The 121,174-nt window shown below is 40.7% G+C and overlaps 8 protein-coding genes and 3 pseudogenes across 9 annotated transcripts in view; 6 read left to right on the top strand and 5 right to left on the bottom strand.

The window, feature by feature from the left end:
- The first annotated feature begins 6,922 nt into the window (after positions 1-6,922).
- On the top strand, positions 6,923-7,873 carry LOC132647062 (olfactory receptor 51H1-like). Its single transcript, XM_060366286.1, has one exon. It carries the CDS (start codon positions 6,923-6,925, stop codon positions 7,871-7,873), a length of 951 nt encoding a protein of 316 aa, XP_060222269.1.
- A 5,896-nt stretch (positions 7,874-13,769) lies between these two features.
- On the bottom strand, positions 13,770-14,726 carry LOC110566024 (olfactory receptor 51H1-like). The gene has a single exon (XM_021663807.1). The coding sequence runs from the start codon at positions 14,724-14,726 to the stop codon at positions 13,770-13,772; it is 957 nt and encodes a 318-aa protein (XP_021519482.1).
- Positions 14,727-34,638: 19,912 nt separating this feature from the next.
- LOC110566023 (olfactory receptor 51S1) lies at positions 34,639-35,607 on the top strand. The gene has a single exon (XM_021663806.2). It carries the CDS (start codon positions 34,639-34,641, stop codon positions 35,605-35,607), a length of 969 nt encoding a protein of 322 aa, XP_021519481.2.
- Positions 35,608-42,325: 6,718 nt separating this feature from the next.
- On the bottom strand, positions 42,326-43,367 carry LOC110566034 (olfactory receptor 51A7-like). The gene has a single exon (XM_021663815.2). It carries the CDS (start codon positions 43,339-43,341, stop codon positions 42,403-42,405), a length of 939 nt encoding a protein of 312 aa, XP_021519490.1. The 5' UTR covers positions 43,342-43,367; the 3' UTR covers positions 42,326-42,402.
- A 13,087-nt stretch (positions 43,368-56,454) lies between these two features.
- LOC110566026 (olfactory receptor 52R1) lies at positions 56,455-65,231 on the top strand. Of its 2 annotated transcripts, XM_060366284.1 has the most exons (2): positions 56,458-57,372; positions 65,211-65,231. In XM_060366284.1, exons 1-2 carry the CDS (start codon positions 56,458-56,460, stop codon positions 65,229-65,231), a joined length of 936 nt encoding a protein of 311 aa, XP_060222267.1. The 2 variants fall into 2 exon arrangements, with proteins under 2 accessions (XP_060222268.1, XP_060222267.1); XM_060366285.1 differs by lacking the exon at positions 65,211-65,231 and having other exon boundaries at positions 56,455-57,402.
- Positions 65,232-65,500: 269 nt separating this feature from the next.
- Positions 65,501-66,464, bottom strand: LOC110566033 (olfactory receptor 51F2). Its single transcript, XM_021663814.2, is given in 2 exon segments — positions 65,501-66,106; positions 66,108-66,464. Coding segments are annotated over 2 exon segments (963 nt in total).
- A 9,132-nt stretch (positions 66,465-75,596) lies between these two features.
- LOC132646992 (olfactory receptor 52R1-like) lies at positions 75,597-76,588 on the top strand (annotated as a pseudogene).
- A 9,412-nt stretch (positions 76,589-86,000) lies between these two features.
- Positions 86,001-86,944, top strand: LOC110566030 (olfactory receptor 51F2-like; annotated as a pseudogene).
- Positions 86,945-93,675: 6,731 nt separating this feature from the next.
- On the bottom strand, positions 93,676-94,625 carry LOC110566022 (olfactory receptor 51F2-like; annotated as a pseudogene).
- A 5,925-nt stretch (positions 94,626-100,550) lies between these two features.
- Positions 100,551-101,495, bottom strand: LOC110566032 (olfactory receptor 51F2-like). Its single transcript, XM_021663813.1, has one exon. The coding sequence runs from the start codon at positions 101,493-101,495 to the stop codon at positions 100,551-100,553; it is 945 nt and encodes a 314-aa protein (XP_021519488.1).
- Positions 101,496-116,106: 14,611 nt separating this feature from the next.
- Positions 116,107-121,174, top strand: part of LOC110542674 (olfactory receptor 51F2) — a 7,187-nt gene continuing 2,119 nt past the window's right edge. The window contains exon 1 of the mRNA XM_060366282.1: positions 116,107-116,115. Within this exon, the coding sequence (XP_060222265.1) occupies positions 116,107-116,115 (9 nt within the window). The remainder of the gene's footprint in view (positions 116,116-121,174) is intronic.

Genomic DNA, 121,174 nt, shown 5'->3' with positions numbered 1-121,174 from the left:
CTATCCAGAAAAAAAGAGATTGTGCTTTCTGATTACAGTACAAGTCTCTAGCTGACCAACCAGACTGGAGGTTACACTGACACTTACAAGTCATTGTCTTTACAATGACCAAGATGAGAGCCGCCGGGCTCTGTTCTTCAGTACTTCAAAAGCTAACATCACTGCCTCCAGCACTAACTCTGACAGAGCCCAACCTCTGCAGTTCCCAGATACTATGTTTTGTTTTGTTTTCAATACTGTATTACATTTTTTCCACAATCCACAACATATTTTGACACCAGAGCATGGTAAATTAAGTTCTCCTTTGCTGATAAATCTTGGGGACACAACGTTTGGGCATTGGATTAGATTCTTAATTATAGGCAGCAGTGACTCTGAGAATTGTATAAACAAGTGGCACCATTTCAATATGGAATGTTAATTTCTTGATGCATATGGTATGTATGGCTTACATCTCTCAGTGCTAACTAGGGATTTAAGATATGGAATAAATGAAAGCTTTGATTAATAACATTGATTGCAGAATAATTATGCTCATAAAAAAGAAAGTTCTGATTTCAAGCTCATTTTCTCTTTCTTCATATTTTTCATATTTTTCTACCTGTCCTCTGTCTGTCTCAATAACTATGAGGATCTAATAATGCCCCTCTATTTCTTCAACTACATTAACCATCTTCCAAGATTTTCCTCATTTTTCCATCGTTCTCCGCACATCCCTCACTCTTTAATTCTTCCCCCTTCAATCCTTTCCCTTATACACACTCCCCTTACCTGGACACATCTCTTGAGCCTCCTCACATAGCGGAGATTAAACCAGTTCCCAAGGAGGGGACTATATAGAGAGTCTGCTAGAGTCACCAGGCGACAGTAATCTTGATTACTGAAGTACACTAGATAAAACAAGAGTGATGAGATCAATAAGAAATGTTCCCCCAAAGCATCTCAGACACAACTGCTTTCAGGCTCAAACAAGCCCCATCAATCACAGCTGGAAGCAAAGGCCTGGCCCTGGAGGCTGCCTGTAACAGGTGTCTAAAGAACAGCCTCCCTATGCCAGATAACTGCATCCATTTCTCTTCACCCAGCCCCGAGCAACAGATTCTCAGCTGAAGAAGCTCCCTAAATGTCAGAAATGAATTAGGACGGGATAGGAAAAGCAAGGCTTCTCTATTATGATGCTAATATACCTTTTCTCTAACTGGTTCTAATACTTGACCCACAAGTCCTTTTTCCTTCCTCTTATACAGGAACCCTTCCTGGGAAACCATACTAATTAAGTCACACCTGCTTTCTACTTAGCTCCTAAGTATACGCAATTTAATATTTGATAAATACAGAAACTACATTATACTTTTAAAATACATTGTTATATGCATTCGTAATCAGCCTACAAGTTAAGTGGTATTCTCAATTTTTATTCACAGCTGAGGGAATTAACAGCTGGGGAGGTTTTGAGTAATTTTTCAATTAATTAATTTATTATCAATTACAGTTATTTCATTTCATATCTCAACTGTAGCCCCCTCTCTTGTCCTTTCCCAATCCTACTCTCCCTTTCTCTTCTCCACCCATGCCCCCCTCCCAGTCCACTGATAGGAGAGGTCCTCCTCCCCTTCCATCTGAGGCTTTGAATAATTTTATCTGAAAGCCAGGACATTATAGAACTGAAATTTAAATGCATGCATTACTGAAAAGTTCTGGAAAACTTATTCAGTCTGGTACAACACCCTCTTCAGTAAACTGTTTTATCTACAACATTGGTAAATATGATTTTAATGTTTTATTCTCAATTAACCCATCCTACAGATTTCCTGATTTAACTTCTTTAATTAGGATTCAGCCAGCAGAAAATGAATTCAGCATTGTTGGGGTCATTGTTTCCCAATGTTGTGTCAGTGCTTTCTAAAACTTTACCTTATTTTTCATCTTTATTTTATTATGTTATGTTCTTTATATATTTTCTCTTTTTACACTACAGGTTCTTTGGTACATATTATTGCTTCCAATTTAATGTTTTTATTGATTTCTCAAGTGTTGGAATGAGTATGTCTCTGCATCCATATCTATTTCTTATATTTTTTCTTTGCTCTTTTCTTTTTGTTTGTATTGTCCTATTACAATGTATTGTTTGCCTTTTATTGTATTATATTTCATTTTATTTTATTATTATTCTTTAGAAGCCTGCTTATTTTCTAATAAGAGGCAAAATGGGGAGGATCTGGATGAGAGCGGAAGTGGGGAGGCACTGGGAGACGTTCAGGGAGCAGAAAGTATCGCCAGGATATGTTTTGTGAAAAGGAAAAAGCTATTTTCAATAAGAGGGAAAAGCAGTCATCATTCGTTATTTTATTAAAATCGGTGTAACAGCTTCATCCCATACATACTGAGCTACACTAAGCTCTTGGAGTAGATGAGTTGGAGAAGATAGATCTCGGTTACTGTGTCGTATGGAGGATAGTCGAAAGGGAGCACACACTGCACAGTTAGGTTATCACGGTTCGGTGTAAGAACCCAGCAGGGCAAAATGGAGATCAGAGGACCTCACTGGACATAAGGTTGAAACTGAGATCCAAAGTGTGGAAATGTGCATTCTTTTAGCTAATGCATGTGCCATTCTTTGCACACACAATTTCTTTTTTAGCATTTTTTCTCTTGTTTATAGCTCTTTACACACCAGAAACTTTAGAACATATATGGAAATAGATAGACAAAAAAACAAGAAAACATATAGCCGCATTAAACACTGAATGTGTGGTGGTTCTAATAGAGAAAGATTAATTTAAATGTGGAGTAGGTACGACTGCAAGCTGGCAAAGGCGGGGAGGTGGGAAAAAGTTTCACAGCACAGTGGAATGATTATAACAAAATTACAGTTTATCTGTTTTGTGAAACTCTTGAAGAGAGGTGACTAAAGCCTTCAGAACAACTACAAGAGGATGTTGCTTGGAGCCCTCATCTGGGTGACACATTCCACACTAAACTCCATTATTGTGCCAGCGAATGTGGTACTCAGCAGATTTGGAAAACTGTTATACAGAGATTAATTAAAAGGGAGACGTTAATATGTTAGTTTGACTTGCTTTGGGATAGTGTGTGGAGCCTCCTGGGAATGTCTAATTTTCACACACAGTTTTACTGTCCCAAGGGCACCTAATGGCGGTATTATTTGTGTTCTGGGTTCCCTATAGGCAGCAGGTCCGTGAGGCATGTGCACACATATCTGGCAGTAAAGGGACAGGGAACCTCCTCTTCTGCCGACAGCCAGGTGAGACCCCAGAGCACACGCGCTGGGCAAAGCTGGGCGAGCACTGAGATGGGAGGAACGGAGAAAGGGGAGGGGAGAGCAGCGCCCAGAGAAAACAGCTGCAAGTCAAAGAGCAGAAAAGCTGAGAAAATGGGTTTGGAGTAAGATACACAAAATGAAGATAGTGGGAACTGCATGGAAAATCTGCAAGAAACTTACAAGCATTACTTTATTTCCCAGAAAAAAAAAATCAAAGCCAATTATGGACTAGATATGGGATGGGATACCTGTTTGGGCCCCAAAGTGACAGTATATAATGTATCTCCTCTCACGGGCTTTAAATTTGGCTAGCATCTGCACTTATCTGAGTTTTTAATAGACTTTTTCAGTTTTTCAACTTGACCCCATGCAGTTGTACCTTTATAGAGAGCCCCATGTTCTGAATACCTTCCCTTAGTGATGATTATTCCTATGTTGAAACATACAAAATTAACTGTGATAACTTTAGCCATCACAGAAATGACTTTAAATAGGCAGAACAGAGATATTTTTAATTGTGAGGTTAACGATTGATGAGATCATAGAAATGAGTAACAGGCACCTACAGCTGTTGTCATGCTGGGTTCTATTTCCTTCATGACCAAAACTTCCAAGCACAGAAATCTATGTTCAGCACTGTTCCTGTCTCAATTCCTTCAGTATCCAGCAAACCACAAAACATAAAGAAAAGAAAAAGAAACCAGTGTAGATTAACCAGATTCCTGGGCACTGTCCATGAATGGCTGAATGTGTTTGACTTGGAGGTTTAGGTTACATGGCTTAATGCCATGGTGATGCTAACGTGATTAACGTGGTGATGCTAACTTAGATGCGATTCACAAGCACTAATCCAGAAAACTAATCAATGCTTTTAAAACTAAAGACTATGAGTGCTGGACATCTAGTTCATCAAAGCGTTTCAGAGCAAAGAGTCAGAGCCAGAGCCCTGAACTTCTGTTGCTCTGTCCACCATGTAATAGCCTGGTTCTGATATCCTTGAGACTTTCCTGCCATCTTCTGATTCTGTTGTTCATTAACCTTTCCTAATGTACCATTCGGATTTTTATAGATATTTCATACAGAAGTATTAAGTTAATCCTGAGAAAATCATATTTATGTTCCCTTTACTGTTGTAGTATTATTAAAAGTTATTTGCCTCCAATATGTGAACCCAAATGAAAAAATATATAACGTAGGGACTGCTTTTTCTCTCTTATTATTCTCTCCGACATTATATCCTGACCAGATTTCGCCCTCCTCACTATTCCCCATCCTCACACCACCTCCTCTACCTCCAAGATCCACTCCTCCCACTTCTCATCAAAAAATAACAGGCCTTTAAAAAGGGTCAGTAAGGCTCAGGTGAAGGTGAGCAGTATAACATGTTCTTAAAATGCGCAAAGCCTTGAGTTCAATGGCCAAGTGGAGGAAACAAGGAAAGAAGAAAGAAAAGAAGGAGGTAAAGAAGAAGGGAGGGAGGGAGAGAAGGAGGGAGAAAGAGGGAACAAGGGAGGAAGGAAGGAAGAAGGAAAGAGAAAGAAGAATATGGAGGAGAAGCAAGTAAAAATAGGACATTTGATATACATTCATTTGTGACATAATAGGTTTTTAATCAACTGATATGGTACATATATATAAGACCTTATATTTTTTCATTGTATCTTGGAAGCTCTCATGTCTTATGATGTATGTGTATATACATATATATAGAAATATAGAAATATACATATATACATATCTTTGTTTTTTTTTCTTTTGAGACGTTCTCTGTGTAGCCTTGGCTGTCCTGCAGACCAGGCTGGCCTTGAACTCACAGTGATGCACCTGCCTCTGCCTCCCTGAGTGCCGGGATTAAAGGTGTGCACCACCACGCCCAGCTGTCATATACTTTATCCATCGTCATTATTGTACTTTGTTGTGAAGGAGCTTTAAACTGCAAAGCGAAACAGAAAACTCGAAAGTCTTCTTAGTTTGTTCTCAATATTATACAGAATATATCTGCACAATTGTGTTGTGTTCCTCCCTTAAAGCTATCATATTAGCCACACCACTCATAAACTTTTTAACCTTTATGTCTTTACTCGTAGGACAATGTTTACAACTGTAATGCAATAGCCTTTATGTATTTTGCATCCAACTTATAAATATGTCATTTATAACATTTGTGTAGGTCTTCCTAGCTAACTTTGCTATAATGGAATGGTTTAAATTTTGGCTGTTTTAATCTCTGCCCACTTGAGATTATCACCCACATGGACACGTTTCCATACCTACAGGCATCAATGCCCTCTGCTTCATTCTACTCCTGTCAGTGGTACTCTTTAAAAAGGCCCTGAAAACTAGAGATTCTGGCAATGATACAATCATGGTATAAGAAAATAAATCATATAACAAAGTCACAATGTGGAAGTGAAAGATGAAAAATAAAATTCCTTTATGAGTATATGACAATACATCTTTCCCTGTTACTGAAATAATGGCAATATGACAATTTGAATCCAAATCAGAAATTAATATACTGACCAAAAAACATTCACCAAATTTGCTTTATCTGTAATTTTAAGTTTCCTTCCAGAAGAAATATTTGCAAATATTCACTGCTAACTTCCTGTCTTCATGACATGGACGCTGAGATAACATACCTGCAAATCTGTAAGAATTATAGATATAAAAGGGAAAAATAAATGTTTTGTGCCAGCAAAGTACCTAGGGTTTGAACAATGCTACTTTGAAAGCAAAGGTGACCTAGGACTCTGGAAAGCCTTTAATGGAATTTCTTCTTGTACAGAATATATCACATTTCTAAATAGTTGACATTAATTGCAGAGTAAAGAACTCACTGGAGAAAAACCTTGGTGCTTGTGAAGGATCGGTAAGAGAACCTTAAAGAAAACTGCACACAGTCACGTGTTTCATAGGAATGTTTGCAAATAGGGTCTTGTTGGGTTTCAAGAATGGTTCCTAAATTGTGGTGGTAAATAAAATTATTCAAGTTGATATTCTTGTATGTTTTACATGTGGGTGCATATAGGCTGGAAGTTTATATACTATGCTATTAGCCATATTAAAATAAGATTAAGAAAACTACATCTACTTTTTATGGTGAATACTCTGGAGTCACTGTGAGGCAGATGAATGAATGTATGTACAGGGGGTCTGTATGTATGTATTCATATATGCATACACATTAATATGTGTGTATGTGTTGTATAGATCTGTGCTTGTGAAATTGGGTGACAGTAAAACTGAGTTTAATGGCTTTTAAATTATTTTTAGCTCTCTTCTCTAGGCTAATACGAAGTTGTATTTTTGTTTCTTTTCCTTTACACCCTGAGAATTGTCTAAAGAAGAGAAATTTAAGTTCTATAATGTGTAAACATGGAATGTTTAGTCTCATTTGCATTTTTCAGGTGAACAAATAAATCCAGAAAAAAAAAAAGTGCCTCATCACATATGAACTGCTGGGGAAAGATAAGAACAACATAATATAAAAACATGCATTGTTCTTTAAACATATTCCCTCTGTTGTTTTATTTATGCAAATCATAAAGCCATTTACTACTTCTTGCATATGAAACTGCATTTCAGTTTGGGGGTGTGAACACTGAGAGAGTCAGCTGACTTAGTGGAGAGAACGCCATGATAAACTGGAATGCTTCACAAGCCAATCGCCATAGTTTCATTCTGACAGGCATCCCCGGGATGCCAGACAAGAACCCGTGGATGGCCTTTCCCCTGGGATTTCTCTACACACTAACCCTCCTGGGAAATGGCACCATCCTGGCAGTTGTCAAGGTAGAGCAGAGTCTCCATGAGCCTATGTACTACTTCCTCTGCATCTTGGCGATGACTGATGTTAGTCTCTCCATGTCTACCTTGCCCTCTATGCTAAGTATCTTCTGGTTCAATGCCCCTGAGATTCCCTTTGATGCATGTGTGACACAGATGTTCTTCATCCATGTGTTTGGATTAGTAGACTCTGGAGTCTTATTATCTATGGCCTTTGACAGATTTGTGGCTATCCGAGACCCTCTACATTATGCCTCCATCCTCACTCATGGTGTTATTGGAAAAATTGGACTAGTTGTTTTTGCCCGGGCAGTCTGCGTGGTCTTCCCCGTGCCCTTTCTTATAAAGCGGCTGCCCTTCTGTCATCCCAACATCTTATCACATTCATATTGTCTTCACCAAGATATGATGCGCCTTGCCTGTGCCAGCACCCGCGTCAACAGCCTCTACGGCCTCATCGTTGTCATCTTCACATTAGGGCTCGATGCTCTCATCATCCTCTTCTCTTACGTACTCATCCTGAAGACAGTGCTGGGCATTGCTTCCAGAGCCGAGAGGCTCAAAGCCCTCAACACCTGCCTCTCTCACATCTGTGCAGTGCTTCTCTTTTATGTCCCTCTTATTGGTGCCACCATGATCCACAGATTTGGGGAACACTTATCACCAATTGTGCACATGCTCATGGCTAATATCTACCTTCTCCTGCCCCCTGTGCTAAACCCCATTGTCTACAGTGTGAAGAACAAGCAGATAAGAGGTCGAGTCATGCGAGTGTTCCAGCAGAGAAAGAGCAGAGCTTAGTCAAATGGAATCAAATGTAAAATAAAAATTAAGTTAACACTGGAGTGATTCATATTTCCACTTTCAACCACTATGACACAATCAAATTCTGAAATCCAATTACAATAGAGTGTAGGAGTGAGCAAGGCTAAAGGCAAAGACAAAATGCATCATTTTCTTAGGTTTGTATTTAATCTCAGGAAGCATGTATTTTGCTATCTGCTATCATAAGTCAAATTTAATTTGATGATGTACTTTTGCCTACAAATTGGACATGAGCACCAATAAAGACAGGTTATTAGTTTACAGATAAGTAATCCTTATGAGTGTTTTCTTTATTTTTCTATTAGTTCTTTGAGAATTTATTCTTATAAGATTAAGTAATATTTGATGTATAGGTTAAAATAGTTAGATCAAGAATAATTCAATAAATTCCACAATACTACTGAATAACTGTGTGTATAAAATATTATATTTTTAAGTAGAGAGAAAGAACTGTTATGGCACCACACAACAACTCAATTACTGTTATGTCTAGGTATTTATTTATATATTAAAGTAGGTCTGTGAAAAAATAATTTATACATGCTATTCTGAATACACATCTTTTTTTAAAATGATACAGCTTTAGTTTTCCTTCACACATATAATACAACGATTCTTTTGACCTACCGAGACTGTTGCCAATTTTATTGTGTACTGGGGTGTTTTTAAATTTTTTTTTTAATTTTAATTTTTTCCACAATCTATTCATTATATATCCCTATTGAAGCCTCCTCCCTCAACTCCTCCCAGTCCTACCCTTCCTCCATCTTCCCCATCCCCTTCCCCCAGTCCACTGGAACGGGGAGGTCTCCTCCTTTACCATCTGCCCAGAGCTTGTTAAGTCTCATCTTAACAAGGACTTAAGAGGACTGCCTGGATCCTCTTCAGGCCATATCACCAGGGGCAACTGATCAAAAAACAGGCAACCAAGTTCATGACAGAGGCAGCCCCTGCCTCCCTTACTCAGGGACCCACATGGAGAATGAGGTGCTTATGGGCTACATCTGAGCAGAGGGTCTAGGTCCTCTCCATGTATGGTCCTCTGTTAGTGCATCAGTCTCTGCAGGACCCCCTGGGCTCAGATGTTTTAGATTTGTTGGTCACCTTGTGGGGTTCTTGTCCCCTTCATGTCCTTCTACCCCCACCCCCCACCTTTTTCCATAAGACTCCCTCCTCTCTGCCCAAAGTTTGGCTGTGAGTTTCCGCATCTGTTTTGATCCCCTGTTGGGTGGAACCTTTCAGAGGACCCTCTATAGTAGACTCCCATCCTGTTTCCTCTCTTCCATTGCTTCTGGTGTCTGTCCTGTTTTCCCTTCTGAATGAGATTTAAGCATCCTCCCTAGGGTCCTCCTTAGATTTTAGCTTCTTTAAGTCTATAGATTTTAGTATTGTTATCCTATATTATACAGCTAATACCCACTTATAAGTAAGTGCATACTATGGCTGTCTTTCTGTTTGGGGGTCACCTCACTCAGGATGATCTTTTCTAGTTCCATCCACTTGCCTGCAAATTTCATGATTCCCTTGTTTTTAGTAGCTGAGTAGTATTACACAGTTGTGCTGGAGTTTTTGATAAACGTTGGCTGAGTAAAGGCACTTTGAGGGTTTGTGGAAGCCCAGTGGGAGTGCTGAGCATAACTGAGAGATCTGGAATGGAGTATACACATTAGATAAATATGTAACATGTTATTGTATTTACGCCAATATCTGTTTTAATAATTACTGTAAGTATCAGACAACTAATTTGTTAGTTCACTTCTCCCTCAATTAATATGCATTTAATATTAAGAAATCCCAGTAATTATAGTAGGCCCGAGGGATACAAAGAAGCATACACTATTTTCTGCTCAATCCTGCAATATTTCTCTACAATTAAGTGTGCTCAGATGATTAAATGCAAGCAAAGCCATATTAGAATTTTGCATTTAATGTGTTGGTGGTTCAGTCTCTGTGAGCCCCAATGGGCTCAGGTTAGTTGACTCTGAAGGCTTTCTTGTGGAGCCCTTCACCCCTCCAGCTCCCTCAAAAATTTTCCAAACTCTTTCGTGTGACTACCCAAGCTCTGTTAGAGTGCAGTAACCCATACCCAGAAAGACACACGTGGTGTGAACTCTCCTATAAGTGGATATTAACCATAAAGTAGAGATAGCCATGCTACAATCCCCAGACCCAAGAAGCTAAGTGACAAGGAGGGCCCAAGGGTGCTTGAATCTCGCTTAGAAGGGGAAAGAGAATAAGTTTTAGAGGTGGGTGGAGGGAGGGAACTGGAAAGGAGAGGAAAGGGGGAAAGCAGTAGGAGGTGTGATTAAGAATGGGGAGGGGAGTAGGGAGGGAGGACTCGGTGGGTGAGAGAATGGAAATCAGAAATGAGGAGCAGCTCTGAGACATTCCAGAGACCTGGGATAGGGGAGGCCCCAGGAAGTCTATGAGGGACACCTTAGTTGAGACTCCTAGAAACGGGGATATGAAGCCTGAAGTAGCCACTTCCTGTAGATAGACAGGATATCCAGTGGAAAGATAAGGGCACCAACCCACTCACAAAATCTTTGGCCCAAAATTTATCCTGCCTACAAGATGTGCAGGGACAAAGATAGAGCAAAGATTGAGGGAATGGCCAACCAAAGACTGGCCCAACTTGAGATCCATCCCATGAGAGAACCAATCCCTGACCCGATTAATATTACTGTGCTATTCTTATAGACAGGAATCTACCATAACTCCTCTGAGAGGTTTCACCCAGCAGCTGATGGAAACAGACACAGAGATCCACAGGTAAACATTACACAAAGCTATGGGAGTCCCGTGGGAAAGTGGGGGGAATGATTGAGGGAGGCAGAGGGCCAAGGACTGCACTGAAAGACTACAGAGTCAACTAAATCTGGGCCATGGGAGCTCACAGAAACTCAACCACCACCCAAAGAGCACGCATGGACTAGTTCTAGGCCCCCTGCACATATGTAGCAGATGTGCAGATGGGTCTTCATGTGGAACCCCCAAAAATTAAAGTGTGGCTACTTCTGACCCTGATGTCTCCTTTGGATCCTGTCCCCCTAACTGGGATGCCTTGTCTGACGTCAGTAGAACATGCACCTAGTTCTACCAATGTGGGTTGGTTGGGGCCTTCCCCTTCTCTGAAGAGAAGGAGAAAGGAGAATGGGGGTGTGTGATGGAAGGACATGGAAGAGAGGGGAGCTGTAATCAGGATATAAACTGAATAAATAAATAAATTAAAAAAATAAAGGTGTAACAGGGAGGGAAAAATAAAACTAACCTTGAGTGTATTACAAGCCATTTTACTTGTTAATAACAACAGATATATCAGACAAAGGTAGGAAACTAGTAAGGGACCACAGAGGGACTTCAAGGGGAGACAGACAGTGTGTGGTATAAATAGGAAGAACGGTAATAATGGAACAGGCTAAGTTAACTTGGATAGGGGTAGGAAAACAACGTAGGAGTCTTGCTAAAGATAACTAAGACTAAAAGCCTTTGAAAAGACCATATAGGAATCTACTGTGTAGAAGTTTCTGTAAATATATACATATACACACATACACATACATGTGCATGGAGATTTAACTAGATTTGTCCTGTCACAGGGGAGTAATGCTATCCCCAGGCACTAGGGGTACAAATAAAAACCCAGGTGTGTTTTACATGAGGACCCCCAAGCACCTCCCGGGTATTACGGGCTATTTACGCTGTTCTCGGCTTCCCCTAAAGCTTGACAGTAAGTCCGTACTGCTGAACATAGCCCCTGTGTGAGTCACGCGATGTGGAGAGACCGATCTGTTACTGATGTGGAAACATCAGCCGTGCTAGCAGGCTTTGCATACACACTACCAGGCAAGGAAAGCCATCAACAATCTTTTTCAGTCATGAACTCTGAGCCACCACCATGACTGGCTGACAAGAAATGTCTACCAGAACCACAGTGGCATGAATGCTAGAAGAGTAACCAATCATGCTGGACTTGAAGCCTTCTCCACAGCCAGGGTCCATACCTGGTACGAAAAGCCCAAGGCTGTTCGATCATAAGTCCCAGGGGAGAACCTTGTACTATAATTCTGGCAAATGGAAATGACGCTAAAGTGTCACCTAAATTCTTATCTTTATACCCATAGGTTAGTGAGTATCTTCCAACCCTCAACAGAGAAACTTCTTGGTGGTAATTAATACCGGTTCTTGACTCTGACCAGAGAAATAGGCAGGCTAAATGCAGACTTCTCTTCATCTCCTTCCAGTCCCCCAGTCTCATTCTCAGCTCCGCAGAAGACAACCAACTATGGTCACCTTCTCACCCTGCACCATCTCCAGTGGATTTCACAGCGCTTGCCTTTCTAACCTCTCCTCCCCTACTACTTCCTTTGTCCGCATCACAAGCAGGAATCCCCTGGGAACCCACAGGCTACTTCAGAGAAGACTTCCTGAACAGAACAACATTAGCACAGACACTAAGATCAACGCTTAGTAAATGGCACCTGAGGAAACTGAGAAGCTTCGACAAGGCAAACTAGACTGTCATTTGCAAAGAGCAGCAGCCTACAGGATGAAGAAATGTTTTTAGAAATTCCATATCTGATAAATGACTAAATTCTGAAACATTTAAAGAAACTAGATATCTTGTTCATGATAATCAAGTGTATTTTAATGACTTCCTCTTTGCCATTGCAAGTTTAATATTTTAAAAACACTCTTCATTCAGAACAGCTCTGAACATGCTATTACATGTGCAATGAAATCTTTATTCAAAACGCATGGAATATAGCAATTATACAAAATATACACATTCAAATCATTCAAAAATATGCATCTCAGCTGGACTTCAGAAGAAATCATTAAGCCCCTATATGCATGTCTCTTTCATCTCTCTACAGTCTCCCTCTTCTCTGTCTACCGTGATACTCAATATTCTTGAGAAAGTGTGCAAAGTGGGGCTTGACATACAAAAACAGTATCTTCGTGACTTGGTGTTGTTCCTCTTAGAATTAACGCCTGACTCTCTCCTTGATAGACATGCCATGACCTTCAGGTGAGAGAACATGTGAAACAACCTAGCGTTGTCCTTTAGTCTGTAAGTGCAGGTTCTTCTGCTCCTTGGCATAATTCAACGTTTTTAAACTATTCTTACAGCTACATAGGACTTTATAGCTCCCATACAGCAGTGATAATGGTTCCTTATTTAATTTGTGGTTCATTTTAGTTCATTATCATCTTAGATACTGAGTAATATCATTTCTACTGTCAAAACTCAAAACTGTATCTAAAAAAAAACTTAAAATAAGTCCTGGTGTCATCCAGCTCCTAGCTAGAGGAGCTAAAAGTCACCCTCAAGTATTTGACTCCAAGTTGTACAGTAGAGCTGTACTTTGATTTATATTGTTAATTATAGAATTTGGTCTTTTCTGTTTAAAATGATTTAATAGTGTGCTCTCCCCTTTATCTTGTTATTTAATAAATAGTTTGTTTTCATCTACTGCATTCATGCACACAACCCCTAACAAAAATGTCTCAAATTATGTTAAATAAAATTCATTGCACTAACTATAACTTAAAAGTCACAAAACTCTTGTCTTATATTTCAAAATATGTCATTTTCAAAATAGGATTATTCACATTTTCTGCTTCAAGTATATAACAAGTCTTAACTGTATGTTTACAGAGAAGTACAATCCCATGTATCTGCTTCCCTCCTTATATTAAGAAAAAGACGATTTGGCACAGGCAAAATGAAGTACCTATTTTCCAAGAAGGAAAATATGTCTTTTCACAATTCAACTTACACATAAAACTTTCAAAAATAAATATATTTTATTTTCATAGTCACAGTTGAATTTTTACAGAACTGATTCTTCCTCTTTCAAAGTAGGCTTTAACCCTCCGTGGTAATTTTGGTTCGGACAAATATCTGGATAATCTTTCTTCGTATCTCTTTGGTCTTCACGGTATAAACTACGGGGTTTAGCACAGGGGGGACAAGAAGGTAGGCGTTGGCCATAAGGGCATGCGTCAGCGGTGAGAGGTGCTTTCCAAAGCGATGGATGACCGACACCCCGATCAGCGGCACGTAAAAGATCAGCACAGCACAGATGTGTGAAACACAGGTGTTGAGAGCCTTCAGCCGGCCCTCCCCAGAGGCAATGGCCATCACCGTGCGGAGAATGAACACGTAGGAGAAGAGGATGGAGAGGGAGTCGGAACCCTTGGTGAAGATGACAGCTATAAGGCCATAGAGGCTGTTGACGCGGGTGCTGGCACAGGCAAGGCGCATGACATCCTGATGGAGGCAGAATGAGTGGGAGAGGATGTTGGAGCGATAAAAAGGGAGCCTCTTGATGAGGAAAGGCACAGGGAAGACGACACAGACTGCTCTGGACAAGATGAGTATCCCGATTTTGCAGACCACGCCATTGGTTAAAATGGTGCCGTATCTGAGAGGGCTCCAGATCGCTATAACACGATCGATGGCCATTGCAACCAGCACCCCTGACTCGATGGCTGAGAAGGTGTGAATGAAGTACATCTGAGCAACACAACCATCGAATGTAATGAGTTTGTAGTTGAACCAGAATATGCCGAGCATAGAGGGCAGAGTGCAAAGGCTGAGCCCCATGTCTGCAAACGCCAGCATGCACAGGAAGTAGTACATAGGGATATGCAGAGAAGACTCAGACTTGATGGTAGAGATGATGACACCATTTCCAAACAGAGCGATGACGTAGATGGCACCCAGGGGGAACGCCATCCAGTAATACTTCTGCTCCAGTCCAGGGATCCCAGTTAAGACAAAGTGCAGATGCTGGAACTGGGAATGGTTATGATCTGCCATAAAGCCCAGACGAGGCAGGCATGTGCAAGAAATCCCGGTAAGTGGCTCCCTGAAAGACAACGGCAGCGTTTACTGGCGTGTTGCAGCCTGACCTCCCTGGGGGTTAAGCCATTTTACTTTCTCATGAGTATGTGGAGTCACTGGAATTACCAACTCGAAGGAAGAGACTGGGAAAAAATTATACCAGGAACACATCAGCCACATCAGCTCACAAAACACAGTGTAATACCAAGATAAAAAGGCAAAAAATCTCCCCCTTTCCTATCATTTCTTCCTCATCATCATCCTATATAATCAGGAGTCAGGAGGTAAAACATCCTCTTTGGAAATTCCTAAACCTAAGAAGTAGTTTTCTTTATTACTCGATTGGATTCAAGTTCTCTAAGAAGCTGAGAAGCACACACCTTCCATGCAGACCCCAGTTCCCCCGTATAATCTCGTGTGACTGCCCCCTAGGCAGTACTGTGCCGTGACCAAGATAAATTACATGGTACAACTAATGATATCAGCACAAAACTTGAAATTCTGATTTGCTATAACAATTGCCTCTCCAATCAGTAATACTGTTTGGGCCCGGGGCTCTTTAAATTTGCATGCTTCTGCTCAAAGCACAATGCTTCTTCATCTTGTTGAGTGTGGATGTAGCTCAGATTTGTCCTGAATCCAAACACTTCAGCCACACCCATCGTTGAAATCAAAGTATTTGTCTCTTCTAAATTGCTAAGATATTAGAAGAAGGAAGAATAAATAAGGCTTGTAAAAGCAACAGTAAAAACCTTTTCCAGAGTAAACTATTTATTCTGTTAATATAGAATATACTGGGGCTTACCTAAAGATCATGTAATGTTACAGTTTTTATATCTAAGGCACATTTATCATATCACACACCCTGAACGAGGGAGAAGTATGGGTGCCTTAACAGAAATCTGTACTGTGTGCTTATATTACCAGAACTAGTACCTATGGTTTTCTAAACACCCCTTTGAGAAAGTCATGATAATATTCTCAGCCAGAAATAGAACATACTCTTTGAAATCTCTCATCATTAACACACTCAATTGTTATCTTTATCATTGATTGGAATCAATTTTACTCTCAAGCAAGGAAGCTACATATTGTACATTCAAATTTCAGACCTCTATTCATAGTCAGGTAATATGGGACAATTACAGTATTTACCCAAAAGGATCATTGAGAATAAAATGATAGTATGGGCTTTGGATCATAACTTATGGTTTTGGTATTGCTATTATATTTGTGTGTGTGTGTGTGTGTGTGTGTGTGTGTGTGTGTGTGTGTTAATTTTGTTGTTGTTGCTTCTGGAATTTTTGTGGTTTTGGGGGGGGTTTTGGGCTTTTTTTTTTTTTAGGTGGGGCAGTGCTCTCAGGCAGGAGAAGATGAAGCTGATAGCTTCCCCTTCACACAAAGACTCATATGTACTTACTAGCCCCTGTAATTAAAAACTGTCTCTCCCTCTGCTTATTCCTGCTTATTACTGAGCAGCTCATCCTGTGCTGGGCATCCATTCCTCGCTCATTCTCTGACATGATGGAAGAATATATTTTAACTCTTTGAAACTGTGATTTAGCCCTCTCAGAAATCTCTTTCTAAAGATTCTTACTAATGGTTCCAGGCAAGGCATTTTACTACTTCTGTGCAATAGCCATTTCTTTCCACTGTGCTTATAAAACACTGTTGACCATTTAAATATTTCATTTTTTATATTAGCAGCATACATTTTCTATCTCTCCAACAAATAATTGTATCAGATATTTGTGTCACAATGCTTTCTGAGAATTAAGTTCTTATTAATCAAAATACCTCTAACAGAGAGTGGTGATAAAAGAAATTTTAAGAATAGAAGAGGGAGAAAGCAGGGTAGAAGAAAAGGAGAGTATAGAGAACGAAAATTTCAGAGATAAAATGTGATGCGTTTAATAATGTACTAATAAAACCCTGACACCTAGATTACTATTTTTGATATCATTCTTTCATTCTTTTTAGAATCAAAACTCTATGACAATTGAGAGACAAGGAACTGCATAGCACTGTTGAGAATTACAAATAAATGCCAGGGGTTACAGACTCAATTAGAAAAGACAACGCCACTGCAGCTCTTGGCAGAGACCCTTTCCAACATGAATCCTCAAGTCTTACAATTTATCTAAATTACCTAAGATCTAGAAAGCCAGTGGGATTGGACTCTATCTTCTGAAGAATGTGCTCTCGGACCCAAAGCGGTGCCGTTGGCAGTTTGGTGGAACCCTTCCTTGCCTTCTAGCCTCTGCACTGCCTCACTTCTAGTGGAGGAAGTACCACACATGTAACCATTCTGCATCTGTACCTTGGGCTCCTCCTTCTCACAGCTTCCGCTGTGCATCTCAGGCTGAGGGAGCAAATGGAATTCTTTTTGTTATCAGAGCAGCCACAGAGAAACGAAAACAGGCTTTAGTTTTCCGTAAAGCAAAAAGTAACTTCTGGGTAGTGGGAGGAAAAAAGATTATGACTAGGATTGGAATTAAGAGGAGAAATTTGGTCTTCATCACGCCCAGATGTATGAAGGACAGGCAAGACTGAAAAGATGAGAATAAAATGAGCCCCTCCAGCACAGATTAATTGTAACCACTCTCACCTAACAAACCCATGAATGCTTATCACAAGAATAAAAATTCCAAACCTAATCCGTATGGAAAAGAGCACACCACAGTTCCGCCGTGACACTTATCTTCTGCTATATTAACTCTGCAGCTGAAATTCATGGCTTCAAAGTCGGTGTGTGCGTTCTGGGAAACAGTGTGTATCCCCTTCTATACCATGAGATTACAGTTTATTGCTTTGCACCTTCCCTTAAAGCAGATGTGAGTGACAAAGAGAACAGCACACAGGCCACAGGCTGCTTACTGTGAGGAATCAAAGCGAAGAGAGATGGAAAAGAGATACTCAGGGATCCTTTTACATGCTAGCTTCAAATCTTCCTTCCATGACCAGCTTGATCTTATTGCTTTTCTCTCACACTTACCTGAATGCTAAGAGTCCCCTAACTAGGTAATGATAGTAAACAGTCCAGCCAGAGGTTCATCTGGCAAAACCAAGGCCATAACATGGTAAGGACTTTTATGTACTGATCTGTTCCAGGAATCTCACCCTTATTGTGCCAAATGAGACCTTGGCAGATCCCCTGGGCTTCCAAGTCAGAGCTCTCTCTAAGGCAGCTAAACAGTCTCCAGCCACACTCAGGTTAAAAAAAAAAAAAAAAACAGTAGGTGTGGGTTCCAGAACCTGGATATTGCTGTACATCCTCCCCTGGCCAGTGTAGACCTCTCACTGTTTCCATGCACAGGACAAATGGTTTTCACGTTTATTTAGCTCAAAATGCATACAAATTTTAAAAAGAACTCAAAGAAAAGTACCTCTATTATGATCCCATTTGAAAAAATATTACGAGTATTTTTCAACAATAATAATTTTCTCTAGATTTTTCTTATATTTCACCTTCATTTTTCAGCCATTAATATCTATCTAGCAAATCTAGCCAGAGGATATATGGGGAATCATTAATCAATGCCTCCATCAAATCAAGGGGGAATTAATTCTACAATATCTAGTTATCATTTAATGTAACAATATAAAGAATAATATATCAACAGCCATCATCATAAACAATATTCTCTATAATATTATTTCTTGCTTTTATTTATAGGTTAGCCTTTCATAAACATGGATCTTCATAAATATGGAAGGTATATTGTTCTCTTGTTAGGAAAAGATCACTTTAGGAACTGGCCCAGACTCGGTAAATTTTTAGGAATTAAGTTACATAAATAACACAGGGTAGAAATGACAGAGAAGGAGCTCTTCTCTGGCCTAAGGGTGTCCTTGAGTCCTGGGACATGAAAGTGAAGATGAAACGGTGACAAAGAACGAAGCTCGGGTACTGGTCTCCACTCCACGTCTGCTGTTCATCTCTCTGCACATTAGTCTCGAGTGTATTCAGCGTTGATGCAGACATCCTCATGTTCTCAGAATCCCTCAAAATGTTGACTTTCCAGCTCAAAGTTCAGTTTTGCATCACATCATCATGTTTTGGGAGGATCACTGAGCTAATGTCATGAAGACCTACAGCATCCTAAGCTCTGTTTTCCGGTGCTCATGGTAATGTGTCATCGTGTAATACAGCCATGCTGTGATTCAGCTTTCACATTCCAGACGCGTAGTGTTTGTGTACTGAATCACCATAATTTTAATTTTAAATACTTAACAAATATTACTTTATTACTTATCTAAGTGAATCAAATGTATCTTATGGAATCTGATTGCTTTCTGACATATGATAGTAAAAGTATAAAACTTTAACAAATGTTACCACATTATTTTTTATTTTAATATGTTAATAGATGGAAAAACACGACTTTCTATCCAGCAATATCTTACTAGCTATATCTTTATCTTTGTAACTCAGTTGAAAACAAAATCCATTATTGATAGCATTACCAACTCCTTAAATGATTTATTTATTCTTCTTTCATATATTGTATCTTGGTTGCAGCTTACACTCCCTTTCCTCCTCCCAGTCCTTCCTGCCACACACACCTTTGCTCTCCCTTCAATCTACTACTCCTCAGTTTCCCTTCAGAAAAGAGCAGCCCTCCCATGGATATCAACAAAACATGGCATATCAAGTTTCAAGAAGACTAGGCATCTCCCCTTCCATCAACGGAGGAATGGGTACAGAAATTGTGGTGTTTTTACACAATGGAATACTACTCAGCAATCAAAAAGGAGGAAATCATGAAATTTGCAGGCAAATGGTGGGATCTAGAAAAGATCATTCTGAGTGAAATATCCCAGAAGGAGAAAGACAAACACTTATATAGACTTATAAGATATGATACTCACTTATATAGACTTATAAGATATGATAAACATAATGAAATCTATACACCTAAAAAAGATAATCAATTGAACAGACATGGGGTAAGATGATCAATCCTCATTTAGAAAGACAGATGGGATGTACATTGAACGTATGACAGGAGTCTACTGAGCGCATCTGAAAGACTCTAACTAATAGTGTTTTCAAAGCAAAGACTCATGACCAAACCTTTGGCAGAGTACAGGGAATCATAAGAAAGAAGGGGAGTTAGTCTGATGGGGAAAGGATAGGAGCTCCACAAGGACCAAATATATCTGGGCACAGGGTCTTTTCTGAGACTGACATTCAACCAAGGACCATGTATGGATATAACCTAGAACCTCCACTCAGATGTAGCCTGTGGTAGCTCAGTAACCAATTGGTTTCCCAAAGTGAGGGGAACAGGGACTATTTCTAACAGGAACTCAATGACTGGCTCTTTGGTCTCCCCACCCCCGAAGGGAGGAGCAGTCCTGTTAGGCCACAGAGGAGGGCTTTGCAGCCAGTCCTGAAGATACCTGATAAAACAGGATCAGATGAATGGGGAGGAGGTCCCCCCTATCAGTGGACTTGGAAAGGGGCACGGTGGAGATGAGGGAGGGAGGGAGGGACTGGGAGGGAATGAGGGATCGGGACACGGCTGGGATACAGAGTTAATAAAATGTAACTGATAAAAAAAAATAAAAAATAAAAATAAAAAATAATAATAAAATAAAAAAAAGACTGGACAAGGCAACCCAGTAAGGAAAAGGGGTTCCAAGAGCAAGCCAAAGACTCAGAGACAGCCCCCAGTTCCACTGTTAGAAGTCCTTCAACCAAAGAATGGATAAAGAAAATGTGGTACATCAATGAGTTATTACTCATCTGATTTTAAAAAATCATAAAATTTACAGGCAAATGGATGAAACTAGGAAAAAAATTATCCTAAATGATATAACCCATATCCAGAAAGACAAACATGGTATGTATTCACTTATAAATGGATATTAGCTATGAAGAAAAAGATAATCATGCTACAATTCACAGATCCAAGGAGACTAAGTAAAAAGTTCGCAAAATTACTTTTATCAAACCCTTCATAAGAGGTAGGCTAGCTGCAGACCTACTCCTCTCTCCTTCTCTCTCTCTCTATCTATCTCTATCTGTGTGTGTGTGTGTGCATGCTTGCATGTGTGTGTGTTCATGAGACCTAATCTCTCATTAGTACTAATTTGTCATCTTAAGTGTTGCAACAGAACATCAGCTGCAGCATCCCTTCCCCTGTCCACATCCCCTGTGGATCCCACTGACCATCCCCTCCTAAACTCTCACATCCCATTCATCCCTGTATCTCAGCCCCCAACACCAGGAGGCATTCTCTGTAAACACATCAACCAAGCAGCAAGCAACACACAAAAATTACACTATGGAAATCAATAAGGTAGTTCCTCAGAAAATTGGGAATAGTTCTACCTCAAGATGTAGCAATACCATTCCTGGGCATCTATACCCAAAGGACACTGGATCCTACCATAAGAACACTTTGCTTTACCATTTTCATTGCAGCTTTATTTATAATAGCCAGAAACTGGACACAACCAAGATAACCCTCAGTGAAAGAATGAATAAAGAAATTGTGGTACATTTACACAACGGAGTATTCCTCAACTCTTGAAAAAGAAATGGCCATGAAATTTTCAGGCAAATGTATCCAACTAGAAAAAGAGTTATCCTGGGTGAGGTAACCCAGACCCAGAAAGACAAATGTGGTATATATTTTCACTTATAAGTAAACATTAGCTATTAACTAAATGATAACTAAGCTACAATATGTCAACCCAGAAAGGTTAGGGAAAAATGAGGGATCCATGGGGGAAGCATGGATTTTCCTGGGGAGAAGAAATTTAACAGATTGTATAGGTAGACTGTGTCAGATGGGTACAGGAACCAGAGGGATAAGGTGGTGGGTAGAGATGGGATGGAAGGAAAGAAAACATGGAGAGACTGCTGGAACTGGGGGACATTTGGGGATTGTGGAAACCTAGTGCAGTGAAAACTTCCTGGAATCTATGAAGGTGAGTCCAATGAGGACTCCTAGCAATGTGAGATATGGGTTCTCAACTAGCCATCTCTTATAGGCAGGCAAAGCTTTGAGTGGAGCAACTGGGTTGCATTCAACTGAGTTGTTGGCCAAGTGGACCCCAAGGAAACCTCCAAACCTCCCAGCCTGATGCTAAGGGAAAGGGTTGCTCTCCACAAACTGACGGTGAAGCCAAACTGCCGACAACATCCAAACAACTCATTGAGCTTGGGGAGGTTGTGCTGGCGCCTATAGGGAGCCTTTCCCCTATGTTTTAGGCTCTTTGGTGTGGTAAGGTGTTAGGCAAGGTACAAAGAAAAACATGGATGCCGACCTACCCACAAAACTTTGACCTATAGTCTGCCCTGCCTGCAAAATATGCTAGGGCAATTGTGGCACAGAGAGTTTGTTGGAAATGCCAAGCGCTGTCTGATTTGACTTAAGGCTTACTCCACAAGAAGGAATCCATGCCAAACAATGCTAGGATAACCAAGAACCAGAGACAGCACAGATACCTAGATAAAACGAAACACAATTGTTCTAAAAAAAGACAATAGAGAAAGAGAAGGCAGAGCAAGACAGAAGGAAGGAAGGAAGGAAGGAAGGAAGGAAGGAAGGAAGGAAGGAAGGAAGGAAGGAAGGAAGGAAGGAAGGAAGGAAGGAAGGAAGGAAAGAAGAAAGGAAGGAAGGAAGGAAGGAAGCAGATGTGAGTGACAAAGAGAACACTCTTTAATGAAATGATTCCTAAGGAAATAATGAAATGTTCTCAAATGACACCGAGCTGCACTCATAGAAGCCGTCATCATCAGAGAACCATCCTCCAGCAGCAGGCAGGGACAGATGCCGAGAACCACAGCCAGACATTACGTGGAGAGAGACTCTAAATTTGAGGTATTCAAATCCTTCATGTCAAAGCTCAGGAAACCCTGCAGAAGAGTACATGGAAAGAAATGTGAGAGCCAGAGAGGTTGGAGGACACCAGAACACAACACGGCACTCTTAATGAACTAACAATGTGCGTATGAGCTCAGAGACTGAAGCAGCAAACACACTGACTACAAGGCTCTCCGCCAGGACCTGTGCTTATGTATCAAAGCTGTTAGCTTAGGGGTTTTATCAAAGTCCTGATAGGAGAATGGGTGGCTCTCCGATTCGTTTGCTTCGTTTGCTTGCTCTTGAGACTCTTGGCTTGGGTTGCCCGTGTCTAACTTAGATATGAAAGTTTTTGTTTCATCTTATTATATTTAATTTGTCATGTTTAGTTGTTTAGAAGTCTGTGTATGTGTGTGTGTTCTTTGTTGTTGTTGTTGTTGTTTTTGTTTTTGTTTTTGTTTTTGGAGGGGTGTTTTATTTTTTGTTTTTTGTTTGTTTGTTTGTTTGTTTGTTTTTAATGAAAGACAGAAATGAATTGGGTCCAGAGGGCAAGATAGGTGAGGAGAAATGGAACAATAGAGAAACTGGGAACAATAGGGGAAACTATTACAGGGTATATTGTATGAGAAAAGATTCTAGTTTTAATAGATAATAAAAATAAACAATAAATTACACACTTTGATATTGTACTTCCTAAACATGTCTAATATTCTCCCGTCTTCCTAAGAATGTTAGCCTATTTTGTCTTCTACCTAGACTTGTTCAACACCCTTTTTCCATTTCATAAACAAATTTCTTGCTTAGTATCTTTCCCCAATTCTTTATTTCCTTTAGTTATTAGTGAGAAATGAAGTGTTTTCATATTATATGCTTGTGAATTTCTTTAGAAATATTAACAAATAATATTTGTCACTGATTAAACTGATTAGATAAGTTTTATTACAAGTAATTAAAGAATTCTGCCACTAAATAAACTAAATTTTTGTGAAGACCTTATAAAAAAATTCTAGTCAGGGCTAGTTGATAATGCAATAACGCATTTACAAATAATTTGTAAACCTATTTAAAACTTCTATCTACCCTTAAGTGAGTTTCATAATACCCATGAAAATATGTCTTCCCCCAAAGACGCTTGTTATTGAGACAGTCTCATGCAGCCCATGCTGGCCTCAAAATTGCTGCATAGTCATGGCTGGCCTGAATTCTTTGTCCTCCCAACTCTACCTTTCATCTTCTAGAACGACAGGCATGCACTGCCAGCACACCAAGCTTTGTTTGTGCCTAACTATTTGTTTAATTATTTTTTAAGTTTCTGAGATTATAATATAATTACATTATTTTCTCCTTTCCTTTTCTCCCTACAAAACCTCCCTATATATCACTTTTTATTCTTTTTCAACTTAATGGCCTCCTTTTTCATTAAGTATTTATATATAATACATTATAACTACATGTATGTACATATTCCTAAATACATAGGTACCACCTGTTCAGTCAGCATACTTGTTACTTATGTGAATGTTTTCATTGCCTACCTGAAATAATAATAATCAATTGGTGTGCTCTTCCTTTCCCCTTGGAAATTAGTTCCACCCTCGGCAGTCCTCTGCTGCCTGTAGTTTTGTGGTTTTAGCCCTTGGCAGTTTTCCCACTGCCATGTTAGATGTCTGTGCATGTCATCCTGGTTCAGTTCATGTTTAGGCAGTCATGTTGGTGAGACCTCACAGGTGTACCTTTTGACATTCCTAGGAGACACAATCTCCCAGGAAACTCCCGGATCCTCTGCCTCCTACAGTCTGTCCACTCCCTCCACCAAAACAATCTCTGAGCCTCAGGGGCAAGAGCTGTGCTGTGGCTGCATCATTGGGACTGGGCTTCACAACTCTGTTTTCTGACGGGTTGTGGTTTTCTGTGATGTTTTTCATCTGTTGCAGATAAAAGTCCTCTTCTCCCAGCCGGGTCCTACACAGTCTTCTCCAGGACCTAGCAGTATCCAACTATTCTTAACCCTTTGTGTAGCATTTCAAAATAAGTTAGTAGAGTTCGTCGAACTGAATTCATAATCCCAAATTATGTTCTTGAATTCATAATTCTAAATCAGTAAATACTGTATGATCATGGTCAACGAGAGAAATATAGAAAGGGTAGATGTAAAAGATGAGTAACTCTTGAGTACTGATTTTAGCATGACTATGATGGTTAATTCTATCAACTTGATTGAATTAATGTCTGGGGCATTAATGAAGCACAGCTTTGACATAGCCTCTCTTGCTTCCTGATATCATGACTCTCTTCCCATGAGGTACCAAATCCACTAAATTCTGGGTAAAAATGACTCTCCTTTCCCGCAAGTCATTCATGCCAGGTGTCTTGTCATAGAATGAGAAAAGCAACCAATAAAGTGAAAGTGTCAAACATTCTTGTGAGAATGTCAACTTAGTTTCTTTTCACATTTACATACAATAAAACTGTATAGACTCTTGTAAAGCCCAACATATTCATGATAGAGAAGCATCCTGTCATTCCAAAACATTCACTAAAGTTACTCCTTTGTAGTCAGCTCTTCAGATTATCTGTCTGGTCCTAAGCAATCCATATCAATTCTTTAACTGTAGTCTTTGTTCACTTAAAATATCACATAAATCAAATGAGCCACTTGTTAGCCCATTGATTTTTTTTCTTCTTAACTATACCTTCTCTTTCCATTTTAAACAATGTCTTTTATTTTGCCTTTTTTTTCTGAGATGGGATTTCTCTGTATAGAGAAACTGAGGGTGGGGGCATCTCTGTGACAAGCTGGAGACCCAAGCCAGGGTAGGCTCCTGGAGAATATGAGGGGTCTCAAGCAGAGACTCCTAGTTGCATAGGTCATGGAGATCAAAGAAGACACCCTCTAACCAGACTAGTCTCCTATCAGAAGGAGAAGAACTCCAACCCACCCACAAAAACTTTGACCCAAAATTACCCTGCATAAAGATGTGCAAGGATGAAGAGAAAGCAGATGGACCAGTGATTTAAGAGGGTGGTAAGTCAAAATGCAAAACATAACAATGCAAAATCTCTTAGATGAAAAGAGCAGAGAAAAATACTTTATTGTGCATAAATTCTTAAGGAAAATCAGAACTCACAAAAACAAAAAAAAATATGTATAATTGATTTCATAAACTAAAGTCTAAGATATTTAAAAATTGTTAAAATAAGCCAGGAAATGGTGACACACAGAGCAGGAAAAGCTCTGAGTTCCAGGCCAACCTGATCTACAGAGCAAGTTTTAGGAAAGCCAAGGCTACACAGAGAAATCCCAGAAGATGCTCATTTTTCCATGGTCTCCCTGACTCCTATGGTGAACTCACGTGCCTTCTGATGTGATCTACTTCCCTGATGTTTTATTATAGAACTGCCCATGGTAGGGCCTTGAGGGGGCTCAAAACAGAAGTTAAGCGCAGCCAGCACCGTCGCTGTGGTACCGTAAGCAGACAGCAGGGGGAACATTAGACTAGTAAAAGAGTTGATAATGTCTGAGAAGCTCTAGCTTGATGATGGGTGGGTTGCTGTAACACTAGAGGAAACTGTCATGAAGAAAACCAACATGCAAATACCAGAAAAAAAAGGAATATTTTCTCAAAGGGACAAATATTAACAAAAAAAAAAGATTACCAAAAAGCATTACAAGGTATAGTTTTAAAAAACTCAGTAAAAGGTCCAAAATAAAATTCCAGAAGTGCTAAAGAAATGTAATCTATAAACTGTCTGAACAAAAACAGTATAAAAACAATACTTGGTGAACCAAAAGAGAAACAAAACAAAAAAAAAAATCAGAATCATGACGCATCAACTAAAGGGGAATATTAGATGATCTGGTACAAACAATACAAAAACTCAGAGTTCATTACAAGGCTCAAGTGCAGACTAGATGAGACAGAGCAAATAGTTTTCAGGCTTGAGGTCAAGTCATTAGGAATCTCTGACTTAGAGTTACCAAAAAAGAAAGAAGTAAGTAAATAATTAAACAGATTTGTAGACTACACGTGGTATTATCATTACAGAAGGAGAAGAGAGAGAGTGGAGAAAACGGGTGATCTGAATTAAAAATAACCCAAATCTTAGGAAGAAAGTAGACATATAAATTCAGGAGGTTCAGATAACTTCAGTTACAATGAAGCCAAAGAGGACCATGCTTGAACCCTTTATAATGAAACTGTCTAATTAAAGATAAAATGGAAACTTGACGATGCCTAGAAGCAGTTAGACTCATGTAGGGCGTTTTCACGTGAGGACAGGATTGTTTTTCAGCAGAAATCGTGCTATAAATCAAGGTGTCGATGCTGAGTGGGAAAGAAGAGAACAACAACAAAAGCCTGTGGGACAGGACACAGTGCTCAGCAACTGCGTCTTCCAAAAATGTGAAATTAGGGTATTCTTAGAAAACAAAATCTAAAGGCCTGCTTTGTAAAAACACTAAATGAAGCCATTCAAATTTAAATGAAAGACACCACAGTGCAATCTGAATTTAAACAGGGCAAAAATGAAAATTTGAACAAATCTATTAACTGCATTATTGTAATTTTGCATTTACAGTTAAAGTCATCAAACCATTAAAAACTACAGACCTAAAACTTCCCCCTTAGAGGGGAGCAGCCTTACCAGGCCACAGAGGAAGACAATGCAGCCAGTCCTGAGGAGCCCTGATAGGCTAGAGTCAGAGGGAAGAGGAGGAGGACCTCCCCTATCAGTGGACTTGGGGAGGGGCATGGGAGGAGATGAGGGAGGGAGGGTGGGATTGGGAAGGATGAAGGAAGGAGCTACAGCTGGGATACAAAGTGAATCAAGTGTAATTAATTTTAAAAAAATTTAAAATAAAGGCAAAATAATTCAAACAAAAAAATCCCACAGATCTAGATCAATGATTATATAATATATAAAAGAATGATTGGTGGCATTAGTCTCATAAAGTGAATGGGTTATATAGGGCAGAATTTTTACACAACAAAAGTTATCGTTATCGGTTTAAAATACAGAATCCTACAAGTTTCATATTTTTTGTATTTTCATTATTCACCAGAATTAAAATCTATTGATAACTTGTGGTCTGGCTATGAAATCGTAACAGTTTGAGGAACTAAGGCCAATTAATTCACTTACCCAATATTTAAAGTGTAATCAGTAAATCCGAGAGCAGCTTCCAGTCCAAAGAGTCACAGCAGTTGGAATGGTCTCTGTGGAAGTGTCAAGAGGAATGCCGTAATGGACTTTGTGGCATGAGGGATGCAGTGACCTCAGTCCAGGAGATGCAGGGCTGGGCGCTGAGGACAGGAAGACTGAGGCACGGTCTCCTGGAAATTAATATTGAATTGTTGGAGAGAAGCTGAGATACGCCAGGAATTTGGTGACCTGGGCCTGTGGAAGGAATCACTGGGACAAAGACACTCCTGGGAAATCTGGGGAAGAAGAGGAGCGGGATTGCATTGCACACAATGGCTACCGGGGGAGCGGGTATGCCTCAGTAATAGGCCACCCACATGTCAAGAACTGGGAAACAAAGCATCCATTGAGCACAAGAAGGGGAAGAAGAAGGTGTGAAGGACAAAGAAGAGAGAAGAAAAGGAATTTAACAACTGGCTCAGAAGAATCCGAGCTCTAAGTGATTCTAAGATGTACTTTAGGTAAACAGGATTTTAAACATACAACCTACATGCATGTAGTGTGAGAGATGAAATCACAGCAGGGATTGATGCCGGGGCGTGGCACAGTTAGGGTTTGGGTTGATTCTGGCCTAAGCTTGAGGAAGCAAGGCTAAGTGAATAATCCATCCCTGAGGACGCCAGGCCTGTGACCTGGGTCCTGTCAGCGCCATGTGGTCCAGACTGTGCTAATAGCAATTAGTCAAAACCAGAAGCAACAGAACCAGAAGGGCTCCCCAAGGAGCGAGTTAAGAGCACTCTCTGGGGCTCATTATCCACTGTCTGAAAACAAAAGGCTGGGTAAATGCTGTGATAATGGTGGTCAAAGGCCAGACAAGCCAGAGGAAGATGGGGCACTGAGTCCTACTGGGTCTATGAAAATCAGACTGGCGTGGGGTGGAAAGGGGCCTGCTCCTCCTGTTTTAAAACCAGGGCTGAGTGCTGGTGATGAAGGAATCCTTCTGTTCTGGCTGCAGGTCGGAGGTCAACATGGTCTTTGTGCCGGGACAAACAGCCTCTTAACTAACCACAATGTTCTCACTGAGGCTTCCCATGGGGATCTGGCAAAGGCAGGCCCGGACACCTGTGCGCACCTTTCCTTCACCCCACCCCCCACCCATTCCCCCAGACTCGGTGCAGCCGACGTGACATAAAGAATGCATCAGAGGCAGTCCACCACAGCGCTAGAGTGCGAGGGCTGCTGAGAGAAGCCAGGCATGGTGAGTAAGCTATGAAAGACAGGGCAGGTGTGGGAAAGGATGACAGCCGCAGGGCTGCGCGTGACGAGGAAAAAGGAAGGGAAACACGAGAGAAAAGAGGAAAGGGAGCTGGGTTTCTAAGCCTGGGAGCTCAGGGTAGAGATCGGGAAAACACCGTTAGAATGCTGATTCAGTAATACTAACAGAAAAAGTGGACTAGCTGAGAAAGCAGAGTTGGTCAGGTAAAGAGGTAAGAAAAGCCCCACGCTCTCTGGGAGGATGCGGAGACATGGGGCCAGGAATCTGGGCAATTGAATAAATTTTGCATGAGCAGGGGCTTCGCAAACAAAGCTCAGCATGCTGTGTCCGGTGCAATGGATGGGCTGCGGCCGGGAACAGAAACTGGAAAAGATGAGCTTCGTGGTCAGATCAATCACAGAGTAAGAGGGTGAATGGAGAGGCTTGTCAGGGCGCGCTGGCTGCGAGCAAGTGTAGGGAAGATCGGGGATCACCTTAGAGATGACATTTGGAGCAATGTGACCACGGCCCGAAGGATCTGGGAGCCTCCGGATCATAGCCCACTTAGCCCGGTTCCCGTGATTACAGCGCAGAGGAGACAGTTACAGCTGCGCGCACACTGACGGCCAGTGAAGGAGCACACATCATCAACCGGGGGTGGGGGGATGCCTTTGACCACTGAGGACAAAACGCTCTAAGTCTGAACACCATACTTTACCAGTGTAATTTATTTGCAGCAGACGCTGTCATTGACACATATATTTAAAATGCATAGTGCAGCATGATTGACAGCCTGACACCCTTGAGGGTAAATCTGAGCAACTCTGAGAACTGAATCTGAGCTGCTCTTCTGACTTCCCTCCCCTGGTGAAATCTCTCCCAGGGTTGTGCTCTCCCAGTCCTTCAGGGAAAAGTTCGGTTCCTCGGATGGCACTGATGGAGATGCAGCGTAAGAACAAAAATGTACTGTAGGTGCAGAGCTGCTCCCTGAATTCATCCACCCGCAGACAGGGGCCTAATAATGCTGGAGGTTATCAGTTACACCGACCGTCTTCAGTAGCTTTCTACAGCTCCCCCTCACTTTAGGGGTACTTTCTCACATCCATATTTCAAATTTTACCTGAATTAGCATCTTACTTTGTCCCTTTATGATAAAGTGCTCAGTACTGAGGAACCTCTTTTTAACTCTATTGTGAGTTAATGCTGAGACACGCGGAGGCTCTCAGAACACAGGCCACAGTACTGCTCTGAAGAAAACCCACACGCTTAGCCGTGGGTTCCGCTCAGCCCATTGTAGTTTGCTCAGCCCTGTAAATTCTATCATACTGTCCACACACTAAAGCCATTCTAAGATTACAGATTTGGGAAAGAATGGATCTGCCCTGCAACCCAAGAGGCCGCCTAACCCAACTGGTCTGGTAAATGTCAGGAAAAGAATTTCATGAAGCATTTAGTGTCAGGGCTGGGCCTGGCACATAAATTACTGCAAGTTTTTCATATTGTCTGTCACTTCAATGTGTCTGCAAGTTGTCTTCATTATACCAGCACCAACTCTCCAGTGTGACTAAATACCCTGTTCTAATCACTGAGTCATCACAGTCACTGGAGTCTCAGGTAACAGGAAACTAATTTCATAAGGTACGAAGCCTTTGTCTTCTGGAAAATGCTGGATGGTGTTCACAAATGTCTTTCACCAATGATGTTTTCTCCTATATGTTGATTATCTAAAATTAAATTCACAGAATTCAAGATTTGATCTGGAGATGTGTTTGTATTTGTAGCCTTTTATTATATATGAAAAAAAATAAGAATAACTTAGTGTTCTGTGTGAAATGAAATACTATCATAAGGAACATGTTTATGAGATCATGTATTAATGTGTCTATATATATACATGAATATACATGTGTGCATACATGGATACACACATGCTGCATGTGTGAGTTCTGCAAATTGATGTTTATGAAGTTTCTGTGAACATACGTATATACAAAGGTACAGAAGATACTAATTATTTGCATAAGTGTGATTCATAGAGTCTTCGGGTTTTCCTGACTGTGTGAAGGGTTAAGAGATTAATGAATAGCAATTAACCCTGAAGACTTTAATCCATGAGCATTTATGTGGTAACAACACGTGTGCATACCCGTTGCTTTTGCTTCCGTGTGGCTTTTCCGTGTGAGTGTGTGTTTAAACATCAATACATTTTTTGGGAATTATTTGTCTAATGAAATTGTTTATTCTTCCCTAAATGTGATATGCGTAGAGACACATAGTTTTGTTTTAATTTGCTCTACAGAAACTTTAATAATTTTTGGTAAAATATAAACTACTTGTGTAAGAGTGTGAATGTATATGCTTCTAAGTATGAATGTTTATGTGTGTGAAATGCATAATATTTATGAGCGCTGTTTATATCTGTTACATGTGGGCATGCACGCTGCCTACTGAATGTGATAATGTATTTCTGTGTGAGTGGACATGCTACATGTGAACAGCGTATGTATGGGAAGATTTTTTAAGTTAATTTATTTTTTTATTAACTACAGTTTTTTCACTTTGTATCCTAGATGTAGCCCCCCTCCCTCATCTCCTCCCATGCCCCTCCCCAGTCCTCTGATACAGGAGGTTCTCTTCCCCTTCCATCTGACCCTAGTCTATCAGGTCTCATCGGGAGTGGCTGCATTGTCTTTCTCTGTGGTCTGTAAGGCTGCTCCCCGAAAGATTTTTAGTAAGACAAGATGAGACTGTTTGATTTAGTTCTGAAAGTTAAATGGCATGTGTCTGTTTAAATCGACCCTCAAGTCCTTACGCTTTTTCATTACAGTCACCAGTCTCAATGCCCCTTTTGCTTTATGTTCTACTAAGAAAACCCAGGATTTGATCCATTCTTAAAGATCAGAAATATTCTATGGGGTACATGTGGACCTCTATTGTTTTGGCTACAAGCTCACCCATTCTGAAGCACTTTCTAGAGCATATGTCATACAAAGACACCTCAACATCCACTAGGAGATAGTAATAACTAGAAATTCACTGTGGAGAAAAGACTACAGTGACAGTAAGACCTGTACTGTGAGGAAGCATCTGTGGGGTGACAGCGACAGGAAGACCAATACTGTGAGGAAGCATCTGTGGGGTGGGATGGAGGTGGGTGGAGAGGTGGATGGGGATGTTCTGAAGATGCACTGAGATAAAAACACTTCAGATAAACAGAGAACCCAGTGGAAAATTTAAAAGAAACACAGTGGGGAAAATGCTACATAGACACATAAAGGGTTTAAGAAACATTTTATTTAAGGTAGAAAATATGCCCTTGCATATGATATCCACAGAAATAAATAACAAACCTCTTGAGAAGGTAAAATCCCAATTATAAAAAACACAAAAAATAAAAGATGAATAATGGAGATGACAGAGACTAAATCACACTCTGAGCCTAACACAAGCTCGATGTGAAAAAGATGTCACAGAAGGTTTGCAAACAAGAGGCACAATGTCTGCCCAGGGATTTCTTGATGCATATGAGGTATGATGATGCAGAGAGGAAGAAGATTCTTTTATAAAACATGCTACTTGAAAGTATAAAAGGCAGCAACATATCCACATATCTGAAGAATCACAGTAATGCTGGTAGGTTCAGATGCATGAGTTGAAATACAACAGAAGTGATTTTTAAACTGCTTGTCTGTATCTCAGTGGTGAAGGGGGTTATAACACGGGTGGAGGCAGCTTTACACTTCCATATGACAGTAAATGCTTGTGATGATCCCACATACTTGGAAATCTGAGGTAGGAGGATCACATGAGCTCATCAGTCTGAGATCAGCCTGGGCAACAAAAGGAAACTGTCTCAGAAACAAGGATGTGGCTTTTTGTTTTGTTTTGTAATACACTTTATTTTATTTATTTATTTATTTATTTATTACAATTTATTAACTTTGTATCCTCACTGCAGCCCCCTCCCTTGTCTCCTCCTAGCCTCCCCCACTCTCTCTCTTCTCCCCCCATGCTCTTTCCCTAGTCCCCTATAGGGAAGGTTCTCCTCCCCTTCTATCTGACCCCAGCTTATCAGGTCTCATCACGGCTGGCTTCTATAGATGGGGTCTTTCTAGGTTGCTCAGCTGCCCACTGATTCACAAGTTTCCACTCCATTTCCCAAGTACTGAAATTGCATTTATGGAACACCATATCCAGCCTAGTTATTTAATTTAGCATTATTACATTTGTTGATATTTTAATTTATGAGTAAATATACTCTCTTTAATGTCAGATAAGAATTTTTCATGATATTATAAAGTTTTGTAGTTTTTAAATCTAAATTTTAATATAATCTCTTTCAGATTGCAACATAAAAGGTCTTTTGGGAATTTTTATGGCCTTTTATCTATTGAGCCTTCCAATGTATAAATCAGGATTCTATCTGCACTACTTTGGAGTGTTTTAATTCCTTAACATTTCTTTGCTGTTTTTAGAATATGTAATTTGGTTTATTTTATGCATCACATCCTTTTTAATGCTGTCATGAATACAATTACTTCCTTCATTTGATATCCAGTTTGTTCAATGATATTATGTGGAAACATGATTGGTGTTTACTGGCAGCCTTACTCTGTGACTTTGTTAAACTCATTGATTATGTTAATGAGTAAGTTTCAGTCAACTCTTAGAGTTTTCACACATGGGTTCATGACCCATGTGGATAAAGATTACTGTAATGAATCCTAGCCAAACACCTAGCTCTACTGTTAGTTTTCTTCTTTTAAATGTTTTGCCTAAGTTTAGAATCAAGATCCCTCTACATAGCCTAAGAAAACTGAAGTTAAATATGAGAGGTATACTTAAGGAAAATAAGGAGGGCTCATGAAAGTCAAGAGTCACTGAGAAATTAACTATTTAAGACAATATCTAATTTATCAATATGTCACTAAATGTCACTCATCAGTTTTCTCCAGTGGAATGTCAATGGCTTTATCAACCCTTCTACTGTGGACAGCAGTAGTTGACTAACACACAACTAACTCAATAGTACTTTTGTGGACTTTTTGTTCCATTTGGGTTGCTTTGTATTATTGGGTTTTTGTTTGTTCTGATTTTGAGATTTTGTTTTTTCTTTATTTGTTTTGTTTTTAGAGAAAGAGAAATGAAGGTGGATGGATAGGGAGATGGGGAGGGCTTGGGAGGAGTTGGGGAAGAAAAGAGTATGATAAAAATATATTGTATAAAAATCAACACAAAACATAAAAAATAACAAAAAAATTAACCTATAAACAAATTAGTAATTGGTGATTTTACAGAGAACTGGCAGAGGAGACCAAATGTGAGTGTTAAAGAATACAAAAGACAGGCTGTCCACAGTTAAGAAAAAAAAAGAAAAATAATCATATTACTATAGATCATCTCCTGGATGTGTGTCAAATAAGGAAGAACATTAAATTAGAAGACAGTAGAGAGAGAAACAGGGTTAAAGGAATATACACCAGCACAGACAACAGCTGTACAAAACAAGCTACAGGGCAAGCGGCATGCAAGCACTACTTGAGCTGTGCCTGGAGGGGAGAGGCAGGCTATGGTAAAGGGTATCGTCCAAAATATATTGCAGAAAATATATATATCAAGACATGATCAAATAAACTTCATTACTTTTCAGGTTCCAGAGTGATCCTGAACTATGTCAACATTGTCCACCCAGGAAACCTCAAATAGCAGCTCATCAATGGCCCCCACTTTCCTGTTAGTGGGCTTGCCTGGCCTGGAAGCTGCTCCATCCTGGTGGTCAATTCCTCTCATCACTGTCTACCTTCTCTCTGCCATGGGCAATGCTACAATCCTCTGGACCATTGCCCTGGAGCCTACACTGCATCGACCAATGTACTTCTTCCTCTTCTTGCTTAGTGTGTCTGATCTTGGCTTGGCCACGGTGCTAATGCCCACCCTGCTAGGCCTGGCCTTTGCTGATGCTCACGCTGTCCCCGCCCAAGCCTGCCTCCTACAGATGTTTCTTGTCCATGTCTTTTCTGTTATGGAGTCCTCTGTCCTGCTCGCCATGGCCTTCGATAGAGCGTTGGCCATCTGCCGCCCTCTCCACTACCCAGCGCTCCTCACCAATGCTGTGATTAGCAAGATTGGCATAGCCATTGCTTTCCGATGCCTGAGTCTCCATCTACCCCTGCCATTCCTGTTGGCTCACATGCCATATTGCCGTCCACAAGTCCTGACACATTCCTACTGCTTGCATCCGGATATGGCTCGCCTAGCTTGCCCAGGAGCATGGGGTGCAATCTACAGCCTGGCCGTGGTACTGTCAGCCATGGCCGTGGACCCTCTGCTGATTTTCTTCTCATATGGCCTGATCGGTAGAGCACTGAAAGGCGTGGGGTCCCCTGAGGATCGCTGGAAAGCTGCTCAAACCTGTGCTGCTCACCTCTCTGCTGTGCTTCTCTTCTACACACCCATGATTCTCTTGGCACTCATCGACAGACTGAAGCTGCCCCTCCCTCAGCCTGCCCATACTCTTCTCTCCTACATCCACTTCCTGCTTCCTCCGCTGATAAACCCAGTTCTCTACAGTGTCAAGATGAAGGAGATTAGAGAAAAAATTCTCAAGAGGGTTCTGCCTGCAAAGGTGGGCTGTGCTTAGTGGGAAAAAAAAAAGATGCCCCATCCATTCATGTGCTAACGAGCTCCCAAAACAAAGGCTTCCTTGACTGAAAACTCAGTTCGCCATGGCTAACTGGTCACTTCAGTCCACACAGAGCTATACACAAATAAGTTACTTTTTTCTATAAGTTTGTATGTGCATGTTGAAGAAAATATTAAAGTCCCGGAGAATGGAAATGATCCATCTACCATGGCACTATCTACGAATGGCAACAGAAAGAGCTGGATCCTATATCTCACCCGTCATCCTAGTATGGGCATGCTTGTTAATTCCGTCATTATATTCCATGACACTGAGAAGAGCGGAGAATTTAAAGCTGCATGGAGAAGAAAGAGAAGATACGCCTCCTGCCCGGCTGGATGGAGGACATTTCACTTGGGTTGAACCCCCTCATAAGTAGTATTCTTAGTTATCTTCAGGGGAATAAACATTTCTTACTCATGCTCTTCACAGCAAGTAAAGAGCCATATAATTCATCAACATGGAAAAAATTAGATATTTTCCATTTTCAGTTTTCAAATTTTAATTTTAATATGTGTATCCTTGTGGTTAAAATCCCAGCAATTTAGAAAAATTAATAAGTAAAGATGAATTTATTTCACTCAAAGTTAACCATCGTTGGGCTCTTAATTAATGCTAATAAATACCATGTCCTGAGTGGTGGGAGAGAGTGTACTTAGAAGACTGAGACAGCAGGATTGTGAACCCAAGGCCAGCATGATCTTCATAAGAAAACTGTATGAAATGAGTGTGTATGTGTGTCTGTGCATGCATATGGACAGCATATGCCGTGTTCAGAATGTCGCTGGGATGTCTTCATTCTCAATTCTTAACGTTCTAGTAAAACTGTTGTACATCCTCTAACACCCCAGCTGTTTTTACTGTGGCTCTGGGCTTGGACTCCTTGTTTGCTCTGTTCTATGCATATCTCAGTTTGCTAAATAAGATGTTAATGACGGTGATGAGAGAAGTCTTCAGTAGGATTTTGATTACTGGGCTACAGAAAGCACTTCTCTAGAGGTCCCTGCTCCCTCCACCTGGTCTCTAAAATGAGGCCTGGTACGGACCCAAGAAGAATCTACAGCCCGAGGCAGGTGCCTGATGCTTGCACACTTGAGGCAGAGCCGACAGTCTAGACCAAGATTACATCTGCCCATCTAGTGACTACATCCAGTGACTACAACAAACGCTAGATATGTGTGCAAATGAAGTTTCGTGGATGGTACTTGACAAAAATAAACTAACACAATTTAATTTCTATTCCATTCTACAAGCATAGAACGTTTTCCCAAAGTTTTACGTGTATTTTCGTGGGCTGAATCACACGTTTGTTGGGTTTTTTATTATTATTTATTTCTTTAGAGAACACTCTAGGTAACAAGCATACAAGAAGACAATGTGACTGAATACCCACAAGAATGATGATCTCAGAGATGCGTGGAATACTTGTGTAAGCTCAAAGATGAGACTTGGTGCTTTTTTTTTAATTAAAGATATCTTGCATATAATGTGATGGTCATGTTCCTTCCCTTTTATCTGCTTTTTCTGGTGGTTGAAATTCCTCTGAGGCAATTAGTAAAGACTTCATTGATTCAAATAACTATATAGCATTCGATGGCATGAATGGGCTGTAGTTTAGTCAACTGCTTCCTGTTAGTGAGCAGTAAAGATGGCTTCAGTTTGCTGCTGCTCCAAACAGTGTTCCGGTGAAAATATCTACACAACTTCTCATGAACATTTCCATCAGTATTTCCACGAGGGTGCTCTCCAGGTCATTACTAATGACACTAGAAAACTAAAAATTTTACATTTCAGTATATGTCCTTTCACAAAAGGTCATATGCACACATTTTTATGCTCTGGAGAAGAATGTAGTTTTCTTCCATACCAATGAAATTCACTGTTGTAATGTTTTTTTAATTCTTACCAACTTTATAACTATGTCTTTTTATTTCTAATTCCCCAAACAATGAATAAGGATTTCTTTCCTGTGTCTATTCCTTATTTTGCCTATTCCTATTTGTATCCTCATGAAGAGTCTACTAAAAAGAAACATTTTTTCTATTTCTGATTTCTATTTATTTTTATATATTTTAAGCTTACATTTGCAGGGGATCTTAATTTCCTATCTTTCTCATATGATGTTTTGTGTTTAAACTACCAAACAAATAATTTTACATAACCAATTTCACCTCTTTATTCCTTTAAAATTTTTCCTTCATTTACTGTATACAACAGGTTTTTGACCTTTGCATTTCACATATAGTTTCATGCATTTTGTGATTGATTAAATTTTTCCCTAACAACTTAATATAAACATATAGTGTATACTGATTATTTTCACATATATCCCTCACTTTTTCTTACCTCCCTCTCATCTATTTACCCTTCCTCTCCCCTACGAATCCTTTCCTCACATTCATGTCTGCTTTGTTTTGTGACTTAACCAGGGCTGTCTATGTGGCCATAAATTCGATGCTAACCACTGAAGATTAGTGGACTCTGCAGTTAGTACACCACTGAAGACAATGACTGCCCCTTTACCAGAATCTGTCAATACAGAATGGTTCAGCAGTAAGGAGTGGAGCTGTGTAAGGCCCTTCCCCATTTTTGGCAGGACCTATCTTGTGTGGATCCACTACAATTAACTACGGTTACTGTGGACCTGTAACCGCCGTTACTAGGCCATGACTAGACACTGCATAGTCCTTCTCCCTGTCTTCAAGATCTTCTATTTTTCTCACCTTCTTCTTTCTCAATGTCCCCTAAGCCTCAGTGTAGAAGAAGGAGTACAGCTGTCTGGTTTCAGGATGAACCACTTCAGGCACCACTTAGTTCTTAACATATTGCTCATCCTTGGGTCTCTGAATTCATTGTGATTCACTGCAAAGAGGATTATTTCATTGTCTGAAAATAGCTCTTTTCTATGGATGTATACAGAAATTTGGCATGCAGTTTAATGCTATGTCAATTTATTTAAACAACAGTAGTGTGCTTCCAGCCTTGGGACTATGGCTCCCATACTATGGATTGTTGGCCGGTTTTACAATGCTAGACATGTCTCCCTCTTATAAGGTGAGCCTTGAATGCAATCAGAGTGTGTTTGATTACTTTCATAATAATTGTGCCACTATTGCACCAATGGACATATCTTGCCCAGTTCTGCAGTTTTGAGGCCTCACAACAGAGTAAAACTATTTGTCTTTTCTCCTCCTGAAACCTCTGTCACACCTTTCAGAAAGTTAAAAGCCCACAGGAAGGAAGTTTCATAACTACTTGCTCCATAACCACTTGCTCTCTATTTATTTTGCAACCCACATATGTTACGTCTTCAGCAATAGGGTCTTACAACCTCGCTTGTATGGGCAACAAAGGGACTGATAAGATCCTGTACTGTTTGAAGGCCTATGGGAAACCCCTGACCAATGCCACCATATTCCCTATACGCTGTTGAGGATTTTCTGTAGCAGCCATTGCTTGAAGGGCATCGGTACCTCCCCATGCAACGTACTTCCCGCCAATGTATCCTTCATAATGTTTAATTGGGTTACAAGATAGTAAGCTTCCCTATGGCTTATTCATACTTTCTTCTCTTTGGTTAACATTCCTACACTCACTCTTCATCTTCTCAGTCTCCCATACCCCTCCCTGTTCAAACATTTCCCTACAATATTCTCCTGCTCCATTTTCAACCTACCTATGCTCTGTTAACCCCTTCCTGAAAAGTATTCCATCAGTATTCCCATCCTAGTTTTCCAGCTGCCACTGTACTCCAAGTTAAACAAACAAAACCAAAGAGTCAGTCAAAACTAGCATTCACATATAAGATTGGTCATGTGCCATTTGTCCTTTGAAGCCTGGGTTGCCTCACTCTGTATAACTTTTTTTTTTCAGTTCCATCCATATACACACAAATTTCATCATTTTAGTTTTCTTTACAGTAGAATAGATTCAGTGGAAGAACCCGTGTGTCTCACAAAATCCCTTCTATTGCTGCAGTATTAATTTCTTACACTGATGTGTAGAAAGTAGAGAGCCTTAACAGAATCCTGTGTCTCACAAGATTCCTTCTATTGCTGCAGTATTAATTTCTTACACTGATGTGTAGAAAGTAGAGAGCCTTAACAGATTTAAGGTGATGGCCACTATGACTAACTCTGGAAGAAGCAGAGGAACAGTGGCCCTGGGTTTCATTACCTACTGGATACACTTTGTTAATCTGATTAAAGCTTCCCCTCATCACAGAAATGTCTAGACTTGATTTCTTTTATTGTCTTAGTTAGGTCTTAATGTTGTTTACAGAATGTAGATTCCCCAGGGTAGAAGAAACCTCAACTGGAGAATTGCCATGATCAGACTGGCCTGTGGTCCTGTCTGTGACAGATATTTTGGTGATTGATGTGAGTTTACCCAGCTCACTGTTGGCAACATCAGTACTGGGAAGGTAGATCTGAACTGTATGAGAGAGACAGTTGAGCTCAGGCCTCTCAGCAAGGCAAGAAACAGCACTCTTTCATTGCTTCTGCTTTGGGTACTGGCCTTGTGTTCTGCCCTCACCTCCCTCGGTGATAAGTTGTAACCTTAAGGTAAAAACCAAAAAAACATCTGCTTGAGAACATAACATGTTCATCTTTCTGGATCTGAGTTATCTCACTGAGGATGAACTTTTCTAGCTCCATCCCTTTGCCTGCAAACTTCTGTTAAACCTATAGTACAGGATAACCATACAACAGTCCACAGACCAAAAGAAGCTAAATAACAAGGAGGACCGAAGGGAGGGTGCCGGAATGTCACTCAGAAGGGGAAATAGAATAGAGAGCACAAGTTAATGAAGAGAGGGAACTGGACAGGAGATGAAACAGAGAGGGAAAAAAGGTGAAGATCAGATGTAGGGAGAAAGGAGAAGTGAGAGGGCCAGGAGCAAGAAGGGAAACTGAGAAGAGACATCTCTCTGTCAAGCTGGAGGCCTGCAACAAGATAGGCTTCAGGAAGGACATGGAAGGCACTCTAGCTGAGAGTGCTAATGAGGGGAAGAGGGAGGAAGAGCACAAAGACTGAAGTGACCACCTCCTAAACAAGTAGGACTTGTGGAAGGAGGGAACAACAACCCACTGACAAAACATGTGGTCCAAAATTTACCCTGCCTACAAGAAGGGCAGGGTCAACGAGGGAACAAAGATTGAGGGAATGTCCAACCAATAATTGGCTGAATCTGAGACCCACCCTTAGGTGGAAGGCTAGCCCCTGACACTAACGATGACACTCTGGGACAGATGCTGGGACTTGCAGCCTAGCATGGGGCGGAGCTCCAGGGGTCCTGTGCAAGTGCTGGGGGAAAGATGGAAGGACTCAGAGGGGACAAGAACCTCACAAGATCACCATCAGAGACAAATAACCCAGACCCATGGAGGCCTTCAGAGACTGAGCACCAACTAAAGAGCATGCATGATCTGGACCTAGGCCCCTGCACACATGTAGCTGATGGGCTGCTTGGTCTTCATATTTGTTGCCTGGTGAGTGGATGGGGTACTGTTTCTAGCGTGGACTCTATTGCCTGCATTTGGATCACTTCCACCCTGGCAGGGCCACCTTGCCTGGCCTCAGGGGATGAAGATATGCTCAGTCCAGTCCTGATGTGACTTGATGCTCTTCTTTTCTGGAAGGAAAGGGAGAGGGAAAGGAAAAGGCAGGAAAGGGGAGACTGGGAGGAGAGGAGGGAGGAGGTATCCTTGGGATGTAAATTTTAAAAAGGAAAGAAAAATAAAATTTTTAAAAAGAGAATAAACTTTCTCTCCTCAAGGTGCTTCTTGTCAGAGTATTTTATCACAGTCAAAGATATTAAACCAGATCAGCTTCCTAATTTTAGATCCCTTTGTGTTCCCGGTCTACCAGTATTTCCTCATTCGCTTTAATCTCCAGTGAAAACTGATACATAACTACCAAGCACATATGACAGGAAAGTTACTTTACTGATAAGAGATTTAAGAGTGAATAATCCACCATTCCTTTGTGTGGAAATTCATAATTGATTTGTGTAAGAGACATACATATGTGTAACTAGAGTAATAAATGGTCCTCCAGCTCCTGAGATCCAGTTCTCTATTCCCTTTCACCGTGATGCTGACAAGTGCCATGGCCCTCTTTTAGCAATTATTCCTCTGAAGATGATTTCTTCGTAAACCAGAATGGGAAAATAACAAATCACATAAGAGCCTCTTTCACATCACCCTACCACGTATTCCTCAAACATTAACAGGGATGTCAGTCGCTGGGATCTCACTAACATGAGCACTCACTCACAAGTTTGCGGCAGGATCAGCAGCGTTCTGGGTGATATTTGTATTGCAACCCTCTGAACAGTGAAGAACAGACTTAGACAAACCCTGACGTGCTGTAAATGATTTAATGCAACACAAGGAGAAGTCAATATGGAGATATTAAACAGTTCCAGAGCCTTTCAGGCTTCTCCCAGACACAATGCAAGATCACATGCCCTAGATTCTTTAGAACAATGTGTAATTTTTTATTCTCCAATCTCTTGCTTAAATATAGATGTTTTCAACCATACAAATAACAGCAAAATGATTCATAGAGGCCCTATGAAATATGAAGGTTTTTTCCTCTTTCAGACAAGAAAAGTGGCAATATTAATTGATCAAAACAAGCTACAGGACTATGAAGTAAATAGAACAATCTTCTTTGAGGATGAAACACTGTTGTGTCTCTAAAATAGCTTATAGCAGATAAAATAGAATGTCTAAGGTGTTGTCCCCATTACTTAGAACACAGACCCAGTTTTTCCAAGACTTTTACTCTAATCTGTTGAGTTTTTACACAATACACAATGGGATTCATCAAGGGTGGTACCAGCAAGAAAGCATCTGCTATCAGAATCATGGCTAATGGGGACTTATGCTTTGCAAAGCGATGCATGGTAGCCAAGGTAATGATAGGCACATAGAAGATGAGCACAGCACAGATATGGGAGACACAAGTATTGAGGGCTTTGAGCCTCTCCCCATGGGATGCAATACCCAACACGGTCTTCAAGATGAACACATAGGACACAGCGATGAACACACTGTCTGACATCATGCAGAGTGCAACAAACAGCCCATAGTAAAAGTTAACCCTGTTATCAGAGCAGGCCAGCTTCATGACATCCTGATGGAGACAATAGGAATGTGACAACAGGCGTTTATTGCAGTATCTGAGTCTCTTTAAAGTAAACGGAAGGGGAAGCACCAGGAGAATGCTTTTAACAGCGAAGGCTAGTCCAATTTGTACAACTCTGGAGCTTGTGAGGATGGAGCTGTACCTCAGGGGATGCCGGATGGCTACAAAGCGATCAAAGGACATAACAAGAAGCACTGAAGACTCCATATCTGTGAATCCATGGATGAAGAATTCCTGGGCAATGCAGGCATCAGCAGAAATCCCCATGGCATTGAACAAGAATATTCTTAGCATAGTGGGGATGGAGGAGAAAGACAGGCCTAGGTCAGAGAAGGCCAACATGGAGAGGAAATAGTACATGGGCTCATGCAGAGAAGGTTCTGTTCTGATGACACAAAGAATGGTGCAGTTTCCCAGAATGGCTGTAAGGTACATAAGGCAGATAGGGATGGAGACCCAAATGTGCATATGATCAAGGCCTGGGATCCCAATCAGAAGGAAGGAAGAGACATCAACTTCTGAGGTATTAAGAAGCATCACAAATGAAGTCTTGGTCAGCTGCTCCAGGACCTACAGTGCCATCAACAATCAACAACAACAACAACAAAATGGCTCAAATTAGGAGATGATAAAAATGATATAACTTTTTAAAAATGGAATACATTATATTCATATTATTTATTTAAGAACTTTACATTATTTGAATACAGATATTTATTTTCATTTTCATATGTATTTCTAAATAACTCTAGAGCAAGAAAGTACAAAAGTCTTTTGGTACCTCCATTAAATGAATTTTAAAAACCTACATCTTTTGTTTGCATGTGCTTGTGAATGTGTGTATGTGTGAATGCATATGAAGACCAGAGGTCAGCAACAGGTGTATTCCTTTATCTCTTTCACCTGACTTTGTTGCATAAAATTTCTCACTGAATATGGAGCTCTCCATTTCAGCTAGACTTGCTGGCTAATGAAGCACAGGAATCTTTCATTTTCTCCTACTCAGTCCTGGGATTATAGACACAAGCCTCCATGCCCAGCTTTTACACATGGGGACTGGAGAACTAAACCTAGTTCCTCATGTTTTCACAGAAAGCATGTTAGTGACAACTATCTTCCCAGCACCTCAAACTACATCTTTTAAGATACAAATTAAGTAAATAAAATATAGTTTTTGTAGCGTGGAAGATCTTCCTGAACTGTGTATGTGTTCATGCAGATCACAGTACTGTGTGAACAGAGGGCCAAAGAAGTACCAGACAACTGGAGAAATCCTGAAAAAGTATCAGTCATTTAAATTCTGACCTTTTGTAGAAATATTTGATGACCCTTAGGATAGAAACTTTTGCAGGAGACACATATGTACACATAGGTATGATGCTGTAAATTAATATAGTGAGGATGAAAAATGGGCCAAATGGAATTTGAGATTTAAAAGTTATATTCTATGTCTTTCATTCAAATAAGCAAAATAAATCACCACCCTTAAGGGGGTGCAGCCTTACCAGGCCACAGAGGAAGACAATGTAATCAGTCCTGATGAGACCTGATAGACTAGGATCAGATGGAAGGAGAGGAGGACCTCCCCTGTCAGTGGACTGGGGAAGGGGCATGGGTAGAGAAGAGGGAGAGAGGGTAGGATTGGGAGGGGAGAAGGGAGGGAGCTACAGGTGGGATACAAAGTGAATAAACTGTAATTAATAAAAATAAAATATAAAATGCAAAATAAAGAAATCATACGGAGCAAATATGCAAATCTTCACAATTATCTATGTGACCATGAACATAAAGATGTTACATCCTGTTTTATTAGACTCTGAAGGTTCTTACAGAGCATCTTCCAGACATGTAGACTCACAACCTCAAAGACAACTACAGTGCCCAAAACTATCTTCCAGATCATTAGAGTTGTCACTATGTAAAAAGAGCCCTTCGCTGTGCACTGGAGGAAGGAGATCTCTGACACTAGCTCTCACTAGTCAATCAGGGAGCTGTAAAAGAAATGACATGTAGAAATTATGTCCCCTCACAGGGACTCTGAGCATCTTTCATGAGGGGAGAGAAATAGAAGCTGAATCAACACAGAAGGAGATAGCTAGCAAAGGTTAAAAACAGCACTGTGAAGAAGAAATGAAGGAAAAGGGATTGTCATAACATGGGAGGGATTGACACAGGAATTTAGAAAGTAGAAGCAAAAATAGTCCTATATATCCAAAGATTACACAGTCTTCACTCAAAGAAAAGAATTAGCACACCCAATTCTTTATAGAACCAAACTTGAGAAATCCTAGGCTGGAGGAAACTAAACGATGGACAGTTATTGCTCCGGTTACTCATGAAAACCCCAGAATATCATTAATGACATGTGAGTAAGTAGATGGAAAGGCTGAACCAGAGGAGAGATGATTTCAGGATATCCAGCACAAACCCGAGTCTCGTGTCCTGCATATGCTGCTTCTCCTTCAGTACCTGCGAGACAACCAAGGGCTACACTAACAGTCCAGTGTGTTTAGAGAGTCGATTGTACTGCCCTAACCAATCATTCAAAGAATGTAACTTGAACTTGGGTTCTGTTAGTCTATGTTTCTTCTGGGGAGTGTTATCTGTTGAATATTCATGAAAGAGAGAAAGAAAGAACGAAAAGAACGAAAGGAAGAAAGAAAGAAAGAAAGAAAGAAAGAAAGAAAGAGAGGGAGGGAGGGAGGGAGGGAGGGAGGGAGGGAGGAAGGAAGGAAGGAAGGAAGGAAGGAAGGAAGGAAGGAAGGAAGGAAGGAAGGAAGGAAGGAAGGAAACTATATCACTATATAATTGACAAGCTACATAGCTACATTAGGGCTTATGACTTTACCTTCACAATACAGTCATTTATCTGCATATCTATTGTCTTTTGTGTAGCTTTGAATTGGTACCCAATTGGAAGCCTGAACTTCTGCCATAGCAAATAAATCCTAACATTTAGAAATAGTGTTCACCAATCTACATCCAACCTAGCATTCAACAGCAGAGGCACCTTCCTACTGTTGCTCAGATACAGTGTTCTTTTGGTCAAGTCTGAAATTTGTTTGACCATCACAGTGTTAGAAATAGGAAGTAACAATATTAAATGTACATTGCAGTGTCTGGGAATGTGGACATTGAAATTTTTGATGGCTGAGGAAGGTGATGAGGAAGGTGGTATACACCAGTAATGCCAACACTTCAAGATGCTGCAGCAGGAGGGTTATAAGACCATACACACACACACACACACACACACACACACACACACATATATGTACTCACGCATGCGCGTGGGTCTTTGAATCCTCACCTACTTAAGGAACTTTGTCATTCATTTCTGCATAAGGACACAACAGATGTAAAACCAGGACTTCAAATATATATGTGATATGCCAATTTTCAGTTATTTCCATAATGGTTAACTGTGAAATACTTATTTTGATGTGTTTCTAAATATGATGGGAGTTAGAAGGAATTTTATATGAGGATCTTGTTAAAGGTATATCTAAAAGCTTATTTCCTAAGAGACAGATCAAGCTCAATTTAAAAGGCTGCTCAAGGAAAAAATAAAGTAAATAGTGTCACATCTGGAGCCCCTGTGAGCTCTAGGAGTTCTGTCTCAGACATAAGACAGAACTGGCTTAGATGTTTTCTCCTGTAAACAGATATTTGCTTGCAAATTCCATACAAATCTCTCACTTACCACAACCTTTGATTTCTGTCACTTATTCCAACCCTCTCTTTCCAATACTTCTGCCCTTTGCCTCTAATTTCTCATCGCTAAGTGCTACCTTCTCTACATGTGCGTTTTGCCTCAGCTCTCAACAGCCTCAGTTTCGTCCTAGCATCTTACCTGGCTCTCACTATAAGAGGTGCCAAGCCAGCGCTGTGATGGGTAGCTTATGGTACAGTCCCTGTATAAAGAACCCGCCAGATAACGTTCATTGGGGCCACGAGCTCTTGGGAGTCTACAGCAGGTATCAGCTAAAAATTCCCAAGAGGCTCCACACACTAGCCTGAAGCAGGTTAAAATAATATTTCATTATCTTCCTCTTAATTCTCTTATTGACTTTATAATAGTTTTCAAAAATTAACATGCCTTAATCCGCACATTAGCAGGGATTGGTGTGATATTTTAATGTACATATAGCTTATGCTAAGGAAGGTCATGGGCATTTTCTTTTCCTTATGCTTTCTGTTTTGAACCTTCAGGCTTCTCTATTACACATTTTCATGAAATGTTTAAAAGTACACTGTAACCATTGTTCTGTAGTGTGGAATACCAGAACCTAATCTTTGCATCTAGTTGTGTTTTGTTGCCTATTATCCAACACCCTGCCTTTTATTTATCCTCTCTTATCTTCCTTCCTTCTAAATCTCTTGTACAGCCAACATGACATCATTTGGCTTCTTTGTATGAGAAGAAAATGTGATGTTTGTCTTTCGGTGTCTCTTTCATTTCACCCAATGGAAAGTCTCCAGTTCATTCATTTTAGTTCCAAGATGGGATAGGACTCTGTGACTTTATATTACCTTGTCACATAGGCCATATTCTCTTCATTCATTCATGTGTTGATAGACACCTCAGTTAATGCCATATTTGTTGGTATAACGTTATTTGGGAATGTATACAATTTACCCTTGTTCATTCAAATGCTGATTTCTCTCCCCTACTCTCTGGTTTCAATTGGATGTTGTATTCTGTTGCTTATTCTAAGCATCACCTGTCTCAAGTTTGTGTAAACACGCCACCATTTGTTCTCTGTGTTGTTAATTAAAACAACAAGCCACGACATTGTACAAAGGAGAGAATGGGGTGGTATATCCCTGTCCGGGGATGGGTGGGAAGAGAAGGAAGTGAAGGGAGGAGAGCGGAGAATCAGCAGGAGAGGTCTTGGAACCACGTGGAGAGATGAACCAGACATAAGTTATGACTAAAAACAAGTATAATGGGTAAAATCTATGCAGGCTTGGAAGTTTAGGATGGAGTGATCATTGCCCAACATTGTGCTCTAAGTTCACTAAATAAATCCAAGTCTCTGTGTGGTGATTTGAACATAGAGTTGGATTAGAAATAACCACTGCTTAACTAAAAGAAAAATCAATAATAAATATTAATACCCACAGGGCATATTTTGTTGTTAGAAACAGTCCTGCAATAAAAATGAGAAGGCAAAGCTCTGCACTACAGTGATGCTGCTTTCTTTGACTACCCAGCCGTATACACAATTGAGTTTATGATAGATTATAGATAGGGCGGTCTCCACAGAATTTTCCACAGGATTATACTAATGTATATTCCACCTTCCGGTGTAAAGGGCTCTTTCTGCACAGCTCCAGCAGTCCTCACTTGTAGGAAAATGCATCTGCTTTGTCATTTCCCTGATGGCCCCTGACAACAGACGTAACTTTTTTCCTCCTTTGCATTCAGTTTCCACTTTGTACTATGCGGAGTACCCAGCGTGCTCATGAACAGCTGCGGTTCCCTTCTTCCTCCTTCATCACTCAGTCAAATATAGCATAATGTTTCCTCAGAGAAGATGTATCCATTGGCATACAACCTTATAATAATGTTTTCATATTTGATTTTACCTTGGTTATTCACATTTTAAGAGCAATTAAATTATCACTGAGGTGCAGTTAGACATTTAAGCACAGGATATATTTTATGACTAGAGTAAAGGAGGCCACATCATCCTGTGTTATGAAATCACTGGGAGAGACATAACCAGGACATAAAAAAAGGAAGAAAGAAAGAAAACTGATATTTTCCTTTTACACTGATACAGTTGTCCATAGCTACAACAAATCTCTGTTCAATTTTGATCGTAGATTTCTGGAATACTATTTATGTATCCTTTTTATTACAGTTTATTCGCTTTGTATCCCAACTCTAGTCCTCTCCCTCAGCTCCTCCTAGTGCCACCATCCTTCCCTCTTCTCCACCTTTGCATCTTCCCCAGTCCACTGATAGGGGAGGTCCTCCTTCCCTTCCATCTGATGCTAGTCTATTAGGTCTTATCAGGACTGGCTGCATTGTCTTCCTCTGTGGCCTGGTAAGGCTGCTCCCTCCCTCAGGGGGAGGTGATCAAAGAGCCAGCCACTGAGTTCATGTCAGAGACAATCCCTGTTCCCATTACTATGGTACCCACTTGGATACTGAGCTGCCATGGGCTACATCTGTGCAGGGGTTCTAGGTTATCTCCATGCATGGTCCTTAGTTTGAGTATCGTCTCAGAAAAGATCCCTAGGCACAGATATTTTTTTCTCTCCTTGTGGAGCTCCTGTCCCCTCCAGGTCTTTCTATCTCCCCCTTCTTCCATAAGATTCCCTGCACTCTGCCCAAAGTTTGGCTATGAGTCTCAGAATCTGCTTTGATATCCTGTAGGGTAGAGTCTTTCAGAGTCTTTCTGTGGTAGGTTCCTGCCCTGTTCCCTGTTTTCTTCCTCTTCAGATGTCCATCTCATTCGCTTTTCTGAGTGAGAATTGATCATCTTACCAAGGGTCCTCCTTCTTGCTTAGCTTCTTTAGGTGTACAGATTTTAGTATGTTTATTCTATATCATATTTCTAATATCCACTTATAAGTGAGTATATACTGTGTGTGTCTTTCTGCTTCTGAGATACCTCACTCAGGATGATCTTTTCTGGATCCCACCATTTGCCTGCAATTTTCATGATTTCCTTGTTTTTGATTGCTGAGTAGTATTCCATTGTTGTAAATGTACCACAATTTCTGTATCCATTCCTCCATTGAGGGACATTTGGGTTGTTTCCAGGTTCTGGCTATTACAAATAAAGCTGCTACAAACATGGTTGAAACATGTCCTTGTTGTGTACTTGAGCATCTTTTGGATATATGCCTAGGAGAGGTATAGCTGGATCTTGAGGAATCACTATTCCTAATTGTCTGAGAAAGCACCAGATTGATTTCCAAAGTGGTTGTATGAGTTTACATTCCCACCAGCTGTGGAGGAGGGTTCCCCTTTCTCCACATCCTCTCCAGCATGTATTGTCACTTGAGTTTTTGATCTTAGCCATTCTGATGGGTGTAAGGCAAAATCTCAGGGTCATTTTGATTTGCATTTCCCTGATGACTAAGGATGTTGAGCATTTCTTTAAGTGTTTCTCTGCCATTCTATATTCCTCTATTGAGAATTCTTCATTTACCTCTCTACCCCATTTTTTAATCCGATTACTTGATTCGTTGCTGTTTAACTTCTTGAGTTCTTTATATATTCTGGATATTAGCTTCTGTCAGATATAGGGCTGGTGAAGATCCTTTCCCAGTCTGTAGGCTGCTGTTTTGTTCTGATGACAGTGTCCTTTGCTTTACAGAAACTATTTATGTATTCTTTAAAATTTAAATTTTATTTCATTTGTCTGCTCACAGCTTTCTTCAATATCTCCCTGATTAATGTGACCATGTGCTCATAAAGATAACCAAATTTTTGGTATATCTTAGGACCATACAAATGTATCTTCTTGCAGAGAAAATTTGGTTTCACCAGCTGTAGACCCAGGGCTGAGTTCTGGGTTCTGATGGTTTTGCTGCTCTGAGACCACATTTGGCATGGATTCTAAGATGACTAACGAGTCTTACCAATTCCTGGCATTACTGATATCCTTACATGCAGTTAACTTATATGTGCTTTGTAATTAAATTTTGTATACTGGCACATTTTGACTCCATGCTTTATTTCGCTTTGTTTTGTTTTTAAGAGAGCAAATGGGAGAATGTGAGTAGGGAAGTCAGGGAGAACCTGGAGGAGGGGCTGAGGAGAGAAATGAGTGTGATCAAAGTATACTGTATCCTGTACATATATCTGTCAAGGAATAAATAATCATATTTAAAGCACAACGGTTTCATATACACTCAGTCTTACTAGTAAATTCAGGATTTCCTGACAGAAATGAAGAGGATGCTGCACGCGAGATGTGAGAGAGCAATGAAGGCTCGGAACTTGTAGGAATCGCCAAGCAGCGACTGATCTAATTTGAGGCTCATGTCACAAAGGGAGTCCATGCCCAACACTGCCTGGATGGCCAGAACCAGAGGCTGGATAGCCCAGTGACCCAGGATAAAAAAGAACCAATAAAATGATTCCTAATGATATTCTGCTGTATTCGTTGATCATTGCGTAGCCCAATCGTCATCAGAGAGTAGCCGACGGGAGTAGATGCACAGACCCACAGCCAAACCTTAGGCACAGAGAGAGAAAGAGAGAGAGAGAGAGAGAGAGAGAGAGAGAGAGAGAGAGAGAGAGAGAGAGAGAGAGAGAGAATTGAAAATCTCCATCGGCCCCACCCCTCAGAGCTCGGGGACCCTGAGGAAGAACGGGAGGAACGATGTAGAAGCCAGGGAACCAGAGAACACAGGGAGAATACGGCCCACAGAGTAACCTAAGCGGGGCTCGCAGGGGCTCACGGAGCCAGAAGCAGTCGCCACGGAGCCTGCTTGGGGCTGCGCCGCGTCCTCTGCAAATATGTTGTAGTTCAGCCGGGCGTTTTGTTTTGTTTTGTTTCTTTTGTTATGTTTTTTGAGACTCCCAACATTCAAAGTGGAGGTGTCCCTGGCTCCTTCACCTGCCCTTGGGACTTTTTTTCCTCTTACTGTGTTGCCTCCCTCAGCCTTCATGAGGGTTTATGCCTCATCTTACTGCTACTTTTTATACTTTGTTCGGTTGATAACTCTAAGCCGTCTGCTCTTCTCTAAAGAGAACCCTGAGGAGTAAAGAGAAGAGGGGAAGAGGAGGACAGAATGCAGGGGAAACCGCGGTGGGGATACATTGTATGAGAGAATAATAATAATAATAGTTTTAAAATTTTTTAAATATGTAACAGGCAAGACTCCAATAAGGCTCTGGAGAGAGAAAGCCTGTGTAGGTTTGGGATGTTAGTGTTGAGAGAAGAAAGCCTTCCAGCATTAGCAAGGCTCAGAAATGACTGGCAGAATTTCTGCTGAAATTCATTTTTCTCTGGATTATCAGCCCACCTAAGAGAGAGGTCTTGACATGGATGGGACAGGAGCCCCACAAGAAGACCAACAAAGCTAAAATGCCTGAGCCCAAGGGTTCTTGCAGAGATTGATTCACCAACCAAGGACCACGAACACAGAAGACCTAGACTCCTGCTTAGATATAGCCAATTGGCAGTTCAGTCTCCATGTGAGTTCCTGAGTAAGGGGATCCAGTGCTGCCTCTGCCATGGACTCTATTGCCTGCTCTTTGACCACTTGCTCCTGGAGATGCAGTCTTGCCAGGCCACTCAGGAAGAGGATCCAGGCAAACCTGGTGAGACTTAACAATCTATGGGCAGATGGCAAAAGTGGAGAACTCCCCCTTTCAGTGGTCTAGGGAAAGAAGGGAAGAGGGAGGAAGGATGGGATTAGGAGGAGTTGAGAGAGGGGGCTTCCAACTGCGTACATAATGAATAAATTGCGAAAAAAATAAAAACAGTTTTTAAAAAGATAGGCCTTGGAATCACACCACGACAGGGTACAATGAGGCACTGAGAGATTGCCTAGAGACACAATACTCACTCATCCGTGTGTTTATCACAGACATGCTAGCCCACACTGTCAGCGAGGCCCACGCATTCACAAAGTACATGTCTTCCATAACCATTAAATCAAACGTGATGTGATCACACTAACTATGTATCATAAAACAAAATCATTCATGCACTTGCACATAAGCATATATGTGTGTATATGTGCATACACATATTTAAATCCAAACCGTTTATACATATTTATACCCCAACCTCACAGGAACATGTCAACATATATTAAATACCAACAAACTTTACAATTGCACAGACTGTAAGTACCCCCTCAGATTAATTATACAATGCACGCACACAGTTGCTCACACGCTTACAATCCTGCCACACTCTTGCACATGCATTCAGCTATCCAGCCTTTACATTCGCTTGCGCAGAGGAGAAAGTAAAAGTTAGGAGTTAACACCTGCAGCTGCATATCCCAGCCTCAGAGGAAACCAATGAGAATGCAACAATGGACCTTAGGAGTGAGAGAGAATTATCAAGGGAAAGGAAAGGAAAGGCATATTCCTTTAAATAGTCCCTCATTTAAGGTCTCTGCCAAGCTGAATCCCAGGGGCTTGTTAGAACTACTTGTAGTCAGGCTCAGCTTAGTTATAAAAGAGAAGTCCTCCAGGTAAGAGATTTTCTGTGCCAGAGGCATATATGCCCTTTCCCAAGAGCAGCCAGACTCAGAGCCGCCAGGAAGCCAGCAGGCGAAGCTATGAACTGTACTTCCCTGGCATCCTGAGTTCTGTAAGCACTTAACAGCACTCTGTGATGGCAAGCGAGAATAATGATTTCCACTGTGCCTTCCACTGAGACCTAGAAAGGTAGGAAGACTACTCCAGACACAGCCCTCCAGAGAGGAGGTTAAGCATGGACCTAACATGCTCAGTTATTAACACTTTACAAGCAGATCTGGTGCTTTAACATGAGAGAACAAAGCTTCAGTTTGTTCTGAAACCATTCAGTAATAAGATCTTGTCCATTTTTCTCTATTACCTCTTAAATAACTTCAGCTGCATTTTTGAGTGCTGGACACTAGTATTTCCCTTACAGATTGAGTAAAGGATATACAACAGAGGTAGCAGGTCCTTGGATGCAAACCCACATTCACTGATAAAAGCCAGGCTATACTTAGCTTGAAGCCATAGCCCTTGTAATTAAATTTCCTCAGCCAAATTCTGTACAATTTTTAAAAGCTAGATTTTATGTGGAGAATTAGAAAACCGAGTCAGAAACCCAAAGTGTGATCATACTAGTCATAATGTTCCCAAAGTAAATGACTCAGTTCCACCAGAACACATTATGAAGGGAAGAATTCTAGCATATTTGAAAAAAATAAAAGAATATATTTAATAACAACTTAGAGAAGAACAGGGGATTGTCAAAGGGAAATTCTATTTTTCCCTTTTCTTTCAGATTAGAAAATGCATATTTTGATCCTCAAAGCTAATATTAACTTGGTAAACTGTGTTTCCATACTGAAAATCTCACATTGAACTTCATCAACCAGATATTGGTTAAATTCCTATTTACTACCCATGACATGTCTTTGATTTTGTCTTTGGTTCTTAAGTCTGGTGGGGAAAACAGTGAAGGCAATGGATTCCATAATGCCCAGAGAACGTAGCATGGGAAAGAAAAAGAGGCACCTGGCAATGATTCCCACTTACACTCAGGTCCTTGTTTGGCTTTGTTATTCTATGATATCCGTGGAAGAAAATCTGATTCTGAGATAGGAAAAGAGAACAGAAAACCAGTCTTTTCTGTCATGGTCTATTGTTGGGGGTTATTTATATGCAAAAGAGATGAGACAGACAAATGAGTTTTCAGAGATTGTTCATGGGGAGCTGAAAGTAGAAGAGACTGAATTACCAAACTGCAGAGATGTACAGAGCAAGTAACACCTGCATCAAGCCTCCAAGATTGAGACAGATGTTAAGAAGAAATGGCATCTCAGAGAAGCCCGTAGCACAAGCCAGAGCTCGGTGCACAGACGCAGTCCAGCGAAGGGGCGTGGGTCATGGTGGAAATGTTCATGTGTCCCCAACTCAGTACACAACTGAACAAATCCATTGTGTAACCAGCCTTTATTACTATGAGGTAACGGTCTCTACTTCACCCAACCGGGATGGGAATTCCTATAACTCGTTGCTAGTGAGGGCAGCAGCATGTTCTGGAAGCTCTGGTTGTAGAGGGGGCAGCTCTCTGACACACAGTTTTGTAGGTGATAGGAAGTAAATAAATCATTTAATGATTCTGACATTTTTGTTCTCACCGTAAAATGAAGATAAATGGGTTTGAATAAGCTAGAAACAGATCATTTTGTGCTCTGAAATGCAAACTTTGATAAGGCAGCAATCCTTTCACAGGTACTTAGAGATTCCCTTGAACAGTAGAAAGTTGTACTTTTAGCAAACACCTTTTCAATTGTCTTCACCAAAAAAGGAAGATGTCACAGGAAGCTTCTCTGGGCATCTGGGAGGCTCAGTAGTTAGGTACCAATGAGCTAACAGTGACATATACCAAAAATTGATGAGGAGAAAACCTGGATCAAACAGAACTCTTAAGACTTGAGAAGATGAGACATAGAAAAAAAATAAAGCACACACCCCTGAGTCCAAGGATGATATGTTTTTATGAATTCTCACCATGTGTTAAGTAGCAAGATTTGTTTTAAGCGAACCTGTAGCTATCAAGTCTTCATACAATAAAATCTCTGACTTAGAACGTACATTACAAATTCTGAGACCCATTGCTATCAAACCACAATAAATCTGGGGAAAATTAGAAGGAGGTTAGAACATTTGTGAACCTGGAAAAAATTTGAGGCAGCATTTAGACTTTAATGTATTTGTTAAATTGATGTATTTTTTCGTTCCTAAAAAAAAAAAAAAAAAAAAATGCTTTGACAACAGGGATGGGTTCAAACTACTTTCCTTCCAGGATAGGATTTGGTTTTTATAGAAGGATGATAACTAAAGCTTCCGAAGTAATAAGACACAATCTAACTGAAACTAAGCAGAGGAAAGATGCTGAGGGAAAAGCAGGTGAGAGCCCCGTACGGCTCCCTCTGAGGAACGCTGTGCTCCACAAAAGAGTCATAGCAAAGCTAGCCATGCACACAGCGAGCAGAGGGTCCTTCTCCCCAACAAACACGATTGTGAGGCAAGTTCTAGAAAGATAAAAACAACCTGCCTTGTGGGTATGACTCAAAACAAGGTTAAGAGAGGTACAGTGAGACGTTTAGGGTGCTGCTAACTGGTGAATACATCTGTTGCTCCTGAATAACAGGGTTCTTTGGTCATTCCCTTTGGCAAATACTTGTTAAAGTCCTACTCTGTGTGGGGTACAGAGGTGACAGAGATAGAGCAGGGTTCCAGGCTGACTCATCATAAAGAACAGGGCTGCTAACCTGCAGCTTGTAGCCTTTACGAAACATTGTTATTGGAATGCATCGACACACACATGCATTGATGGCTGAGTAAGGCTGCTCTGTATTCAAGGTTAACGTAACGAGCTGCAAGGGAGGCTATGCTGCTCACAGAGCCAGAAATGGTTTTTCATTGCTGCCTTCCAGTCGCTGGGATGCACACGGTGAAGGGAGGGTGTTGCGTTGCAGGTGTAGGTTCAGTTCTGCTCTACCCCAAAACTTCTTCAGGCCTCCTTTACAGTGGGCATTAAGTCGTCACCTGTAAACCAAATCCTTTAAGCAGCGCGCCTCCTTCAGAGGGATGAGGTCATATGGACAAGGCTGAATGATCCCCTTTTGTTATAAATAATAGAAATATGGGGCTGACTATAGCGTTATTGGTCAAGATATATTTCCATTAATATAATTCACTGTCCTGAAAGATACTAACTGTGAAAGCATAATTACAATTACAATTAGTGTATTCAAACTTCTCTGGATCAACATGTGAATAAAAGTAGTGAGCTGCACAACTTCTTGCTGTAAATCTGTTTGTACTAATGCAGTTAACTTTTTGAGTAAACTCCAATAGAATCATTCAAAGGATTTATAAATCAATAACATTCATTCCATTGTCACCATCTACAGAGAATACATTATCTTCACGGCTGAGAACACAGTAACCATTCTCTCATGGTGTCTTCAAGTAACAGCTCTTCCCATCCTCTGTTCTTCATCTTGCTTGGAATCCCAGGGATGGAGAACTATCAGTTTTGGGTTTCCTTTCCATTCTGTGTCATGTATGTTGTGGCTGTGACTGGAAATATCACCATCCTACACATAATCCGAATTGACCACACCCTGCATGAGCCCATGTACCTCTTCCTGGCCTTACTGGCTATCACTGACCTGGTCCTGTCCTCTTCCACACAGCCTAAAATGCTGGCCATACTCTGGTTTCACGATCATGAGATTGAATACCACGCCTGCCTCATCCAGGTGTTCTTCATACATGCCTTTTCTTCTGTGGAGTCTGGGGTGCTCATGGCCATGGCCTTGGACCGCTACGTGGCTATCTGCTCTCCCCTCCGACATTCCAGCATCCTGACCACAGCTGTAGTCATCAAGCTGGGGGCAGCTGTCATGGTGAGAGGGCTGCTGTGGGTGAGCCCCTTCTGCTTCATGATCTCCAGGATGCCCTTCTGCCCCAACAATGTCATTCCCCAGTCCTACTGTGAGCACATGGCTGTGCTCAAGCTGGTGTGTGCGGATACCAGAGTCAACCGTGGATATGGGCTCTTCGTGGCATTTTCTGTGGTTGGCTTTGATATAATTGTCATCAGTGTATCTTATGTGATGATTCTGAGAGCCGTGCTGAGGTTGCCCTCGGGCGAAGCCCGCCTCAAAGCTTTTGGGACGTGTGCTTCCCATGTCTGTGTTATCTTGGCTTTCTATATCCCGGCCCTTTTCACCTTCCTTACTCACCGCTTTGGCCACCATGTGCCCCGAGTTGTGCACATCATGTTTGCTAATGTCTATCTGCTGGTTCCTCCCATGCTCAACCCCATCATATATGGAGTTAGAACCAAACAGATCAGGGACAGGGTTGTCCGAGGATTCTGGAAAAAAGACCCTTGAGCCAGGTCATTGATCATAGGACATAATCAACAAACTTTCACAGATCAGTACACTTTTTCAAGGTATCTGGAATCCCTTCCGGAGAAGTGGAGCAACTTTCAAATTACCCAGAATGAGAGATTTGAGACCTTTTGTAAATAAGACATGTTTACTTAACCTGTTCTTGTCATCATAAGAAAAACAAATAAAATATTTCCCAGTGTTAAAGCACTAAATGCTTTAAAAGAATGCCTTCTTCTATGGATTATTAACATAAAAACATTATTTTTAAATCTTGGTAGAAGTATAATTTGAAATATAGTTTGAAACAGAGATGAAAACTGTGCCTCAAACAGATAACGCTTAATATATTTTCCCCATTTTGGAATCTCAGTATAGAAACAGACTTTTCAAAACTAAAGTGTGTCTAAAAGGCTTACATAAATTCATTATTTATATCAATAAAACAAAAAACCCTTTAAATTTAAAACATGGAGCAGGTGACTGTTGTGTGTCATTGAACTAGCTCATCACAATTACATGAAAATGTGAAACTAGTCAATATATAACATTAAAAACAACAATTAACAACAACAAAAAAAAAACAACCTATAAGTCTTGAAGGCATTTCAGAAACTGAGAACATATTACAGAAGAAGCTTTGATAAATGCTAGGTAGTGTTATTACTGGCCACAGGAGGTATGTATCATAGATTTCTAAATTTATTCTTCTAAAATGCTATGTTTTGTTTTGTTTGGTTAAGATGTTTCAGTTTGCAGAACAACATGACATTTCAACACTAAATTTTAATAATTAGCTTTAAATGATAGATCAGGATGTTAGTGTGAGAGGAAAGTAATTAAAATATCAACAAACATATGCAAAAGATATTGGTGCCAAAGAGTATGGAAAAGAATTTAACAGTTCTTGAGGTCAGGGATAACATAATAAATTAATATGTACAACAGTTTACAAACATTCAGACAACATTGTTACCAAATCTCAACTTCTTAACCTTAGCAATGAATTTTAAGTGAACTAAAGACTTGGTTTTTCATATCTAAAATCCACTGAATCTCTGAGAAAAAAAAATTCAAAATGAAGGACAGATTCTTTGGAAAATAAAGAGGAAGAATTGTGTCATAAGGAAAATACATTCTAATGTTTTAGCTGAATGGAAAATCTATAAAATTCTGATCACACAATTAAATGGTAATTTCTTTCAGAATTATCATCTTTTTGAAATTAATTACAATTTATTCATTTTGTATCCTAGCTGTAACTCGTTACCTCTTTGTCCCCTTCCAATCTCACCCTTCCACCCTCTGCTCCTCCCATGACCCTCCCCATGTCCAATGATAGGGGCGGTCCTCCTTCCCTTGCACATGACCCTGGCCTATCAGGTCATATCAGGACTGGCTGCATTGTCCTCCTCTGTGGCCTGGTAAGGCTGCTCCCCACTCAGGAGGGAGTGATCAAAGAGCCAGCCACTGAGTTCATGTCAGAGACAGTCCCTGTTCCCCTTACTAGGGAACACACCTGGACACTGAGCTTCCATGGGCTACATCTGTGCATGGGTTCTAGGTTATCTTCCTGGATGGTCCTTGGTTGGAGTATCGGTCTCAGAAAGGACCCCTGGGTCCAAATTTCTTGGTTCTGTTGCTCTTCTTTCGTTTTTGTTTTTTTTTTTTTTTGGTCTTTCTTTCTTTTCTTCCTTCCTTCCTTCCTTTCTTTTCTTTAAATATTTTTTAAATAATTTTATACATACATTTGTATGTCAGCTGTAGCCCTCTTCCTCTTTTCCTCCCAATCCTCCCCTCCCTCCCTCATCTCCTCCCTCCTCCCTGCTGGCTTCAGAGTCCACTGACAGGGGAGGTCCTCCTCTCCTTCCATCTGACTCTAGCTTATCAGGTATCTTCAGGATGGCTGTAATGTCTTTCTCTGGGGCTTAGTAAGGCTGCTCCTCCCTTAGGAGAGAGGGGAAGTTCAATGAGCCAGTCATTGGGTCTGTTGCTCTTCTTGTGGAGCTCCTGTCCCCTCCAGGTCTATCTCCCCCTTCTTTCATAAGATTCCCTGTGCTCTGCCCAAAATATGGCCAAAAGATGGTCTCAGCATCTGCTCCAATACCCTGCTGGGTAGTCTTCCACAGGCCCTCTGTGGCAGGCTCCTGTCCTTTTCCCTGTTTTCTCCCTCTTTCAATGTCCATTCCATTTGCCTTTCCGAGTGAGAATTGATCATCTTACCCAAGGTGCTCCTTCTTGCTTAGGTTCTTGAGGTGTACAGATTTTAGTATGTTTGTCCTATATTATATGTCCAATATCCACTTATAAGTGAGTATATGCCATGTCTGTCTTTTTGTTTCTGGGTTACCCCACTCAGGATGATCTTTTCTAGTTTCCACCATTTGCCTGCAAATTTCATGATGTCCTTGTTTTTAATATCTGAGTAGTATTCCATTGAGTAAATGTACTACAGTTTATCCATTCTTAGGTTGAGGGAATGGTGCTTATCTAACTAGATGTCTACATGTAGAAAAAGGCACATAGATTCATACTTATCACCTTGCACAAAACTCAAATCCCAGTGGATCAACGACCTCAACATAAAGCCAGGTACACTAAATCTATGAGAAGGGAAAGTGGGGAAGAGCCTTGAACTCATTGGCACCGGAGACAACTTCCTGAACAGAACTCCGACATCTCAGGCTCTAAGATCTACAATTAATAAACGGAACCTCTTGAAACTGAAACGTTTCTGTAAAGCAAAGGTCACTGTTGAAAGGACAAAACAGCAGCCTACAGATTCACCAACCCTATATCCGACAAAGAGGTAATATCCAAAATACAAAGGGAACTCAAGAAATTAAACACCAACCAACAAAATAATCCAATTTAAAAATGAAGTACAATGCTAAACAGAAGAATATCAAGTGGCCAGGAAGCACTTTAAAAAATACTTAATGTCCTTAGTCATCAGGAAAATACAAATAAAAATGACTCTGAGATTCGATCTTACACTGATCAGAATGGCTAAGATGAAAAACTCAAGTTACAGCACATGCGGGAGAGGATGTGAAGAAAGGGGAACCCTCCTCCATTGCTTGTGAGAGACAAACTTGCAGGACCTCTCTGGAAATCAATTTAAAGTTTTCTCAGAAAACTGGGTATATGCTGCTCTTGGTCATATACCCAAAAGATGCCCATGTACCATGCCACAAGAGCACTTGCTCAACTATGTTCATAGCAGCTTCATTCATAATAACCAGAATCTGGAAACAACCATGATGTCTCTCAGTCGACGAATAAAGAAGCTATTGACAATTGATGTCTGCTAGGAAAGGAAGAGTAAGTGTTCCTCAGGGATGTGGGCCCTGAAAAGCTACCCTTGCTCCAGTGGATTGTTCTTTAGTCACTCAATAGTCTTAGCACTAAATGGGCTCAGTGGGCTTAAGAAGAAAAAAGAGAGAGAGCGTATATGATTGAGAAGGCAAGTAATAGGGAAACTAAGGGTGAGATTGGAGGGGAAAAACAATGTGTATTTGATCAAAACACACATATACATTGTGAAAGTCTCAAACAACAACAAAAATCAGATTGACAATATCAAAAACAATATAAAAGATCATGCATAAATTCCCATGACAGTGGGAATAATGACTCAGATGTCTCATGGTGATATGACCAGATCTGTGAACCTACATGCTTTGAGTTTACCTTCTCATCATTTATTTTTAGAGCATCAATAATGAACCGTTCTGCATCATTTTACAATCACTGTGGCATCAACCACATTGCTATGGTTAATTTCAATTGACGACGTGATTACATTAAGACTTATGACACACAGGAGGAATTTTAATGTGCTCTACTTTTGAGTGTGTCCGTGACAGCGTTCCCATAACTTGCAGGGAAGTCCAGTCCTAACTCTGGACAGCCAGATCTTATGGACTGGGATGCTGGAGTCAGTAAAGGAGAGACGGTGGCTCAGCTTCACCATTCATCTTTCTCTGCTTTCTGGCTGTGGACATGATACAACCAATTACTCCATGCTTCTACCACCATGCCTCCTCTACTTGATAGATGCTATCATCATGGCCATGAGTCAAATAAATCTTCAAGTTGATTCTTGACAGCTGTTTGGTCAAGCAACAATAAAAGACACTAATACACATACAATCATCAGCCGGACAAGTGCAGGGGAACTTGAAAATGCCTCATGGTATATCAGCACTGTGCACTTGCTGAGTTTTTCCCAGCTAGCACTAAGGGCATGAGCCATCTAGCATCACTACCTAGTACTCATTTATGCAAAATACAGATGTGTGGAAAAAATTAGGGAGCTATGAGGTAAAATTTGGCCAAGAAGAAATAAAGTCTGATGGGTAAATTACTCTCTCTTATAATTTCCTAGGTAGACTATCATCAAGCATATTTGATAAACATGCAGATGCTCAGATTTTTTGGTTCTGTTGCTCTCCTTGTGGAGTTCCTGTCCTCTCCAGATCTTACTGTTTCCCACTTCTTTCCTAAGATTCCCTGCACTCTGCCCAAAGTTTGGCCATAAGTCTCAACATCTGCTTTGATAGTCTGCAGGGCAGAGCTTTTCAGAGGTCCTCTGTGTCAGGCTCCTGACTTGCTCCCTCTTTTCTCCTTCTTCTGATATCTATCCTCTTTGCCTTTCTGGATAGGAATTGGGCATTTTAGCAAGAGTCTTTCCTCTTGATTAGTTTCTTTAGGTGTACAGATTTTAGTAGGTTTATCCTATATTATATGTCTATATGAGTGAGTATATACCATGTGCATCTTTCTGCTACTGCGATAGCTCACTCAGGATGATCTTTTCCAGATCCCACCATTTACCTGCAAATTTCATGATTTCCTTGTTTTTTATTGCTGAGTAATATTCCATTGAGTAGATATACCACAATTTGTGCATCTGAGCACAGGGGTTTTTCCTGAGACTGATATTCCAACCAAGAACTATGCATGGAGATAACCTAAGATCCCTGCACAAATGTAGCCCACGGCAGTTCAGTATCTGAGTGGGTTCCATTGTAATAGGAACAGGTACTATCTCTGACATGAACTGATTGGCCTGCTCTTTGATCACCTCCCCCTGAGGGGGAAGCAGCATTACCAGGCCACAGAAGAAGACAACGCAGCCACTCCTGAGGAGACCTAATTGACTAGGATCAGAAGGAAGGAAAAGAAGTCCTCCCCTATCAATGGACTTGGGGAGGGGCATGCATGCAGAGGGTGGAGGAAGCGAGGGATTGGGAAGAGGGAGGGAACCACAGGGGGGATACAAAGTGAGTAAAGTGTAATTAATAAAGAAAAAAAATAAAAATAAAAAACATGTAGATGCAGTTATGCAAGCTTAGGCAATATCCATTCATTATAATGTCTGGCACGTTTTGATTTGCCAGCACTCATTTCACATTTCTTCTGTCTGTTCTATGATGATGAAACACAGTCACTGGACACAGTAACTTTTTTTTCTTTTACCATCTGGTGAAGTGCTAATTCTTGTCAGTGCATGGTAGTGAAAGAACCTAGGTTCTTTGTAATTCACTGGTGTGATGTTAAAAGATAAGTTTTTGTTCCATTTTATGGCCCTCCCAGAAGTGCACAAGTCATTTCAACACTGACCCACTGAGGTTGTTCTCCACCCTTCCTCTGTGACAACAGTGGCAAAGCTGGAAAACTCACACACATGGCAAACAACAGTCTGGCTGGGGCAGTTTCTGCTATGTCTACTCTGCCCTAGGTAGGTACACGCACCTTAAAAGCTTCATATGACTAAGAATCTGGGCAGCGGAGCACATAGCCTCAAACTGAGAAGAATCTGGGCAGCGGAGCACACAGCCTCAAGCTGAGAAGAATCTGGACAGCGGAGCACACAGCCTCAAGCTGAGAAGAATCTGGGCAGCGGAGCACACAGCCTCAAGCTGAGAAGAATCTGGACAGCGGAGCACACAGCCTCAAGCTGAGAAGAATCTGGGCAGCGGAGCACACAGCCTCAAGCTGAGAAGAATCTGGACAGCGGAGCACACAGCCTCAAGCTGAGAAGAATCTGGGCAGCGGAGCACACAGCCTCAAGCTGAGAAGGTGGCCTGTCATGGACTCTCACTGAGACACAGATGAATGCGCATGTAGAGAGCCTCTACGCTGCTAGGAACAGCAGAGCCCTCTCCCCAGCAACGTCTTCACATGGAAGGGCCTTCGGGCAACAGGGAGGGCAGACTTTTTTATAGGTGCTAAAATAAAGACACCTCCATGATTTTTTAAGCATAGAAGAACAAAAGGAATGCTTCTCCTTGGTAGCTCCATCTCATCCTTGTGTCTGCCCTACTACTTTATGCACAATTGTGGTTAACTCTTGTTAGCCAAATTTCTCACAGCTTTGCTTGCATGTTAATGACTTTTTATATAAACTCTATCTGATCAAACTATTGTATGGTTTTTGGCTTCATATTTGGCCCTTGACATGGGTTCTAACATAGCATGTTAGCCTTGATTTGACATGAGTATTCTTCCATTCATATTCTGCAGTTACATTATCACTACTATAAGCAATTTGTAACTAAGACTCTAATGCCCATGTTCAGAAGGCTGAATATAATCTTTGATGTGAAATAACAGGCTAAATTAGGAAGACTCTTGCTTGTAATTGACATGGCATGTTTCAGCTAAAAGACAAGAAACTTTTATGTCAACTGTGGCTCTTGTGTGTTTTCTTCCAGTTTTGTGGAAGAAAACATGGACTTGTTATCAGGGTCAGAAAACTTGATAAAGTAGGAATACTTAAAAAGAATAATGAAAAAGTGGTATAAATCTCACTCCTGAAATAGTCACTAAACTGTTGACTATTAATTACATAAGCCTCCAGATATTTAAATCTTCTAATGTTCCATGACAGTAAGTAGCACCTTCTTACTTTCCATCAGAAATTTATTTGTTCCCATTCAGGGACATGCAAAAATCAAACTTGAACATTGTATCTTTCACAGGATCTTGCTTCTCCAGGCGAACTGCATTGCACCCAAGCCAGTCACCACTCAGGTCTTATCAAAGCCTGAGCGCGAAAGGCAACTTTGTTAATATCTCAGGAGAGAATAAACTCTCTGCTGAACGTAACAACTAAACCTGCCTGCTCGCATTGACTGGAACCAAGTAAGTCTCATTCCCCAAAATGGGTAGTTGCAGTCCCTAATTCACGAGCGCAATATTCTAACTGGGTGTGGATTCTGCTCTATGTGACACAAACTTCAATGCCAATGCCCCTGGAAGACAAAAATTATCAAACACTTTCCCCAAACATATCTGTCCATATAAAAATGCAGCCACATTTTGGACAACAGAATATCTGAATCCTTTGATGACTATTGCACACAGATGTAATTTCTCAAGATAATGAGCACCCAAATAAATCATCATCTTTTTTATAAAATTGTGAAAGAAAGTGATTAATAGACTTCTGGATAATAATTTAATAGTGAGCTTAATGACTTTTCCTGTCTACTGTGGTTATTCTTCAACTTCTTAAGCATACAAGAGATTGATGTAATTATCATCTGAAAAACTCTCAGATTTTACCTAATATCTGTGGTTTCTTTAGCATGTAACAACAACAAAAAAAAGACAGATTCACTCATACTAGACTTGAATTCAAGATGCTGGTATGAATTTCAGCATTTCACCAATAATAGAGTAATTTCAAAAGCAGTCAGAGAACCAAAATTTTTGTGTAAAACAGCACAACTCATTAAAATATTTCTGTATTATTAAAAATAGAACAACTGACTCATCTATGGTTTCCCACATTAAAGCTAGACTTTTTCATTGAATAGAGAGTCTGAATTATTACTTTATACAAATTAAAAACAGCATTTATTAAATAAGTAGTTATTAACCCACAGCAACTCATGTTGTCTTGAAAATGAAATAATAATTTAAAATGGGATTAATATGCATTTACTGACACAGAAACTGAGTGAGCAAATATCATACAACCTAGAATTTCCATACCTTGACATCTGAAACTTTGGTACTATGAGTAAAATTACCCCATTCTATGAAATTGTTTATTCACAAATGTTGCTTTACACTGAGATCATTATTAGATTTGGCTCTGCTTCTGATTTAAAACCCTGATAATAGCCTTCCGAATCTGCTTCGTCTTCACACTGTAGATTATAGGGTTGAGCACAGGAGGGATGAGCAGGAAGACATTGGCCATGATGGTGTGGACAAAGGCAGGTGCTGAATGGCCATAGCGGTGCACAAGAGACAAGCTGATGAGAGGGATGTAGAAGATGGCGACAGCACTAAGGTGGGATATGCACGTATTGAAGGCTTTCTGCCGCTCCTCTGAGGAAGCGATGCTGAGGACAGCTCGGATGATCAATACATAGGAGAGCAGGATGCAAGGGCAGTCAAACCCTGTAGTGGAGAACAGTGCAAAGAGACCAAGAATGCTATTGATTCTGTTGTCTGTACAAGAGAGCTGAATGAGATCCACATGGTAGCAGTAAGAATGCGAAAGAACCAGAGACCTGCAGAAGGACAGCCTCTTGACAAAGAGCACGACTGGCAACATGACAGCAACGTTCCTTATCAGCACAACTATGCCAATCTGAGCAACCCTGGCATTGGTAAGAATAGCGGTATATCTTAGTGCAGCACAGAAGGCCACAAAACGATCCAAGGCCACGATCCAAGGCCGTGGCCAGCAGAACTCCTGACTCCATGAAAGTAAACCCATGGAGAAAGAACATCTGGGCAATGCAAGCATTTAGGTTGATCTCTCGAGCTTCAAACCAGAGGACACCAAGGGTAGTGGAAAGTGTGCACAGAGACAAGCTCAGGTCTGTGACTGAAAGCATGGAAAGGAAATAGTACATGGGCTCGTGGAGGCTCTGCTCATGAAGGATCACCAGCAGGATCATGCTGTTCCCAGAGAGGGCTACTACGTACAGGAGACAAAAGGGAATGGAGATCCAGACCTGAGCTGCTCTCAGGCCTGGTATACCAGTGAGAAGAAAGGTCGGAGGTTGGGAATTGGTATTATTGAGGATGAGCATAGTGGAAGCTGGGAAGAGAAGAAAAATCAGGTCATTGAACATAACAATGCATCTATACCTTGTTATATAAACATCAATCTAGCACTTAATCCTGCTAACGCTTAAAGAATTTTAATATTTTCTGATATCCTAGACGTGTAGGCTTTTCTTCCAGCTTCTTGGCATTTCACAGTTTTTGAGTAAACAGATTTACCTGTTCCAAGTTAAGTTTCTTAAACATTCCAAGCAAGCCTTTCCTTTAGGGGTAACAAAAAGCCTCAAAAAAAAAAAATCACTCCTATCTATAAAACTTCTCAGTAAATACGAAAATAATACAATGAGAAATATCATTTTCAAATTTTTAAAACTGAGTTTTTGAGTCTAGTACATGGTACTGAGAAAACTAAGTCTGTTTTTAGCAATGTGACCACTAAACATTCTTGGTAAATATTCAGGACATTGGCAAAGTGTCCTGGGACATGTAAGTCTGCCTCTTGTCAAGTCAATTTTTTACAGCTCCTTGTGTTCCTCATATTTTATTTGTTCAATGTGTATGATTCTATCAATACCCTAATCCTAGTATTTAGGTATTAGCACATGCATTTTACATATAAAGCAATTACATCTCAGTAATTTAATCATTAAATAATTGCCCTACTACCTTGGCAAATCACTACCTGACCCGAGGGAAAACATCAATTTGAGAAAAAATAAGAAAAAAAGAAAGAGAGAGAGAGAGAGAGAGAGAGAGAGAGAGAGAGGAAGCAAGAATGTAAGGAGAGATAGAGAAAGAAAAAAGGAAAAGAGCAAGGGAAATCGGGAAGAAGAAAGGAGGAGGAAGATAAAAAGAGGGAGGAAGGGAGAAAAATCCTGTTCTTTTAACATAATAAAGACTGTGTTCTAACAAATAATGGCACAGGATACTACTAAAATCCAGACAAGCGTTGTACCCAGAACACACACAATGTGGCAGATGCAAATGCTTTCTTATCTATATCCAATCGTCATAAATGTTCGAGGAAGTAAAATTTCTCTCCTCCCGCTCTCTTACAGCTGGTCTAAGAAATTCGCCTAAAAGTATACAGTTAGACAACAGAATAGTTGGACTTTCTTTATCTGAAACTAATGCCTTCTACTCTATAAAGGTCAGAAACACACAGGAGGAATCTATCTACCATCCAGGATGACAAAGTTCCTGATAAACAGTTTCCAGAGACACACGGTAGTGAAAATGGCTCATTAGGTGTAGGTTATTACATGTCAAATATAATTCTAGGTAAGTTGTGTACATGTGGGGCTTCTTAATTTTTCTGGGACGTGACCTTGGCATCAGTGCTTCCTGCGCGCCAAGGCATCCAGGCTGCACTTTGAACAAAAGCTCATGCCCCAGTGGCTCACTTTAGTGGCCGTCAAACCCTCAGTGTTTGTTGCTGGCAGTTCTTCCTATTTTCTGGCCCCTCCTCTTGGGAAACTGGTCTCTATAGTTATTTCCAGATGGCAGATTCCTTCTTTCTTTTTTGTTTTGCTTTTGTTTTCTCCTGATAAACCCATTTTAAGGCTTCACCTAAATTTCTTTCTAGTATCAATCATCTGCCTATTGTCAAATCATTTTTTAAAGAGTACCTGGACCACTTTCAACTTCTGCTTTATCTACAGAATGTCAAATTTCAATTAAATATTGAAATTCCAATGTCAATTGCTAGAATCTAAACATGAAAATAAAATTTATTTGAATAAAAGCTGTGTTGCTTCTCATAAGTAAAAGAAAAATCAACTTTATGGACTCTATCACTCTATCATATTCTATAGCTTCCCTTTATAACTTTAATGACCATATAAATACATCATATATAATATAATTATATATTGTTATTTTCAAGGAATGGTCCAGCTTCTAGAAATTTTACTGTTTATTTTATTAATTTAACTGACACCATTTCCAATCAATTGTTAAAACACTTTTACTCAAACTTTCTTTCTAAATCTACCTCAGCTTTCTCAGAATACAGTATCTCTTATCAATGTTCATTCAATCTAACATGAACTATTAAATTAGTTTACAAATAATTACAACTTGTTTTCTCATACTAGTATGTTAGTATGAGATGGAATGCCCCAAAGCAATGACAACTGTACTATTAATTAGTATTTTATCCATACCAGAAAAAGTATTAAGAAAATGATCTTTTAAACTGAATGATACTAAGAAAACTATATACAGCATTTAAGTGAAAATTATAATCTAAATACTATACATTCATTAGAAAGAAATGTTGATTATTCAAGTTGACAACATAAAAAAACTAGAAAAACATTAAATAAAAAGCAAAATAAACAATCAAGAAGATAAAAAGTTAAAATAAATTCATTGACAAAGCTAATATAAGTGAACTTTAAAAAACTAATTCAGAAAAATAATGTAAAAGACAATAAAACAATACACATAGTTAAATAAATATACCCTTAAATATGATGTAATGGTATGTATAAAAGCATATGCATGCATATATAATATATATGAAGTAGCTATTTTGATAAGAAACATCAATTATCAAACTGATATAGCAAGTTCAATTACAAGTAATAATGAAATAAAATATGAAACCAAATCTCAAATAACTAAGTCAGCATCAAATAAGTCCATCTATGGGGAAGATAACTCACCAATTTGCAATAAACTAAATTGTGACTAATTGAGGGTGAGGGAGTTAGACACAGGAAGACGTAACATCAAATACATGTATCTATACACAAGACAACAATGACATAAAGCCACACCTGCCGGAGAGCTTTCTCCCTGACAAAGAAAAGAAGGATACAGAAAGGACTCCACTTTCAAATACTCCTCTCTCCCTTCCCTAGCTTTGACGTCTCCCGGAAAGACGCGCGTCTGCCATCTTCCTGTTGTACTTAATGCCAGCAGCCCCTCAGGCCGTCTTCTGACCTGGTCCTTCTGCTCCAAGCCCTTCCGCCCCACCCATGTGCTTGACTCTGCTTCCTCCCCCCTCCAGTCAGACTTCAGCCGTCTGGTTCATGGGCTTTGCCATAGGGTCTTAGCCTCTCACCTGCTCCTGGTGTTTTACCAACAAAAGGACCAGCGCGCTTTCTGCCAGGTCAGACACATGTAGGCGCTGATTGCTCTGGTAGTTCACAGCCCTGACCCTCTCATATGGACGTCAAGCCAATGCCCCTGGGGCTCCAACCAGGCGTGACGAGGAAAATTACCTAGGAGGCTCCTCACGCTGCACGAAGCAGGTCAAAATGCCTGTTTGCTTCTGCCTCTCATTTCATTATCTTCAAAATACGTTTCAATAGAGATGTCCTTTATTTTTCCATTATCTGTAGATTATAGTTTTCGTAGAGTTCGGAGAATGAGCCATCATGGACCTTCTTTCCCTTTTCTTTTCTTACTCAAGCGAACTACCGCACCGCAGCGCCCTCCTCAGCAATGCATACGACCTGACACACATTCTCAGCTACTGCTCACGTTTGCGTTTAAGTTGTTCAAGTTTCAAAAGCGGTTCGCTTCCGACTGGACTACGATTAAACCTCAGTTGACAGAGAAGTTCAGCGAGTTCTGTCCATCTGTACTCCCAGCCACTTGGAGACAGAGTTAGGAGAAGTAGGAGTCTGAGCTCATCCTTGGTTGCACACTCAATCCAAGGATAGCCTTCTCAAAAGAGAAGAACATTTTTAATGTAGAATACTACCTAAAAAAGAATCCACCATGTGACATAAAAAGAATGACTTGAGCCATTCAGAAGTGAGAAGAAAGCTAACTCTTAAAATGGCTGTTGCTCACTGTTATCTAAATTTTGTTTAGTGTATTTTGGACCACGTTTTTCTGAAACTGGTGTTTTTTTTTCTTAGAAACTCAAATTGTAGCTACAAAAAAAAAAGCTAAACTTTCTTTGTTACCTCACTAATGACATGGCTATTTGTTAATAAAAAAAATTAAATCCTTGAAAATCATGATTTGCATATCAATATCTTTTTAATATGAAAATGATGATTCCGGGCTGTACCTGGGCCTATGTTCTGAGTTTCTGACATCTTCAGCTCTGAGTCAGACTGTGTGCAAGACTCTAACATACTGCAGTGACGTATCATGTCAACTTCCCTCCTGTGGTGACATTGGGAAGCATCTGAGTCCACGTCACTCAGACATGCTTATCACGTGACCTACCGCACACTTACTTGCGCACCCCAGCACCTGCTCCAGATTCTAATTTCCTTCAGGAAAAAAAAAAAACTCTACATAAAAGATAAATTATCTTCATTGTTGCTTGTACAAACCTTCTATTATTTTCTCTGTTGTGTTTATACTTAGTTTGAAAATATAACGATGAATGGCTCCAACAGTTTTACCTGAATACTTAGGGTTATGTAGTGGGCATCACCATCAGCCCTCTTACTGACTACAGACTGAGAAGTCTTGCCCACTCATTAGGTTGAGCCATAATATATTCAGATAAGTTATTTAAAATGTTTTATAAAACAATTTCCAGGGATGCTTCTATCTCAGGTCTTTATTCCTTTCTATTCTTGATACAATGTGTGTGGTCTCTTGAGAAAACAAAAAAATAAACTTTATCTGTGATTGACAGATTTTTTATGTACATTGACAGACGTACAATGACTTCTCATTGTAGTTTGTTTTCATTTTTCTAATGATAAACAGTGTTGTGCAAATTTTCACCTCTGAATTGGTCATTCACCTATCTCTCTTTGTGAAATGCTTAAACACGTTGCTTGCCTGTAATAAGTTGTCTTCTTTTTTATGAATGGGTCATGAAGATTTCTCTGTCAGAAGTTTTATTTATGAATATTCACACTGTGATTTGTATTTTCAATTTTATAATTGAACTTTTTTCTCTTATTGAATTCCATTCTTGGTTATATTTTTTTTCTTTTTGTAGTTATGTCTTTTATATTCTTAAATCCTTTCAGAAAGGCTTACTCTGGCAGCTGGTGGGAGCATATGCAGAGACCTACAGCAAAACATTAAGTAGAGGGAGCCCAAATTGTAGATCTGCATTGTATCACTCTGCTCAGAGCAGGGGGAACCCCACAGAAGAAGGGTAGGAAGAATGGTAGGAGCCAGAGAGGCCAAGCACACTTGGAGAATATGACCCACAGAATCAACTAAGCAGGGCTCATGAGGGCTCACAGAGATTGAGTCACCAACCTTGGAGCCTGAGTGGTTCTAAGCTAGTTCCTTGCAAATATGTCATGGTTGTTAACTTGATGTTTTTTAGGAATTCCTAACAGTGAGAGTGGGGGTGTCTCTCACTTTTTCAACTGTCCTTGGGACCCTTTTCCTCTTAGTGGGTTGCCTTGTCCACCCCTGACATTAGGTTTGTGCCTAATCTTATTGCATTTCGTTAGGCCATGTTTGGTTGATATCCCCGGAAGGCTAGCTCTTTGCTGAAGGAAACAGAAGAGGAATAGACCTGTGGAGAGGGAGGTGGGTGGGGAGGAACTGGGAGGAGTAAATGGAGGGGAAACTGTGGCTGGGATGTAGTGTGTGAGAGAAGAATAAAAAAAAAACAGAAGAAGCAAACAAACAAACAAACAAAAAATGATTTGGACTTAGTTCCAATGAATATATGAACAAAACATTTAACTTCCATTCCTAAGGCTCAGGAAACATTTGAGAAGAGGGGACAGAAAGATTATAAGAGCCAAAGGCTCAGAGATGGCTGTAAGGCTGTGTCTCCTGGGCGTGTCAGAAGCTATACCCATAAATTCTCCTAAACATGAGCTAAGCAGAGAACGATTACCATGCCTCCATGTACAGAGTCAACCCCATGAAGCCTTATCCCAACTGAAGAGCTGTAGGCAAGTAGGCAATGCTGAGAGCTGGAGGAATCATTTTCCACAGGGAAGACCACACCAATCGGTTATCCAATACCCAGTGTCAGCCTTGAAAAAATACAAGTAACTAACACAGGCTGAATAGGTTATATATAGGAACATGTGTGTACATGTAAATATACTTATGTATACAATAACAATTAATGAAAAGAGTCCACGCACTTGAAAGAGAGCTGATGAAAGAGAGCAAATGAGGATATGGGTAGATGGGAGGTTTGGGAGGGTGAGGGAGAAATGCTATTGTTGCAGGGTGGTTGATCCCATTGTGAACTCCAAAATTCTGAACTGGAAAAACCTGTTTCTTGTTTGGTGTGGCTTAGCCCCAACACACACCTTTAACCCAAGAGTTTTCTGTTTACTGTAAAAAGGTACCTGTGGTGTGACTTAGCCCTAGCACACATCTTTAATCCAGGATTAAATGAAGTTAACTCTAGGTCAAGAGGCTTAGCAAGCAACCAACTGACAGGGAGTGAGCAGAAGGAAGAGACATTGGAAAAAGGCTATTTAAGACAGCATGGAGAATAAGAAGGGGCTTCTGACTTTTTTCTGGGACTTAAGCTAAGTAGGAAGGGCTTTTTATCTTCCAGGATATCCATAGAGTAGGAAGGTCAGCTGGGTGCTTTCTCTTCCTCTCTGAGTTAGCAAGTTTTCACTCCAGCATCTGGCTTCTGAGTCTTCATAATTAAAAGCAAACAATTAGGATTTTCTTTCTTTATAACAACATGCTGTAAATATATTATAGTCTTAAAAAAGAAAGAAAATTTTTAAAAGATTTAACATTCTATCAATATAGTTGTAACATAGATGGCAAAGGAGCTCAGGAGGCTTCATTCCTTCCCAAGAGGTTATTGGAAATTAATCGTTGTTGGGAAAAGGGACGTCATTTTCTTCAGTGGGATAACCACAGATAAGGTGTTCTCGCTCAATTAAATTACCTCCTACTGATCGAAGTATCAAAGCAGAGGCTGAGACACATAGCCAAACTTTAGGCAGAGTGCAGGGAATCTTATGAAAGAAGGGGGAGATAGAACTGGAGGGGACAGGAGCTCTGAAAGGAGACCAAAAGAGACAAAAAAAAAAGAAAAAGAAAGAAAGAAAGAAAGACAGAAAGAAAAGAAAAAAGAAAGAAAAAGAAAAAAAAACTGAGCCCTGGGGGTTCTGCAGAGACTGATACCCCAACCAAGGACAATGCACAGAGAGGACCTAAAACCCTGACTCAGATGTAGCCCATAGACTTGGTATCCAAGAGGGGTCCCCCGTAAAGAGAGCAGGGGCTGTCTCTGGTGTGAACTCAGTGACAGGCTCTCTGATCTCCTCCCCCTTAGGGTACAGACTTGCCAGACAACAGAGGAAAACAATGCAGCCAGTCCTGATGAGACCTGATAGGCTAGGGTCAGAGTGAAGGAAGAAGGACCTCCCCTATCAGTGGACTTAGGGAGGGGCATGGGAGGAGAAGAGGAAGGGAGGGTAAAATTGGGAAGAGTTGAGGGAAGGGGCTACAGCTGGGATACAAAGTGAATAAACTGTAATTAATAAAAAACAAATTTAAAAAAATCAAATTTACTATTTCCTACTTCTTACATAAGATTCCCTGCACTTTGCCCAACAGTTGGCCATAAGTCTCAGTGTCTGCTTTGATAGTCTGCAGGGCAGAGCCTTTCAGAGGCCCTCTGTGGCAGGTTCCTAGGTTGTTTCCTGTTTTCTTCTTCTTCTGATGTCTATCCTCTTTGCCTTTCGGGATGGGGATTGAGTGTTTTAGTCAGGGTCCTCTCTATTAATTAGTTTCTTTAGATGTACAGGTTTTAGTAGCTTTATCCTATGTTATATGTCTATATGAGTGAGTATATACCGTGTGTGTCCTTCTGCTTCTGGGACAGCTCACTCAGGATGATCCTTTCCAGGTCCCACCATTTACCTGCAAATTTCATGATTTCTTTATTTTTCATTGCAACAGAACCAGAAAATTTGAACACAGGGGTCTTTCCAGAGACTCATACTCCAACCAAGTACCATGCATGGAGATAACCTAGAACACCTGCACAGATGTAGTCCATGGCAGTGTAGTGTCCAAGTGGGTTACATAGTAATGGGAAGAGAGACTGCCTCTGACATAATCTGATAGGCCTGTTCTTTGATCACCTCCCCCTGAGGGGGGAGCAGCCTTACCAGGCCACAGAAGATGACAATGAAGCCACTCCTGATGTGATCTGATAGACTAAGATTAGAAAGAAGGAGAGGAGGACCTCCCCTACCAGTGGACTTGGGGAGGGGCATTCGTGAAGAAGGGGGGGGGGAAGGTGGGACTGGGAGGGGAGGAGGGAGGGGCTTATGGGGGGATACAGAGTGAATAAACTGTAATTAATAAAAAAACTAATGTGTTCATCAAAATAATAATAATAATGCAGCATGCTTAAAAAAAGCTGGCACTCAGTAAATTCCTTCATAACTTCTATCCTCTGAATAATAGCCTTTACTTGATATTTCCTTTAATATATATTTACCCAACTTCTCTTTATCAGGAAGAAATGCTAGGCAGAGTGTCATGTTCAGAGTCATCTTCTTGTGTAATTTACCACCCAGGACATCCCTGAATAAAGTACAGTCTTCAATCAAAGCCAGGTTGCACTTTGTTTGTATGAACAGGACTGTGTCAGAATATAGCTGCAGACATGCTCTACCGTGGCGTTTGTGCCTACTTTTGCGCCATAACAGATTTGAAGAAAGAGTGAATCTTACACAAAGTATAAGATTTTCACTAAATGTACTATGTAGAGTTGTAAATGCACAGATGATTCATCTTTTTCTTCAGGCTAGAACCAAGATGATAACTCTGCTAAATTAGCAAAGATAATATAAGAATAAATTACTATCGTCCTTCAGTACGTGCTTTTCTCTACTATGAGCTACCATCACTGAAATGACTTAACACTGAGATAAATGGACTGTGTGATGGGTTAATGAGAAAACAGCAAACTTTATTGTAACTTATTTATCATGCTAATGTTACCTTAATAGATTCTACTTCCAAGAAAATACTTTGTATTTAGTAAATAATTGTCTCTGAATATGTCATGTTCTAATATTTTGAATGTCAGAAGTACTAATAAAATATTAAGTAGGATCATTATATGTTGCAAAATATTATTTATAATAAAAGATTATTTTACTGCAATTTATTATTGAATTAAATTATAATATCATACAAGTGCAAATAATCACCCATGCCTTGGCTGTTATAATCCACAGAGAGCAGATAAACTTCACTACACAGAAAATATGACCCGCCCTCTCATGCTGGCTTCAAGGAACATCTCTTCCCATCCTCTGTTCTTCATCTTGCTTGGAATCCCAGGGATGGAGAACTATCAGTTTTGGGTTGCCTTTCCATTCTGTGTCATGTATGCTGTGGCTGTGACTGGAAATATCACCATCCTACACATAATCTGAATTGACCACACCCTGCATGAGCCCATGTACCTCTTCCTGGCCTTACTGGCTATCACTAACCTGGTCCTGTCCTCTTCCACACAGCCTAAAATGCTGGCCATACTCTGGTTTCACGATCATGAGATTGAATACCACGCCTGCCTCATCCAGGTGTTCTTCATACATGCCTTTTCTTCTGTGGAGTCTGGGGTGCTCATGGCCATGGCCTTGGACCGCTACGTGGCTATCTGCTCTCCCCTCCGACATTCCAGCATCCTGACCACAGCTGTAGTCATCAAGCTGGGGGCAGCTGTCATGGTGAGAGGGCTGCTGTGGGTGAGCCCCTTCTGCTTCATGATCTCCAGGATGCCCTTCTGCCCCAACAATGTCATTCCCCAGTCCTACTGTGAGCACATGGCTGTGCTCAAGCTGGTGTGTGTGGATACCAGAGTCAACCGTGGATATGGGCTCTTCGTGGCATTTTCTGTGGTTGGTTTTGATATAATTGTCATCAGTGTATCTTATGTGATGATTCTGAGAGCTAAGGTTGCCTTCAGGTTGAAACCCACCTCAAAGTTTTTGGGATATGTGCTTCCTATAGTGGTATCATCTTAACCTTATATGTTCCAGCAATTTTCACCTTCCTTACCCACCACGTGCCCCAAGTTGTGCACATCATGTTTGCTAATGTCTACCTGCTGGTTCCTCCCATGCTCAACCCCATCACATATGGAGTTAGAACCAGACAGATGAGGGACAGGGATATTCATGGGTTTTGTGGAAAATGCCCTTTAACCAGGGATCACAATTTCCCTAGTCTTCAGTTACCCACACTGACATGACACAGATGAGAAACTCTCCAGGCAATTTCCTACCATCACAGCCATCCACCTGATAACAACAACCTACAGACTGAAAACCTTCCAGAACAAGGAAGGATGCAGTCTGTGGTACCACATCCAGGCATCTGAGACACAGACTTAGTTGATGTATATTCTTCATGAAAGAATTTGCTAGTCATTTATTAAATCAGTAAATATTTTACCAGATAGCCATGGTTTAAATAGATGGTAATACAGTTTGAAAAGAACCTAGACGTTTCATTAAATAGTTAAAAATATACATATGTCTTCCATCTGGGAATCTCTTTATTAAAAATATTTTTAAATAGACATGTTTAAAGTCTTGCCTGAATCTTAATCTATAAAATAAAACAAAATTATTCAACCCGTCCTGTAGGAAAGTGGTGTGATGGCACATAAGAATGACCACAACAGCAGGGAACCAGAGGAAGGAGGCCAGCCTGGACTACATGGAAACTTTATTGCAGCAAAATAAAGCCAATAGAGAGGAAAGGAAAACAGATGTGAATGGAAGGAAGGAAGATGGATAGAAGAACAGAAGAGGGAAGAGGAAGACAGGGAGACTGAGAAAGAAAAAAAACAGGGAAGAAAGAAGAAACGAGAGAGGAAAATAAATAAAACCAAATGAAGAACAGTAATTGGGTACTAGTTTAATTGTATGAAGATGTGAAGAATTATCAATATGTTATTAAGTTTTAGAGAAAACCTATTTAATTCCCATAATTTTCCATACTAACTATAATATGAATGTACATGTACAGAAGTGTATTTAATAAAGATACCTAAATGCTAATAATACTCACTGTTATTAATAAGACTTGGAGCCTTCTAGTTTTCTTTTTCACAATAATGCTTTTCAAAATGTATCATCAGAACCTGAAGTTTAATTTTCTTATGTAAAAAATAATTAAGATAACATTTCCATGACCCTGGGTTCATAGATACACAAAAATTCTTACTAATAATAAATTATAAAAATATTTATTATAAAAGTTCTTTGATATATGTTTGATATATGTACAGTTTTGTTACTGATTAAAGACAAGAAAAATTTGTATACTAATAAAGAACACAGTTTAAGGCTTTGGCAGTACTGAAAGGAATTGTAGGCTGAGGGGCGCCACAGAGGAATGTTATGTGACGGGGCTGTGACATTTGAGGGGACATTGGGAATCCCAGCTCATTATTTCTCTTTGCCTCTGAGCTGGCCTGAGGTGACCAGGCCTCCAGCAGACACTCCTGCCATGATGAAAGCTACATAGCCAAGTGAGCAGACCTGAGCTCTATGTCCACCTGCAAAGCAGGGCTCTCTTCCTCCTTGGTTGTAGCTCAGGTGACTTGTTACAATAATGAAGATCTGATTAAAATAAAACAATCATACACAAAAGCATGGAATTTTAGGTGTGTATTATTTCTTTCATTAGCTGGAAGACCAAGAGAAAACAATTCATTCACGCATGGTCAGAAACATCGCAGTGGCTATCAAACGCAAGAACGTCACACTGAGCGGTGACAGTGATTTGAACATCCATAGATGGGGATCTAGAGCCGTGCACTGGGATCAGATCCATAGTAGCTCTATTCAAAACAAGTAAAATAAGGACCAATACAAAATGCTCATCAACTGCCGGACAGGAAAATGCATCATTATCAATACATTCAACATGAGGGAATTACACTCAATTTCTATAACCACTGGACCTGTTGATAGGTCATGGTGATTCTATCCTGTCCCTATGCTTGCAGGTGTCAAAAGGCCAGTAGGTAAGAAAGATTCAATAACCAAGGTTACACACAAAAATCAACAGTTCCCTCAGCTACATTTGGCCCTGAGATCATAACTTATATTCATCACTAGCCTCCTTTATTAGATTTTTGCTGGATCTCTTTCTATTGTGACAATTTAGAAGGGCAAACAGGATCGACATCAGAAGTGGGAGAAGACAGAGAACAGGACAGGAGGACCTCTGAAAGGCCCTACCCAGCCTGGTGTCGAAGCAGATGCTGAGCGTTTTCCTGTGTTCTATTACGTTTTTGTTTATGTTGTTGTTGCTGTTTCCCTTAGTTTTGTGGAATGAATTTGTACTATAAAATCTATTCTTTTAATAAATTATTGACATGCTCAATACATTGTTATTAACCACAGAAAATGTGTTGCATCCCATATCTTTGGTTTGTTGATCTGGTATGACTGGAAATATACACATATTTAACAAAACTTCCATTTCTCTAAAGTTTTACTTTTATTCGATATTCATTAGCAATAGAGTGCCCCCAGTGAATCTCCTGAATCCAGATATAAAGCTCTCTGACCCCAATGACATAGCAACAACCTTAGTTTTTAGTGGTAGTACATAATGAATCAATTGTCACAATAGAGTTGAACAGAGACAATTTCATAAAAAACAGGATCTTTTTTATTTTTATTTTATTAACTACAGTTTATTCACTTTATATCCTCCCTGTAGCTTCCTCCCTCCTCCCCTCCCAGCCACACCTTCCCTCCCTCTATCTCACCCATGGCCCTCCCTGAGTCCACTGATAGGGGAGGTCCTCCTCCCCTTTTCTCTGATCCTAGTCTATCAGGTCTTATCAGGAGTGGCTGTATTGTCTTCCTTTGTCGCCTGGTAAGACTGCCCCCTCCTCAGGGAGAGGTGATCAAAGAACAAGCCAATCAGTTCTTGTCAGAGACAGTCCCTGTTCCTATTACTATGGAACCCACTTGGACACTGAAATGTCATTGGCTACCTCTGTGCAGGGGTTCCAGGCCATCTCCATGAGTGGTCCTTGGCTGGAGTATCAGTCTAAGAAAAGACCCCTGTGCCCAGACTTTTTGGATCTGTTGCTCTCCTTGTGGAGCTCCTGTCCTCTCCAGGTCTTACTGTCTCCCACTCTGCCCAAAGTTTGGCTGTGAGTCTCAGCATCTGCCTCGATACCCTGCAGGGTAGAGCCTTTCAGAGGCCCTCTGTGGTAGGCTCCTGTCCTGTTCCGTTTTCTCCCTCCTCCCATATCCATCCTCTTTGCCCTTCTGAATGGAGATTGAGCATCTTAGCCAGTGTCCTCCTTCTTGATTAGCTTCCTTAGTTATACAGATTTTAGTATGTTTATCCTATGTTATATGTCTAATATCCACTTATGAGTGAGTATATACCCTAGAAACAGGATTGTAAACTGTTGTGTAGTTTTAAACTCTTAGTCAAAGTCATTAGATGTCTTCTAGTCAAAACCACCTATCAGGAGAGTCCTCTGCCTTCCAGAAATGGGCTTCATTTAGTTTCTATAGTATCACCATTTTCTAGAAGCACTTCATGAAAAAGAGCTCACTGTGGTATATGATGATGACATGGGACCATTTGCATCCATATCCTGAGGGTGGAAGAAACATTTAAATGTCAAGTGTATCAAATTAAGGGAACATAAATAGGGTGAAACAAAGAAAAGCCAAACAACCAAACCTTCAGTCAAAGAAAACAGCATCTGTGGACTCCTCAAGAGAAGTTCAATGATATGCCACTTTTCAGCCTCCCTTAAAATGTCAAACCCTCAGGAAATGGGAGATGAAGACAGGTATATGACATTAGTAAACTTCTCAAGGCTTTCCTATTACTTTAAAAGTTTTAAAATGTGTTCAAAAGGGAAAAAACTGTTTTGCCAAGGAAATACCCAATGCCACTTATCACCCAGCAAAGCATACTAAAGACATTTAATAGATGCCATGTCTTTTAAGGCAGTGATTACAATGATTCTAGGAATTAAATTATCTAAATTGAAGAAAGAAGTTTACTAAAGGCCAAAAACAACAAGGATTACAAAATCACTGATCATAGGAGTAACAAAAATAATTTCATAAAAATTATACTACACATGCCTTTCCTATTGGCCATCAGGGGCAGAACCATATTCTTTAATGTAACACTTAAAAACTAATCAAGATTAAAAATTTATGTTACTAGGCTAAGAAACAATAAAATCCTTTATATATAATTTAGAATCTTCATAAAATTCTCATGCTTGTTATATTAAAGAATTGCTTATTCTGACAATTATTGTTTTAGGAATCTCATCTAATATTAAAATTTAGCTAATGACAGAAGATGATATAAACTATTAGATTTTAAGAATGTTAATAATTCTCAATCTGTGACAATTGAGGAAAAATAAAATATTCAAAACTAATTACAAAAATTCTCAATAGTAACTTAAATATATTTTTGCACTCATTGTCCTATGATTTGGTAGAAATCCATTATTCAAAACTAATTCTACAAAATTATGTGCTTATTGCTCATTATTCATGCGCTGAATGTTACTCACCGCCTGTTGCACTTTCCTGACCACACCTCCCTAGACAAACCACACACAAACCCCAGCCCTCAACATTTAGAGAGTGATGTCAAGCCAGTACAGCGTGCCTAACGCACCCTGCCGTCAGTAAGGCACTTCGCCTTCAGAAAAGTAACAGGAAATTTCTCAGACTCCTGTGTCTGTGTTTAAACTTCCTTTTGATCAAAATAGCATTTATTTCCCTTTTTGGGATGCCATCCTGTTTAGCCAGGTAAGCAGGATTTGTTAATGTATATAACCTTTGACCCAACTCTGCAGCACCATTCAAACTGATTGCACCATACAGAAATAGTTTATTTGGTTTCACACTTCATATATTTTACCATTTGGCTTCATTTTTCTGTCTTAGAAGACTCCGTGGGTTCCCAAGTAAGGGGAGCATAGGCTGCCTCTGACATGAACTCAATTGCCTGTTCTTTGATCACTTGCTCCTGGGGATGTGGCCTTGCCAACCCACAGAGGAAGAGGATCCAAGCAGTCCTGATAACACTTGATAAGCTATGGGATGGCAGAGGAGAACCCCCCCCCCTTTCAGTGGACTAGAGGAAGGGGATAGGAGGGAAGAGTGAGGGAAGGTGGGGCTGGAAAGAGTTGAGGGAGGAAGCTTCAATCAGAATACATAATGAATAAATTGTAGAAAAATCAATCAAACATCAATAAACAAAATAACCCAATTAAAAATGGGACACAGACTAAAGAGAGAGTTCTCAACAGAGGAATCTCAAATGGTGGAGAAGCACTTAGAGAAATGAAGGCAGGTGGGATTGGGAGGAGATGAGAGAGGCAGCCACAGCCAGGATATAAATTGAATAAATTGTAATAAATGATAACAATAATTTTTAATTAACTTTTTATTTCTTTATATTAATTACAGTTTATTTACTTTGTATCCCAGCTGTAGCCCCCTACCTCATTCTCTCCAAATCCCACCCTCCCTTCCTCATCTCCTCCCTGCCCCTCTAAGTCCACTGATAGGGGAGGTCCTCCTCTCCTTCCATTTGACCCTAGTTTATCAGATCTCACCAGGACTAACTGCAATGTCCTCCTCTGTGGCCTAGCTAGGCTGCTCCTCCCATGGGGGTTGGGAAGGGGGTCAAAGAGCTAGCCACAGAGTTCATGCCAGAGACAGTCCCTGTTCCCCTTACTAGGGCATCCATTAGGATACGGAGCTGCCATGGGCTACGTCTGAGCAGGGGTTCTAGCATCCAAGCATGGTCCCTGGTTGGAGAATCAGTCTCAGACAAGCCCCTGTGCCCAGATACATTTGGTCCTTGTGGAGCTCCTGTAGCAGATTTATTCATAATAGCCAGAGTTAGGACAGTGTGGAATCCATTGTAGAAAATTATATTTTCTTTGCAAGGGGGTATCAATTAATTACCCAGAATAATAAGCCAACACAAAACTAATGATGTAGACCTTTTTTTTCTTTTATTGCTTCATTTCAGCATTCTGTTTTTGCTGTTGGTGGTGGTGTTTTTCTATTGGTCCATTGCTTGTATATTTTTGTTTTTCTGCATGCCTGTGTGAGCATGTGCATGTTTTCTTGATTATTGTTTTTGTTGTTGTTTGGGTTTTGTATGTTTGTTATGAAAGAGAGAAAAAAAAAGGAGGAGTTGAGTGAGTGGGGATATTGGGAAGATCTGGGAGGAATCAGAGGGGGGAAAATGTGTTCAGAGTATATTGTATGAAAAAATTCAATTAAAAATAACTTCCAAAAAGAGTGAGGAAAAGTTAATGCAACGGACACTATGGGTAGCAGACAGTTTGTCAAACGCCACGTTTGTTTGTACCGAAAGGTAAATAAGAGGTATTCCTTGGCTTGGCCTAAATAATAAAGATTACGTAAGATAACCCAAAACTACTTAGCCTTAACCACTCACTGAACAGAATTTAATTAGCATAAAATCCTTGCATAAAAGTAATTTTTTCTGAAAGTCTCTTCCACTTGAGTTCCCAAGCTGCCAAACCTCTCATATTGAAAGAGCAACTCTCAGGGGAGCCATTGACTTTGTCTCTCTAACATACTGCTTGCTTCTAAATCTTGGGGATTCGTCTCATTTTAGCAGATATTTAATGCATACATACCATGAAACTGCAATGTATACATGCTATGTGGCTGCTGTAACTATAACCCCTTCAAAGTTTCTGTTACCCCAGTTATTCACTTAACAGGATGACAGACAAAAAACACAGAATGTGTAAGGAGAAATATTCAGTCCTCATTTAAATGCTGCATTCATCACTAGAGTAGGACTTCAATTTCTAGACTCTACTCAGCAGGGAATCAAAGCAGATGCTCAGACTCATAGCCAAACTTTGGGCAGAGTGCAGGGAATCTTATGAAAGAAGGGGGAGACAGAAAGACCTGGAGGGGACAGGAACTCCATAAGGAGAGCAACAGAACCAAGAAATCTGGGCCCAGGAGTCTTTTCTGAGACTGATACTCTAACCAAGGGCCATGCATGGAGAGGACATAGATCCCCTTTACAGATGTAGCCCATAGCAACTCAGTGTCCAAGAGGGTTTCCTAGTAAGAGGAAAAGGGTCTGTCTCTGACATGAGCTCAGTGGCTGGGTCTTTGATGACCTCCCCTGATGGGAGAGCAGCCTTACTAGGCCACAGAGAAAGACAATGCAGCCACTCCTGATGAGACCTGATAGGCTAGGGTCAGAGGGAAGGGGAGGAGGAGCGCTCCTATCAGATTACTAGGGGGAGAAGATAAAGGGTGGGATTGAGAGGAGACAAAGAAGGGGGCCACAGCTGGGATACAAAGTGAATAAATTGTAATAAATAATAATAAAAAAAATTTTAAAGTTGTGAATATAACATATGTGTTAGAAAAGTATGTGATCCAAAAATTAGTGTGTTTGTAATGGAAACCATCACTACTACCCAATTTTAGAACATTTTCCATCATCCAAAATAGTTTCCTGGTTGCTGTCCAGCTCCCACCCCAGAGAGACACAAATACTAACCTGCTTTCTGTCTTCAAAACAAGTTTCCTTTCAAGACTAGGATCACAGCTCAGCAGGTAAGAGGGTTGGCTGGTCAAGACTAAGGACCCAAGTCTGAACCCCAAATACCCACGTACAAGATCAGGGATGGGAGCTGGACGGTGGGTCAGGACCACTGAGGCTTGCTAGTCACCAGCCTAGCTGCAGCTTCAGACCCTACGTCATAGGACTAAACTGAGAAATGACAGAGCAGGACGCCTGTGACCTCCTCTTGTCTCTGAGCATGCACAAGCATATACACCTGCACACACACGGCACACGTGTGTCATACGCCCAGTTTTTTCTTCTCTTTTATGCTTATGTGATTCAAATGGGATCACGCTGTGTGGAACCTTCCACCTGGGGCTCTTTGCATAATGTGTCTGAGGGGCATCCATGCGGCAGTAATGTCAGTGTTCCTTTTCCTTTGTTGTCCTAACACTAGTCCATCGTACAGAGGCTTCACAACCTGTCCACCAGGCGATCAGACTTGGGTTGTTTCCAGTTTGGGGCTATAAGCGCAAGCAATGCCATTGGGAACACCCGTGTATGCTTGTGTACACATCTGCCTCCATTTGTCTTTGAAAAGTGTCCAGACGTAAAATGTCTGAGTCCTGCGGTGAGTCTATGGTAGGACATTTAGAAAATTGCGTTGTCTTTTTTTAAGGACAATGTACTCTCACATGCTAGCAGTCCTGCCAGGTGTCTCCAGTTTCTCCACGCGCTGTCAGAAACAGATTTTCTTCCTTGCCTTCTTCTCAGTTCTAGTCATTCGAGTACATAAGTAGTCATTTTTATCTTTTTTATTTATTTTTAAATTTATTATAATTTATTCACTTTGTATCCCAGCTGTAGACCCCTTCCTCATTCCCTCCCAAACCTACCTTCCCTCCCTCATCTCCTCCCATGCCCCTCCCCAATCCAGTGATAGGGGAGATCCTCTTCCCCTTCCCTCTGACCCTAGCCTATCAGTTCTCATCAGGACCAGCTGCACTGTCTTCCTCTGTGGCCTGGTAAGGCTGTTCCACCCTCAGGGGGAGGTGATCAGAGAGCAGGCCACTGAATTCATGTCAGAGACAGCCCCTGTTCCCCTTACTAGGGAACACACTTGGACACTGAGCTACCTTGGGCTACATCTGTGCAGGGGTTCTAGGTTATCTCCATGCATGGTCCTTGGTTGGAATATCAGTCTCAGAAAAAAAAACCCTCGGCCAAGATTTCTTGGTTCTGTTGCTCTCCTTGTGGAGCTCCTGTCTCCTCCATCTTTCAACCCTACACTTCTTGTAAGCAAGGCAAAATTTTGGTCTAAGGTTTTATGGGTAGTGTCCCCCTCCCTCCACTGGAAGTTCCACTTGGCTGCAGAAGGTGACCACTTTGGGCTCCTAAACCCCATCTGCTAGGAGTCTCAGATGGGGTCATTCCCGTAGACTCCTGCGAGACTCCCTCGTTCCAGAGATGCCCCCCACCTATTTCCATCCTCTCTCCCCATCCTCCCCAGACATGGGTGTCAGAAATGTAAGAAACTGTGAGCATCCCAGCATAAGTACTGAGAGCTGAACTATAGCCCTCTGCAAAGGCAGCAAACACTTTTTAAAAGGATCAAGTTTTAATTAAAACTAAATTATTGCTGACTATATAAAATAATAAATAATAAATGTGAAATAAATTTAGCTGAATAGATTTAAATTAGTTCAAACCTAATTAAATAGCTGAGCTTTCTGATAGATCTACATATAATTTTGGATGAAAAACTCCCAACAAAATAGCATCATTTGCATGGTTCCACTCATATCAAGCTCAAAAATAGGAATTGATAATTATGGCAATATAAATCAAAAGAAAGGTGACAGATAAAGTAGACAATGGACAGGGTAAGGCATTAGAAAGCCTTCTGTAATATCCTCTTAACTGATGTCACAAGTAGTTACTGGGAACATAATAGATGTCAAACTTACTTGAACCATGCCCTAAAGTTTTATGCAGTTTATTGAATGCCCGTCAGACTTCAACTAAAATAATTTTGAAATTCTAGATTTAAGAAGTCAAGATTCCGAATGACCATAGTGCCAATCTTCTATACCTCCACTTCTACTTTTCTCCTGACTGGCATCCCTGGACTAGAATGGGCTTATTCCTGGATCTCCGTCCCCTTCTGCTGCCTCTGTTTAACTGCACTGTCTGGAAATCCTTTGATCCTGTTCGTAGGCCCTACCGAGCAGACTCTCCAAGAGCCCACGTGCTATTTCCTCTCCACGGTGTCCACCACGACATTGTTTTGTGCAGCTCTCCTCTGGTGACCAGGCTGGGGACATTCTGCCTCACTGGGGAGATCAGCTTCGATGCTTGCTTGTCACGGATGTTCTTCGTTCGCCTCTTCACTTTCATGGAACCATCAGTGCTGCTGGCTATGGCCTTTTATGGTTTTGTGGCCACCTCAAACCCCTTGGGTTATGTTACCATCTTACCTCATGCAAGGATTGCACAAGTTGCTCTGCCAGTCATTACCAGGACAACTGTCCCTTTGACCCCACAAGTTCTGCTCCTCAAGCGTCTGTCATTCTGCATTAGCCATGTGCTCCATCACTCCTACTGCTTCCACCCCGGTGGGATGAAGCTCTCGTGCTCAGCCGCAAAGATCAACAGTGCATTTGGACTAACTGCAGCTGTTTCTGCTGCTGGAATGGACTCTATCCTACTCTCTATATCCTGGTCATTTGCTCGGTTCTCAGCATGGCATCCCCTGGAGAAAGGAAGAAGGCCTTCGGCACCTGCATTTCTCCTATCACTGCCCTGGCATCCTCTACATCCCCTTGATCAGCTTATCCGTTGTCCGCAGATTTGGAAAACATGCCCCACCCTGTGCCCGCTCTCATCGTGAACATGTACCTGCTGATCCCCTGTGCTGAAGCACATCGTCTACAGTGTGAAAACAAAGCAATTCAGAAAGCCGTTCTCAGACTTGCATGTTGCAAAGGACCTCACGCTCCACAATCATTAATCACATAAAGACATATTTCAAGACGAGAAGCACCTATCACACACGTAAGAGTTATGCAGATCTAGGTGTAATCCAGTCAAACAGATTCAAAATAATCATTCCTAATGCTATTTTTTTTCTTTGCCACCAGTACACTTATGCACATTCTCATTATGTCTCATTATTTTGTATTTTTAAACTTTTACTTAATTTTTATTTAAAATTTTCCTCATGCAAAATATTTTATTATGATTTCCTCTTCCCTGTCCCCTCTCAGATCCCAGCACCTCCCTATCTACCCAACTTTGTATTATTTCTCTCTATTCCTCACTCCAAAAAAATAAAAAATAAAATACAAAAATCAAAATAAACATAAATAAGACAAAAAAAATCAAAATAAAACAAAATAAAGCAAACACCCCACCCCACCCCCAAAAAATCATGAGTCTGTTTTGTGTTGGCCAACTGCTTCTAGGCATGAGGCCTGTCAAGGAGTGTGGTGAATGTACCTGGAGACTCTCCTTTGGTGAGAAATGACTTTCCCTTTTTCAAAAAGCATCAATTGCAAATGTTTCAAATTAATTTTCCAAGTACTCAGCTGGAAAGAAACTTAAAAAGCTTTAAAATAAAAGATCTGCTTTATCATTGTAGGAATTTTTTATTTTATTTTTTAAAAAGTGGTCACCATCTTGGAGTATAGATTACTTTGACCCAGAAGCCATGACTAAGGAGTCCAGAGATATGAGATCTCTGTCTGTGGAAATGGTGACAGAGCTATTGACACCATCCAGAAAGGAAGAGAGGAAGAGCACAGGACCTTCACTGAGGATTCCACGCATCGCTCCCTCCTGCCACACTCCAGGATGCAAATTATCTTAGGAAAGGCAAGAGTATCTAAGAACTAGAAGCTTAGTGGAGAGGAGAACCCCATGGTACAGTTCCCACACAATGAAGAACAGTGAAATACAGCACTTCAAATGGGCTGTGTTTACAGGAAATAGCCATTACAAGGGCATGAACACAGTGCTCACACGACTAACAGATTTCATAAGTAAGCTTTGCAGTGGGATATTATTGGAAGAATCCTCATATTACAGGAACAGATGAAGAATGTTTTAGAAGCATGTCCTCATTCCTCAGAATATGCATATGAGCAGAAGGAACAGGAAACAGCAACTCACTGCTGAACCTCTTCAAAGATAACAGTATTGGCACAGCAGAGCTGTTTTCTGAACTGCTTTACTCTAGCTCTCCATCACTTCTAAAGAGTACACTTCACTTCACGAGTACATTTCTGTTAGTATCGTCAGATAACTGATACATGAACAGACAGGTAAGGAAAAACACAGCTATTTTTTCAACTACGCCCATAAAAAAATCTAGTTAAATAATAAAACTTTACATTTTGTATTTATAAATGTTTAAAGACTGTAGGCAAACATTTTAGCAGGTGCTGTTAAAAACGCCAGGTGAGACCCAGTGAGCGACAGCACTTTCTAAGTGATCTGCTTGAAAGTACAAGATGATTCAGGCCGTCTGTTATGGTGTTAAACACAGCCTGCAGGAAAATTATTCCTATAAAAGCAAACGCAGGTTTTGTTCTTTCAGAGTTGCTGAGTTGAACAGAACCTCTCCTGACACGGGAGACAAATGAGACAAAGTCAGTTTTCTGGCCTCACTAGGAAATAAAAAGTCACGTGAAACATGGTATCAATTCAAAATGTATAAAAGTCAGTTCAATAATCAGATTACTGGGTATTCATTCAAAGAAGATTTCCCTTCCAGCTGTCTGGCCTGTAGCTGGCTACACTTCGACCTCTGGATATCAAAGATGGTGTCTTCATTTTAAATCACATCTTAGGAACTATTTTTTTACACTGCCAAATTCAAATTTAAAAGAAGATAAAAGACATAAAACCAATAGAGCACTTCTATTAATTTATATAGAATTTATAAGTTTATAGTTTATGCAGAATTATTGTAAATTGCTTCCATATTTATTAGACCTAGAGATTTTATATACTGACTCTTCCAAGTGTCCATCAAAGATCTTCCTCTGAACAATACTGCTTTCTCAATGGCTCCTTTGATGTGGATACACTCTAGGAGAACACTCTTAACTGTTTCTCTTAAACACAAAAGTCTTCACAGGACATGTTTATGCAACCTTTGCACAAGCGTCCCTTGTGAGATAAGCATTGACCCAGTGAGTAGAGCGACGATTCTTCTCCTAACACCATAGCGACTTCCAACTCCCCAGTCCCTTTACTGTCTCTTCACAATTCTGTCAAAAGGACTCAGAAGTCAACCTACACCCATCCCAGTTCTTTCTGAAGACAGCATTATGTCTCCCCAACCCACTTGATTGCTTCTCATTTGTTGAGCTAAAAAACAAGCTAAACACACCTTTTTCTAGAGTAGTTCTTTTCCCAAAGCCTAAAATAAAAGCCCAGCTGGCAGTATTCCCTCTCCATGTCATAGGCTACCCAGTCAATTACATCCCCACTTCAGAAGAAGAAAAGGTCTTAGGAAACAAGGCTAAGGGAACAAGGCTGGTAGTTTTTTGCAGAAAAGACCATTTGCCTCTAACCTACACTAGCTCTCCATTACAGTGAGCCTAAGGACATTCACCAGATCAGTAGGGTGTGAAGAAATTGCCAGCACAGTCCCTCCCTGCCTGGAAATCACCTCAGTGGGGCTTTTCCAGAGTCATTACATGACATAAAGCTGGCTTGCGGCAAGAAATCTGCATCAGGGCTCAAAACCAGCATCTACTTCCTACAGTTCTGCCCGCCAATATTATGCGTCTCGGGCTCCAAAGAACTTCCAAGTTTGGCTCTCATCAGCACAGTAAGAACGAGGAGATCTCAACCTTTCTTATCAAAGCACTGTGAATACCAGGAACAAGTGACTTATTCAAGTGACTTTGATTGCGTTTCTAAAATGTTTTCTTTTCTTCTTATTAAAATCTTTTTCACTCAATGTATTTTATCGTCTTTCCCCTTTTCCAAATCCTCCAAGACTTTATACAACCGCCCTGCCACCCAACTTCATTCAGATTAATCATCTGATAGACAGTTGATGTCTTAAATAGAAAAAGAACTAAAAATAATAATACCCTGAACATTAATGAAACAGATTGTGAAAATAGAATTAAATTCCTTCCCCCTCTATCTCCTCCTGGGCACTGCACCTGCAACCTACCGATTACCCTCACTATCAAATCACACACATTTATTCATACATGTGCGTGTATATGTGTACACAAACGCGTAAATACAACCTACTGAGTCCATTTTTGCTGTTTGTGTGCCTGTGGTTTCAGGGCTGACCACTCAGTCCCAGGCAACCAATAAAGGAGCTCCACGCTGAGAGAAGCTGCCGATAGTTCTTTGTCTAGGAGTGTGACCCAGTGACATTTCCCATTTCCACGTTAGCGTGTCTACTGATACTGATGCTCGTTTGTTTATGCAGGCATTTCTAAGAAAGACTGTTTCCCAGCAGACTTGCTGGTGTTCTGGCTCTTATGGTCTCCCCCTCCCCCACTTCCTGTGATGTTCTCTGAGCTTCATATGCAAAAGACACTTGAAAGATTTTTAATGAAAGGACTGTTTTCAAAATGATGAAAAAACAAGAAAGCAAGCAAGGACACTAGGAAACCAGAAGACCAGGAAAAATTAAGAAATCTTTACTAGATCGGAGAAAGAAACACAGTCAATGTAGTACCTCTCTCCAAACTCTGCATTATTCTACCAGTGTCTTCCATTTTGTTAATGTAGTCTGGCGTCAGCCCACAGTAGGACCTGAGCAAGCCGGTCCCACTGAACCCAGGACTCTGATGTATCACTAGAAACACAGAAGGATGACTAAATAAAACTTAGGGAGGCAGAATAGGGAAAATGATAAGCCAAAACTTCCAGTCTATCATCTAAGCACAGAAATGACATACATTCAACCATTGTGGGAAATCCATTAAAAAGCAGAAGCAAGAGAAACTTGGAAGATGAGTGTTCATCAGAAAACAAAGCTCAGTGTAGTTAATTCAGAACCTCTGAGGGGCCTACAAATGCAGTACAAAAGTGAGCATAGACACAACCTGTGACTGTCATGGCCATTTTAAGTTAAAGCTGGGTTAGTTGTAGAAAAATGAAGGTTTTTATAAAACAGAAAAAACACATGCCTCCAGGAAAGACCTAAAATTTATCCACAAGCTTCTTTATAGATTATATCATAACACTCTGTGAAGCACAGAACCATCAGACTAGTTACTGTTATAGTTAGTGCTTTTATTGTCAGCAGCATGGATTAGAGAATCAGATAAAATCCTTCTCATGGGCATAGTAAGCTTAGTTATGCAACAAACACCTTGGTCCGACATGTTGATTCTGAAGATATCAAATCTCAGCTGCAAAATCTATAGCATGCTTTTAGTAAGCAGTCAACAAGTCATGAATCCCATACGTTATTTGACAGACAGTTTTTATTGGTTCTCTCAACTGGAGGATGAAAGAAGATCAGGTGTTAAAAGGTTAGATTAGAATCGTGTGTCTGATTGGCACACTGTCAGTGTCACTACAGTAATATCTCTCTGCACAATTACATTACTTTGATGTCTAGTTTTTATTTTTTCCTTGAGCCCCTGCAGGACAGTCATGCTACCTCAAAACACAACAAAGTGCCAATGGGCCCTCTTCAGGACCTGGAGCCTCAGCTCTCTCAGCACTCTTCTTTTCCGCTAAGGCTGAGGTGTGGGTGGAAACGCTCTTCCTCTGAGGTTGAGTCCTGGCTCCAGTGGTGAAGAAACTTCCTAGAGTTACTCATTCCATAGCCCTTTGTCAGTTTCACTGTCTACTACCTTTTTATACAGTTCCTTGCATTAAATACTCCATATGCTTATTACTGGTATCATTTCTATTATCCAATTAGAGAATGGCTGATATCCTCATCATTGCTTTTTCTTGATGAAGATGTCCAAATGTAGCATCACAAAGAAAATCACATTAAAATATCTCCACATTCTTATTCTTATAATTTTGACAACCCAAAGAAAACAAATATACTATGTAAATATTTTTCATTTTCTTTATTTTTGAGAATTTCATCAATGTTTATAATAAAATTTCATTGAATCCACCATGACCCCTCCAAAGTTCTATATATGCCCTATCACACCACGGCCAATTCCATGTGTTTTTTGATAAATCATTAAGTCCTGGTAGTATTGCTCATATGACCATGGGGACCAAAAGGTGCTATTCAGGTTTTTGTGGAGGGGGAAAGACATTAATAGTCTCATGACACTATATTATCTAAATGACCCTTCCAGGCAAGATGTGCCTTCTGTTGAAATAATGGCACAATGTTACAGAATAACTAACCACTTTCTGATTAGACTTGAAGCCTGTACCACAGAAGGCAATTTCATACCTGGTATTGTAATTCATCTCAAAGCTTATGGCTAGAGGGCTCATATGTCCAAGGGTAGAAGCTGATGTTGGTATTTTGCTCAATGATCATGATGTTAAATTGCCTTCTAAATATTTATGCTAATACTAACAGACCCGTGCTGCTCTTGGCCTCTGCCAGACAATATCTTTACATACTGGGCAACAATCAGCAGAAAATACATAACTGGTACTAAAATTAGTGATTGAGTGCTCATCCCTAAACAAGACACCCGTATTACCTCACACGTTCACCGCCAAGGCTCACAACAATTAGGTTATATGTAAATGATCTTTGCAAAATCATGAGAACAAAATTAAGTAGTAAACGCAACGTTAGTACTATGAAAGAAATCATGCATTAAAACTGAGTAAAACAGAGCCAATTTTCACAGTAAGCTTTTACTAAAACCCCAGAAACTGGAAGGATGTATGAATAGTTATCAATTCTTCATGGAGATAAACATGATGTGATTTGATAATTCATACTAACTAATATAAATTTTAATATTTACTTCTATATATCTGTGTATTTTATTATCTACAAAAAGTTTAAATATTTATTATACATGGTACTGTATAATATGTTTAAAGTATGATTTCATACAAGTAAATATCACATAGTGAAGACATCACTACATGCCCTTTCTCACTACTCCACTTCTTACCAGCCCCCCTTATTGTACTAGGCAGTTTTTCTTCTGTTATCATGCCATGTGTTAATCATATTTGTTAATATCTCTCTAAATTCTAGAAATCACACTAAGAGAAACACAATGTTTTCCCTTCTGAGACTGGATTGATTGCCACAAACTGTAACTTTGTTCTTCTTGATTAGAAGTCCATCGTGTATATACAGCACAATTTTTATCTAGCCTGTTGCTGGACACCTAGGTTGTGATAACTTGGCTGTTATAAATAGCACAGCGACAGACTTTGAGGAGAGAAGGTGCATTCCTTTCTAGTAAGGAGGTAAGCGAGTCACTCAGTAAATATGTCTCCTCCTTATTGAGTAGAGACACTCCACTTTGCAAAACAAAGCTAAATGATTGGTTATATAAATTACCAAAAATATTTGGTATTGCAATAAGGAAATGTCCATAATAGCATGAGAAAATATTTCAGGAAAAAGAAATAACTCTAAAAGTCTGTGGTTTGTTACTACACTAGCTCATTGTCTCCTTGCTGAAATCTGAAACTACATTTCCAGAAACTCCGAACACAAGCATCAGTCTACACTCGTAACCTCCTCTGATGGCATTCCATTACATTCCTAAAATGAGAGTAGAAAAACAGTGAAACGCCCATCTAGCTTTTTGCCATACTGGAATGAAGAACTTTCATCACAGATTTACGTATCTGCTTGGTCTTCACACTGTAGATGATGGGGTTCATGACAGGAGGGATCAGCAGGTAGACATTGGCAATCAGAGTATGGACATAAGGTGGAGCTCTTTTGCCAAATCTGTGGACAAAGGACAGACTGATCAGTGGAATACAGAACATGGCCACAGCCCCAATATGAGAGATACATGTGCTGAAGGCTTTCTTCCTTTCTTCTGGGGAAGCAATGCTGAGGACAGTTCTAATGATCAGGACATAGGAAAGGATGATGAAGACAGAGTCTACTCCAGCAGTAGAGATCAAAACAGTCAGTCCAACTGCACTGTTGATCCTGGTGTCTGTGCATGAGAGCTTCATGACGTCGGGGTGAAGCAGTAGGAGTGGTGGAGCACATGGCTGCTGCAGAAGGTCAGTCTCTTAAGAAGGGCAACCATTGGCGTTAACATTACAGTTCCTCTGATGACAATGGCTACCCCAATCTGAGCTATTCTGGAATCAGTTAAAATAGTGGCATATCTAAGGGGATTGGAGATGGCCACACAACGGTCAAAAGCCATAGCCAATAGCACTGAGGATTCCATGACAGTGAAGAGTTTAATGAAGAACATCTGTGACAAGCAGGCATTGAAGCTGATCTCCCTGGCATTGAACCAGAAGATCCCCAACATGGTGGCCAGAATGGAAATGGACAGCCCAAGGTCGGTGGTGGACAGCATGGAGAGGAAATAATACATGGGCTCGTGGAGGCTGGGCTGAGTGATGATGGCGACGAGAATCAGGCTGTTCCCTGAGAGGGCAGTTGCACAGAGAAAGCAGAAGGGAATGGAGATCCAAGTGTGGAAGGCTTCCAGCCCAGGCACACCAGTGAGCAGGAAAATGATGGAAGAAGCTGTGGAGTTCTGGAAAGTTTACATGCTGAATTAAAATGTCAATATCTTCAGCTGAGTGACCTACGATGCTAACATAGATTTATCTGTTATGCACTCCGCACAAAGCTGGTCACTTCACGAGCAAACGTTCTGAAAGACAATCCCTATTGAAACATGTTATAACAAACAGAGGAAAAAACCGAAGGAGCAACTGAGAATATTCCCTTAAAGGAACAAAGTCATGGAATGAAGAATTACACAGGGATTACACTTTATGCAAAATAATATACTAAGTGAATTAAGCCAGCCTCAGAAAGACATACACCACATGTTTTCTCTCCCGTGCAGAATCATTTTTTAGAAGCATATGAGAATATGCTTCTAAGGGCAATATGGCTATGTATTTTTGGAGGGTGTGCCAGTGGAACGGCAAAAGGGATAAAATAAAGGGAAGTATTTTTTTAAGTACACTATGTTCCTGTAGGAAAATAACATGCTGAAGCCCTTCTGTTTGATAGAAATAATGCAAGTAATATGGTATAAATAATAAGGACATTCCATGTTATTTACAGTCACACATTTGATAAATAATGAATGAGACATTTGCTTATTTCTTCCTAAATGAAAGTAGCAGTCAATTTATAAATACTGAAATTTGTATTATGTACAAGTGGTTGTATGAAATTTCATATGAATAGAATACAGCATATGCAAGTGGTTCTGAGATGGTCCATTTACAATGTTAAAAGTTCATCTGTCAGAGGCAGTCCCTCTTCCCATTACTATGGAACCCACTTGGACACTGAACTGCCATGGGCTACCTCTGTGCAGAGGTTCTAGGTTATCTCCATGCCTGGTACTTGGTTGGAGTATGAGTCTCTAGAAAGACCCCTGTGTTCAAATTTTCTGGTTCTGTTGCTCTCCTTGTGGAGTTCCTGTCCTCTCCAGATCTTACTATTTCCCACTTCTTTCATAAGATTCCATGCACTCTGCCCAACAGTTGGCCATAAGTCTCAGCATCTGCTTTGATAGTCTGCAGGGCAGAGCCTTTCAGAGGCCCTCTGTGGCAGGTTCCTAGGTTGTTTCCTGTTTTCTTCTTCTTCTGATATCCATCCTCTTTGCCTTTCAGGATAGGGATTGAGCATTTTAGTCAGAGTCCTCCCTCTTGATTAATTTCTTTAGATGTACTGATTGGCCTGCTCTTTGATCACCTCCCCCTGAGGGGTGAGCAGCCTTGCCAGGCCACAAAAAACGACAATGCAGCCACTCCTGATGAGATTTGACAGACTAAGATCAGGAGGAAGGAGAGGGGGACCTCCCCTATCAGTGGACTTGTGGAGGGGCATGCGTGAAGAAGAGGGAGGGAAGGTGGGATTAGGAGGGGTTTATGGGGGGATACAAAGTGAATAAAGTGTAACTAATAAAAGTTAAAAAAGTTCATCTGCACTTGAGCAATTTCGAACATATTGTATATAGAAGAATTAAGACAGAATCATAATAGAGTATGAACTATACTCAGTGTAGATCTTAGGAAACTTTGCATCTTGAATTTTTATGCTGCATTGCAAGCCAAATTTCTTCTAACTGAATATTATACACTTTGAGTTTGTTCAAAGGTTGTAACATTTGCTGTGTAACTAGTGAGGGAACCTCACCGTACCTCAGTTGCTTCATCTCTTGCTACACTGAATCCATGAGGGGCTCTGAGACAGTTAGGCTGGCAATGTCTGTGGAAATCTCAACAGTTCCACTAATAGGAGTTGTTCACAATTAAATAACAAACTAAAGTTTAAAATTGCACAAGCATTTCTCTTTTTCCTCTGTTGTTTCCTACATGTCTTTACTCACCTACTTCCTTTTCAGTCAGACAACTGAGAAATATACAGGAATATTATCTAAGTGTGACTAGTTAATACTTACCCACGAATCTCTTCCCCATTTAAACTCCTTTCAATCCAAAATTACACTTTTGTAATTATTTCTGTGAGCTTCAAGATGTGTTGGACACGCCCTTGCTGCTACAGCAGACATGCATAATAAAGTTTTTGAAGACTGGAGGGTTCTTTAGGGGTGTGAGGTGCGGGTAAGCACATAGGTGCAGGTAGCCTCTGAAGCCTGTGGCTTCCTCAGGAGCTGGAGTAACAGGACACTGAGCCACACAACATTAGAGCTGAGAGATGAACCCAGTTCTCTGCAAAGCAGCATATGCCTATGACCATGAGACACCTCTTCATCCCCAGAAAGGCATTTATTCAGCCACAAAGAACACAATTATGCCATTTCCAGGGAAATGATTAGATTTGGAAATCATCATGTTAGAGTACATAACACTTTCAGAAAGGCAAATACTGTGTTTTCTCTTAGGATATACACAAAATACTAAAAAGAAGCCATCTGAGATATAAAAAAAAGAAGAATATGAACCAAGTATGATAAACACATATGAAAACATGACAGCAAAACCCACTGTTTTCTTTGCTTATCTTTACAATTAATCAAAGAACTGTTGCTTCTTTCCAGAGAGCACTGCTGTCTAGCTTCCCAATCAGCTTTCAATATGGGTTTATTTTAACAGCAAATATGAAATAATGTGATCTATAATTCAAAGTAAGAAGAAAGAGGCAAATCATACCTTGAACCTGCCCTCAAAGACAGGAAAAATAGGTTTGGTCAAAAGCAAATGTATGTGCAAACAAATAAAATGCAATGATGCCTAGAGTGATAGGAACACATTGTGAATTCAGTGGTAGTTGATGTGAGAACGTTTCTAAAGAAGCACCAAAGAGCTTCTATGAGTGAATAAAAAATATATTTGTGAGGGAGCTGATAGACTAAAATCCTGACACAGTGGCCTTTCAGATGATTTAAAACTATCCCTAAGGTATAGTGCCGAAAGGCATTACCTTGCCATAGTCAAGGAGTGAGGAGGGCATGCGATCTGACTCATCAGCAGAGAATTTACCTATCAGGTGTGAAGCTCTGGGCTCTTTTCCAGCACAAGAAGGAAAGAAAGAAAGAAAGAAAGAAAGAAAGAAAGAAAGAAAGAAAGAAAGAAAGAAAGAAAGAAAGAAAGAAAGGAGGGAGGGAGGGAGGGAGGGAGGGAGGGAGGGAGGGAGGGAGGGAGGGAGGGAGGAAAGAAAGAAAGAAAGAAAGAAAGAAAGAAAGAAAGAAAGAAAGAAAGAAAGAAAGAAAGAAAGAAAGAAAGAAAGAGACAGAGAGAGAGAAAGAAAACCATACAAAAATCTATACAATAATGCCAATTTCCTCAGCAACTTAAATTCAATTTTAAAATACCTGTCTCTTTCCTCCATTCCTCTGCCCCTTGTGACCTCTCTCCTCTACCACTCAGAGCATGTTGCCTAGCTATCTTCATTTTCTATAACAATGGTTCATGCCTGAAGTAGAAACCTGGCATCGGGCACTAAGGGGCATGTGACATGCTGCCGAATGACGCCCGTCTGGCCACATTTTAAGTCCTAAGGCATCAGTGGTTTGGAACAAGTCACAGTCCTTATGAGTCTCAGTGTTAGAGCATTGCAAAACGAGGTTCTCAACACAGGATCTCACAAAGCAAAGCTTGAAATTTCATCGGGACTGTGTCTGCACCTGGAGTTCAGAGTCCTCTGAGATGACTCAGTTTACTAGCAGATTTCAAGTCTTTGTGGTAAAAATTTGAGGTCTCCAGTTTCTTGCTGGCTGATGAGTGGAGGAGGAAACACGCGAATTTTCAGTTCCACCTTTAGTCTCGTGCATGAGATCTCCCATCAGGATGTTGTACCTCCTCAAATCCAAAACACGAACCCCTCTGCAGCCCCGCCTTGCCTCCAAAAACTCCTGTGATTAGGTCACAGGTCTCAGTTAATCCTTGTTACATTAACTTGATGTAAAGCAACCTTATCCACATCCTTTTATAGCCTAAAGTGCTATGATCAATAGAATGGTGAGCCATTACATTGGCATGCCTTGCTTACACCAAGGAGACTACAGGGCTTGTTCTCATACAGAACAAATAACTTGGGGTAAATAGTAAACTTTGAGGTCCTCTGAGAATTCTATATACCACAATTAACTGAGCGACCAACTCTCTAACCCTGTAGCCCATAGACTGAGTTTCCAAGTGGGCTCCCTAGTAAGGAGAGCAGGGACTGCCTCTGGCATGAATTCAGTGGTAGGATCTCTGATCACCTCCTCCTGCAATCTTGCCAGGCCACAGAGGAAGACAATGCAGCCAGTCCTGATGAGACCTGATAGGCTAAGGTCAGACGGAAGGGGAGAAGGACCTCCCCTATGAGTGGACTAGGGGAGGGGCACAGGAAGAAAAGAGGGAGGGAGGGTGGGATTGGGAAGAGACAAGGAAGGGGACCACAGCTAGGATACAAAGTGAATAAACTGTAATAAATAATTAATTAAAAATTTTAAAGATGCATCTTATTTTATTTATTTGTTTGTTATCATTTATTATAATTTATTCAATTTGTATCCTGACAGAGTCTCATATATTTCAGGCAGTCATCAAACTGTATGTGTAGCCAAGAATAACCTTAATTTCTGATCCTCCTGCTCCCAGCTCTAGAGCACTGAGGATGCCATTTCATCCCATTTCACCACCACGCCTCATTTACACAGTGTTGTAGGTCAAAACCAGGGCCTGGTGCATCCTGCCAGCTGAGATATACCGCCATGCTCTGAACCAGAAATTTTAACCCACCCCCCCCCCCTTCTCTGTCTCCCTCTGTCTCTTTGTCTCTCTCTGTGTGTCTCTCTCTGGTGCATGTGTGCATGCGTGTGAGTGTGGGTGTGTGTGTGTGTGTGTGTGTGTGTGTGTGTGTAAAACATTTTGGATTGTTTAATCTACCATATGTTAACACTAACCTGTTACATTAAGATGATGAAATCATGCCTAAACTATAACACAGTATTAAAGTTCCTATGCTGAAGATACTTTGAGTTGTCCTTCCTCTAGATAATGATGCAGCAAAATTGTTAGAATTCTGGGCAATCCTAAATCCATGAAACGTCTGCCCTCAAACTAGACTGAGCTCTCCAAATGAGTACATGGATATGTACTTAGTGCATAACCATAAAATTATTATGGTTAGCATTTGCATCTCCTATGTATTATTTTTAAAATTTCAGATTAATCTGGGATAATTGTATAATTACGTGATAAAACTTCAATTTCAATATTTGACTGCATTGTGTAGTGATCAAATCAGAGGAAGGTTCGCTATGGATTCATTTTAAACAATACATCACTAGATGTTGGATTTAACAAAGAGATCTCAAAGCATCTTTAAAGAACTAGGAAAGCACAAATTTCACACAATTTTTTTCCTCACAAATTCTTTATTGATTCTACTATTTCATCTTTATTCAACTATGAATATTTTATTGGCAATAATTATCATTTTAAAGGTATTATGTAGTTATACAACCATTGAAACATATTTTAGAATCTGTATTATAGGAACCATTAATAGTTATATAATCTAGATGACTAAAATCAATTTATCAATGATCATAAATGTACTTTAATCATATTATAACAGACACAGCAATAATAGGACAATAACTATACAACATGATATCCCTGTCGTTAGGGAATCCACAGTCTAAAACTCTCTAGACAAGAAATTCAAAAATCTTTAGAATAAAGAAAAGTGTATTCATTAATAGGCTCTTCGAAGCTACAGTGTTAAACCATACAAGTGAATAATAAAGCAGAGATTCAAGGAATAGTCTTTTTAAAACAAAACAGCTCAGCCCTGATGAGACCTGAAAGCTAGGGTCAGATAGAAGGGGAGGAGATCCTCAGGGGACTAGGGAAGGCGCATAGAGGGAAAAGAGGGAGGGAGGGTAGGACTGTGAGGAGTTGGGGGAGCTACAGCCAGAATACAAAGTGAATAAATTGTAATAAATAAAAATAAATAAGAATGTTAACTGTAAAAAAAAAAAAACTCTAAAACTTTCTTAAGAAGACTTAATGAAGAACACTTTCAGAATGGCCTTGCGAATTTGTTTCGTCTTCACACTATATATTATGGGATTCATTACAGGAGGAATGAGCAGATAAACATTGGCAATTAGAGTGTGCACAAATGGAGGGGCATGTTTCCCAAATCTGTGCACCAATGACAAACTGATCATCGGGATGTAGAAGATGGCAACAGCGCTGAGATGGGAGACACACGTGCCAAATGCCTTTTTCCGCTCCTCTTTGGATGCAATGCAAAGCACAGAGTGGATGATTAGAACATAAGAGAGAAGGATCAAGACAGAGTCCAATCCTGCAGTGGAGATGACAATAGCCAAGCCAAAGGCACTGTTGATCTTGGTGTCTGAGCACGAGAGCTTCATCACGTCAGGATGGAAGCAGTAGGAATGATGGAGCACATGACTACGGCAAAAAGACAGACGCTTGAGGAGTAGGAGTAAAGGAACAAGAGCTGTGGTCCCCCTAATTACAATTGCAAAGCCCACTGCAATGATTCGAGAATTGGTTAAGATCATAGCGTACCTCAGTGGGTTACAGATGGCAATAAAGCGGTCAAAGGCCATCACCAGGAGGACTGAAGATTCCATGAAAGTAAAGCCATGAATAAAGAACATTTGGCCAATGCAGGCATCAAAGCTGATCTCTCGAACACTAAACCAGAAGATGCCCAACACAGTTACCAACGTGGAAAGGCACAGACCCAGGTCTGTGAAGGACAGCATGGACAGAAAATAGTACATGGGTTCATGGAGGCTTGACTCGGTGATGATGACAAAGAGGATCATGCTGTTCCCAGAGATGGCGATGGCATATAGACAGCAGAAAGGGATGGAAATCCAGGTGTGAGAGGCCTCAAGACCAGGAATGCCGGTGAGGAAGAAGACTGGTGGGTGGGCAGTGCTCTGATTCAAGGATGGCATAGTGACTGAAGGAAGCAGAAGGCCTTGGGGGAAAGACACACATCCTGTAATGACAGAAAACAGAAACACGTCCAATCTCTGCTACATGCTATGCAACTTGGGAACACTAAAGAACAAGTTCCTGTCCCTCATCTTCAATGGAAAGACACAGCCATTTACTATTGCATTAACATAAACACAAGTGAGCTGGGGGGAAGAGCACTAGCATACATGAAGAGACCCAGGCCTTCGGGAAATCTGTGTTGTAGTACGTAGGAGCATCTGAGTACTGGCACAGAGTGTACTGAGGGCTGGCGAGAAGGCTCAGTGCAGAGGCAGGTGAAGTCAAGCCTGATGGTCTAAGTTCAATGACAAGAACCCACAGGGCAGAAAAAGATAGCCTGCTTCAGCAAGTTGTCAATTGACCTCCTTCCACAGCTAAGGTACATGTGCATGCAGGAGCAGACACACACACACACACACACACACACACACACAGGAAGCACAAAGTATTGAAACATAACAAGCGGGCTGGAGAGACGGATCAATGGTTAAGAGCTCGGGCTGCTCTTCCAAAGGACTCGGGTTCCCAACACCTATATGGAGGTCCACAACTGTCCATATGGCTCTAGTTCAAGGGATCTGATGCACTCACAGTCATACATGGAAGCAGAACACCAATGCAAATAAAACAAAATAAAATAATTAAATATATATTAAAGTTTGAATTAGATAATAAAAGTACTTCTCAGCTGGGCAGTAGTGGCTCACACCTCTAATACTCACACTTGGGAAGGAGAGGCAGGCAGATCTCTGTGAGTTCTAGGCCAGCCAAGGCTACACAGAGAAACCCTCTCCCCAATAAACAAAGCAAAAAAATTATCATCCAGTTCTATGATGTTGGACATGGCTGACAGAATATCTCTGGGCAACAATAAGTTAATTTACCAGCTTTTCACCACTTCTCTATTTCTGAACCAAAAATCCTAGGAGCCATTTCAGTTTGCCAAACCATTAATGCCCACTGAAAACAGTAAGACAATATCAAAGGTTTTATAATCATGGCTGGGATGAATATATAACAACTGTCAATGTAAAAAAAAATCTAAACACTAGAAAAGAAGCAATAAGTCTACACAAATAAACCATCCTGGGTGACAGAAGGAAAGGTTTGTTTACACAGGTAGTAATTGAAAACCTAATTATGTTTAAGGAAAATTCTGCCTGCAGAAACATGATTTAAAGATGACCTCACTAAGAACTAACAGCTCATTGGAAGCTTATGGAAAAATCACTGAAGGAGAATTACCTTGGCTAACTTCGTGATTTTCTACTTTTCAAAGAAATATGTTAGGGAAAGGAGGAGTCTTTCCCTGAAGGAGTGAAGGAACTAATTTATTTTCTTCTCAGTCTTTCTAACCCCATAGTTTTCTCTTTGGCATGTTTGATTTTAATATAAATGTCTTCCCCTTTCATTCATTGGTGATATGTTTACCATGCATCCACAATTGTGATGAATATGAGTTAAAATCATAACAAAAAAGCCTGAAAATGACCCTGAGGAAAAAAAAAGCATTAAAAAGATGTGAATCTAAACTTAAGTAGAAGAATTGGTTAAAGGTGTGGCATTCAAGAAACACTGCTGTGATACTGGAGTAAAAGAAAAAAGGAAATGATGGAAACTGAAAGCCTTTTAAGTATTGTAATAATTGCCTTTCCATTGGGCTTAGGAAGAGGCCAGATTTATCTAGGCTGTTTTAGAGGTTTTAGTCCAGGCCTAAGCACCTGTGTTATTTTAGTCCCTTGGCAGCTCAACATAGTAAGAGCATTTCATAAAAAAATCACTGAGACTCAAAAGGGGGGTGAGGGGGTATCCTATGATCCGTATTATGGTCATGTCACTGAGAACCAAATGCCTCTGCCACAGCTGCCAACTCTCAGCACCAAGCCAGGACCCCCACAGGCTAATTCAGATCTGAACACCAGTCTCGCTCTGTCTCGCCTTGAAGAAGCGTAACATACAGGTAAGCATTAAGTGCTGGGGCTCTGCTAGTATTTTGCAGAAGTAATTCGTCTATGAACTGGACAGACTCTATTGGATATCTTGCCAGGCATCTTCCATGGCTCTGAGGTTTGGGTCTGAGGACACGGGTGACTGTCTGCCAGTGAGTCCTTTTCACCTTGGTGGGCATGACTTTGCAGCTGCGTTTGCGTGGGTTTCCTTTGCTTTTTTCTCAAACTCTCCTGAACATTCCTGACGCTCCGCTCTCAGACTCACTTCTTTTAGACTTATGGTCTGACGTTTTCCCCCACCAGTCCAGTAATGCCAGCTGCATTCATCTCTTTGGCAAATGTCAAACACTGAGAGCAGAACAGAAATTTCTTCTCCCAGGAAGCGGGGTAGGCTCTTGTCTCAATTCTTCCATGAAAAGTAATGTAACATGAACTCAGTGGCCTGCTCTTTGATCACCTCTCAGGGGGGTGCAGCCTTGCCAGGCCTCAGAGGAAGATGATGCAGCCAGCCCTGATGAAACTTGATTGGCTAGGGTCAGAGAGAAGGGGATTAGGTCCTCCCCTATCAGTGGACTAGGGAAGGAACATAGGGGAAGAAGAGAGAGGGTGGATAGGATTAGGAGGAGTCGGAGAGAGCTACAGCCTGGATAAGAAGTGAATAAATTGAAATAAATAAATAAATATTTTAAAAAAGAAAAGAAAAGGAAGGAAAAAAATTGGTAGCGAAAATATCAGTCTTATCTTTCAGCTAAGGTCTAAGACCCTGAAACCTATAGATTTTATTTTGATTAGCATTACCTCTTCATTCAGCATTTCCCGCACTCTCTCCTCCCCCCTCTTTCTATGTGTGTGTGAGAGAGAGACCGTTATTTAGAAATAAATTTGTGTTAACTTATTGCAGTATTTGTAAATAGGAGGAAAGTAAGTTTTCTAACTAATTTGAAATAAAGACTAAGACCTCACTTAAACTTATACCTAGTGATGAGAAATGTTTTTTTTCCTTAGAAAAAGTAGAGAGTTGTTAAAGACCTTAACATCATGTTTACTTTGTTTTAAAGATGAAGAATTAAAATCTCAGTTCTTTTTTTTAATTGTGTGGATTTTAATCACAAATTTTAATTGTTAACATTTATTTTCAGAAAAAAAAAATATTTCAGAGAATTGGGAATAGCTCTACCTCTAGCCCCAGCTATACCACTACTAGGCATATTCTCAAAAGATGCTCTTCCATACCAAAAAGGCACTTGCTTAGCTATGTTCATAGCATTTTTATTCAGAATAGCCAGAAAGTGAAAACAACCTAGATGTCCCTCAACCGAAGAATGTATAAAGAAAATATGTTACATTTGCACAATGGAATACTACTCAGCTATTAAAAATAAGAACATCATGACATTTTCAGGCAAATAGATGAAACTAGAAAATATTATTCTGAGAGAGTTAACCCAGACCTAGAAAGACACTTATGTACTCACTTATAAGCTGATATTAGCTATAAAGTACAGGAAACCATGCTACAATCCACAGACCCAAAGGTTGGTCCTTCTTTGCTAAGTAACAAGGTTGGTCCAAAGAAGGATGCTAGAATCTCACTCAAAGGAGGAATTAAAATAGATATCAGATGTGGATGGATGGAGGGAAGTAGGTGGGAGAGGGGTGGATAGGGTAGTTGGGATCAGATGTGAGGAGAACAGGGGGTAAAGGGCTTAGAGAGAAGAGAAATTGGGAGAGGGCACCTCTGGGACAAACCCAATATCTCAGATTTGTGAGGCTTGCATAAGTCTATGGGCCTGATCCTAGCTGAGACTCCTAGCAGGCCTGAAATGGACACCTCCTGAAGGCAAGCAGGACTCCCAATGGAGGGAAGGGAACACTAACCTACCCACAATACCTTTTACCTAAAATCTGTCCTGCTTATAAGATGTGTAAGGATAAAGATGGAGCAGAGATTGAGGAAGTGGCCAATCAATGACCTGCCCAACCTGAGACCCACCCAATGAGAAGGAGCCAACCCCTGACACTATTAATGATCCTCTGGTGTGCTTGCAGACAGGAGCCAAGCATAGCTGTCCTCTGAGAGGCTTCATCCAGCAGCTGATGAAAACAGATGTAGAGATCCACAGCCAAACAAGAGGCAGAACTGGGGGAGTCTTGTGGAAGAGTGGGAGGAAGGACTGAGGGAGCTGTAAGGGTCAAGGGCACCACAAGAAGACCTACAGAATAAACTAATCTGGGACATAGGGGCTCACAGAGACTGAACCACCAACCAAAAAGCATGTGTGGCTGGACCTAGACTCTCTACACATATGTAGTAGATGTGCAGCTTGGTCATCATGTGGGTCCCCTAACAATTAGAGTAGGGGCTGTCTCTGACCCTGTTGCCTGCCTTTGGATCCCTTTCCCCTAGCTGGGCTGCCTTGTCTGGCCTCAGTGGGAGAGGATGTTCTTAGTCCTGCTGTGACTTGATGGGCTAGGGCAGGTTGGTACTCATGGGACTTCCCCTTCTCTGAGGAGAAGAGGAAGGGGGAATGGGCAGAGGAGGATGGAGGGATCTGGAGGGAGAGGAGGAAGGAATTTGGCATCAGGATGCAAAGTGAATAAATAAATTAATTAGTGGAAAAATGTTTGTTTGGTTTTTATTTTTGAGAGCTTCATACATGAGTATTTAAATCCTTCCCACCTCACAGTCTCACCGTTTTAACTCTTCCGTGTTCCCTCCTAATTTCACACCTCCTCTCCTGACGGTAAATAATTGAGAGACCTCACTTAGAATTGGTGTTCATTCATTCAACATTCAACAGCACACCATTGAACTGGAGGTACAGGTGGCTGGGAGCTGCCTAATGTGGGTGCTGGAAGCCAAAACCAGGTAGTCTTCAAGAGTAGTAAGTGCTCTTAGCCACTGACCCCCCTCTTAATCCCTGAAGTGACTATTAGTGGACATAATAAAATGAAAATCCCCCCAAGATAATGACTAAATAAAGAGTTAACTATCCCTGTAACTAGACCTCCAGGAGCATCCATTGGACAGTCCTTGCCGTGAAGCCTTATGTCCATCACAGCAGTGTCCCTGAGCGCCACAGCTCCATCACACAGAAGAAAAAGGCTACAGCAAGGAAAGCAAGGCTGAGAGGAACCAAGCTGGTTTTTCACATTTACCCGACAATCTCATGCAAGACCTAGGGACTGAACTCTGCCCTTTATGGCTCCAAACTCATTTGTCTTGCAACCATCTATTTTAAAACAATTTATTTAATTTTAGTTGTTTTATTTTTTATTGTAATTTTTAAATCTTACAAAGTGATAGACTTCTGTGTGCGGTTTTCACAGATAGTTTTCATTTTGGTTGATTCCCCCTTCCCTGACCATCCTGGCCCCTTTCCCTCCTGCACCCTTTTGTCCATAGTGTCCCCCTTCTCCTCTGCCGCATTGTCTTCTGTACTCTATCTCTTATAGTCTCTTTTTTATCCGGTCACGCAGAGTCCTTTCAAGTTTGTCCTTTATCCATATTTACTCCCACCTGGATATCCATGCTTAAAAGTTGGAGGCTGGACGCACACATGAGGAAGAACCTATGGCGTGTGTCCACCTGAGTTAGGCTGCTGGCACAGCCTTATCTAATAGAAACAGCAAAAGTCATAAAACCAACACAGCTGCTTGAGAAAGTTCTGCCAAGGCCGAGCCGTATGATGCAGTTGGCTCTGTGCTGTTCTTCAGTTTGATCTCCAAGTGTAGCATGCTTGGGGGCTTTTAGTATTGCACAACTTGGGGATATTGATGGATGGGAAATTTCTTATGAATTAGTTATGCCTTCTTCCAGGAGTTCTGCTTCTAAGCTTTTCCACGAAAGTCCTCAGCATACTACTTGTCTGGCTTCTCAGGAGATATCCTTACCTAGCCTACTTGAAGGTCTCTCTTATGCCCTGAAGGTTGCAACTCAGATAAAGACACCAGAGATCTCCTTATGAGGCTATGATTCCAAGATGCTCTTGACACATCTGCCCCTGTACATAATCGGAACAAAGTGAACTTAAAATTAAAAGCCTCTTCCTACTACTGATGGACAAAGAATGGTGTGGATAAATGATAAAAGAATGAAGTATTAAGACCCCTTTTTCTTAGAAAAGTCAGCTTGTGCAGGACCACTGTGGTATAGTATGACCAAAGAACAAAAGAATACCGAGATTAGACATATAAATAAATTCTACAAATATATAAAATATAAGCATGTGTTATGCCAGAAATTGAGTAAAACTGTAGCAGCTTTGGTCTGAAGATTTTTCTTGAGCCTAAGGACAATTGGCACTCTAACCATTAAATGCTGAGAATACACTGCTTGGGACATACAATATGCCCAGGCTGGCTTGGAGATTTTCTATCTGTCTAATGCCCTTGAAACTGCAAGGGTTAGGGTTAGGGTTAGGGTTAAAAGTTGGGTTGTGGGGTTGATGAGGGAAAATGACTGTAAAATATAATTCTGTCTGTTACAGTTTTCAATAATGACTAAACAGGACCAAGAGAAAGTTAAATCATGTGTCTGGGATACACACACACATATATATGTATATGTATAAATATTCACACATATATATATGTTTTGTAACAACATGCATCTATCTCTGCCTACTGAGTTCTGTATATATAAAAAATAAAAACAAAAATAAATAAAAAAGAAGCACTCTGACTGTCAGTCAGTCAGGATGTAAAATTCTCCCACCCCCAATTCTGACTCCCTCTTCACACACTGACTCCTTATCTTCTCTGCAGGACCTGGCCATAGCCAGGGTTGGCCACCAGCAGGCTCATTCGCTTAGCAGAACATTTTCTAGTTCATACATTTCCCTGAAAATTCCTAATCTCATTTTTATAGTCTTAAATATGAAATTAATTAATAACTGTTTACAATCACGGTCTATATTTATAGTAACTATTTTGAATGTTACATTTTAAATTGACAAAACATGGGTTTATATTAACCAATGCCTCTAAACTACATAAGTTTTATAAATAATCTGAAGAATATACACTGCTTGATGGATTTCTAAAGTCTTCAGTTCTCAAACAGTGACACCATGCACAGAATTTTCAAAATGAGTCCAGAAGGGCTTGCTGTCTGGTCTTAAAAGATTCATCTAAGAGGAAAGAAAGGAAGAAGGGAACAGAGTAGAGGAGGAGAGGAGAGGAGAGGAGAGGAGAGGAGAGGAGAGGAGAGGAGAGGAGAGGAGAGGAGAGGAGAGGAGAGGAGAGGAGAGGAGGAGAGGAGAGGGGGAGAGTTGAGGAGAGAAGATTAACTAAAACTTACAGGCCAAGAGATTTGTGTATAGATGACCAGTCTTGGCCCTGCCTTCTCACATTGGCTCCAGAGTGGTTCTATTTTTCTAGAAGAACCTGGAAGAGAAAAATCTTGCAAAAGGGACACCATAAGGCTTACAAAGAGGAGGTCTTATGCAGCACCCAGATGCTGTCTGATGAGATCCCTTTGGCCAGCAGAAAGAAAAAAAATAAATAAATAAAGAATTCCTGGGAGAGAACTCTGCACAGCTGTGTTCTGCTAACCCTTTGTGCTCCAAATGACAAACTGATAGTTAGATTTGGTTTTGGTCCAAATTTACTCTTACATTTTCAAAGATCCTGTAAACGAGTTACAACTTCTAAGCTCATTCAAGAGCAATGTCTGCCCCAAAGAGCCATAGAACAAAGCTCTGTATAGTGCCAAAGCCTAGGGAAAAAGTGTTTCATGGTCTGTTCAGCTGTCATTCACCTTTTTCACAAGCATCATGAGACAGAAAACCCATACGGAAGGGGAGCTTCCATAACGATGGTCAGTGAAGCCAAGTACAGTTACTTGGTTCAGAGTTCAAATCTTTCCTTGTGTATCCGTATCCCTTGGGAATTGTGTACCATATGAACAGAGCCGCAGAAACTAGCAACTTACTTAAGAGAAAATAAAAGAGGACTACAAAACTCTGAGTCCCTTACGCATCACCTGCCAGTTCATAAAAGATGATCTGATAACTTGCCCTAAACTGTTATTAGTATATTTGCAATTATGAAGAATGCCTTATATGGCAACAAATACCTCTTGTTTAAAAGTGCCTTTTTGGTTTCGTGTTAATAATAAAGCCTTTAACGTTCAATACCAGCTTGATAATCCAGCAACTTCATAAACAAAGAATACTACTTTGCAAATCTGCCTACTATTCAAAAGAATATCTCCATTAAAGTAGCTGCAGAACATATCCTGAATGACTTTCTTTTCTTTTTTTTAACTTTTATTAATTATACTTTATTCATTTTGTATCTCCCCATAAGCCCCTCCCTCCTCCCCTCCTGGTCCCACCCACCCCCTTTCTGCATGCATGCCCCTCCCCAAGTCCACTGATAGGGGAGGTCCTCCTCTCCTTCTTTCTGATCTCAGTCTATCAGTTCTCATCAGAAGTGGCTGCATTGTCAGGGTTCTAGGTTATCTCCATGAATAGTCCTTGGTTGGAGTATGAGTCTCTGGGAAGTTCCCTGTGTTCAAATTTTCTTGTTCTGTTGCTCTCCTTGTGGAGTTTCTGTCCTCACCAGCTCTTACTATTTCCCACTTTCATAAAATTCCATTCACTCTGCCCGTCAGTTGGCCATCAGGCTCAGTATCTGCTTTCACAGTCTGTATGGCAGAGGCTTTCAGAGGCCCTTTTTGGCAGGTTCCGAGGTTGTTGGCTGTTTTCTTCTTCTGGCTTTCAGAGGCCCTCTATAGCAGGTTCCTAGGTTGTTTCCTGTTTTCTTCTTCTTCTGATGTCCATCCTCTTTGCCTTTCAGGATGGGGATTGAACATTTTAGTTAGGGTCCTCTCTTTTGCTTAGTATGTTTAGATGTACAGATTCTAGTGGGTTTATTCTATGTTGTATGTTTATATAAGTGAGTATAAAAAGACACACACGGTATATACTGAATGACTTTCTTTACACTCCTGTTTTGTCTAGATCCCTGGGAAAGACTAGAAAAGCATATTCTTTATTTATCTAGTTCATCATGGACCTAAGAAAATATGCTCTCCTTTTTGGGCATCATCTTGACTAACAAAAATGCCCCTTCTCTAGAAAGCACTTCAACAGATGGAAAGGCATTTTCCCAGCTTTTGATAAATGTGCCAAAAAATTTATGACACTCCATGGGAAAAATGCACAGTTCAAATAGTTGGTTCCAGGATGCTGAAGTAAAAGGAGATGCCTAGACTTTTATAGGACACAAATGTGAAAATCTTACTGCCCTGCTGAAGACATAATCCTGCTCTATGAGCACAGTTGTAGAATATGAGACAGTTATCCAAATGCCAAGATCTATTTCAATACAAACTATGAAGGTTGAAACTATTCAGTAGCTAAAGGAATAACAAGAGTAGATACCCAGACAAAGAATAACAGGATTAGTATTCATTTTAACAGATAAGCCTCTATTTAAACAGCCTGTCCCAGGACTTGAGTATTTTGAATATGGCCAGTACATAACAAACTCCCCAATATCCTTACCCATGGAAAAGTATAAATCAGAACTGAGATCCCGCATCACTGTCAGAATGGCTGTCACTTAAAATAAAACAGCAGTAAATGATAGTGAGTGCTGAGAAAATGAAACTTCATACACTGTCAGTGGTAATATAAATGGGTGCGATCAACTATGCAAATTAGTATGGAGGTCCTAAAAATAAAAGTAACCACATGACCCAGCTAGCTCCATCACGTCTGGGCATACTCAAAAAGACCTAAATACGTTTATCCTATCTTATAGATCTAGGGCCCATTTATAAGTGAGTATATACCATGTGTGTCTTTCTGCTTCTGGGATACCTCCTCAGGATGATCTTTTCTAGTTCCCACCATTTGCCTGCAATGATTTCCTCATTTTTAATTACTGAGTAGTATTTCATTGTGTAACTGTACCACAATTTGTGTATCCATTCCTCAACTGAGGGGCATCTGGGTTGTTTCCAACACTGCTACAAATATGGTTGAGCAAATGTCCTTGCTGTATAATTGAGCATATTTTGGATATATGCCTAAGAGTACTATAGCTGGATCGTGAGGAAGCGCTTTTCTGAGGATAAACATACTAACATCTGTACACCTAAAAAAGCTAAGCAAGAAGGAGGACCCTGGGTAAGATGCTCAGTCCTCTCTCAGAAAGGCAAATGGGACAGACATTGGAACAGGGAGAAAACAGGGAACAGGACAGGAGCCTACCACAGAGGCCTCTGAAAGACTCTTCCCAGCAAGGTATCAAAGCAGATGCTGAGACTCATAACCAAACTTTGGGCAGAGTGCAGGGAATCTTATGAAAGAAGGGGGAGATAGGAAGAGGTGGATGGAACAAGAGCTCCACAAGGAGAGCAACAAAACCAAAAAATCTGGGCACAAGGGTCTTTTCTGAGACTGATGCTCCAACCAAGGACCATTCATGGAGATAACCTAGAACCTCTGCACAGATGTAGCCCATGGCAGCTCAGTATCCAAGTGGGTACTGTCTCTGACATGAACTCAGTGGCTGGCTCTTTGATCACCTCCCCCTGAGAGGGGAGCAGCCTTACCAGGCCACAGAGGAAGACAAAGCAGCCACTCCTGATGAGACTTGATAGGCTAGGGTCAGAGGGAATGGGAGGAGGACCTCCCCTATCAGTGGACTTGTGGAGGGGTATGGGAGGGAAGAAGGAGGGTAGGGAGGATTGGGAGAGATTGAGGGAGGGAGGGAGGATTGGGAGGGATTGAGAGAGGGAGGTATACCTGGGATACAAAGTGAATGGCTCAGAGGTTAAGAGCACTGACTCTTCTTCCAAAGGTCCTGAGTTCATTTCCCAACAACCACATGGTGGCTCATAACCATCTATATAGTAAGATCTGGTATCTTCTTCTAGCATGCGGGAAGAACCGTGTATAAATAGTAAATAAATAATTTTTTTAAATAAATAAAATTTAAAAATAAAATAAAATAAGAAATCAATTAAAATTGAAAAAAAAACCCTAAGTACACTATATTAAGTTATTAACTCAAGATATTTGGAATCAGACAGCCTTTATCTAGAATTTATGTCATCATCTATTAAGTGACTGTGGGCTAGCAGGTATCTGCACTTCTGTTTTTCTATTCTAGTGTAGAGAATTAGAACGTAGGAAGGAGGGGTGGGCTAGGTCTCCATGTGCACTAAAACCCATGGTCACGCTGGCTAGAACAATGCGGTACCCATGGTCACACTGGCTAGAATAATGGGGCACCCATGGTCACGCTGGCTAGAACAATGCGGTACCCATGGTCACGCTGGCTAGAACAATGGGGCACCCATGGTCACGCTGGCTAGAATAATGGGGTACCCATGGTCACGCTGGCTAGAACAATGCGGTACCCATGGTCACGCTGGCTAGAACAATGGGGTACCCATGGTCACGCTGGCTAGAACAATGGGGCACCCATGGTCACGCTGGCTAGAACAATGGGGCACCCATGGTCACGCTGGCTAGAACAATGGGGCACCCATGGTCACGCTGGCTAGAACAATGGGGCACCCATGATCACGCTGGCTAGAACAATGCGGTACCCATGGTCATGCTGGCTAGAACAATGGGGTACCCATGGTCACGCTGGCTAGAACAATGCGGTACCCATGGTCACGCTGGCTAGAACAATGGGGTACCCATGGTCACGCTGGCTAGAACAATGCGGTACCCATGGTCACGCTGGCTAGAATAATGGGGCACCCATGGTCACGCTGGCTAGAACAATGCGGTAGGGAACCCTGTATTCACTCAACATGGCCAGATACAGGAAGTAGATGGGTAGTAGCTGCTCTCAGACAATGGAGCTAGGAAGTGATGTAGAGCTATTATGCTTTTTTCAATAACGAACTACATGGAGAAACTTTTGTTTCGGTAAGCAGTTTTCATTACTGTTGTCATGCTATTTCTGCAATTTACATACATTAAATTTAGATTGGACAACTTGCCTTTGGAGCTTTGGAATATGATCCTTATTTCCTGATCTATCACAGTCATCGATGTGAGCAATTACATGCATGATGTTTAAAGATGGAAGAGGACTAGCTATAAATAGTTTATATATTCCTTCTATTGAATTTTTACTTATATTTTAACTACAGTAAATAATACTACATTCAATGTTCCTGTGCATAAAATAAAGCCTGCATTTTTGGGCATTTTCCTTTCAATAAATTTTTAGAAACAGAATATATGGGCAATTTAAAACAATAATAAAAGCTAGAAAATTCCCTCTCTTAAAGTTTATGCAAACATTGTAAAGCAATGCTTAGCCTACTGTAGCACAGCAACCAGACAGTGTGCATTGTAAGTTAGAAAAAACTCACTGATTTGATAGCAAACGTTGACACTAAGTAAATGCGATTTATTTCAGTTCCAAACAGAACATTTTTTTCTCCTATTGAATTCTGACTTTCCAGTTCAGGTTACCAAGTTTAAGAAATAAAATATGAAGTCCAAAGATGCTACTGACCTATATGCTTCCCAGGTTCAACAACATTGATGCTAATATATTAATAAAACGTTTCTGATCATTTTATTGATGAGTATTGTGACCAATTGTTGCAGGATATTTGATCCTATTGTGAAGCCCAAAACTGTGAACTGTAGAACCCTATTTCTTGATTGGTGTGGTCCAACCTCCCACACATCTTTAATCCAAGAATGCTCTGTTCGTTGTGAACAGGCGATTACGGTGTGGGTCACCCAGCCCTAGCACACACCTTTAAGCCAAGAGTTTCTGTGCACAGGATTTAATAAAATGAACCCTAGGTCACGAGGCAGAGCAAGAAACCAGCTGACAGGGATTGAAGAGTAGGAGAAACTTTGAGGTCAGGTATTTAAGACAGCTGGGAGAAGAGGGGGCTTTTTGAGCTTTACCTTAGACCTTGAGTTTTTTGGGGTTTTCTTCCTGGGCTTTCAGGTGAACTAGTGAGCTTTTGGGGATTTTTCTCCTCTGGACCTAAGCTGAGAAGGAAGGTCAACTGGGTGCTTTCTCCGACTCTCTGAGCTAGCAGGTTTTCACCTCAGCATCTGGTTCCTGAGTCCTCAATGGTAAAATAAAACACCTGGGGTTTTCATTCTTTATAACAACAATCCATTTTCAGAAATCTTAAAAAATTATCATTGATATTTTTATTAAACTGGCATGAAATAAGACAAAGAGATGAGCTGTATTTTGAAGTGTATGTACCAAGGTTTGTATGTATGTATGTTATGTATGTATGTAGCACAGTGGTGTTACATATGTGGACCACATGCTATCATTGTTGTAAGTCTGTTGTTCTGGGAGAGAAATTTCAACCATAAAAAAACACAAACACTTTTAACCCCATTTTTAAGTTAGATTACTTGTTTTGTTGTTGTTGTTGTTGTTGTTGTTGTTGTTTGCTTTTTGTTTTTTGTTTTTTGGTTTTTTTTGCTGTTTAACTTCTTGAATTCTTTATATATTCTGGATATTATCCCTCTGTCATATGTAGGGTTGGTGAAGATTCTTTCCCAGTCTTTAGGCTGTCGTTTTGTTCTGACGACAGTGTCCTTTGCTTTACAGAAGCCTTTCAGTTTCATGAGGTCCCATTTATTGAATGTTGCTCTTAGAGCCTGTGCTGTTGGTGTTCTGTTCAGGAACACAGTATAGATGCACCAAAGTTATTCTGGTTATTCCCCACCTTGCCAGTTCAGACATTAAAACAGAAAGTAGGTAAAATTACGGAAAAACAGACAAAATGGTTTTTGTACACCTAAATTATGGACTGAGACGTTTTACCGCTGTGTTTCGGAAGCACCTGTTTCTGAGATAACTTTGTCATTGGTTAGCATGTGAATATTCGTCAGTTAGCCGGTCTCTCTTATAAAGTAAAAGTCTGGGCAGAGAGACCGGCTAACTTCTTTGTGTTAATCTCTAGCACTTACAGAATAGTTAGAATATAGGGTGCCTTTATGAAATGTTACGGATGTATAAGCTATTTCCTAATGTTAAGAGATCGCTGCTGCACCAGTGCATTGCGGATAAGCTACTGATCCAGTGCTGCTGCGAATGAAGCCGGACTCTAAGGTATCAGAACATTAGAGAGTGAAGCATATGTTTTCAGGCATATGATAGTTCATTTTTTTAATCCTCCTCAAACGACCTGCTAATGGCCATGGAATTTTCGAGGTGGTGAAATTTCCACAAATTGGATTGTGATGATGGTTTCTGCATAATTCTGTGATTTTTTTTTTCTAAAAACTATGAAATTATACACTGCAAATGGGTCGGTTTTATAGTACGCGTACTATATCTCAATAGAGCGGTTGTTTAAAAACTCTCCGATGAATTAGGACAAGGACAGAACTTTACACCAGCCCATAAAGCATGTAGCCATAATGACATTCTGGAGGAGATATAAAAAGCCTGTATCAGGCAAGTGGAGTCCCCTGGGAGCTTCCGCACCCTGAGGCACAGTGAATTAGCACTGCCACTGGGAACCGGTCCCTGGCTGTGTGCTCCTCTCCAGGCAAGCTGCATAAGTCTCAGCATAAGCTCAGCCCTCCCCTGGAATCTGAGGCTTCTCCACCTGCTGAGGGAGCCTGCCAGGGACTCACTGCTGCGGATGGGCTCGGTAAGTGAAACTGTGCTCGGTGGAGTCTCCCGCCCCTGGGAGAGCCGCACTGCCCGAGCAATGAGGAAGAACTTCACTGTGTGTGCAGAATGAGACCAGACGATGGGCTAGAGGGATGCAAAGACTGTGGCAAGTTTTGAATTGTGGATTCCCAGGAAGTCTGCAGAGTGAGCTCTTTGTTCTGCCTCTGGGGGCGGGGGAGGATCACCTGTCTTCAGCCGGGTGCTTTACTCGGGTGCTGGTACATTTATCACGAAAAGTTAATCTCCTTTCTAAGTCCAATGACTCACACAGAAAATAGAAGCTTGCAGCTGATCTCAGTGGTACATGCCTGCAATGCCAGCTCTTGAGAGATGGAGGCAGGATTAGAAGTTCAAGATGACCCTTGGCTACGCACTAAGCTCAAAGTCAACCTGTGACACATGAGACCCTGTCTCAAAAAAATGTTTTTTAAAAAAAGAGGTAAAAAGGGAAATTACCTGCTGTGAACGTTCTTTGCATGCAGGAGCGCTATTGGACGGTTTACATCTGCCCCTATAGATGAGTACGCCAGATTATACAATTACATAGCTTATAGGTTTCAGTATAATTGAACAATTTTAAGAGCATGAACATTGGAATTGAAAAAATCTGGGTTCAGAATACTGGCTGTGGTGCTCACAAGCTATCTGTGACCTGAGTGTGTTGTTAATCTCTCTCGCATTTGGTTGCTTGTTTTCTTTTTCTTTTTCTTTTTCTTTTTTTTTTCCCCTCTCACTTAAAAAGTAACTTTAAAGCAAATCCATCAGCGCCTGCTATACAATGGGAACTTCAGACCAGAGCACAGTAATGTTTGCTGATCTGACGAATGTGATCTATCGACATGAATCATTTGCTTAGCTGCACAAGGCTTCCAAACCAGGGTCTGAGCCCGGATGGAGCCCTGGTCCACCACACTCCATAGGCCATCAGCACAGTTTGGAGAATACCAATGCTGCCGCATGGCTTAAATCAGCAGCTAAAGGCAGGCACAGGCTACAGCTCAAGAAACTGTAGTGATAAAAGAGCATAATATCATTTGGAAAGTTCACACAAGAAGGGATGAAGTTGTGTATGACTTGGAGAAGGTGAGTCTGACATCTCTGAGAGCAACAGCACCCTGGAGAGCAGAAACAGTAAAGAACACTTATAATATCACCATTTAGACAGCCAACACAATAGGATCTTGAATTTAAGGCTAGTTTGGGTTACATGGTAAAATCTTGTTTTGGTGAGAGGGAAAAAAAGATACAGAATAATTTCAGGAAAATTTAGTGCGCTCTTATTCTTTAATCTGAGCAGGTAATTTTTAATTTAACAAAAAGATGGGATAAAATATAACCTCAAGTACCAGCTAGCATCCTAGACTTTGAGAACTAAAATCAATAATAAAAAATAGTAATAAATGAATATATGAATGGAAAGAGAGACAGAGATATGTGATGGGAATGAGAGAGGGAAGATGATTAACTGTAGTTAAATGATTACTAGACCTTAATACTATTAGCAGATAAGTGAAAGAAATGGGAAAGTGTCAGGTCTGGAATGAGGGAGGAAATGATTTCTGTTGGGTTCATATGAAGGTTGTAGTGTCTGAGGACTGAGACAATGCCTTTCAAATATAGACATTTTAGTCCCTTTTTATTACCACTGGAAGCAAAGAGCTTTTATTTGTTCTCCAAACTGTGGCTTGGGTTTTTCTAAACTGCAGACTTAACCAGCTCACTCTCAACATTTCACTGTTGCTGTCATTTTAACCCCTCCACCATTCTGCTAACTTTTGAAATTGAGAATTATGAGATGCTATCATTAGAGAGAAGATTATGAGTCAGGTTATCTAAAGCCATGGTCATAACTAGGTCATCTCAAAAAGATATGGGCTGCAAGAAGCAGGAGGAAAAGCCAAACTTTCTACAACTCCACAGTGTATAAGGTAGAGGACAGTATTTTCTGATAAATAGTGAGGAGGTTTAATCTGTCAGACTAAACATCGTTGAAGCAATTGAAGACAAGGTGTCAAGCAAGAGGTTGTCAAATTTTGAAGTAAGGGGGAGAAAAACATATCTAGAACTTAGACAGAATATTTATAAATTGACTAGTCACCAAGTTGAAGGATTTTCTGAGAGTTTTCAGTGGGGAAATATCCTGCTCGTTACCAAGGGTAAAGGGAAAATAAATAAAAGCAGATTGTTCTTCAAACTGTTCTTTCCTTTGCTCACTATAAACTATGTAACAGGAAACTGAAGAAGGAATGGCATTTATGACTAATCCCCTACTATCTAGGCACTGCGGTTAATAATGGCAGACAATAATGGGCTCTAGTTGAGATGAGTATATTGAAAGAATCTGTATTAAAGTGTGGAAAACTTTCTTTACTGAGTTGAGGTGGGACTTGTGAATAGTGGCCAACGTTGCTCAGCAAAATGCTAAAGAAGGGATTTTGTTGGAGTTAAATTAGAAGAGATAGAGAATGGCTTGTTTACGTATTCATAAAATATTTGGAAATGCCTGGCTCTTGATGCTTTGCAGTGCAAACTCTGACACATTATCCCTTCCAAGAAATTCAGGATTCTTATGCTTTCATCCACTCATTACTTCATCAGCTAAGAAAGACTCACCCTAAGGATCCATTTTGTGTGGTTTTTCTCATCGTTATCTATCACTCCTGTCACTTCTCATGTTATCTGTGTCAAGAGTACACTTACTCTGCTTTCACTCTTGTAAATACACATCTACCTATCAGAGGCTTAGTTACAATTCATCTACTTTGTTGCGATTTCCTAGGATTAATTTCTCCCAACACTTGACACATACGCACTCACACACAGAACACAGACACTTGGCCCTGAGCTTTCTCTGTCCTGTCTCTTGGATAGCTCCTACCTTAGTACACTCCACCCTCAGTAGCCCATTTCCTTATCTATGAGCCTGTGCTTCTGATGTGCTAGTCATATTCAAAATTGTTTGAATTTCATTGCTAGTAAGCCAGTGAGCTTTTTAAACTACAGCCTGATCCCAGCCCCCTTCTCTCCTCCCAGTTCCATCCTCATAACCCCACCCTCCATTCCCCTCCTCCTTCTTCTCAGGGAACTGGAGGGGTATCAACCCACCCTGGCACCTCAAGTCACAGCAGGACTAAGTGTATCCTCTCGACTGAGGCCAGACAAGGAGCCCAGCTAGGGGAAAGGGATCCAAAGGCCAGCAACAGAGACAGAGACGGTCCCTACTCCCATTATTGGGAGACACACACACACACAGCAACCAAGCTGCACATCTGCTACATATGTGTAGGGGGTCTAGGTCCTCCAGTCCATGCATGCTTTTTGGTTGGTGGTTCAGTCTCTGTGATCCCCCAGGGGCCCAGGTTAGTTGACTCTGTAGGTCTTCTTGTGGTGTCCTTGACCGCTCCAGCTCTCTCAATCCTTCCTCATTCTTCCACAAGACTACCCCATCTCCTGCTGTTGTTTGGCTGTGGGACTCTGCCTCCATTGCCATCAGCTGCTGATGAAGCCTTTCAGAAAACAGTCAGGCTTGGCTCCTGTCTGCAGGCACCACAGAGATCATCGATAATGTCAGGGGTTGGCTCTCTCCTTTGGGGTTGGCCCGGGCATTAGTTTTCCGTTCTTTCAACCTCTGCTCCATCTGTATCCCTCTGCTTTTTGTAGGCAAAACAATTTGGGGGTCAAAGTTGTTATGAGTGGATTGAATCCCCTTCCCTCCACGGGAAGTATCACCTGGCTACAGGAAGTGGCAAGTTCAGGCTTCATATCCCCCTCTGCTAGGAGTCTCAGCTAGAGTCACCCCTATTAGACATAAAGTACAGGATAACCAGGCTACAATCCACAGACCCAGAGAAGCCAAGCAGGGCCTAAGGGAGAGTGCTTGAACCTCAGTCAGAGAGGAAATAAAACAGACATCTGAAGACGGAAGGAGGGAGCTGAGTGGGAGAGGGGGTGGGAAGGGTAACAGTGAAAGCTTAGTAAAGATGTTTTGAGACTTGGAAGTGTGGGGTATGCAGTCTATGACAACCTCTTTGGCTTCCTCAGGCACATAAGCATCTCAGACTGGCTTCATGCCTTAGTAGCTAACAAGAGTCTGTGAGTATCCTAAATACATGCACTACTGAATTGACCTAAAGGGTTAGGGAGATGGTCAACAGCTTATAAAGAGCCCCTGGCGGTACAGGGGAATGTCCAGCCCTCTCTTGGACTAGCATGGATGAAGAATTATAAGAAGGTCTGGGTGGAGAGTGACAAATGGTCCCACTGAAAGCAGGCAACTCTCACTGCCAGAACAAATACGGTTGAGGTCAAACTGTCCTGTACAGTTTGCTATGTTTTATCATCTTTCATCATGAAAGAGAAGGAAGACATTATCAAGAAGAATGAAAACTGGCCAGGAATATATTAAACTATTGCTGAATAAGTTATCAAGAAATCAGAATGAAAGAGAAATTATTTAAGTAGTAGTTTAATTTTTTAAGTCATTTTTTTTTAACTTCTTAGAACCTAATGACAAAAATATCAGCTCAGACAGTACATGTGAACTGAAAGGCATGGTGGCCAGAATTGACAGACATACTGTGATACTGCATTCCATAGCTATTACTACTGCTCGCTGTGGTGCAGCTATATGCTGGAGTTACTGCAAAGCCCCGCTGATCTCTCTCCCTTTCTTTGTTATAAATTCTTCAAGGTAAGTTTTGTATTGCCCTTTAGTTTCTAACACAGAGGTACGCAAAATACTGTTACCTGAGAAATATCCCTGAGACTGAGAGGCAAGATCAAGAGAGGATATAGTACAAGAGAATTCTTGCTCAAGGGTCTTACCTCATACAAAGTCTTGTCATTCTTCATCTCAATGTAGAAAATGCACGAAAAATGTTGTTGCTTTCTCTATAAGCCTTTTTTCTACTCTACAAACCTACTGAATGGCCACATTATAATAATCCTCTCCTTTTCCTGGCTCTCTGTGATTTTTAAAATATTTGTTTGGTTTTTTTTTAGATGAGTCTATTTAAAATGACAAGTTATAATTGTCT

The sequence above is a fragment of the Meriones unguiculatus genome, chromosome 14 (genome assembly GCF_030254825.1).
Source record: "Meriones unguiculatus strain TT.TT164.6M chromosome 14, Bangor_MerUng_6.1, whole genome shotgun sequence".
Classification (NCBI taxonomy): domain Eukaryota; kingdom Metazoa; phylum Chordata; class Mammalia; order Rodentia; family Muridae; genus Meriones; species Meriones unguiculatus.
This window is presented reverse-complemented; position numbering and strand designations above follow the sequence as displayed.

What these genes read in the sequence shown, in the direction of transcription:
- LOC132647062 (XM_060366286.1), top strand. Translation starts at nt 6,923, where the DNA reads ATGATAAACTGGAATGCTTCACAAGCCAATCGCCATAGTTTCATTCTG.
- LOC110566024 (XM_021663807.1), bottom strand. Translation starts at nt 14,726, where the DNA reads ATGGCAGATCATAACCATTCCCAGTTCCAGCATCTGCACTTTGTCTTA.
- LOC110566023 (XM_021663806.2), top strand. Translation starts at nt 34,639, where the DNA reads ATGTCAACATTGTCCACCCAGGAAACCTCAAATAGCAGCTCATCAATG.
- LOC110566034 (XM_021663815.2), bottom strand. Translation starts at nt 43,341, where the DNA reads ATGCTTCTTAATACCTCAGAAGTTGATGTCTCTTCCTTCCTTCTGATT.
- LOC110566026 (XM_060366285.1), top strand. Translation starts at nt 56,458, where the DNA reads ATGGTGTCTTCAAGTAACAGCTCTTCCCATCCTCTGTTCTTCATCTTG.
- LOC110566032 (XM_021663813.1), bottom strand. Translation starts at nt 101,495, where the DNA reads ATGCCATCCTTGAATCAGAGCACTGCCCACCCACCAGTCTTCTTCCTC.